The 144,179-nt window shown below is 43.1% G+C and overlaps 1 protein-coding gene across 3 annotated transcripts; it reads left to right on the top strand.

The window, feature by feature from the left end:
• Positions 1-39,128: 39,128 nt before the first annotated feature.
• On the top strand, positions 39,129-138,409 carry Stat4 (signal transducer and activator of transcription 4). 3 transcript variants are annotated; one of them, XM_051153804.1, is made up of 23 exons: positions 39,129-39,294; positions 41,842-41,970; positions 43,888-44,032; positions 95,253-95,351; positions 99,237-99,329; positions 102,938-103,016; positions 105,747-105,832; positions 107,502-107,653; positions 109,359-109,517; positions 110,544-110,636; positions 113,623-113,682; positions 114,092-114,185; positions 115,221-115,265; positions 127,408-127,491; positions 129,675-129,773; positions 131,650-131,785; positions 133,274-133,323; positions 133,550-133,644; positions 133,918-134,054; positions 134,285-134,476; positions 136,499-136,565; positions 136,965-137,073; positions 138,125-138,409. In XM_051153804.1, the coding sequence occupies exons 1-23, from the start codon at positions 39,224-39,226 to the stop codon at positions 138,149-138,151; spliced, it is 2,301 nt and encodes a 766-aa protein (XP_051009761.1). In that variant the 5' UTR covers positions 39,129-39,223; the 3' UTR covers positions 138,152-138,409. The 3 variants fall into 3 exon arrangements, with proteins under 3 accessions (XP_051009761.1, XP_051009762.1, XP_051009760.1); XM_051153805.1 differs by lacking the exon at positions 136,965-137,073; XM_051153803.1 differs by lacking the exon at positions 138,125-138,409 and having other exon boundaries at positions 136,965-137,204.
• Positions 138,410-144,179: the final 5,770 nt, after the last annotated feature.

Raw genomic sequence — 144,179 nt, 5'->3', positions numbered from 1 at the left:
CAGGCAGCAAGACATAGGAAGAATTACAACCAATGCCCATAGGTCAGTGTTGAGTTCTCTGCTTTGCCCTTACCACATGCTCTTTTTCCAGGCACCGACTCTGAATGACCCACTAGGGGAGGGGCGAGGAGGACAAGACAAACCCAGAGTGACTGTTCACTAAAAAGACAGGGACATGAGAAATGGATTTGGGTAAATCACGATATCAGTCTTGAAGGGCAGAAGAATCAGGAAGGAAGCCTTTGCCTGGGATAAAGACCCTGAGTGGACAGGCCCTCAGTATTCTCTTGGAGACTCAGGGCCTTTTCAGAAGCATAGCTGGGAAATAGATCTCACTCCTTAGCCGAGCTCCTTTCGTGCTTCCTTCCTGAGAGGCCTGCCATTGTGTATGATGTCCCCTAGGCCCTCCTTAGAACAAACTTACAGGACATATATCTGGGAACCTTTTCTTTTTAAAAAAAATATTTTATTAATTTATTCATATTACATCTCAATTGTTATCCCATCCTTTGTATCCTCCCATTCCTCCCTCCCTCCCACTTTCCCCCTACTCCCCTCCCCTATGTCTGTGACTGAGGGGGACCTCTTCCCCCTGTATATGTTCATAGGGTATCAAGTCTCTTCTTGGTAGCCTGCTATCCTCCCTCTGAGTGCCACCAGGCCTCCCCATCCAGGGGACGTGGTCAAATATGGGGCACCAGAGTTCTTGTGAAAGTCAGACCCCACTCTCCATTCAACGGTGGAGAATGTCTTGTCCGTTGGATAGATCTGGGTAGGGATTCAAAGTTTACTGCCTATATTGTTCTTGGCTGGTGCCATAGTTTGAGGAGGACCCCTGGACCCAGATCCGCCCGTCATAATGTTCTTCTTGTAGGTTTCTAAGACTTTCTGGATCCTTCTATTTCCTCATGGAAACCTTTTTCTATTTTAATTACCCCACCAATCTGAGTTCAGCTCTGGAAAGGTATCCATTTTGAAACAGTGTGAGGACAGCCAGGACACTTGCACTTCAAGTCTTACCTCTGGAAGTTGCTCTTTCTGGAACCTGCATGAGCATTGTGCAGTAAAAGTACCTTCTGAGACTTGGGGGCTAAGTTAGAATGTGGGGGAATCATGCCACCCTGGTCTTTTCAAACAGGTAAGTCAGCTATTCTTATGGTAGTCCTCTAGGCAAAAAAAAAAAGAAAGAAGTCTGAGGTAGATTGCTCCTTCCAGTTACTTCATCTCAAACCCATTGTCACAGACTTTACCAAATGTCTGTGTCCCCAAAATTCCTACCTTGCAGCTCTACATCGTGGTATGGCTGCACTTGGAGATAAGTAAAGTTATAAGAATGGGGCCCCAGCCGGGCATGGTGGCGCACACCTTCAATCCCAGCACTCGGGAGGCAGAGGCAGGCGGATCGCTGTGAGTTCGAGGCCAGCCTGGTCTACAAAGCGAGTGCAGGACAGCCAAGGCTACACAGAGAAACCCTGTCCAAACACTGTGATTAGTGACCTTTTGTGGAGACTGCAGACAGCTTGTTTTCTTCAGTCACAATTTCAGGCATATGGCTACATAATAACTTCTTATCATAAGTCCATAAGCCAAAAAGGCAGCCTTCACTAGAAACCAAATCAACTAGAACGTTGCTTGATTACAGATCACAGGGTTCAGAAATGTACGAAAATACGTTTATGTTGTTTAGGCCACCCCATCTGTGGTATTTTGTTATGACAGCTGTAGCAGATTAATGAATTCACGTTTTTCTTTTTTCCTATCCACAGCGCAGGCTTCATCAAGTTAGAGCTCCTCATCGCTCTTACTGTGGTAAGCCCCATCCCGTCCCCTCCCCATCATCACTGCATTGTAAAGAGTGATGGGAAGACTTAGTATAGAGGACTTTCGTAAGCTCTCACATTCCCACAGCCTTCCCTGCTTTAGCTCAGACGGAACACACAGTGATGGGTAGTTGTGGAGAGTCCATAAGAAAATGGCTGTGTTGTCCTGTTTGTCTTTTACTTAGCAGTTACTGAGAAAGCATCTATTATCTTCCTAAAACTTGAGACTAGGATCCATAAGCAATAGCAGAGTAAACAAAGGTTATCACGTCAATGTGAACGACTGCTTCATCTGCCTGGGCACCTGTCTGTCTGTCATGCTTGGTCTGGGGTTGCCAGACTTCCATTCTAGTGTGTAAAAATGCTTACTACCTCTGACTGCTAACCTAGGCCTAATCCTGGAAGCTTCTAGCCTCTGTACAATCTAATCTAGGACGACAATGTTTCAGTCTCTCAGACTTGCTGTTGAGTATGCTCACCTTTTTTTTTTTTTAAATAGCTCTTTCTGAACTCTGGCTGGCAGGTTCAACCCAGCTGTTCTGGTTCAAAACCCCTCCCCAAGCTGACTGATTCAAACAGGCTTCTCTCTCTGACCTCTGACTGAATTGCTCTGCTTGGCCTTATACTAACTTTGGCAGTCTGCTCTACTTGTCCGTCTCCTTTTCATCTCTGGCTCATCTGTCTTCACCTGTGTCCAGCTTGTTCCCTGCAGCCTCTCTCTCTCTCTCTCTCTCTCTCTCTCTCTCTCTCTCTCTCTCTCTCTCTGTCTTTCTCTCTCTCTCTTTCTGCTACTCACTGGCCTCAGCTGCCTCTGATGAGCTGCATGGAACTCACGAACAACTCCAGCCTGGCTGCTTCCTCCTACCAACTAACTTTATCTTCACTGGTATTAAAGGTATGTGCTCAGGGCCTTCTGTATTCCAGCCAGAGGGATTAAAGGTGTGTTAAGGGTGTGTCTGTATTCCAGCCAAAGTAACTGTGTTGCTGGATTAAAACCCCCCTACACTAGTGTACAGCTAGTGTCCAGGAGAGAGCTGGGCAGGGACCTTACTCATTAGGAGGTTGGGAGCCACATCACTGTGTCTCTGGCTTGGGACTAGGATAACATCACTAATCCTTAACAGGACTTGTATTTACAATCTCTGACAGGCAGTTATGTGCACAAGGAGTACAGCTGTATCTGCATACAGTGGCTCACAGCTCTGAGGGGGTAAAGCATCACTTTCATCTTCCCTATTTGTTTTACAAATGGCACATATGTAGGCACATCTAGACCTGGACAGTTAAACCCAGCCTGTCACTCATCAGAAGAGTACGTGTGCGATGCAACAACTGGAGTGAAGGATCCAGATCTAAATGAGACACATGTTTAACTAATTCAAATGCCGCTTCTGATTTTAAGCCAAGAATAGGGAGCCAAAGACATAATGCCTATGATGGTCTTTGCCAAATACAAGCATACTAAACCGACACATAAACTGATGTCTAATTTTCAAGTGTCTTATTCCTTCTAAGCCTTCAAACACTGACAAGAATAGATTTAGAGAGATATATTTAAGAACTACTCCAAACAAAATGTTTTGCTTATCCTTCAGAAACCATGTAAAATAATATGAAAACTTATTTTTAGAAGGCCTAGTATGTAAATTATCTAGCCTAAGACTCAGTGATAGAATGAATGTAACTGAAATTAAGGATCCAAACCAAATTGTTCAAGCCACATAAAATTCTTATACATGTTTAATTTTTAAAAATGTGTGTGTGTGTGTGTGTGTGTGTGTGTGTGTGTGTGTGTGTGTGTTTGAATGCAATGTCTGGAGAGGCCAGAGATGGTATTGGAACCCTTAGAGATAGAGTTACAGGTGGTTGTGGGCTGCCCACTGTAGGCTCTAGGAATGGAACTGCAATCCTCTGCAAGAACTCTGCTCTGAACCACTGAGCCACCTCTCCTGCCCTCTGACATATTCCTGAGACACAAGCTTTGAGAAAAAAATCCTAAACTGGGACTACATCTATGGGATGTATGTCAATCTAGGATTTCTTAAGTTCTACTGGGGGAATTTATAATTATGTATTCATGTCAACCACAATAGCACCTCCATTGCTCAAAAGCCATTTATAACAAATTCATTCAGTACCTGCCTTCTATATGTTCTATATGGAGAAAATTCCCAAAGATCTTGTAATAATTGAATATGTAAGTCAGTGTACTCAGTGGCATTCATTTTACTTCCTAAGACAAACCTATACCACCTAATGTCTATACGACTTTCTAACGGATTAGGGTATTTAGTTGAGTATATGTGGTCTGCTTACAGTTGATCCTCACAGCCATTCTTTCACTTCTACTTCATACCTGAAACTTAGTTTATAAACCCCAACAGACTACAGTGTGTGTGTGTGAGATGTGATGTGATGCGTATTTGTGTGTGTGTGTGTGTGTGCGCGCGCGCGTGCCAAAATGTATAGAAGTCAAGGAAGCTCCCCACAAAGGTGGAACCCAGCTCTTCCACCTTCTCGTTCGCTCCCCGGAACCTTGGCTCTGGGAGCCATATTGGTCCGATGCAGTTAGAGCTGCATCTTGAGGATGTTGCAGCAGAGATCTAAGAAGCAGAATCTCTCTGATCTTCAAGATGTGCCACATTCATATCTGGAAGTCTTATCCATGAAAAGAAAGCAGCTTGTCCTTTGTTTTAGCCACTGCAATTTTTTCTTTTCTATTGTTTGGGAATTGTATATATAATAGTCCACTCCTCTTTCCTCTCCTCCAAATTTGCCTGATCCTCACCACCACTTCCTTTCCAACTCCATATATATATATATATATATATATATATATATATTTTTTTTTTTTTTTTTTTTTTTTTTTAATCCACTAAATCCACTTAGTGTTCATGGGTATAGGGCAATATGCTGGAGCACAGGTAGCTTTTCAGGGGATGCCTGAGGAAAAATGATTCTCTCTCAGCCAGCAGGCGTCAGCTGCCAATGGCTCCTCAGCAGAAGTTGGATCTTCAGGAGTTGCTTGCTCATCCATGTTGGCATCTTGGCTGGCTTGATCTCGAGCAGGTTTCACATGTGCAGTCCCAGGTGCTATACATTCATGTGTGTTACAGTGCTACAGTGACTGGTGAACACTATCTTACTGCAGATGTCCTCTACAAGAACAGAAATCACTGTCAATTTTGTTCTGTGCTTTTATTTATATATCTGAGTTGATATGAATGAATGCACTTAATATAAGTCAAAATTAGTAAGTTGTTGATTTTAGACATAGTAGATGCCTGTAGTATCTGGGGAAGAAGATGCCTAGTAGCCTTAACAATGAAGGAGATATAGCAAGAAAAGAAAGTAAGAAAAGAAAGGCAACTAAACGTGTAGGCTTCCTTCCACAGAGGCATCCTGAAAACACAACGTTCTAGCTACTCCAATTTAGGTGATGAGCCCTGCAACTCTTTGGTAGGTGACAAGGACATCAATATGCCAAGGGAAAATTGACATTACCTGAATCATTACTGATGGCATAGTTCCATAATTCCATTTTTTTTAAAAGAGCAGATTGGAAGTGGGGAGCTCACTCTGTAGGTAAGGCTCTTGCCATGCAAACACAGGGGCCTGAGCTCAGGTCTCTGGAACCTGTGTGGAGTTGTGTCTGTAGTCTCAGAGTTTCTGTGGTGGGACGGGAAAGCAGAGGCAGGAGAAGCTCAGGAAGCCTCAGGGCCGGCTAACCTGCCTTACTCACACAGCAGCACTGTGGAAGGCGAGGCTTGACATCTGAGGTTGTCCTGTGACCTCTCCATCCACCAAGCTGCGCTTACGCATGTGCCTGGGGATGTGTGCAGGTCACATCATGTACACACAGAAGATCCAAGATACGGAGAGAACAGACTATCCTTGCCCTAGTAGCTATCATAGAAACATTTGGATAAAAACTACCTTAGTCTTTTAGAAGATTTCTCTCCCAATAAGTAAGCAAAGGAAAAAACATTTCCTGGAAACTTTATAATAGGGAACAACTTTTTTTTTTTTTTAACTAAAAAATAAGTGAATTTTCACTGCATATGATGGTGCTGACTGGAACATTGCTTTGAACATGTGAGAATAGTTTTATAATTAAGTACTGCAATAATTTCATTTTGGTCTGTAAAAATTTGTTTTCCATAAGATAAAAAAATAAAACCACAAAACAATAAAGAATATAAAAATCTCAAATAATATACTTGAACCTTGGAGATAAGAAATTAAAGATGTAGTTGTTGTCTTCATCTCATTTACTGAGAAGTTTTTCTTTCTTTTTGTTGTTGCTCTAATTTAAATCGTGAAATTCTCACCTGAGCAAGATGTTGCACTGATGGGGAGAGAGCCCCAATGTCCTGGCAAGGATCAGAGGCAGGCCTCCAGGCAACTTGATCTTTAAGCCAAACTCAGATTACAATTACAGGTGGGAAATCTACAGTCTATGGAGAACTTGCTGGCCGTGTGTCTCCAAACAGAGCTGCAGAGAGCAGCAAAATAAACAGCAGAGGCTAAAGGTTGAAGAACAAAGCCATTTGAATTGGTCCCCAAGCGCTATCAGCACTTGTGGAAGGTAAGAGGCCCTCCTCCCAGAGGTCCCAACTGCGTTCTTTCAATTTCCGGAATTTCCGGGATTATCTGAATCCTGTCAGTTACCATATGCTTTTCCCCTCATGAAGTCAAGGACTGTGCCCCTTATCTGTGGTTTATGTAACAGTAATAATTGCCTGCCATGAGGCCTAGGGCATAGTAAACTATATTGAGCCAACAGACAAATGAGAGGATGAAAAAAGAACAATTTAGAAAACAAAACTCAGAAGCCGATATGACGAGGCACATAATGGGCAAGAAATACCGAATCACAAATCACCCTTAATTATCTCCTTCAGCCCTCTAAAGTCAGGAAAGAGCAGGGCATGCTTGGAAGAAAGGCAGAGAAAATTCAAAGAGGAAAAGAAAAACAGTAAGAAAATGTGAATTAGGCTGTGAGAAGTTTGGCCACATTGGTGAATACTCAAGCACCCTTTTCCCACCCATGTCCCTCCATCTTCTGATATCCCAGCTGTCCATATGGAGCAGAGGCTGTTTTCCGAAAAGGGTTAGACTACATAGGTTGTGCAAATTATACAATAGTAATACACACTGGTGATACCAATCCTGACAGTGGCCCTCAAAAAAAAAAAAAAAAAAAGCAGCCTTCTTTTGTGGCAGAGTAAGGCCCAGGGACTGCACCAAAGGGGGATAATTTGCATTTCATGCTGTCTTCCCCCCAGGCTGTGGAGCTCTCTGGCTGATGAGTAACAGAAATCTAGAGGCTGAACAAGAACTACAGGAAGAGAAGGAAAAGTGGCCTCCCTTATCTACCTGAGAGAAACCACAGGCTTTTCATTCATTTTCCTACCTCAGAACATAAAGTTCATAAACATACAACCACCAAAAAGGAGAGGGGTAGAAGAACGGTAAGACGCGTGACCCGCATCCCTACAGCTATTGGTGTTTTCTTCCAGGCTCCTGGGGGGCGGGGGCGAGGAACGCTTCGCCAGTGTCAACCACTGATTCGCTAAATCAGTTAAAGTCAAGTGAAGTGACTTAGGTAACTTTGAAACTGCAATGAGTCATCACTGAACACGAGGGGGGAAAACAATAGGACAGCTCAGTGCTGGAGGAAAGTGGAGAAGATGAGTCACTCAGCCATTGCCCCGGGCATGCAAAATGACAGGAGCCCTCTTGGGGCACATCTTGGTGGTTTCTTGTGAAAAGCGCGTCCCTTTGCCTCTAAGCAGCATTCGATGCTCTGTTTGTGTCTCTGTCTAAGCACCTGCCTATCGAAGGACCCTTGATTCCTGCTTTGGGTTCTGTGTACGGGGATTTTGTACAAACACGTTTTTCTCTCTCTGAAACAATCACCCCAGGAGTAAAATGGGTGCCCTGTGGCAAAATGCTTAATCTCACAGGACAGCCATCAGCCCACAGGTGATAACGCTGCCCACACTGAATGCGCTCTTACAAGCAAACGAATAGAAGCAAAACTGGGGAAGTCGGGATAGAATCAGTAGATTGTTCTGTTAAGTCAGAGATTTGGGGACAAAGGCAAGGTGGGCTGGACCAAGAGTGCGCGCCCTTCTCTTCTGACCAGAAGCCCCCGCTTTTCTTCAAAACACTGAGCAAAGCCAGCTCCCACTTCAGGATTCCAAAGTGACCACTGGACCTAAGAGCCACCTACAGGGAGGGCCCTGAGCTCACCAAATAAGGCTATAACGCTGGTGCCTTACCTTCAGGTCACAACTCCCTCTCCACTCCCCTTTAAGAAGCCACTGCCCCAGCCCAGGCTGGCAACTTCACTGAGCCCCTCCTGTGAAGCCGGGGAGCCTGCCTGAGAGATGCCTCCCAAAAAACTTGCTTTTTTTTTTACCATAAATTCGGCTTAATTCATTTTATTATGTCACTGGAGAAGCCGTTCATATACCAGTGTCAATATTCTGGTTGTGCTATCAAATTATGTTTCACAAAATGTTATCATTGGAGGAAACTGAGTTGTGAATAAAAAGAGTCTATCTTCCTGATTTCTTCTAAGCGCATAGAACTACAATAGTACCAGTTTCCGCGAGCGCATGATTTGTGTGTCCTGATAAAGCTGTAGAATGATGGGATTAGAACGAATAAACGGCACACGTCAGCAGAGTAAAGCAATGCCTTTAAAGATGATTCTGCCCAGTCTAGGTATCTGTATCTTCTAAAATTTGATTTACATCCTGATTGTGGCGCCCTTCCTCCTTTCTTCCTGGTGCCACCCTGCCTTTGGATCAAGACGTAGAACTCTCAGCTGCTCCAGCACCATGTCTGCCTGCACACTGCCAATGCTTCCTGCCATGATGATAACAGACTAAACCTCTAAAACTGTAAGCCAGCCTCAGTTAAATGTTTTCCTTTATAAGAGTTGCTGTGGTCATGGTGTCTCTTCACAGCAATGAGACAGACCCCAACTAAGACTACCACAATGTCAGAAATGACATCTTCCCCTTGGCAGAAGACACCCTAAGCCAGCCTCAGGGCATATGGTAGTTGGTGTCTACTATTGGAAATTTGAAGCCAGCTCATCAGTTTTTTTTTTTTTTTTTTCAAGTTGAACTGGAGCAGAAACTCAAACAATTAAGTTGTCAGGATAATTTAAAACATGGTAGAAAACAGATTTTAGAATTCCAGAAGTGGCTGGGAGGTGGTAGCGCACATCTTTAATCCCAGCACTTAGGAAGCAGAGTCAGGTGGATCTCTATCAGTTCAAGGCCAGGCTGGTCTACAGAGTGAGTTCCAGGACAGCCAGAGCTACACAGAGAGACCCTCTCTTGAAAAAAAAAAAAAAAGGAACAGAATTCCAGAAGTTATACATATATATATATATATATATATATATATATATATATATATATATATATATATATATATTATTTCCCGTAAGAAGGAAACTAAAACAAGAAGTTTCATAGGATATTATTTGGCACATAAGAAGATGAAAGATTGGGGCTGGTGAGATGGCTTAGTGAACACAGGTGCTTGCCAACAAGCCTGAAGATCTGGGTTTGATCCCCAGGTCCTCCTACATGGTAGAAGGACAAAGCTAACTCCCCTTCAAGTTATCTCCTGACCTCTACACCTGCACTACAGCATGCACCACTCTCCAGCAAAATAAATCATAAATAAGCATGATTCATTTTTTTAAGAAAGAAGAATGGTGGATCCCACACCAGCTACGGGAACTCCAGACTTTGGGTGATGGTAGCTCAGATGTCGGGGAGAGCAAGGTCTCCAAAGGGAGCCTCAGATCATGTCTCTGCCAAGAGAAAGCAACTCTGGAGATGTTTTTCAAGAGACATGATGTTTCTGTCTCAGGAGCAAAACAGTGGTTATGACAGCCACAAGTGTGTCCTTGAAAGCTATGCTATCGGAGCACTGAGTCAAGGTTCCCGCTCACACACGAATGCAAAGTTACCCTGTGAGCAGTTTCTCCTGCCTGATTTCATCTCTAAAGATGAGCCTCGGCCTCTGCAAATGCAGCTAGTCGTCACACACACAGGTTCATCTGCAAGGAAGGTTGATGCTCAAAGAATGATTTTTTTCCTCCCCAAACAATAACATTTCAAAATTACATAATGGTTTTCTTTTGAGACGGCTTCTAGACATTACCTCACTGAACTAACACCTTTGAGAGACTACTACATGCAAAAGTGGAATGTTGGAAGGCCCTCCTCACCCGCCTTATCAGTGTGGTGCCGTGAACGAAGACGGGAGTGGAGGCAGGCAGCCACCCCACCTCCATCCAGACTGTTTACTTGGCTTGAGGGTGTCTCTTAAGGCTTCTAAAGTTCATGCTCTCAGTTGAAAAATATAGAGACTGAGTCAAATGATTTGTACAAAATCTTCTGGTTTTTTTTTAGGCCTACGAAGTTCCGATTTGAGTGGAAGTTCTCAGCGATACAGGGAGGCACCCATCTTTGCTTTTAGACTTAACTTTCACATCAAGTGCTGTTTCCTTCCAGGAATGAAAAATTCCTAGAATTTGTGTGCTGGTTGCCTTTTTGGTGATTGGACGTTTCCCCCAATCAAAAGTAGTCCCAACGGTTTACCCTAGCACTACAGCCCAAGGCCTGGTTTTGGCTAGGGTCCTTGCCACAGGCTGAGAAGCATCACCAGATACCAGCAACCGAGGAAGCAGACCAGGCTGGGTCTCAGAAGTGCAGGGATGACAAAGACAGGCTAATAGAACTCAGATGCAGGGGGAGGGGCGTGGGCACTAATGGGAACCCCGACTAGTAGGAGATGAGAATTTCTCAACAGGGTTGCGCCCACCATTGCTCACCCCAAAGATTTCCCAAAACCCCACTGCTTTCATGTGGCTTCTTTGCACATGTCTTTGCAAGACTGAATGACTACTGTTTCTGTCTTGGAGTTCTAGCCAGATACTTTCCTTATTTGTAGCTGCTCTTCCTCATTTTCTACCTCATTTCTCTGGAATCCTACCCTATAATAAAAGTTAGCACATTAAAAATTTTCATGTCAGTTTTTGTTTTCTATAGAACCCAGACTAGGACACTGTAATAGGAACACTGACAGGCCTCCGGAGAAAACCCTGGGTCTCCACTGATGGTGGGAAACCAGCAGGTGCGTCATCTCTGGTCTGCAATGATAGTATAACCTATCTGGGCTTGATTGACATATGGTGTAGGTAGAAGCTGGGGTATTGTCATTTGAAGTGGCTGTTGCTGTATGTTATCAGTACAGGGCAAAGGAAGTCAAGAAAGGTTTTGTGTGAAAGTTGTTTTTTATGACAATGGCCTATTTGCTCCATGGGAGTTATGATAACAGATGCAGAATGACATAGCTAGAAAATCTGCAGACAGCCATGTAGACTATTGAGTTCTCTCTTTACACACACACACACACACACACACACACACACACACACACAAGGTCCATCCAGTTTCCAATGCAAGCCAGAGAAAGGCAGGGATCTTCATGGCCAAGCTGTAGAGAGCCACTCTGTCTCTTACACCTGTGGCTCACCTGCGTTGATGCTTTTAGAGCTCTCTGTGGGCCAGGATGCTATGTGGAATCTATAAGACCACAGGATTCTGGAGCAAAGCCATATCTTTTGTGGCAGAAATCAAAGTCCCCACTTGGCACAACAGCATGATACTGGTCACGGATGTTTCATCCCACCATGGGAAAACAAGTGACTAAAACTAGAGCTATTGATTATGAGTGCTATCAGATCTCCCAATCACAGGGCCACTTGAATAAGGCAGCAATTCTCTGCATGATGAGGTACACTCGGGGTCAGACTGACATCAAATTGGTACCTGGGCAAACCTCACAGGCAGGAGCCCTGGGCTCATTTGACCTCTACTGTAGTAGTATCTTTCTTTCAATCCATACCTAGAATCAGAAATTCACCATGACTGACTGACAGAGGGAGAAAGAACTAGGGCCTGCTTGGCATAAACACAGGTGTGGTGTATCTCTACTAACCAGAAATGGACTTGGGCTATGTTAAAAGCCCTCTGCAGACTGCTGGGAAGGCAGCTGGGAGAGTCTATTGGGCAGAATTCAGAACAGCTCATTTCATTTCACATTGAAGAAGTGGCTAGAGGAAAGACAGTGTATCCATCACTCAGAACGAAAGATGACATGTGATATTGCCATTGCACAAACATCAGAGTCTACATACAAAAATGAAGATGGATACAACATGGCTAGGAGAGTTTATTTTTGAATCACCATGATACATTTGATGTATTTTTAACCAGCGTATTATGCATCATGTGACTGTACAGTGGAAAATAATCCGATAAGTTAGCCAATAATCAGATCAATTCAAATTGTTAGTTTTGTGTCGAAATACCTTTATGGAATCATCCAGAGTAATAATTGTGTAGCTACCAACATATTAGCCTAGTGAAGTTGACATATCAGATGGCTTGATGGCATAGCACAGGAGTTTCTAGCAGAAGTGTATGCACACAGAAGTGCAGAAGCACACACAATGCATACAATCCTTTGTCTCATAGTAATACACACAAAAGATAATAATAATAATGCCATGCAAATATGTCAAAATAAGACACAGTGGAATGGCAAGATGGCTTTGTGGGGCAAAGTGCATGGCACACAAACCCAGGGACCTGAGCTTGGTCCTCAGAACCACTGTAAAATGGGAGGAGAGAATTAATTTCACAGAGTTGTCTTGTGACTTTCACACACATGCCATAGTAGTATACACACACAGAGAGGGGGGGGGGGGGAGGGACAGAGAGAGACAGAGACAGACAGAGACAGACAAAGACAGAGACAGAGACAGAGATAGACAGACAGACAGAGACAGAGACAGAGAGAGAAATCGATTTTATAAGAGGCAAGGAAACAGCCCCACCTGTCCTTTGGACAGGAGTCATCTCCTCACTGCAACAACGTAAGGTGCAAGGAGACCAAGACATGGTGGCAAAGATGGAAAGTAAACGGAATCAAACATGGATGGGCTCTGACTCACTAGGCTCCTCTGGCTGCTGTTGCTGTGAATCCTCACCCTGCCAGGGCGAGAGCCTGGTGCAGAGGGAGCCTCTAAGATTGCCAGTTTGGGAAATACTTGCTAGTCAGCAGGTGGCAAGTCATTAAATCCCTTACATCCCTGAGAGCAGACTCCTGCTCACCTGCAGTGAGTTGCCTTCCCTGTCCACAGGGTCTCTGCCAGTGCCCCCAGCTAGAGACCCACAGAATGCCTGATAGACTATTACTGTACACATGACATTTCCTCAGCAGAAAGAACCCATCTTATAGTGAAGGAAATTCAAGAATAAATAGGATATAGAATTCGCTAATTTTAAAATATACTTTTGTCACTCTAAAGTAACTACCTGGAATGAACTAAAAGGTCAAGGAAAAAATTACCAGACAGGTGAGTGGGGCAGTGCCTTTCATGGGTGTGGTGACATAGAAAGGTGAGATATTAGACTGACAGACAGATGATAGATAGATAATAGATAGGTAGACAGACGGACAGATCAACAGATAGATGAGAGACAGATATGTCCTAGCTGCATTTCTGTTGCTGCAGCAAAATAATGCGACAACAACTTTTAGACAAGGAACAGTTTATTTATATCACAACCCTAAGTTGCAGTCCTTCCTGTTAGCAGCGTCAAGGAAACAGGAACTTAAAATAGCTAGTCACCTCATACAAGTAGTCAACAGCAGAGAAAAATAAATATATTGCTCAATTGCTTGTACTTAGCTTGATTTCTCCACTATTACATACCGCAGGACTCCTTGTATAGGGCATGGTGCTGCCCACAGAGGGCTGGGTCTTCTCATATCTAATAACTTAGATGAGACAACTCCCACAGACATGTCCAGAGGCCAACCCAATACCACACCTCAGTGAGACTCACTCCTCAGGTGATTCTAGAGTGTATCAATGACAAAGCTATCACAGACAGATAACAATAGAAAAGAAAATAAATAATAGGTAAATAGGTGACAAATAGATGTTTCTGTTAAGAAAGCTTGAGAATTTGAGCTGCCCAATCTGGTACTAGTTTTCAGAATGGAGAAATATTCTGTTTCATATATGTGTGTAGTATATATATATATATGTATGTATGTATGTATGTATGTATGTATGTATGTATGTATGCATGCAGGACTGTGCTCCATGTGTAATTGATGATCTCTTGAGGGATGAGGGTAGCTGCCACAGAGGTGTGTGTCTAGAACCCAGGGCATTCCCCCGGGGCTTCTCTAGGCTTCTGGGCTCAGCAATATATATCAAAAGATACCCTACATCAAAGTAACTTGATAAGACTAAGGCAACCAAAGGCAAGTAGCCCATCAGCAATGGAGTCCTGGGTCACTGCACCAAGCAAGCAATAAAACTGAACAAAACTGGGCAAGAACGAGAAGAAGCAAGTGGGATGGATGAGATGATGGCAGCTGAACAGCAGACACAGTAACGCACCGGCTGTCTCCAGGCCTTTTGGGGGCTACCAGGGCTGCTGCTGTAGCAAGCTACACTCACTCCTCTTCTGGAAGAAGGAAGACCCATGAGATCTGGATCCCAGTTCCAGGTGGCCCAGAGGAAGGCTTGCAACATGCCTTTCCTCCTTTTCTATTCTAATAATTTCTTTCTTGAGGCCATACTATAATTATGTCATTTCATCTTTCCCTTTCCCCCCTCCAAGGCCTCCCATATGCCCTTTCTTGCTTTCTTTTAGATTCATAACTTTTTAAAAATTGTTACTACATGCATATGTGTATAGGTATACACATATATATTACCAAACAATAATATGCCTAGTCTGTACAATGTTACTTGTGTGTATGTTTTCAAGGCTGACCATTTGCTATTGAATAATCAATTAGTGTAAGGTGATTCAAGAGCCATGTCTGCAGTCAAATGCTCCAGACCTGCTGGAGCCACGTCTGCATTTCAACATCTGGTCTAGGATCAAGAGCCTATGAGTGCTGCCCCAGGGTGTAAATTGGCCAAGAATCTTAAGTGCTCTGAGGAAGCATCAAAGCTTGCTGCATTGAGGCTGCTCGTCAATTCCCGCCAAAAAAAATGTAGCGTCACCAAGTGTGGATCGGACATCCTGCTTGGAAATGGAGTGCTGACTGAAGCACAGAAGAGGAAAACTTTTACCTTTGCACGCTTCGTTCATGCTAAACAAAACTGGTGTGTGTATGTGTGTGTGTGTGTGTGAGTGTGCACGCGCGTGCACCTTGTAATATGGTATGCGTATGTGTGTACACATGTAACAATGGCCCAGGGTATAGGGAAGAAGTTTTGCTTTCCCCTTCAAGAGAACCAAAATGGCCAAGCGGGAAGACTCCAGAAAGAAAATAGATGCACACGAGCTTGCTGGGATGTGAAGCAAAGAGGAGGAGAAAAGGGGACGCAAACTCTGTTCGTTATGAAAAACTCTAAGTTCCTAAGCCACGGGATGGAGAGTGAGAAGAGCTGTCTGTGGAGTGAGAAAGTAAAAATAATGACTCAGGAGCAGAGAAGCAAGCCAGGATTTAATAAGCTAACCTGGGTGCCTATGAGGGGTGTTTCTGCATGGGTTGTTTCACCCCCACAGATTTGTACTCTAAGCTCACATGTATGTGATGGGCTATAAGGAGACTCAGCAAGTAATTGAGTGACAAGTTTTTATTCTGAAAAGCTGTGGAGAAATTGCTCTAAGCATTCGAAGATTTCAACTTCTCAGGCTGATGGTTTCTAGTAAAAATCTTTCTGTTAGTTCCATACATGTTCTATGTATAGAACTAAGGTGGAGATTTGAGGGGAGGGAGAGTAGGGGGGAGAATGGAGGGAGGGACAGAAAGAGGAGATGTGTGTGGGAAAGAAAGACAGAGACAGAGAGAGACAGACAAACAGACACAGGGAGAGAGAGAGAGAAAGAGAGAGAGAGAGAGAGAGAGAGAGAGAGAGAGAGAGACGGAAAGAGAAGGTAGCAGAGAGAGAAGAGGTGGGGGAGAGTCAGTCAGAGTGTTAGTCAGGTGGGCTGGAGGCCCAGGAAAGAAGGGTGCAGCTGAAGTGTGAAAATGGTATGCTGGCAGGGTGCTACCTTTGTGGGAATGGAAATAATTCAGCATTTTTCCCATTTAGACCTTCATCTAGTTGAAGCTCACCTCCACAATGGAAATAATCTACCCTCAAAATCTGACTTAAATGTTACATGTTTAAAAATGTCCCAACAGAAACATCTAGAAAGACATTTGACTAAATATTGTAAACAGTGAGTATATTTCACTGGATTTTCTTTTCCTTTCCTTTCCTTTTTCTTTTTTCCTTCACTAAGACATTTGCTGAGTCTGGGAGAGGAAAAACAGGAAAGCTTTGACTAATTACTAAAGAGCACATTTGGAGTATATAAATGGGCAAATGGGTTAGCTCTCAGTGCAGTCCCCACACAGCGTCTGGTGCTAAGTGCCACAGATCAGTCAACACCCGAAAGTTTGTGCTGTCGAGTTAGAAGGTGACAGGAATGTTGATACGTTAACTTCCGTGCTTGTCTTGGGAAACTCAGGGTAGAGATTACTGGACTATCCATGCTAAACTGCTCAATTCCTTCCAGGAGCCGAGAATAAGATGCTAATATCCGAGGAGACAGAAATCACCTCCCGAGGCTGTTCACCCTCGCCGGTAGGAACGCTGAACTAAGCAGCAGACCGGAAACAGTGTCGCGCCAGCATGGCTTCGTCACTTGTGAGGGTTAGTTCACCAAGAACCATGCTGGCGATCTCCCACCCAACATCAGATTTGCTCCTGCGGCCCCTGGCAACAGCCAGGGCTTCCCTAAGGGGCTGATGCCGTTGCATCAGGCAGTAAGCAAGGTCTATGATTGGCTCTGGCCTCCTGTACGTCACAGAAGCATCCATGACAACAGGGAGGGGTCCTGCAGGTGTTCAGACCCCCCCCCCCCGCCAGGCTATAATATTCCAGCTGAGCCAAACCACAGAGCTGTCACCCACATATGGCATTTGTTTCCTTCCTGAACCCATTCGTTCAAGTGGTATGTAAAAGTTCTTGGAGTATTCTCAAACTTAATTTGAGCGGGCATACGGAAGAGTTATGGTGCGTTAGGAAAATGTCTGATGGGAAACAAGATGGCGCTGATGTCTTAAGAACTCCCTCCCTCTTTGCTGTTGGTCTAAGCAGCTCCCTTTTCACTTAGTTTCCCGTGGGGCACCCACACCAAATGGCTCAAAAAAGTATTTGTTATACTGAAAATGTGTTAAATAAGATATAAATACAGTAAAGAATATGGAGACTGCTGATCTCTGTAGCCATGATTATGGACACTTTAAACTTAGTGTCAAAATAAACGCACTATGCACTGTCTTCAACTACGTAAACGTCTTTGTATTTTCCTATCTTTTCCAAACCTAGAATTCCTCTAGCTTCCTGCCCCCTTTAGATTTAAGGAATGAGAACTCTCATGGGTAAACTCAAACACTGTCATTTTTTCCTAACTGTGATCGTAAAAGGTGGACGGAAGCTGTTGGAGCCTCTGTTCTCTCATGGCTCTGTGAGGAGTGCGTGAGACTTCATGTATGCAGAGGGTAGAGTTCCTACCAGGAGGATGGTTGACAGGAAGCCCCCTTCTGTGCCACTGCCCATTCTGTCACTTCAGGAACTTTTGAAAAGTTCCTGTGGGCTTCAAGATGGATGGCAGAGGATGTAGGAAATGACAGCTTACATTGCCATCCTGCCCCATGTCCCCTCCCCTGCCGTGGATCTGAAGTTCCACTTTCATTTATACCTCTCCCTGACTCCATCTTGGATTGCTTTCTATCGCTGTGACAAAACATCATGACCAAAAACAACTTGGGAAGTAAAGGGTTTATTTCAGCTTACAGTTTATATACTCTGTCATGGAGGGTGGCAGGGCAGGAGTCTGCAGGCAGAAACCATAGAGAGCCAGCCAGTACGGACGGGACATACCATAATGTAGGATTAAAAATGGACTGCAAGCCAACTCCTTCAAGTCCTCATTCTTGTAAGCTAGCACTCGACCCCTGCTAAGGTGAGGTCTCAGAGCTACATAGAGTGTTTGCCATCTGCAGTGGAGTGTGCATGTCATCTACAAACTGTGTGGCTGTACTTGAAATTCATCACTGCAATGAACACAGAGAGCTTTGCTTGGTAAGAAGAGTGGAATGGCATCCCAGCTGGGAGTGTGCTGACAGCCACTTTACCCAAAGCTGCTTCCTCCTGGCAAGGAAAGGCTCCCTGGGCAGCCATAGCACCTGGGGCTCTCTCAGAGTTTTTTTATTTTGGTGGTGTCCAGAATTCCAGTGACCCATAAGCCATGGAGCGGCCCCTCCTTGCTGAAGGCCAGCCTTTGTCCAGCTAGCCTGCTGGGCTCCAGTCTTGGTAGCCACAGAACTTGTGAGTCACCAGGCATCCTCAGAGCCATTTCCTACTAAAGCTATGGCTATGATTTCAGCATTTTCCAAACCATTTTCTTTCACACTGAAGAACATGGCCTAGCTCACTGCTTCCCTCTCTCTGTCTGGAAGATGAAGCACAGAGCTTGTTGACACTTCAGAACAATCCAAAGTCGAATTTTGATTCGTGTGCTACTATTATTTAAAAAAAAAAAAAGTGTGGAGCCAGGCGTGATGGTACACACCTTTAATCTCAGCTCTCAGGAGGCAGAGGCAGGTGGATCACTGTGAGTTCGGGGCCAGCCTGGTCTACAAAGCGTGTCCAGGACAGCTAAGGCTACACAGAGAAGCAAAGAACAAAAAACAAAAACAAACAAAAAAATACGTGTGTGCACACTCTCATGTGCACGCATGCATGCACCTCTGACACTGTTCCTCAGGAACCATCCACCTGTTTTCTTGTTTGTTTTGAGACAAGTCTCCCCTCGGTCTGCAGTAGACAGGACAGTAAGGCATGGCTTTGTCTCTGCCTCTGTTGCTGAGGTTACACACCCATGCCATCACACCCTGCTTCTGGTGTGGGTCCCCATGCCTACGAGGCAAGCATTTTACAGACTGAGGCATCCTCCCAGCCCTATTACTCAGCTTTAGAAGAGGCGTGGAAAGAACAACCACCCCTCAGGTCCTTCAGGGGAGGAGACCTATCACTATGAAACACATTTCCTCCATATGAGAAAGAACTGTTTCAGCGTAGCTCCCAAGTTGTGCAATGTTTCGGATCTGTTGAAAGATCATAAAGGATCATATGGATTTAAAGGCACATGAGAGGATTTGAAAAGTCATAGAATCAAACTAACTCAATTTAGTAAGACCATAGTCTACAGCTCTCACCTGGAGTGATAAAGCCAGAAGTAAGTATTGGAGATGAGCCTAGATCCTTACACTACATTGCTTCTGTGTCATAAAACTGTTACCTACAAATTCATACTTCTGGCGACTTCTGAATATATGTGTGCTAAGGTGATGTATCAAACTGAACTACATTAAAGTCTCAATCTTGTCCTCTTATTGCTGTTTGTCCTTGGATAACTTACTTGAACACCCTGACTCTCCATCTCCTCGTCTACAAATGGGGATAAGAAGAAGTTCTTGTGAGGATTATCTTAGGATGAAATATCACCAGATCTCGCCTCTCTATTCACCACAATGAAGCCTCTGATGCTGCCTGGTCCCCAGCTTCATGCTGAAATCACACTGCCTGCCTGCCTGCCTTTCTCTCCACACCCAGTGTCTTCTCCAAGTCACAGAAACTCAAACACCAGCCAGTCTCCTTCCAATGACTTAACTCGCCTTGCACTGAGGTGTGCATGCTCAAGTCTGGTTTGCCTGTTCTAGAAATTGGAGTAAAAGTTAAAGGAAGGGGCATATCTTACACAAATTACTGTCTTGCTTGATTTTAACCTTCCATGGCCATTGTTCACTGTTGAATAGTGTATAATGAGCTAAGGGAAGAGATGAGTAAAGAAACCACACACTTATTCATCTTGTAGGCACCTGTACAGACCTGTAAGGAAAATGTTTAGTAACTGATTCATTTAGATGTTTTACATCAAGTTTATAAGTGAAAACAAGAATTCTGTTGAGACGTAGAATCTTGCCAGAGAAGTTCAGATGAAGTTTCTTTAATTAATTATTTTTGAAAAATAGCATGCATAATAACAGTAAGCTACAGAAAGTAGGAGCAATATAGAAACATGCATTCAAGAACAAGTCTCCAGACTTATAAGTAAAGTAAAATAAAAGTGAGCATTGGGAAGACTGAAATAATTTTCTCTCTATACGCTTTGTTCTATGTCTACTTCTGACCATGACAAAAGCAACGATGCTTGTAAAAATAACCATTTTTTTTGTTGTTGTTAAGGGCAGGGCACTGGGATAGTAACAACATATGGAGACTTTATAGAGCAGCAAATAAATAGTATTTTAGAAAACCTGATATCCCAGCAGTCAAAACTCTAAGTCCAAGACAGTGTAGGAGAGCCCAAGTTATAATTGAAATAGCTGGTTTTAAACATTATTCAATTTTTAAAAAATTGTAGCTTATTCTAAATCCTCAAAGTAGAAAGAGGCAGTCAGGACTTGGTTATGTTGCAGCTGCTGCTCTTTGATACATTTTCATATGAAAGTACTGATGATGTCGTGATTAGTATATGCTTTCTCATCCACTACTATCACTGGGGAGATTGCTAATTAACTAGTTATCAGTTTTATTTTTCACAATAACTCACTTTACAAGTAAGATGTTTAGTGTAAGGATCAAATGAAGTCCTGAGTGGCTGTGTATTGTGGATATGGACACATCCACTTCAAAAATCAAAATCTCTGATCTACATGAGTGGCAAAAGCCTTCTCAGGTAGGTTAGGGTCAGGGGGATAGCAAAGCCTTCCTCTGGTCCTAGTTCAAATGTTGACAGCATGAGCAAAGAATGTGACTTTCCCCATGGGTGCTTATGGCCTGAAGACCACTCCCTTACAGAGGCAGCTGCTGCTGAGATTAGCCAAGCCTATCACCGTGTTCATCTGTACACCATAAACCCCGCCTCCTTATTTGCAGGCAATAACACAGTATGCAGCAATCCCATCCCCCGTTGAACTGTACATAGTAAAGATGCTGACTGTCTGGGGTGCTGTAGGTTATCCACCAGATTCCAGCTTTTCTGTGTCCCTGTGTCTGTCCTTCTTTCCAGTGCCACCTGTGTTAGATCAATCTCTGAAACCATGAAAAGTGAGGCAACTTAGGCTTGGACCATTGGGATGAAGACTTAGTTAGTAAAGAGCTTGCTGAGCAAGCATGGAAACCCGGGTTCTGATCACAGTAGCCATATAAGAAGTCGGCTGTGGCAGCACACATCTGTACTCCCAGCACCAGGGCAGCAGAAAGAGGACTGCTCCTTACCTCCAGGCACCCTTAATGAACCCAGGAGCTCTGGGTTCCGGGGAGAGGCCCTGTCTCACAAAACAAAGTGGAGAGGAGTGGAGGAAAATGCTATTGACACGGACCTCTGGCCTCTAGACTTACATGAATATGTACACACAGTAAATAAATATAAATAAAAAGACATTTGGTAAGTATTAGTAAATAAATGAATTACTGAGCTATGCTCAGTGCTGTCACACGCCGTTCATCCCAGACCTTAAGAGGCAGTGACAGTTGGATCCCTGAGTTCGAGGCCAGCCTGGTCTACAGAGTGGGTTCCAGGACAGTCAGGGCTACACAGAGAAACCCTGTCTCAAAAAATTAAAATTAAAAAAATAAGTGAATAAATGAATTACCAGAAGGAGAATGAAGAAACAGAACTATCAAAAGCAACCAATGGCAGTTGTTTATATGAAAATTCAACATCTCAAAAGAACTAAATAGTCTCTACAGACCGACGCTTGGGAATTCGTTTGAAGTTTTCTAAACGACAGCTTTCTTTATGCAGGAAGAGGCATGTGTGTCATGTTGTACAGGTGCGGGTTAGGGGACAGCTTGCAGGAGTTGGCTTTCTGTCATGTGGGCCCTAGGCATAAAACTCAGGTGTCAGGCATCTTTACCTGCCGATCTTCTCTTCAGCCAGAAATTCACATTTTTTAACAGCAAAAGATAGCAGCATATCGTGGATGAGCTTAATTTTCTTAGTTTTTGATCCCCCGGTCCTGGTGCGACCCTAGCTCCGTTCCTCACTTCCCTGACTCTCCAGAGTTACCTTGACCCCCTCCAGCCGGTCTGTGCATCCTTTCCTCCTGTGTCCTTCTGGTCCTGGCTCTAACCCATAGGTATAAAATCAGTAACTTTATTTGTTATTTATTCACTGTCCAGATCTCCCCTCCAGTTATAAAAGTTGAACCTACAGGTCTTTATTATTTTTTTCTACTAAACCTTTACCCCAGTTTTTACACAACTATGTAATGTTGACTTTTTTCTCAGTGTCCTGACATTTCTGCAGTTCTTCATGAAATGTTGAACAGTTGTCACCCTGCAGAAAAGCCAACTACTCCAACAAGCACTCAGCAAGGTAAGTGCGACCCTGGCATGGTTGATGTTGACTGCTTTATCTCTCTCCAGGCTTGGTTCCAGTCACAGAAATAGAGTCCACACTGGGTGCCCTGATTGGTTGTCCACACTCACGAGTCCAAAGTGGAGGGCATTAAGAAAAAAAAAAAAAAAAAAAAAAAAAAAAAAAAAAAAAGGAGAGAGAGAGAGACTGAGGCTCAGGTGTTCATAAGAGACACAAGATGGCAAACACTCCAGAAAGTTCTCACATCCCAAATCTCACAAAACCCACCTTGAAATTTTGAATTCACTACAATCACAGTGTAAAAGGGACATGCATCTATGAACAAGGTGTGTTCACTTGCTAGAAAGCCCAAGAATAGAGGTGAAAAAGCCAGAGTTTCAGCTGTGCGATTGAGTAAACCCAGTCTGCTGCGTAAACAAGCCTGAAACAATGGTGGACCCTGAGCCAGAGTTTACATATTGCAGCGCTCAGTGAAGGTGACTGGGTGACTCTTTTTCCCAGGTTGGCTTTGTCTCTGGGTGACCTCAGGAGTAACGTGACCTTGAGTTTAGTGCAGGCCACATTAAGGAGAGGCAGTTGCCTGCCGCTAAACAGCATGGCTGCCCCTGTTATCTCCAAGGCAAAGCGCAGCATCGTTGGAAGTTCCCAGTGAAGGCATAAAGTGGGGCATGCATAGAGCCAACTAAAACCGTTCGGTACTCTGTTAGGATCATGAGGGACAACAACAGAGCCACTGTACAGCCCACCCTTTGCCCAAAGCACGGTGTTAAAATCCAAATCTAGAGACCCTGTCCTCTGCAGAAAGATCAGCTGCCTGGACGATCTGGTCAGGATTTCCCCCTTAACCTCTGTATATGACCCACTGTTATAGCTATTAAGCTGCATCCGGTGGAAATTTCTGGAAACAGTATAGAAATGGTTTGAAATCAAAACACAGGGAACTCAGCCTGCCCTTATGATGTCAGTTTCTGTTTTAGTTTAAATATTTTTAGTGGAAAGCCAAGCTAAGCCAGGCTTCTTGTTTACAATGGGGCAGTGTTGAATGTGGGAAAGAGGACAATGCACTTACAGTAGAGTTACCACTGTGTGGTTGGTTCTGTCCAAGTTTCACATTGCAGCTCATTAACTGGATGTTCCTGACAGGGCCAGACGGGACAAGCTTCTCTACCCTGAGGGCACCAGTAGGCCAGGAGCCATCTCCTACAGGGAGCCTGAACTCAGAGCTCTTCAGTGCTTTACTACAGATCTCACAATCACTGGCTTTGTTACTCTCTCTCTCACACAATTAGCAGGACTTGGAATGTTCTATTCTATACACCAATAAAAAAGTGAATGCAGGAAAAAAGAAGTGAATACAGGGGCCATGCTTTTAAGTGAATTGGAGTGTTATAGTTCAATGCAAAAAAAAAAGTTCTATGTAACAAAGCAACCAACCAACCAACGTTACTGGCTCTAGACATATCCTAAACAAAAATCTTTTTTAAAAACCAGCAACTTGTTTGGAAGGGACAGCAGGACCATTTGTCTAAGAAAGGGGACTTGGCTATGTGAATCTATCATCTTTATTTAGACGATTTTTAAGGGTAGAAATGTGCTATAGTGGATGCTACGACAAAATAGCGAGCCTGAGCCATCTTTTGGCATCACCCCTCTGTGACTTTGACATTCTTGAGCACTTAAGGCATAGAGAGGTTTTTGTTTGTTTTGTTTTGTTGTTTGTTTTGTGTTTCTAAATTAGCTGAATATCCAGCTCAGATGTGTCCCAAGTATGAGTCAGCTCAGAGGCCCTTTTCACAGGTGTCTGCGCTCAGTAATGCCAACAGGTACTCGGCGTGGCGGCTCTTGTTTATTTAGTCATACTGAATAGTTGGCAAGGTCTGGGTTGTAGCCTCTGTGAAATCTGTGATCTCACAAGGACAAAACATTACACGATCACAAATGAGAAACAGCCAAAGAATAATACCCATTGGTTCAAATATGGAAGGAATTTAGGCATATAATAGATGCAAAATAACCCCCCAGTCTCCATTGTCACTGTAGTGACAATGCTTTCCATGTGAAAATAGTGCCCCCTGGTGCACGGACAGGGTTTTCATCTTCAGAACTGGCCAACATCAGTGACCTACTTATGGGTATGATAGAGTCCTCAAAATTGTACTTTTCTGTTAAACATTCTTCTCTCGCTGTGTGTAAGACCACTCCCTGCCAATGGTCCTACATAAAATCAAGACTCTGTAGTCCCCACAAGATCTGTTAAGGACATGATCAAGGGCAGCTGGTCATGGGTGGTCTTCTTTCTAATGGTGGATTTCCCACAATTCTGATGGTAGTTCATTTGGGTAATTTCTGTGTGTAGTAAGGAATTTCAAGGTGGTGGTCCTCATATCAAGTCTTTTGGGGGGAAAGGTGTGGTGCAGTCCTTGCTCTCTGCATGACAAAACGCAAGTCTGGAAGTTTTCTGTACTAAAATAAGTCACCATCAGGTAAGCCTGTGATGAAAGACCAACCTGATTACAGCAAAGAGATGCTTCAGTTCCCGTCTTCCCAAATGCTAAATGTTCAGCCGTCTTTCTAAAAGAGGCAATGTTTGCCTTAGCCCTTTCATCTTTCTTCCTCTCACCCTCTCACCTCTTGGAAGATCCGTAGCAGACACGAGAGATGGTGTGCAAGTGGTTATTGCTGCTTCAGCACAGGCAAGGGAAATTAGCATCCACACTAACAGACGGGAGTTATTTGGCTAAGGTTATATGGGGCTGTGCTGTGTAGACAGTGGGGCAGTGTTTAGGTATTGCAGTTTATGTTAACAAATTATGGTTCAGGGAATTTTTCTTTTTCTTTTTTTAGTTATCTTTATTCCTGTGTACTTCAGGTTTTTTTAAATTATAATTTTTTATTAATTCATTCATATTACATCTCTATTGTTATCCCATCCCGTGTATCCTCCCATTCCTCTCTCCCTCCTCTTTCACCCTATTCCCCTCCCCTATGACTGTGGCTGAGGGAGACCTCCTCTGCCTGAATATGATCCTAGGGTATCAAGTCTCTTCTTGGTAGCCTGCTATCCTTCCTCTGAGTGTCACCAGGCCTCCCCATCAAGGGGACATGGTCAAATATGGGGCACCAGAGTTCATGTGAAAGTCAGTCCCCACTCTCCACTTAACTGTGGAGAATGTCCTGTCCCTTGGCTAGATCTGGGTAGGGGTTTGATGCTCACTGCATGTATTGTCCTTTGTTGGAGCAGAACCCCTGGGCCCAGATCCACCCATCATAGTAGTGTTCTTGTAGGTTTCTCAGCCATGCTCATAGCGACCTTATTCATAATAGCCAGAACATGGAAACAGCCTAAGTGTCCCTTATAGAAGAGTGGATGAAGAAACTGTGGTACATTTACACTATGAAATACTACTCAGCTATTAAAAACAAGGAATTTCTGAAATTTGTGGACAAATGGGTTGAACTAGAGATGATCATAATGAGTGAGTTAACCCAGAAGCGGAAAGACTCAAATGGTATATACTCATTTATAAGTGGACACTAGTGCAAGGGGGCATGTCCCATGAAAGTCTTCACCTACCAGGAAAGTGGGACAGAGGGGAAGACTTCCTATTGGGACTCTAGGTGGGATTTTTTTTCTTAAAAGCCCAAATTGCCGCTGCCAGTGGGAAGATTCTCCACGGTCTCCACAGTTGGCTGTCAGGCCACCGGGCCGTTCGGTTTTCAGTTACTGATTTCATTGATTGGTTAGCGCACAGGGTGCCAGGGCCGGGCCTGAGAGGAATCTTACCAAAATGCTCGTCGGAAGCCCTTTCAACTTCTTCACTCGTCATCCTTTGTTTTCTGCACCTAGAAGACCAAAGTTTCTCTGTGCCTTCCTTACCTTGTTTCCCACAATGACCCTCTTCAGAAGTGTTCATGCTCAGGCGGCGTGCCTCTCCCCATAGTGATGGACAGCCCTGATAGTTCGGCAAAGAGGCAATCACTTGGGATTGCTCAATGGAAGATGCTGAAGTTTCTGCAGGACCTCACATGTCCTGTAAGTTCCTTAGTGCTAGAACAGCCCTACAACAGCAAGGCTCCTATCTTGGGAGTTGGAGCTGTTTATATACCAGTCCCATCTGTCCCTGCAACAAGTCACTCTTGCCCAAGGGACAAACTGATTAGCTTTCCTCAAAAATTCCGGCAGCGGTGGAATTGTTTGCAGTGCTGCTCCCACAACACCTGCTATTCAGGATCTTTTTCTCACGCTGGCTGCCATTTGATTCAGTTTTAGGCCAGCATCAGTGCCTTGTTTAGGAAGGTTGAACCCAGGTTCACCTTTCTCCTTCCCCAAATAGAGCTAAGCACTGTGCACTGACTGTGCAGTGAGCTCCCGAATACAGCTCCCTCCTTCTTTGTTGTCAGTAAACATTCCCTGGCCTTTTTTTCACTGCACTTTTTTAAAAAAAAACAATTTTTCTGAATTGTTGTGCATTTATTCTTTTTTGTTTTTGTTGTTGTTTTTGTTTGTTTGTTTGTTTCCTTGTTTTTGTTGTTTTTTGAGGTAGGGTCTCTCTCTATAGTCCTGTCTGTCCCGGAACTCACTATGTAAATCAGGCTGGTCTTGAACTCAGAGCCCTGCCTGCCTCTGCCTCCCAAGTGCTGGGGGATTAAAGGCCTGTGCCACCTCATGCCGCCATGCTGGGCTGGGCATTTATTCTTAACACCATCATTTCACTGAGCATGTGTTAGCTTATGGTACTGTTTGGTTTTCTCTGCCAATTCAATCTAAATCCACTGTATTGCGCGCATGATGTAGAAACGCAGCAAGAACTTCATGCTGAATTAAACAGATTTTGAGCAATGTTATAGCTTTAGCAACTAAAAGAACCTCTGGGAGCCTCCGTTACTGGATGTGATGAATTAACAGGGAATTGGGCTGTCAGATAAGGTCTAGGGAGCCCTCTTAAATTTAAATTGTAGACTACCTTATAATTGAATGTGGGTTATACATAGAGTAAAAAGTATATTGTTGACGTGGCATTCACATTTGATAGGGGGTCTTGTATAATTTCATTATTCTTTGCTAACTCTGGCAATCATTCTGGTGTTGTTTTTAAATTATCTGTATTATCAATTTGCCCAGCTAGCAATCAATCAAGACACAGACACTTGTTATATTTTAAAATAGACTTAGTTAACCTGGGGCAGGGAAGATAGCAATCCCCTAAACTACATCCCATGGTGGGGCAGGTATGAGATACTTGCCTCAATCTCATGCTGGCTGCTTTTAATATTTTCTATCAAGCTGCCTTCCATCCATAATCCCATGTACTTGTTAATGTTTTCTATTAGGGCCAAATCTTCATCCACACCTGTCACGTGTTTCTCTTTCATTTAACCCATGGCAGCCTTCCTCTTCTGTTCTCCTCTGGTCCCTCCTCTTCTCCTTCTCAGGATCCTCTCTGTCTCTCTAGCCTGGGAACCTTAGCCACACCTATCTCATCCTCCCTGCCCAGCCTGATGGCCTTTTATTGATCAAAAGGTGGGTCACAGAGACAGCAAGTAGTAGCTAGCATCAAAATACATCAGACCATCCCCCAGCATTCTGCTGTGCACTTATCCTCTCATCTTAAACAATAGAAGCAACTAGAATGTGAAGCTGGCCTTCAGACACTAACAGGCAGTATAAGGGTGTGATCTCTAAGAGAAGTGAATGGAAAAGGCATTCACAGCCAGGTAGTGCTTGCTGGAGAAAGGTCCCAAGCTTCAGCACTACAGAGGAAACCCATAGCATGGTAGTGTCTTAGAGTTGAGGTGACACATGAGAGTTTGGGGGTCATCTAGCTGGCTAGAATTTATGGGAAGGAATATCATGAAAGAGATTGACTATTCACTTGGGTACTGATTGGTGTGGAAAGGGGAAAAAACACAACCGTGGAGCAGGTGGGACAGTTTTTGATCCTTGCTCAGGCAAGGCATGGTTATTGTTCCAGAGTGATACAATCCCGTAATGCCCATGGAGGGCAGGGATTATCAACTTGGAGAAAAGCTCAAGACTCAATCAAAAATGCTACCTGTAAGAAACCCACTTAAAATATAACTACATTAAGTGAGTAGATTGGAAAAGTCACTCACGAGGCCCATAGGAAGCTGAGGTGACTGCAAACACAGGTCAAAGTGTGGGCAGTGATAAAGTGGGCTGTGAGGAGATGGCCATCATTTCTCAGTGTGCAAGGGTGGGGTGCAACTTCATGCAGCATGCGCACTATGCTCCCACCTCAATCTCAAGCAACTCCTTGACTGAGCCCTCCCCCTAAAACAGCCCTAATTATTTTCACAACTAATATCAGAGCTTCAAAATACATACAATAAAAAGTGACAGAATGATGTGAGGAAGCGACAAATCCAGATCTATAGCTAAAAATTTCAATAGCCAAATGATATCAGAGAGAGTAAGCAGGAGGAGAAGCAGGAAAAGCATCCACAAGTGTGAAGAGGACCGCAGACCAGCCTGGCCTCACTGCAGCTGGCAGAACCCTCAATCCTTCAAACAGCAGGAAAACATCAGTTCTCATCGTTGACCAAGGTAGGCCATACTCTGTGCCATAGAACAAGACTCAGTAAGTTTCAAATAATTTCAAAAATCACCTAATTACAATGGTAATGTTACAGTATGGAAAATCTCTATAAATGAAACAACACACTTCTAAAACAACAAAACACAACAACAACAACACCTACAAACCCCCTAAGTTAAAGAATCACAAACAGTCATGAAGCATTTTCACGCAATGAATGAAACTTCACGTACAATAAAACTTCTAGAACACAGACTGAGCAGGGGGCTTGTATAAGCAGTCTTTTTTTTTTCTTATGTTATACAGAGTTTATTAAATGAGCATGGGGGAGAAGGACAGGGGGAAGGGGTACCCCAGAGAGATAGAGAAGAGAGAGAAAGCAAAGAAAGGGATAGAGGGAGAAAAAGAGCGGGGGGGGGGGCGGGGGCGGGAGGAGGGGGGGGGCGGGGCGCGAGGAGAGGAGAGAGAGAGGGGGGAGAGAGAGCTGTATAACCAGTCTTAAGGCAGGAAATTAAGGGAGAAGCCACCAACCACTGACCACAGTACCTAAGAAACATGAGATAAAAACAAACCAAAACAAAAGCAAGCAGGAGAAAAGAGCAGAAATCAACAGAAGGACGAGAAATCAATGAAACCAAAAATCTATTCCTCAAGAAGATCAATAAAAATCAATAAATGCCTTGTCAGATTGTTCTGGAACAAAAGCAAAAAAGAGACACTACTTACCATCATCAGGGCTGCTGATGGTGGCGCTACTATAGACCTTACAGGATTTTGTCCTCTTAACCAGTGCGCGACATGGGCCACAGCATGAGACATGTGTGGCTCTGTCTGTCTTGGAACTTACTCTGTAGACCAGGCTGGCATTGAACTCAGAAATCAACCTGCATCTGCCACCTCATTGCTGGTATTAAAGGTGTACATTAGCACCACCATCCAGCTCAGTCTTCTCTTGATATCATGTGGGTTTTGGGGATTGAACTCAGGCCATCAGACTTGGCTGAACCATCTCACCAGTTTCTTACAGGTATTTGAATGAAACTATAATTTCATGCCTATATCATCTTAAGTAAGAAGGATAAATCATTTGAAAGACATATGCTATGAAAGTTCATGAGAGAGAGGGGGAGGGAGAGAGAGGGGTAAAGAGAAGAGAGAGAGAGAAGAGGAGAGGAGAGGGGAGGAGAGGGGAGGAGAGGAGAGGAGAGGGGAGGGGAGGGGAGGGGAGGAGAGGAGAGGAGAGGAGAGGAGAAGAGAGGAGAGGAGAGGAGAGGAGAAGATAGTGACAGCCAAGTGGGGTTTAGTCCAGAAATGCATAAATAGTTCTAACATTTGAAAACCAATTCATCACAGTAACAAACCAAATAAGAGAAAAAAATATGTTTGCTGTAGGTATTTTTCTGCTGCTGTGCCAAAAGACCATGACCAAGGCAACTTATAAAAGAAAGCTATGGCTTCAGAGGGGCAGAGTTCATGAGGTAGAGAGAAGGCCCCGCTGAGAGCTCACATCTTGATCCATGACTACATGGTAGACAGAGAGACTCTAGGAATCATAGTCTAAATCAAGGCCCACACCTCCTAGTCCGTTCCAAACAGATCCACCCATCAGGACCAAGCACTCCAACAGAGGAGGGCCATTCTAATCCGCCACAGCACAGTCATATTAACACACGCCCAAAACTCCCTGCCAACCAGTCTCCCGCATTTGTTCACGGTAAAAAGCCTCAAAACTATTTACAGAAGTAACTGCTGTTCAGGTGAGTGTACATGGAGGCTGTGGTTGCCAGTCGAGTCAGGGTGCATTTGCAAAGAGTAAGAGCAGTGCAAGGTTTATCTTCTTATCAATCAATATTGTTGAGAAAAGAAATATTAGTAAAAGGAATACATATTGGAAAGGAGGAAATAAAATAATCTTTATTGATAGAAAGTGAGACTGTACATGCAGACATTCCTAAGGAATTTAAAAGAAAACTCCTGAAATGTGAGAAGTTAGTAACGCCACAGAATATAATCTCAATGCGCTAGTTAATTGCAATGAACAACTAGAACTGAGAATTTTTGTTTTGTTTTGTTTGTTTTGCTTTTTCAGACAGGGTTTTTCTGTGTAGCCTTGGCTGTCCTGGACTCGCTTTGTAGGCAAGGCTGGCCTCGAACTCACAGAGATCTGCCTGCCTCTAATTCCCCAGTGCTGGGATTACAGGCATGCGTCAACATGCCCTGCTAGAATTGAGAATTTTAATGATGTCATTTTCTCTCACAACAAGAGAAGTAATTTGACACCCATCTATCTAAGGATGTGTAGGATTTTACATTGATGAAAGAAGATCTAACTACATTAAAGGACACATATGTGTACATACATATGTGTACACATGTGTGTTCCTATGTGTGGGTGCTTGGACACATTTGTCTATGAGTTTGGGAGTCAGAGGGCAGTCTTGGGGTCACTCTTCAGGCGTCTCCCACCTTTCCTTGAGTCACGTCTGTCGATGGCCTGATGTTTGCTACATAAGCCAGCAAACTTCCTGGGATCCCCTGACTCTACCCTCTATCTCACATAGCACACTTTAAAAAACTGTCTCTTAGCCTGGCCATGGTGGCACATGCCTTTAATCCCAGCACTCAGGAGGCAGAGGCAGGCAGATCTCTGTGAGTTCAAGGCCAGCCTGGTCTACAAAGTGAGTCCAGGACAGCCAGGGCTGTTACACAGAGAAACCCTGTCTAAAAAAAAAAAAAAAAAAAACACTAAATAAATAAAGTCTCTTTCATTTTCTTTAATACCAGTACAGCAAAAACTGTGGTCACTGAGGAGGGATTTGCAGCAGGGATACAGAGCAATGGAGATCATTAGTCATTAATCATTCAATCCTCCCACTAGAGATTTTCAGTGTTTGCTACCTTATTTGTAAGTCTCAGACCATATGTTATTTTTTCTTTCTTCTACTGTTCCTAAGTAAAAAAAATTTTGTTGTTTCTTTTTATCAGTTTTCCAAGACAGGGTTTCTCCGTGTAGTCTTGGCTGTCCTGGACTCACTTTGTAGACCAGGCTGGCCTCGAACTCACAGCGATTCATCTGCCTCTGCCTCCTGAGTGCTGGGATTAAAGGCGTGCGCCACCACGCTCAGTGTAAAAAAAAGTTTTTAATTTATTCAGATTACATTTCAATTGCTATCCTCTCACTTGTATCTTCCTCCATTGCTCCCTCCCTCCCTCTTACACCCTATTCCCCTCCCCTAGGTCTGTGACAGAAGGGGACCTTCTGTCCCCCCATCCTATGGTCACAGCCTCTCAAGTCTCATCCTGGTAGCCTGCTTATTCTTTCTCTGAGTGCCACCAGGCCTCCCCACCAAGGGGAAGTGGTCAAATATGGGGCACCAGAGTTCATGTCAGAGTCAGCCCCCACTCCCCACACAGCTGTGGAGTATGTCCTGCCCATTGGCTAGATCTAAGTAGGGGTTCAATGTTTACTGCATGTATTGTCCTTGGTTGGTGCAGTAGGTTAAGCAGAACCCCCTGGGTCCAGATTCACCAACCTTAATGGTCTTCTTGTAGGTTTCTAGGACCTTCTGGATCCTTTTATTTCCCCATTCTCCCATACTTCTCTCACCTAGAGTCCCAATAGGAAATCCCCGCATCTATCCTATCCAAAATTTTAAGTGGAGTTCTGTAGCTGCCTTTTCTCCTTTCTCATACTTTCTTAAGCTCGTTAATCAAAGTGTGTGTGTGTGTGTGTGTGTGTGTGTGTGTGTGTGTAACATGCATGTGTATTCTGCATGTGTGAATACAGGCTCACAGATGCCATCTGATGCACATGTGACCCACACATGTGGAGGTCAAAGGACAATCTTACCTTGTTTGAGGCAGGGCCTTTTCTTGCTCGCTGCTGTGTACGTAGCTCACAGCTGGCCCGAAGCTTCCATGGATTATTTTGCCTGCACCTTTCTCTCTCCTTAGGAGCATTGGGATTCCAATGTCTGTTCATGTATGCTGCATTTTATGTGGGTTCTGGGGATTACATGTCGGGTTGTGATGCTTGCCCAGAAGATGATTCACAAAATATATTCTTTTTTTCTTTTCTTTTGGTTTTTTGAGATAGGGTTTCTCTGTGTAGCCTTGGCTGTCCTGGACTCGCTTTGTAGACCAGGCTGGCCTCTAACTCACAGTGATCCACCTGCCTCTGCCTCCCGAGTGCTGGGATTAAAGGCATGCACCACCATACCTGGCCACAAATATATTCTTTTTTTCTCTTTTTTTTTCTTTTTTTTTTTTTTTTGAGATAGGGTTTCTCTGTGTAGCCTTGGCTGTCCTGAGCTAACTTTGTAGACCAGGCTGGCCTTGACTTCACAGAGATCTGGCTATCTCTGCCTCCCAAGTGCTGGGATTAAAGGCATGCATCACCACCAGCCAGCATACAAATATATTCTTAAAGATAGTTTTCTTTAGCCGGGCATGATGGCACATACCTATAATCCAGCACTCGGGAGGCAGAGGCAGGTGGATCGCCGTGAGTTCAAGGCCAGCCTGGTCTACAAAGCGGGTCCAGGACAGCCAAGGCTACAGAGAAACCCTGTCTCAAAAAACCAAAACAACAACAACAACAACAACAACAACAACAACAACAAAAACCAAAAAAACAAAACCAAAAAAACCCCCAACCCCCCCACCCCAAGATAGTTTTCTTGGTAAAGCATTTTAGAGGGAGAAAGAAGAAAATTGCTTCATTTTGGAATATTATGTGATGATCCTAATGACTTTGAATAGCTGTTATAAACTTCTAAAATGTAAGATATTCTTGTAAATTTTTTCTGGCAATAGCAGTCTTGTGGGATTGAAGAACCTAGCCAAGGAAGGCCACTAGAAGGCCTTCCTCATGGCGGGCAAACTATTGTATTGAAGCTCTCTATCAGTTATTCCCTGTTTACTGGGCAGGTAGTGAACACCTGCTGTGATCCAGGCACAGCTGGACACTGAGACATGAAGAAAAACCATATTTGGCTCCTATTCTCCAATTACCCAGTTCAGGGATGGACCACCATATAAACACACACACACGACATATAAGGTGACTGGGGAGTGGTTAACTGGCCAGACAAACAAGTTTTGGGAAAGAACCTACAATTCAAATATTGTGTCCACTCTTCCAAGTCCAGCCTCAGCCATGACAGCTGTCTGTGGACAGTACAGATGATGGGACGAAGCTAGACAGCTTGTCAAATATTTCAACATTTTTTTTTTACAATGTGTGTCACAATGGTATGTTGGAAATTTTTTAATGCATGTATATGCTTCAGGGTACTGATGGGTTGTGTCCTGTTTTGTTTTGTTGTCAACTTGACACAAGCTGGAGTCATTTGGGAACCTGTGGAACCGAATCTTGGTTAACGGTTGATGTGGGAGGCCGTAGCTCACTGTGGGTGGTGCTATCTCTGGGCAGGTGGGCCTGTACTGTATAAGAAAGCAGGCTGAGCAAGTCATGGGAAGCAAGCCAGAAAGCCACACTCCTTCACTGTTTCATCTTAGGTTCCTGTCTCCAGGTTCCTGCCCTGAGCTCCTTTCATGATGGGCTATGACGTGGAACTGTAAGCTGAAATAAACCCTTTCCTCTCCAAATGGCTTTTGGCTGCGGTGTTTTATCACCACAATAGAAACCCTCACTAAGATGGGTAGACTCTATTTGTAACTAGTAGACTACTGTGAATTCTTTGAGGACTCGGCACAACAACGCAGTGCTATGAAGATGAGGTAATCAATGCAGATGGAGTTCTTAGCCCCACGTCTGGCAGAGTTCCAGCCAAGAGCTATTGTCATTTGAAAGAATGTGATTTGTACATTGCAATGCTTGGACACGACAGTAGAGGGCGCACAGCCATTGGGAATGACTCTTGAGAAGCCTTAGCTTTCAGATACTTGGGAAGACCCTGTTATCTGGTACTGGCACATGCTACTATGGTTCTATGTGTTTGTGTTTTGTGTTTGTGCACCATTCAAGCCCAACTCAAGCAATGTAACGGAGGAAACTTGGAGAAATGAGATAATGTTCTACCAAAGATGAACCAGAAACGTGAGGAGATGTTGCCGGCTTCTCGTTCTGGCAACAACAGTGATACCACCCCAACCCCCACCCCTCTCTCTGTTGCCTCCAAAATAACTAGCTGTCTTCATTAGAATCAAAATTACTTTCAAGTGAATGGATATGGAATCCATTCTACTTCTTGTTGGCAAGAGTGACGCTTTCTGCTATCCTGGGCGCCTCCTCGACCTCTACCCACTACCTATAATAAGGAAGAGGAGAAAGGTGGAGGGCCAGTCTTTGACCGCCAAACTTCCTCAGAACTTGACAGATAATTCTATTGCCAACGACTATTGCCGACTGGACATTCCCCCATCTCGCTCCCTATATCACGCCGCTGATCATCCCAGCCATTCTATATGGAATCTCTATTTCCATTTCCCCAGAAGGAAATTTGGCACTCAGAGAGTTTAGGCAAGCTGCACTAACCAGAAAGAGGCACAGCAAAACCCAAACCCGCCATCCTGAAGGCCTACAATCGAGACGTTCCCTCGTGGGAGAGGACAACAGAGCATCCAGCATGAAGTTTCCTAATCCAGCACTGGCTGGTGTCTTCTGGGGAGGAGAGGGGAGTCTGTGGGGGCTTTTGAGTTAGAGATTCTTCACAGGAAATTCATTTTAGAACTTAGTTTGCTTGTTTTCCTTGGATATTTTTTCTCTTTGTTTAGCTCTAAGGTGGCCCAGGACAATGGAGGGGCTTGCTTTGAAAACAGAGACGCACGGTGCATTCATGCCCTTTCGAAGATGTTTCCATAAGGTAGACCAGAGGATGCAGGCAGATACTTCACTCACAAAAGAGCTATTCTTTTAACAGAGACCTCCTTAGAAATATCCCTTGAGTAATGTGGCTGGTTGCAGTGGGCGAGATTGAGTACAGCAGGTGCTCTCCATCATCTGGAGACCTCCACACAAGGGACCCCAATATATCTCCAGAAGTTTGGAGAGATTAAACTCCTTTTATAATAATCTTTTGCTTTTCAGTAGGTTGGTATTTTCACTTGTTACCAAGGAGTTTCTGAGCAATATAAAGGATGCTTTAACACATAGCAGAGGAGGCAGAGCCAGAAGATAGCATCAGATGGGGTCTTCATCTCACATGCTTTATAACGGTTAAGTGCTATTTAACTGAAGAATATTACTGATGAAGTGCTTAAAATCTCAGACCTTCAGGGTACGTCTATTTCATAGTATATATGGTGACGTTACATACATGGGCCTCTCAAGGAAAAAGCTCTTGTTTCATTGTCTGAGCCACCAAAGTGAGCCTGTCATGAGAGGAAAGCTGGAAAAAACCAATATGGGGAAACTTTTACTCCCCACCATGAGCTCCACAGCATGTAAGAGGCCCCTGGAGATGTTACCAGAAGTGGATTTCTGCCATTGTGCATGAATTGTACCAGCATTCAGAATGCCTGCACAATTCAGTAGACAAATGATTTCCAGATGACCCTGCACTACAAACCACGTATGGCTTAGAGTTCTACTCAAAATACAAGCTACAAAGGGCTAGGGTAACCCCATGGCAGAGTTCTTGCCTAGCGTGTCCAAGGCCCTGGGTTTCATCCACAACCCTGAAGGGGAAAGGCACACAAAGAAAAAATACTGACCAATGAGGTTGCTGGAGAGAGATATACACACACATACATATACATATATGTATTCTTATACATATATAAGGTGTATATAAGATATATATGGTCTTAGAAGGTTTCAGATTCAACAATGCAGTTGCTCCTAAGAATCTACCACTCCCCAGTGTGAGTGGGGTTTCAAAGAACGACTTTGTTAGCCAAAAGGCCATAACTTTTCCCCTTCAGCTGCATAGTGGCGTCAGTCTGGATCGTCTTCAAAAACCTCAACCACAAGGATGTTTTACAATATATTTAATGCAGGAGCAGATATGAGGAAACAATTGTCTCTTTCAAGACAGATATTAGAGAAAAATTAGAAAGGTGGGGAAGGCCTGTAATCCAAGCACTTGGGAGATGGAGGCAGGAAGCTCAGGAGTTCAAGGTTATATTACGTAGTGAGTTTGAGGCCAGCCTGAGCTGCTCGAGACCCTAAAGCCGCTCTTCTTACTGCACTTTTACGCTGGAAGACATTCTTGTCGTTCATAAACCAGGCTCATTTTAACGTATAATGGGCAGATTATTGGAAGCTTGAAAAACTTACCTCAGATTAGAGTTTTAATAGAATGAATGCTTATTGCAAAATTGTGACACACAAACATGGGTTCTAAATGACTTTTTAAAGTACTAGGGTATCTAAAGAGCCATCTGGGAACAACTAGAATAGTTACAAAGAGAAAGAGAACACGTCCCTGTTTTGTGCAGCAGGCACTCAACAGTTAAATGCAATGATAAGAACACAAAAGCCACTCTAAGGCAGGAAGTAAAAGTGTCAAACAAGTGGTCTCTGCCTTTGCCGCGCAGGATGATAGCCACTAGCCACCTTTAGACACTAGAAAGAAATCGAGTGTCAGCTGAGATCTGTCAGTGCCCTTACACAGGAGACTTTAGGTATCCAATATGAACAAACACAAAGTATCCTCAGTAGTAATATAAGTTTTTACATTGTTTATATCCAGAAATGTTACTATGTTGTACAAATTGGGGTATTTAGGCTATTAAAGCTAATTTCACCTATTTCCCCTATTTAAATGTGGCTCAGAGGGTGAAGTGCTTATCTACAAGTAGGAGGGTTTCAGTTTGGATTTCAGAAGCCCATGTGACACTGGATGTGACACTGGTATGGTAAGATGGGAGTTCGGGGAAACCCCCAGATGCTCTCAGGCCACCCTGGTTGACTCGGTATCAGCAGAAGACCCTGTCTCAAACAGGGTCAAAGGCCAAGTGGCATGCCAGCCTCACACATGCCCTGCACACATGCCCTGCACACATGCCCACATCCACACACATACCCTGAGAGGGAGGGAGGGAGGGAGAGAGGGGAGAGAGAGACAGAATAAGAACATGAAGGGACTCAGAAAATGCAAGGAGAGTGTTCCATTTCTCTCAGACAAGAATATTAACATAACTTCAAAGTAGGAAGAACTCCTCTGTGGGCTTGGGGCGTTGTTGGGGCTAGGGTCTCACTGTGTGGGGTAGCTGGAGAGGAGATGCAGGGAAGGAACATCAGTTGTGAGTGATGACAACGCTAAGCAGACTTGTTTGAGTTGCACCACTGTTTTCTAGGTGGGAGAAACGTTTCCTGGGTAACTAAACCGAAGGTTGGGTGCTAAGAATACGGCCCTGTAGGTGTGTAAACAGAGACTGGTTCATAGGAGACAACTGGAATTTTCTAGCAGTTTATGGGCTGCCTGAACTAGGACTTTCTTTGTGTGGGAACCGAGCAACATTAGCTTCTAGAAAGTTCCCTGTGGCTAGACATCCAGGACCAGACGTCCTGGGCATGTGAATGCGTAGGGATAAAGTTGAACACAATGATATACTTATCTCCTGCGGGAGAAGAATGCAGGTGGTGCACCTGCGTGATGGCTGGTCATTGTATGATACAGGCATTTGTGTCCGTCTACTACCTTAGACACGTGTGTGTCCAGATGGGGCATTGCTTTCTGCCTTGTTGTCTGCTGACTTATTTTGCCGAACCTTTTAGAATTTTTTCTGTTCGAGGTATTAATGTCTAAGGTGATGAGCTGAAAAGCCCATGATACCCGAGTGATGACATAAAAGCTGCCTGCCTCTGCCCAGTGGCTACATCGTGGTAACTTTGCTCCCCAGCCTGGTCCCGAGCGTCTCCACCCAGCTCGGTGGTTCTAAAACAGACCTGTGACACAAAGAGGGACGCACACAGCACAGCTACCAGGGCAAGGCAGAGAGGCCACAGAGGGCAGTCAGTAAGAACCTCCTCAGGAGTTGGCTCAAAGCTCTGAGTGAGGCTGTCCTCTCACAGGAGAGCAGTCCCTGCTTGCAGGTTAATGTGTTGGTCCAGTTTGCTCAGCCCTCCCTTTCCAGGGCTGGTTCACCAGAAAGATTGGACTTTTGGTAAGGAAAAGCCCTGGGGGGGGGGGGGAAGTGTGTAGCCCTTACTCAACATATTCTGGCACTCTTGGGCCACCTGCATTTGTGAGAGTGGCTACTCGGGATGGGGGCGGTGCTCCGCAAAGGGGGCTTCAGCCTGGCGTTGTTAAGAATTTCTAGAATAAAGTAGGTGGGAACTCAATAAAGTCCCAGAGACTCAAACACTGACGCACAGGAAAGCCTCAAGTGGGTGGAGAAATGCAAATCCTCTAGTGGCATGGCGTCAGCGGCTGCGGACCCTGACTTTGGACTTGTGCAGCGCCAGCAGTTGGAAGGAGGGAGAGCCAGGTAAGGCCAGGCAGCCGGCAACTGGGTGTGGCCCCTCCTCGGGAGGAAATACTCCCGGCAGGATGCCTGGGGCTTTTTTCTGCAATTGGCATTGTGTCGCTTCATTTTAACATGCCCGGGGAGGGAAGGGATGCCTATAAAAAGAAGGGTCGTAATTACTCTTCCATCTTACACTCAAATTACTCAGTGAGGAAAAGGCCTTCCAACACTTGTAAGTGGAGTTCTGGCTCGGATCTTTACGAAGGAAGGGGCAGCAAGGCATCGTCCTGAGGCTGAGGGTCAGGGGCTGTGTCTGCTGCGGAGGTATGTCAGCTGAGGGCTGTAAGAGCGCCCTCCTCATTTTCTTTAGCCAGAGGAGAGCTGTGATGTCTGATCCCGAGGCTGGCATAATTGGGGTTCAGAGAAAAAGCACCCAGCTAGGGTGGCTGGGACTTGTGGCTTTGAGAAGGTGTGAGTGATGCTGCAGGGTACGTCGTCGTGCCTTTTTCAAAGGGGTCAAACGTCGTCGTGCCTTTTTCAAAGGGGTCAAAGAGTCAACACAGCGCTGCTGCTGCTGCTGCTGCTGCTGACTCCCGGGAGATGGGCAGAAATGCTGGGAGGGAGAGGTCAGACCACCAAGTTTTAGATGGAGTTTTTGAGGCAAGACAATGACTACCCCCCCTCCAGAAAGTGAAAACGGAGACACCCCGCTGGAGTTCTAAAGACAAAACAACAACAACAACAACACGAGGGCGGGGAGCACCTTAAAGGCACTTTACTTAACTTTCTTAAGGTTTTATTTTATGTTTTAGAAAAGTCAGTTTAAAAGTAAGTTATCAAGCACGCTCATCGGATACGCTCCGAATCTCCTATTCTTCCTCTCAACTTTTTATGTGCTGTTTGGATTGTTGCTTGTTTTAAACCCATTGAGTTCACTTAATGCTATCTGCATGTGCTTGGGTGGTGTTGTAGGGCGGTGTAGTGGAGGCACAGTACACCTGGCAGCTTCAGGAACTTCATCCCGGAGGAAAACTCACTCCCCACCCCCACCACTACCCCCCAACACCAGCAACTATCAGTTGCCAATAACTCCTCAGCCAGGGCTGGGACTTCCTGAGCCCCCAGCAAGGTCTGAAGGTTCCAGCTCCAGGGGCCGCCTTCTCTGGCCCTCAGAGATGCCTGCTGTCCCCTTGCCTATTCGGCCCCTCAGGAAGGCCAGTACCTTCATTGAAGAAGCACTGTGGAGCAGTCACCACATACCTGTGATGGCTAGCTGTGAGTGCTCATGAAGATAAAGTCATATGCAAGTTCAAGGTGGTTTCTCTCCCTATTTTCTTCTGAGTGAGATGCAACTTAAAAAAAAAAAAAAAAAAAAAAAAAAAAAAAAAAAAAAAAAAACCCACACACACTATATAGCATTTAGAGGAAACTCAAGGAAAAAATATTTTAAAAATGTTCCCACTGAAATCCAAAGACTGTTCTATAAGCAAAAGGAAACTTGCCAAATCTCCAAGATGTGTTGAAATTGTGTGGTGATTTGCTGTGTGAAAGTTTTTCCTTTGGCTTGGCTTGATTGGTGTTACTAATCAAGAATTCTGCATCTCAAGGGAGCAAAACCAGTAGCTTCAGGGGAATTAATTCCTAAAGATTTTTTCTAAGGGAGGAAGTACATATGCAGCCTCTGTGCTGGCCAGACGGACCATCTATAGGCTATAGGAGAGGAACACACTCGTCTCTGTGTGTTGGTTATATAACTGGGATAGTTTGTTCTGCTTAAATGAACTTGACACTCAATCACTGTCAGATACAAGGTAGCCTTTGTATCTAAAAATGCTTTGCCTAACCATACATGACTAGAGAAAAGTAAAAACGCTGATAGGTTTACAAACATTTACACTGGTATGACTAGAACCCAGGAGAGACACATGTGTGTAATTCCGCAGGAAGCTGCCCCAGAACTGGGCTCTAGGCAGGTTTGTAAAGCTGAGTGTGGAGTCGGGACAAGTACGGAAAACAAAAACAAGAACACTCACCAGGCTTGAATATTTTCATGTAAAAGAAGCTTTGGGAAAGAAGGGAATGTGTAAGCCTTGGGGGGTACAGTCAGTGTGGAATACTGGTTTACCCTGAGCTTGCTGGGAGGGTGTAGGGGGTGGAGGGGTGTGGGAGTAGCGGGAGCAGCTTGTTTATAGTACAGGTTCTTGTGCTAAGATGAGTCTGTATGGGCAGCTGGGTAGGGTAGGGTTTGGGGTGTTTGGAAGGAGGGTGGGACTTCCTGGAGCAGGGGCATAGGAGGTCACGGTAGGGCAAGGAAGGATGTGGTTGAGGCGGAGGAAGAAAGCTGTCCTGCACAAGGGATAACTTAAAAAAAAAACAAAACACCAGGAGGAATCGCTGGACATTGAGCTCTAGATGTATTTCCTCGTCCCTCCCTTCTTCGAGAAACTATAGAAGTTGGTTTCAAGTGCTAGCTAAGAGCTGATGGAGGTCTGAGGCAAGAAAACCTGTCTTATGGCTCCTAGTGGCCACTGTTCTAAACGTCTAATTGTACTCTTTCTTCCCTTATAGCATGACCCAGTGGAATCAAGTCCAACAATTAGAAATCAAGTTTTTGGAGCAAATAGATCAGTTTTACGATGACAACTTTCCTATGGAGATCCGGCATCTGCTGGCCCAGTGGATTGAGAATCAAGACTGGTAGGCTCAGATGTGCTTCCTAGAAAATGGAGGGCAAATGCTCTGTGTTCTAGTCATGTACATGTGCTCTATGGTCTGTTTTTGACTCAGTAGATGCATTCATATATATACATATATATTATATATACATATATTATACACACACACACACACACACACACACACACACACACACACACACACATACATATTTATGACTTCAAGGTTCCAGAAATTCATCTCAAAGGCAAGGAACCATCATCCGTTCTGGTTTTGCCCATTATAGATGAAACCTTAGTGGAATTTAATGCAATCTTATTGTAACTGTCTTAGTTTCTGTTCTATGGCTACGAAGAGACACCATGACCAGAAGAACCTTTATAAGACTTTTGTTGAGGGCTGGCTTACAGTTTCAGAGGCTTCGCCCATTTTCATCATGACAGGGAGCACAGAGGCACACATGGCACTGGAGCAGTAGCTGGGAGCTACATCCTGGTCTGCTGACAGACAGACAGACAGACGTACACATGCACGCACACACGCATGCTTGCATCACCAGTGTCACCCCAGTGGCACATTCCTCCAACAAGGTCATACCTTCTAATCCTTTCAAACACTGCTACGCCATGGTGACTAAACATTCAAATATACGAGCCTCTGGGGGCCATTTTTATTCAAATCAACACACCAATGTTTTAGGCATAAGAAGACCCACAGAAACAAACCTATTAACCATGTCAATTCCATTATCATAAACTTGATGGCAGTAAACATATTTTTAGGAATCCTTTTCCACCTTCAGTGGGAAACAGTCACCTCTCAAACACACCATGTCCTGCCCCCCACTTATTTTCAGTGAGCTCCGCCCCTGGCTGCCTGTGTTACAGTTAGAGCGGGGTGCAGGCAAACAGCAAGCTCAGAGTTTACTGTACCAAGAGCCTTTGCACATGAAAAATAACTGTTTCTTCTATATGAACATGAAACTCTTCGGTTAATAGACATTGTGCAAAGCTGTATTTACCCTATATAATTAAAATTTTCTTTTTGCTTTAGTCATCTTTCCTATTTCATAAGACTATAAACAACAGAAAGAAAGGATTTTAATCACTTTTGACTGTGGTTTAGAAGTGTTGGCTCTATTTGCGTTGTTCTGCAATTCACTTTACCCATCTGCACACCATGATCATCTCAGTCTGATATTCTGGCTCATCAAACAGTAACCCTGCTCCTCAAAACTCTGTTCCATTCTCTTCTTTTTTCTATGAATCTGAGTAGAGGAGGCACTTTATATGAGGGAATCGTATATATTTTCTTTTGTGGCTGAATTATCTCGCCGAATTCCATGTTTTCCAGATTCATTGCTTTCACTGCACACACCAAAATTTTATTCAGGTTTGATGCAGGGTGTATATCATTGTATGTCAGATCCATTTGCTTACTGATGAACCTCAGGCTTGTTCTTCCTTTATGCCATTGCCAACAATGCTGTCTGAGCGGCCAGATGACAACGCCTGGTCTCACCCTTGCTGTTTGCACATAGACCCAAATACAGGGCTATTGGCTCATGCCATAATCGTATGAACTATAAGAAACATTTACACTGTTCGCAGTTGCTGTACCATTTTACACTCTCATCGATAATATATAAAGGCTCCCATTCCTTGCTATTCTCTCCATAACTTATTTTCTAATTTTCATTTACATTGTTTTTCATAATAGCCATCCCAATGAGGATGAAGTGGTGTCTTATTGTAGTTTTTATTTATGAAACCCCAATGATGTTGAACAGTTTTTTATGTATTCAACTTTTAAAACATCTAGATGCTTATCACCGTAGGATAAATCTGGCATTTACAATGTATGTGATAAAGAAGTAAATGTTTTATTAACTGTTTATTATGAGTAGTACCACCTTTGATTTTATTTATTCATTTTTAGGGAAATGGCTTCTAACAATGAAACCATGGCAACAATCCTCCTTCAGAACTTGCTAATCCAGCTGGATGAGCAGTTGGGTCGAGTTTCCAAAGAGAAAAACCTGCTACTGATCCACAATCTAAAGAGAATTAGAAAAGTTCTTCAGGTAAGAGTGCATCCTACTTTAAAAAATGCATGTGCAAGTCTTACATTTGGAAGAAATTTTGAACATATGTCCTTAAATTACTTTAAAAACAGATTTGTTTCTTCAGCAATTAAATTTCTTCTGCTCAGTTTTTTTTTACTATATTTTCAAAAACCTTTGAGTCTAAGAGTGTATGGAAGTGAGAAGGAAGTGTGTGTGTGTGTGTGTGTGTGTGTGTGTGTGTGTGTGTGTGTGTGTGTGTCTTATTTCCTAAGTTCAGTCTCATAGAAACAGATGCTCCTGGCTGGTCGCTGACCTTTCTGTGCCTTCATCTCTTACATAACAGTCAACTTAAAGTTCATTTGTTAAGTGTGAACATCATGGTGTATGCTGTAATTAAGTAGTGTTAACACATACTCTTATTAGCTTTAAGTCAAAGACTTGAGGACGAATTAAGTATAATTCTGTGGATTTTAACCAATGCACAATGCCAGGCATCTATGGTTATGCATTCTACAAGTTTCTTAGTGGATGAATCTCCTGAGTGTCAGGCATTCCCACTTCCCCCTCTTCACACTGAGCACCTGCAATTAGTAGCCATTTCCTTTCTGAAGTTTGCCTAGTCTTTAAAGTCTTACAGCTTTTTAAATGGTTGGCTTCTTTCACTTAGCAGCAAGCACTGTGACAGCCCCTGTTTTCATGGTGTGATAACTTTATTGTTAATCACTAAATAATATTCTAGTATATTTATTTTATTCATTCTAAATAAAGCTACTGTTAGGAATTACACGTGGGTTTTTGCAGGGTCTAAGCTTTCATTTCGTTTGAGTCATTACTCAAAACCATAATTTCTATGTTGCTATTCTCGGACTTTCTGTTTTTTCTTATTCAACTTCCTCTCTTTCTCCTTCAGATAGAATGATGTTTATTCATAATAGAATTTGAAAAAAAAAATTTAAAAAAATACAAAGAAAGCTAGAAACAACTCCAAGCCTAACTCTTAGATAAAACCTTGCTAATATTTGATAAGCATCAGTCCAGACACTTATCTATACACATATATTTGCAGATAGCTCAGTAAATTGCAACCACCGCCTATAACAGTTCTCACTGTCATACATCCTGTACGTGTGCAGAAGGAGGGTGAGACTGTTAGCCCCCCCTCCACACACTTCCCATGTCCTTCCCTTCCCTTCCTCCTTTTATCAACGTGTAATTTTTTTTTTTTTTTTTGAGACAGTGTCCTGGATCTCACTCTGTAGACTAGACTGGCCTTGAACTCAGCCATCCGCCTGCCTCTGTCTCCCGAGATCTGAGGCTAAAGGCGTGTCCCGCCATGCCTAGCCTGTAATTTCTACTTTTTTTTTTTTGGTCTGAAGAATATAATCTCCATCAAGGGAAGGGCTTTGCTCCCTTTATTCTTATATTCTCATGTCTACACAGTGCCTAAGCATACAAGAGGTGCTCAGTAAACAGGTTTTAATAAATAAATACTAATATTGGATTATTTGGAGTAAAAGTAGAATGGTATTATATGTGCTTCCTAAAATAAATTTTTATTTGTAATGATGGAATATTAAAAGTTGTTTATCAAATAAATGTTTCCTCACCTCCAGAAAGAATTTTTCAATCCCTCTCAAGTTAATGAAACTATGAAAAGCATAAAATGGTGGAGTATACGTACTAGCTCTTAAACTATGTTTTGGCTGCTAGACAAAGTTCTCTGTTGGCTTAAAGATATTAAATGTCCGGAAACCTGTCAAACTGCAATCTTTATTTTTTAAGTTTTTATATTTAATTGGATTCAGCGCACACAAGAACATTTTACTATTGGCTCTTCATTCATAAAATTCTAATTTTTTTTTTTGATTTTTCTTTTCCTTTTTGGTTTTTTGAGACAAGGTTTCTCTCTGTAGCCTTGGATGTCCTGGCACTCACTCTGTAGACCAGGCTGGCCTCGAACTCACTAAGATCCACCTGCCTCTGCCTTCTGAGTGCTTGGACTAAAGGCGTGCGCCACCAATTCCTGGCTTTAATCTATTCTTAATTGCTTAGATTTCGTCGTGTGCCCACCCATCCCGAGGAGGTTTAAATGGTTATGTAATATTTGAAAACTTTTATGGCTAAGAATGCCTGATACTTGGACCTTTAAAAAATAATTGTATACGATACATGTGTGTGTGTTTGTAGACTCGTGTGTGGCATGTCATGTGTGTGGCGGTCAGAGGACAACTTCTGCCACAGCGGTTTCAGGAACTGAAGTGAAGTTGGCAAGCTTGGCTAGAAACACCTGACTCTCTGAACCATCTCTTCAGCCCATGTCTGGCACTTTCAGTGGCTGAGCATAAACATCTTAGGTTGCTTTCTGGAAACATTGCTGTGCAGATCCTGTATGGTTAGAAATCTATATCCACCTGAGATGTTTGGTTATAGTTGGGAGGGAGTATGATGCTACTTTACAAGTAACCACTGTCCTGTCAAACAAGATGCAGGATGTAACATTAGACTAGCCTCACAGATAGCCTCACAACAGGGTCCCTACCGAGCATCAGCACGGCTTACAGTGAACATGCAAGAAGAACAGGATGCTCCCTCCCAGATCTATATAATAAGTTGGCCTTTAATGTGTACTGGCTCCCCAAGCCGGTTATCCCACAATTGTTCCTGGACCTTCTGGAAAAGGCATGAATCTGAACGTACGAAGCTTGTTGGTTCAGTCTGAATAGTCAAAGGATACCATGCGATTCGGCGTCCATCTGCTCCTTCTAATACAAAACATCATGGATAGATTTCCAGGGCTCTGTAGATGTTGATCTGCTGTCTTCGCACCCAGAGGATGATATGACACAAGTATTTACCAATCTCTCCCATTTCATTGCAGTTTACCTCATACGCTTCCATCTGTAAAGAGTATGGAGGATGGGTTGTGAACTGCCGAATCTCACATAAATGAGATCACACTATTTACACATCAACAGCGCTTCACAGTTCACCAGCCTTGCTTGCAACAATCCCGTCATCTTTACTGCAACACTGTATGGACACATCAAAATCTACCCATTTTATAGTTGGTAGACACCTGAGCTATTTACCATGTTCCTTTCCTGCTTCAGATATCGTTGCCCTGAACATCTTGCATGTGTCCTTTGGTACTTTGCAAGAAATTCTCTGTAATACATGTCTAATGGTAGATTGCTGAGCTGTGGAGTTTGAAAGTCTCTAGTTACACTGAAGATACCACCTTACCTTTGTGCACTATTCTAGCTTCGTTCATGTTTCCTTTTTTTTTCTTTTACAAGCGCATTTAAATTCACCTTTTAAGATATTTTGTATACTTCATTTTTAATGTGTATGGATATTTTGCCTGTGTGTTATGTATGTGTGTGTATGTATGTGTGCATGTATGTATGTATGTGTGTGTATGTAGGTATGTATGTATGTGTATGTATGTATGTATGTGTGTGTATGTAGGTATGTATGTGTATGTATGTATGTGTGTGTGTGTATGTATGTATGTGTGTGTGTGTATGTATGTATGTATGTACGTATGTGTTTGTCTGTGCGTGCCAAGCCATGTAAATGCCTGTTGCCATGACATCAGTTGCCATCTAGATCTGAAGTTACAGCTGGAACATCCATGCAGGTTTTGGGGATCAGACCCTCACCCTCTAGGGGAGCAGCCATGCAGGTTTTGGGGATCAGACCCTAGCCCTCTAGGGGAGCAGCCACTGCTCATAGCCGTTGAGCCATCGCTCCAGCTCAGACTTCAGGTTGTGATGTTTTCATTGCATGTAAATAATCCATAATTTTATCCTTGACTATTTCTGCCTAGATACACTTTAAAATGACCCCATTACATACAAATACTATAGAATAAAGTATAAACACACCCAAAATTTAGAGGGGAATTACAGTATAATATTTAAGAAAAAGATACAATGCTACTTTATATGGGCAATGGGCAAAAAGATTTCCATACATTCTGAATAAGAGCTCCCAGGTACAGTAAAACAAAAAATCTACAACAAACACATATGAAAAACATACATATTTCATATATGTATACATATATATATGTGTGTATATATATATATATATATATATATGAAAAACACAACCAAAAGAAATGAGACTGAATGCTAAGTTGAAAGCTGTAAGAAGTGAAGTTAAAACAGTTTCTTTACAAAACTTAAAATTCTACCTAGGTTTTTACAGGATTGAAATGTCCCATGGAAGTTTATTTGGCCATCAACTAATTGAGTACTTGGCATGTACCTGCCACATTTTAAGTTCTAAGAGTTCAATTAGGAAAAATCATGATTTTGTAGTTTAAAAAGTTCACACTTCCTGTGTTTTGGTTTTTAAATTTAGATGAATTTTTATGGGTACTCCTCAGGTCTGAGTAGGATGGGAGGAGCAGGCACAGGCATCTGGTCTAACGATAGAATCTTTCCCCCTGTCAGTCAGAAAGCTCTGTTCAGAGTTTTGGTGTTAGTTCTGTGGTTAGTAATCCTATCTCCTGCAGAGAGCTTTCGCAGCCCATAGATAGCGGTCTATAGTGGGAGGGTGAAACTCGTGGGTAAGGTGACACTGGAAAGTGTAACCCTTAGCATACCTGGCCTACACTGTGCCTCATCATGGCTTCTGTGTTGGAGGGCACTTGACTGTGCTCAAATCAAAATGTGTTCTGTTCTGTTCCCAGACCAAGTGAGTAGAGCGACCCTTGGCAATACGAGGAAGAAAACAAAACAAACGGAGAAATGTCACGTAGCACACTGAGCTCGCTGAACCCATCAGATCTCATCCTCTAACCCACTGCTTTCTCATTTCACTCCTCTTCCTTCCCCTCTGTACAGCATGCGCGTGCACACACGCATGCTCACACACACACACACACACACACACACACACACACACACACACACACGAATAAAGAGATAGTCCCAGCCTAAGCCCTGAAAGGAGTGTGCAGCACTTCATGTAACTCCAAGAGCCATGAGTGGACGGTCCCGCCTTCTCTTTCCTCTCCGCCACAGAACGCTGGTAGCCAGTTTGTCAGTCACTTCACAGAGTTGTTACTTCCTTAGCCTGGCAAACCCTTCAGTGAAATCTATCCCCTAGACAACTGTCTGGTACCCACCTCACTGCACTTATCTTTTCAAAGGCTCAGAGACCTAGGTGTTGGTTAATCAGTCATTAGAATTTCATGGTCTGCTTTGAAATGGGCAGTTGGATGGTGTCCACTACAATTCTTTGTTTTAGGGACTTTACATCAAGCTGGAATCCAGCACAAGTAAGTGATGTTTCTGAACAGCTAAACTTCCATTCATGAACCGCTTTGTGTGTATTCCTTCAGCCCCTTATCCTCTTTAAGACCACATAGACAGCACCTTAAGAGATGGAATCTTGGGCTGTAGTGGTGGCTCAGTGGTTAAAGAACACTTGCTGCTCTTGCAGAGGACCCAGGGTCAGTTCTCAGCACTTACATGATGGCTGACAATCACCCAAAGCTCCAGTTTTGGGGATCTAATGCTAGCTTCTGACCCATGAGGGCAGCGGGCCTGAACATAGTGTACACATATGCAGGCAAAACACGCAAATGCACACACACACTAAAAAAAAAAGTATAAAAAAATCAAATCTTGATGATTTAATTCTAGAGTCCATAACAAATGGCTCTTCCTCTGGATTCTGAATGCTAACAATTTATGGCAGAGTTTAAGGCTTACCTTTGGAATATATATAATGTATTATATGTAATATAATACATAAATATTATAATGTAGTTTGTAAATATATAATATATTTTACATATTATATTACACTATTGATATATTATATATTATAAATGATATATATGCCTGTGTATGTATATTTTTATATACTATAAAACATGGATATTTCTCTTTTTTGGCTTGTATGTGGTATATGTGTATGTGGTGCATGTTTGTGTGGCCCGTTCTGCTCCTCTCTGACTTATTCCTCTGATGTGGAGTCCCCCTGACCCTGAAGTTCACCTTTTCACCTATGCTGGCTGGCCGGCTGGCTAGCTCCTGGGATCCGCCTGTCTCTGCCCTGGCCCCAGTGTTAGGGTTACAGGTACATGCGGCCATGCCCATAGTGACATTGGTGCTGAGGATTTGAACTCAGGTTGGTCCTGATGCTTGCATAACAAGCATGCCTAACCACTGAGCCATCTCCTGAGTGCCCTGTGAGGCTTCAGTGATCTTCAGTCATCTATTACCATAGTCATCTGATCGACTGCTCTGACAAGAATATCCTGTTCTTGCCCACTGCTCTGTGGTCTCCCACAGTGCCCAATGAGGTGTAAATTGGTATAGGTGGGGCTGGAGAAATGGCTTAGCAGTGGAGTTCAATTCCCAGCAGCCACGTGGTGGCTCACAAGCATCTATAATGGGATTTAGATGTTCTCATTTGGCGTACAGGCTCTATATGCAGATAGAGCTCTCATATGCATAAATAAAGAAATCTTTTAAAATGTGTTTATGGGCAGCTGTAATAGTTAATATTTATTGTTAACTTGGCAGGGTCTATAATCATCTAAGAGACAAACTTCTGGGAATGTCTGTCACAGAGTTTAGTATTTAATATTTAACTGGGAGAAGTCTCCTCAAATGTGGGGAGGCCCATTGCTTTGTCCAGACTCTTAGACAGAACAGAGAGAGTTAACCGAGCAGGGCACTAACATTGGTTTCTCTCTGCTTCTTTATGGGACACCCAACATGGCCAGCTCCTTCGTGCTCTCATTGCCATGCTTTCCCACCATGATGGACTGTAACCCCTCAAACTGTGAGCTAAAATAAACCCTTCCTCCCGTAACTTGCTTTCCTCATACTTTACTGCATCAACAAGAAAAGTAGCCAACAGGAGTCAAGAGTTATGTTGATACTTAAAGAATAAGACCCCTGTATATGCTCTCAATGCCAAGACGCTGCCTGTTGTTTGTCACCTAGCCTAGATAACCTGCCTTCATACAAAGATGTGGAGGGAAACTGTGAATTCTTTGTGAAACTGAAAGAACCCAATGGCTGTTTGTAACTTGTTCCCTACCTCTCAGGACTTACATGGGAAAATTCTATGTCTCACTGGCTTTCTGTAGCTGAGAATGTCATCACTAGCCTTGCCTGAGGTTCTTGCATTCCTTGTCTGAGCTATTAAAGCCTTCCTAGAGATATAGGCGAGAGAGGGATTTCTATAGCAACAGTGTGACCTTTGTGTAGCAGACGTAGATGGAGGAGACCTCGTTGGTCATTCTTACAAGTCATCAACAAAGAAATCGGGGGGGGGGTGACAATAGGGATGAAGACTGTGCTAGAATTGTGAGACAATTTGACAAAGAGGATTGAAATATAATGAGTGAATAGATTTTTTTCAAATGTGAGAGAATTAAAAATGAGACAATTTAGTTGCTTAATCTGGGTTATTGCACAGATAGTAATGCGTTTTAATTAGTTCGGGGAAGGGAAGTGAGATAACGAGATAAGATTGATACATTCTGGGACTACGTTGTCTAGATATTTAATGCCTGTCTCTTCCACAAGACCAAGCTCCAGACATACACTGGCCCTTGCATTTCCAGCTCATCACAGTCCAGTGTGTAATAAGGGCTCTGAGTCTCACTTATTTAGTGATGAGGAATGGAGCTGACATGAGAAATATGGCCATTGCCCTACTGTAATGAATATCTTTGACTTAGCCGATCAAATGTCAGGTCATTGCAAATGCAATTCAGATTGTGTCCTCTGGTTTCCTGAAGTCATCAGTTTCTGAGCATGGCGGAACTGGTGTTGCTAAGTAGTGTTTAGAACAAATGTTGTGATGGAGAAGGTTAGGCTCAATGGGCCCAGAAAAGTTGGGGAAACCGTTCAGAGGAAGAAAGCTAAGAGGAAAACCCGAGACAAGAAATCATTGAAGTAGAAGGCAGCCACACACAAACACCCTAGCATTGACTGTCACAGGAGAGGCACTAGTGGTCTTTTGGAACTAATTTTCACTGCCCAGGACCAAAGTCAAGTGCACCAACTCTGTGCAATAAAGGACCATAGGGGTTTTGTTTGTTTTTATTTTGATTTTCCATTTTTCAAGATCAGGAGTTCTCTGTGTAACAGCCCTGCCTGTCCTGGGACTGTAGACCAGGCTGGTCTCGAACTCGCAGAGATCCGCCTGCCTCTGCCTCTGCCTCTGCCTCTGCCTCTGCCTCTGCCTCTGCCTCTGCCTCCCAAGTACTGGAATTAGAAGCATGGGCCACCATGCTCAGCGGGTCATAGGTTTTGAAGGTCCTCACTCGCCAGAACAATAAAGCAACCACGAGATGGAGACTCACTTAGAAACGGCATTGAGGCATCTGCGTTTTTCCCTTCTCCAGCCCACTCTCATGAAGCAGGTGTGTAGTCAGTTGAAAGGAGTGTTCGTACAATGCTCCTAAGGCCAGGAGCATCACCTTACAGAACCGTTTTTATTAGTGTATGATACGCATAGAGTACAGTACTAATCCTGATGCACAGCTCAGCATGACCACCAGGGATCCCTTCGTCACCTCTGCTACTAAGTGAAAGTTCTTCAGTGCATGGAGGAACTTATTAGTAAAGGGAAGATTGTCTTATCTTTTATAAATTTCCTTCATATATTCTATGTTCTGTATTTTGTGGCATATCTATAATTCCTTTACAATAACCTTTTAATTAAGAAGTTTAAAGAACCACACCCACCCCTCCAACCCTCCCTTATCTGCACCACTATTCCCTCCGCGTGCGCGGGCATGTGTGTGTGTGTGTGTGTGTGTGCGCGCGCGCACGAGTACAGCTGTAGGGCCACCTAGTGGCACAGGAGAAGCCTCCCAGGGGCCACATCCCTGAATAAAACAGACCCTCCCTCCCTCCCTCCCTCCAGCCATAAAATTGCCCATAGATCTTGTGCTTGGGTTGGGGCCTCATGAGCCACAACCCCGCGCATGCGGGGAGTTTTGCTGGTTTGTTTTTGTGCAGGTCTTGTGTATGTAGTCCCAGTCCCCCGTGAGTTCATGTGTGGACAGGTTCAGTCCCCGTTGGCTGCAGATGTCATATACTCTTTCTATCTCTACTAGAAAGCTAAGTGAACATACACCCTAATCCCAGCATTGCTCACGAATTAGTAACACATACTTGGTAACAGGCATGTGACTGTTGTTGGTTGCAGGTCTTCTCTGTCAGAAGTAGCCAATTCTCAGATGTTAGTTAAAATCCTGCCATGAGAATCTTGAGTGTGAGTGTGTGTGTCATTTTTGAACTCCTTTATATCTTTTTTCCTAATGCAGCTTAATATATACCCACTGAGCTGTAAAATAAGCATTTTTTTTATTTTAAAAGATGAATCTAATTTCATTTTACTCATATGGGTATCTACCTGCATGTATATCTGTGCACCGTATGCCTGGTGCCCACAGAGGCTAGAAGAGGGTATCAGGTCCCCTGGAACTGGAGCACTGCATGGTTGTAAGCAGCCATGTAGGTGATGGGAACCAAAACTGGGTCTTCTGTAAAAGCAGGAAGTGCTCTAACCAATGAGCAATCACTCTAGCCTCTAAATAACCTTTAACCTTTTTTTTAATTAAAGATTTATTTATTATTTATACAATATTCTGTCTGCATGTGCACCTTCCCGCCACAAGAAGGCACTAAATCACATTACAGATGGCTGTGAGCCACCATGTGGTTGCTGGGAATTGAACTCAGGACCTCTGGAAGAGCAGACGGTGCTCTTAACCTCTGAGCCATCTCTCCAGCCCCCACCTTTAACCTTTTTAAAAAAACCAACATGATATATGTCTAAGAAAGTTCAAAAACCATATATATGTAAACAACCTGAAGTCCTCTCTCTAACTAGGAGCCAGCATGATCATTACATTATATTTCTTGATGATATTAACTTTGTCAAGAATTAATATTGTCACTTTCTTAAGCAGCCGACATCTTTTCATATTACTTCTCCATGACCTGTTTCCTGTTTTCTTTTGAGATAGAGTCTCACTGTCCAGCCCAGGCTGTTATCAATGTGTGTCAGGGCTCTTCCTCCCCTTCTCTCTTATGTGCCACTGTGCTTGATTTGACATTTTTATTTACTTCTTAGCTGGAACTTTATTTCTTCACTACTGTCATAGGTGGTGTACTGTAAAGGGACCATTACAACCTTTTTTTCTCCTGATGTTTTTATTGATTCTTTGTGAATTTCACATTATGCACCCCAATACCACTCCTCTCCCTGTCCCTTCATACCCACCCTCTGTCCTTGCAACCTACCCCCCAAAAGAAAAAAAATCTCATTGTGGAAGATGTAGTGTGTCACAGTGTGTCTCACAGTGTACCTACCCTTTTGTCCACACTTCTTTGCTTGCAAGTGTTCATTGCAATGAGTCATTGATGTGTTTTGAGGCATCTGGCTTCTGTTGTAGGATCAATACTGGATCCTCACCAGGACTTCTCTTGCATATCCTATTGTTTCCCTGTGTCATGGATCTGTAAGACCAGCCCTATCACAAGCTTCAGCAATGGGGTAGATGTTGGGGTGGATCAACCCAGAGCCATGGATCTGGGCTTGGGTGGTAGCTGAGCTAGCTGGTCAGCCCACTAGCTCACTTGCACCACCAAGCAAGCTCAGTTCACCCAGTGCCACAAGGGGCAGAGCCAGCTTTCCCACTCTCCTGCCCTGAGGGCCAGTTAACCCTCACCCACGCAGAGCCACCTCTACAGGGCCAGTTCACCCTCACTAATGCAGAGCTACTTCTAGTGTGCTGTCCAGGTAAGCTGCAGAGCCTGTTCTTTTTGGTGCTACAGCTGGTGAGGGGCAAGGCCAGCTCTCCCATTCTCCTGTCCTCAGGGCCAGTTCACCCTCACTCATGTAGAGCTACCTCTAGTGTGCTGTTCAGGTAAGCTGCAGAGCCTGTTCTTTTTGGTGCTACAGTTGGTGAGGGGCAGGGCCAGCTCTCCCATTCTCCTGTCCTCGGGGCCAGTTCGCCCTCACTCATGCAGAGCTGCCTCTAGTGTGCTGTCCAGGTAAGCTGCAGAGCCTGCTCTCCTGAGTGCTACAGCTGGTGAGGGGCAGGGCCAGCTCTACTGTTGTCATAACCCCTCTTGCCTGCTGCAGGTGGCAAGAGGTAAGGGAAAAGGAGGGCATCTCTCCCTTGCCCATGCCTCCACATGGCATATGACTGGCAGGGCCAGCTCTCCTACAAATACACCCTCAGGGCTGCCTCACCCACAATTCCCATAATGAGGCAAGCTCTACTGAGCTTTCTGAGGATGCCCTGGGCCATTTTCCCAAGTACTACACCTAGCTAAGGGCAGGGCCATCTCTCCTGCTCTCACACCTTTTGGGTCAGCTCTCCCATGATGCCCAGGCAAGGGCTGGGCCAGCTTTGCACAGCCCTCAGGCATCTACATGGCCCCAGGTGACAGCCCAGACCAGGGACATCTATAGGCCTGCAGGGCCATGGACCCAGACATGACAGCACAGGCCAGGACCTTACCACGACTTTAGGTGACATTGCCTGCTACTCACATCAGGCTGTTCCCCTACAGTTCTGTCCCTCTTCATTGTGCCCACACTGCTTCTCTTTCTCTTCCATTTTTCCATCACTTACCGTCATCTTAGTGGTACGCATGGCCTCTGGGTGTCTGGGGTCATTTCAGGAGTGTTTATGAGAGCCTGTGTCCTGGGCGTGGGTGACCTCAGGGGGGTGCTCTGCCCACCCTGGCCTCATAGAGTCATGGAAACTCTTATAAGAGAAAATGTTTTATTGGGGTTGTTTTAAGTTCAGAGGTTTAATCTGTTATCACCACGGAGTGAAGCAGAGCTGCAGGCAGGCAGACATGGTGCTGGAGAAGGAGCTGAAAGTTCTACGTCTGGGTTGGCAGACAGAAAGAAGAGAGCGAATGAGCAACTGAACCTGGCTTGACCTTCTGGAGCCTCAAAGCCCACGCCCAGTGATACACTTCCTCCAAGGCCACATGCCCTCATCCTTTCAAATAATGCTGTTTCCCATGAGCCTTTGCCGGCCGTTTTCGTTCAAACCACCTCATGTTTGTGATTGTTTTGTTAGGACCTTGTGTTTTAACTCCAGGCGTCATGTCACTTGTGATAGTGTAACTATTTCAAACATTATTTTTTATTTTCTGTATGTTGTGCATCTGCGTGTGGGTGCATGCACGTGAGTATGTGATTGTGGAGGCCAGAGGTGTCAAATCCCCTGGAGTTTCAGGCTGCTGTTTGCTGTCCAGCTGAGCTTCGGTCTACAGCAAGAGCAGTGTGCGCTCTTAACATCTGTGCCGTCAATCCGGGCCCCAGTGTTGTAGTCTTTAATACTGTTATCATCTAAGCTGGCATCACTAAGGATAGCATTAACTACTATCAAATAGCGAAACTTTGTTTACTGCACAACTCACCATCTAATTCTCATTATTCTGGTAGATAGATGGATGACTTATCCTCATGGTGATTAGGAAATCAAAGCCTCCCTCCAAGCCCCGCCTGTAGCTCAGCTATTTCTCAGAGAGCTGAGTACTTCTGAGACAGGAAGACAGAGGAAGACGTAAGTCCACAGCCACATCGTTAAAATGCCGGACGCATTATATCTGCATCCAGTGAGCAGGAGCGCCACATCTTATTCTCAGCCAAACAGAGGGGGTTAAAAGTGTAGCTGGCAAGGCTGCCAACACTACCATGCCAGGTTTTACTTCACCTTTTTCAGGAGGAGCTGGAATTTATGTGGGCAGTAATCTGTGCCACATTTGTCAAAAGCAAAAATTTTTAAAAATCAGAAACTAATTTTTACTCTCCAAATGTAACGACCAAGCAGTTCCATTGCTGAGGAGGCGTCCTATATAAAGGGTCCTGTAGGTCAAGGCAGGGATGGATGTCCAAGAACGGTCATCGTCTTACTAGTCACAATGACATGTGAAAATGATGCCTTTACTTTGAATGTCTGCAGAGATCGGAGTACCCTCCCATATATTGCTATTCTGTCAAAATATTAAAAACCCTAACAACTTAATGTAGTGAAAAGTGAAGAAATTTATTTCAATTGATAGGGTTCATTTATGCCAATCTTAGCTGTTAATCTTTGTGAATCTACTGCCGTTCACACAGTGTTGTTTTCTCTGTAAAGAATACAATCACACCAGGTGAAAATAGTTATGGATCATGTATATTGAAAGGAATATCATTAGCATCATCAGGCACCAAATAAAACAAAAGTGAGATAGGCACGAGTAGAGTGATTCCTTGCTTAGTGAGGGACACATCCTGAGATATGTGCCACTCAGTGATGTCATCATTACCAGAACATCACAGAGTGTTCTATGAGGCCTGGAGGGTGTCCATCAGTCACCTACTATGGTGTAGACAAGACTCAGGCCTGAGAATAGGAGGATGCAGCCTCTGTTTCATGCATGCTGTCATACAAAAAGCATAGGGTTGCTTTTTGTAATAGAAAAAAGGATGCTAAATGGATGCCGTATACTATTATCAGTACTATAAATTTATACAACTGGCAGGACAGCATTTTTTTTTTTTTTTACACCGGTGTCATCACAAACACAGGATGAAGGCATTGCATCTTGATGTTATGGCATCCATGGTGTGGCTGTGTCACGGCATTTTTCACCTCCACAGTAAACTTACAGAATCATCACAGTGGGTTGAAACATTGTCACGTCATACATGACCATGTACTGAAATGGAAGGACTGTTCCAGTGAGTGTCACTGACAGTAAAAACATCAGGCACTGTTTGGTGTGACTACACAGGGGCACTAGGGGTCCACGTACCTTATTCTCAGACACCCCAGGAAGAGGAGCCCAGAAATTGGATTCATAAAAGCTTCCCCAATGAACTTCCAAGGATAAAACCACAGCCTCCAAATACAGTCCTAGAAGTGGAATTGCTGAGTCAAAGGAGTAAAAATGCTAAGTCTTGTGATGAGAATTGCCAGATTGTCCTCTGGTGACGTGCCAGCTCACATTCCCCTACAGTCTGAACAAACATATTCCAGTATCCATGTGGAGCGGGACAGAGTGTGCTCATCTTTGTCAGCTTGATAAATGAAAAAGAGTATATCTGATTTATTTTTGACAGAGACAATAGTTTGTTGCGGTTGGTTCTTTGGTGGTGGTGGGGTATTCTGTCTTGCTTGTCTTCCTCTTGAACTGTGTGGGTCAATTAGTCTCCTCCAGTCTGTGTTTCGTGATAAAAATCACTTGAGGCATTTGTTAAAATGTGGGTCTGTGGCGTCAGTTGTAATTCTGACTGTGCAGGTGGAGGTGGGTTTAGAAATGAGGGTGTACTAGGGACAGAGGGACAGGAGTGTGTGTTCCGGGCAGGAAGGTCACAATTAAGCAGGCAACATAACATACGCAAGATGCACAATTTGTGTCCCTAAAATAGATTCCTGCTCATCTGTGCCATGCTGCTGCCTGGGACAGTTGCCCTCCCACCACCATCCACCATGTCCCAGCACGCAGCCTGCTCTGTGTGCCTGTAAAATCCACATTGTTTCTCCCTCCTCTGCTTTCTCGTAGCCTTTAGTAGTCCACAAATCTCATCCCAACACTGGGTCGCTGGAACTACCGCTTCAGACGGTAAGAAGTGACTACAGGTGTCCAGGGAAGGCAGCGGAAGGCACTAGAGAAGGGTGCTAGTTGAGAACCATGCAATGAATGACGCATGTGATAGCACTTAACTGGAGGCAGTGCCACTCTTCAGAAGGTGAAATCAGAAGTCAGAACAGCCTGAAAGAATTAGAAGCTGGAGAGAGAGGGGGGGGGGAGAGGAGAGAGAGAGAGCGCCCTTAGCAGTTAGGAGCACATGCTACTCACACAGAGGACTTGGATGTATTCCCAGCAAGCACATATCTCACAACCATCTGTAACTACAGCTTCAGGGATTCAGCGCCCTCATCTGGACTCTGTGGGCACCTACATTCATAGTTTTACGTACCCTGAAACACATAAATTTCATTAAAAAATAAATCTTAAAAAAAAAATTAGTAATCACGAAGTTCTGTGCTGATGTGAAACATTTTACTTTCCAAAAGGCAACAATTAAAAGCCACAGGTAGCTGGTTGTGAACTGGCTCTGAGGCTCCCAATGAGAAAAACTGGAGAAGAAGAATTTTTTCAATCATTTTCGCTGACTTGTCTGGATTCAAATATTCCCACAGGCGCATTAAAAATCAGCCATGTTCAGCCCCTGTCTAGAGATTGTTTCAACTGAGATTTTTTTTTTAAAGTTCCATAGGCATTTATGACAGGTGTAGCCAAGGCTGAGCCTCACTGTCCATAAATAATGAAAAACAGCCATGTGAATTTCACATACACGCCATCACTCTTTGTCCCTCAGAATGGGGGGACACTTGAATTGCCTTGTGGAAGTGATAGATTCCCCAAAACACAACTCATGCCTCCTGCCATTTCTGACAAGTCTGAGTAAATTTGCTTTACTGAAGTCTGAGTCAGTCAGTCACTCCTTCAACACGTGTGCAGTGTGGAGACTGCTGATGTGGGGGACACAACAGCCTCAAGCAGAGTACGCCTGCCCAGCCTCTGTGACACACAGGATCCAGAGCAGAGAGCAGAGAGCAGAGAGCAAACAGCCACTTCAGGTAACGGCAAGCAGGCTTCCACCTGCTTTCACCAAGGGAACCACCAGTGTGGGCCACTTCCAAACAGGCCACCATTGTCTAAATTGAATCAAGATGGTTAAAAAAAACTTTTCTAAGTCTATAACTCTATCCCTTCAAGTTTATCAGAACTCCTTGCTGATATTCCTGAGAGATTGTCTAGGTCAGTTGGGTATTTCCTTGTATCCTGAAGTAGCACTCATTGGCCCTACCTTCCCTGTAGCTTGCTAAGCAGCTGTGGCACCCAGCTGTGCCAACCCACCCGGCCCTGTCAGCCCCATGGACGCAGTGAACAAAGGGACGTGTAGTTATTGTTCACCGTTCCATTTAGAAAATTATTCTTTAACAGTTTAATTGCACACAACATAGATAATATAATTTGTTTCTGGCTATCCCTTTATTTTTTAGCCTCTTCCAACCCCCGCCGACTCCCTTCTCTTTTCCAACCAAATCTCTCTTGTACTTTTTTGATGACCCATTGCTTTCAATTAAGGCAGCCTGGGTGACCGTGGGCAACATACAGACAGCTACCACTGAGGAATAGGGTTCCCTTCCCCCAGCAACCATCAACAGCCTGTAACCCTGAGGGAGATGGAAGGCCATGGGAGTCCCTCTCTCCTCTCAATGGAATGTTGATGCACCCAGGCTTCTTTTGTTTGTTTGTTTGTTTGGTTGGTTGGTTTTGATTTTTCTTTTATTTGTTTTTGAGAAATGGTCTTGCCCTGTAGCCTAGGCTGGTCTAGGAGCACTGTGTAAACCGGCCTGACCTCAAATTCTCGACAATCTTCCAGACTCAGCCTCCTGAATGCTGGGGTTACAGGCACGACCCACTATTCCTGGCTAACATATTTTATTACTATTTTTTCCTTCAGTTCTAGGGCTAGAACTCAGGTCCTCTCACATGCCAGAGTATATGGTACATGTGATCTTCCTAGCAACCATGCAAACAGTGAAAATAAGCCATAGCAAGCAAAGCCATGGCTTCTCATAATAGTCTATGTCACTAGAATTGTTTTCTTACAAGAGGTGTGGTTTTTCTTTTTTCTTTTGGGTTTTCAAGACAGGGTTTCTCTGTGTAGCCTTGGCTATCCTGGCCTCTTTTTTAGACCAGGCTGGCCTCAAACTCACAGAGATGCCTCTGCCTCCCGAGTGCTGGGATTAAAGGCATGCAGCACTGCACCCAACACAAGGTGTGTTTTTTTCTGACAACTCCTCAACCTTCTGAAATGTTCCCCCATGATTTCAACCAAAAGCCCCAACGTACTGTCTGACTGGCATGGCCTTGTCTGAACTTAAGGTAGCCATGTAGGATCGTTCAACAGAGAGCATAACATTCTAACTCAGAACACAGGGTCTTTTAATATAGTTTACTGGTACAGTGCTTCTCCACCACTCCTAAAGCCCCAGGTTCAAGCCCCGGTGCAACAAAAACAAGACAGTCAGAATGCAGTTGACACCTCCTCCCATCGATATGTGATGAATCTCCATGCAAGAAACCACATAATTTATCAAGGACTTCCTCAGTCCCTGTACACAGGTTAGAAGTCAATTTCTGAGGACTGGGGTCATAAAGGAGGCTGGCTGAAACATCAGCGTCACCTGGAGAGTCTCACTGCAAGCAGGAAGCTGGAAGTGGGAGCAGCATCCGGTCCAGTGACTGGAGACCAACAGTCGCCTTGGCTGTCTGTACTCCCCGCGAATACCAGCCTTTCACTGAATGCATGGGTCAGAGTTGTCAATGAAGCTGTCTGGCATAAGGACAAGACAAAGTTGCTAGCTGAAGGGACATCATTTAGAAGGGACAGCCTAGTGTAGAATGTCAGAGACTCTAGAGTCTGTAGAAGGGGTTTGGTGGAATCAGAGCTTGAGAGCCCATTCAGCGAGAGGCCCTCCCCTGCACAGCTGAGGAGTGGCTCTGCCCACAGACCAGACACTGCTCTTTTCGCTGTTGGGCACTTATGTTATCTGTGGCTGGGCTCAGAGTTGGGTGTTTCCAGTCTCTTCCAGCTTCTTACCCCAAGACCTAAAAATGGGGGCTCACATGGATCTAGAAAAGAAGCGAGCTAACTATTCAGAGCAAAACAGTAGTACAGATTAAAGAGGGACACTCTGCAAGAAAGGGTGGTGACCTCGGGGAGGGAGTCCTCATGGAATCCAACTACACAGAGCTTCCTCTTAGGAGTTCTAGGGAAGCTTGGTTCCTAAGGGGTGGAGCATGAGTATCTTGACTGACATATTGCATCATATACTCATTTTTCTACTGTGTGTGCCCTTTCCTGCAATTTAGTCACATGTGTGCTCAGGTATGTATTGGTGGTACTGGGTAGTAAACGTGGGATTACCCTAAAAAGTGACTAGAGGACATGGCTTACTGTACATGCACCCCAAACTAGTCCAGGCTGGACCAAAGTCTTTCTATTCTTTATACCCTGTGTGTTGGGAATATGGAAGTAGAAACTCCATTGCCCAGGGAAGGGAGTGCATGCAGCTTGGTGTAGGTGGGCAGTGAAGGGTGCTCGGCGGGGGCAAGGCACAGCCTTTGGAGATGGACGAGCCTGCACAGTAGGTACAAGTGAGGGAACCTGGCTGCCAAGTGTGTTATTATAGGGGTTTATGTGTGCACAACACAAGACCAAAGGGTGTCCCAGGGCACTCAACTGTCATAGGCTCACCTGCCTCAATTAAAGAGATTAGCGAGGTTGCTGTGTGGACACTTTTAAAAAATTTCTTTCCTCCTTTTTTTTTTTTTCTATTATTCAAACCACAGTGACAAAGAAGAATGTAAATCTCGGTCATGATAATGGCAACAACTTTCTTACTGCCCCAAGCCAATAGTATTAGAAGCACGCCCTATCTTCCGTCACTCTCATATTTGCTATTTCTCCACCATAAAGGAAACCCCTCATCTCAGTGGCCAAGGTCTGTCGGGATCTATACATTAGTGCTGTGGCAAGTGAAATATTTTTGGTAGGCAAACCCCAGTGATTTGCAGGCAAAACATGATGTCACGCGCAATGAGGTGCTAGGACGGTGTTCTCACTAGCGCTGCATGCACAGTTCTAATATGTGACCAGCTGAAAATGTGAAGGGAGTGGCAAACGCAGGCTGTGTAGCTCAGAGTTGTGACTTCCTGTTAAACTTTATGGAGGAGGTGAGAACAGCGAGAGAAACTACACTGAAATGCTTCTGTCTTGGTTTTCATTTCTTTTGCTTTCACCATTAATTTCATACTGTACATAACATACCACATTGGTTAGTATAGTGTGTTCAGGAAACTTACAAAAATACCGTTCTAGGTGTGGAGGGAACCTTGAGTCTAACGGATGTGTGTGCAACAAGTTACCAGCAAAACTCACATTTACAGAAAGAATTCTGGTAATGTATAGTATCATTACCATGACTTTCCTAAGACATCAGGCTATGTTGTTTTTTTACTTAGTTACCTTTAAAATCATATTAAGTTTTAGCATTAAACACAACACATAAGGCTTGCGTTTTCCATTGCTTTCAGTAATAATCACTGCCTTGATAGCAATTTGGTCATAAAACAGTGGCCTAGACTGATTATAACAGCAACTTCCTGTATCTCACACCTGGCCTCAGACCACAGCTTCCTTCAGAAATAATGTGTATTAACACCTCTTCACTCTGGAGCAGGGAGGGGGGGGGGGGGCGGGCAGGGACTCCTTTTGAGAGGGGTTTGGGGGAAGGGGCAAGACTATGAAGCATGATGCATTTGAAGACTTTATTGATACAAAAAAAAAAAAAATCACTTTCTCTGTGATAAACACTTGTAACGCCAGCCTTCTCTTCCACTCTCAAGGAAGGTCTTCTATGAGAAAGTAGGATGGTAAAAAGAAGGAAGCAAGCACGTGCAGAGCCTGGCATACCGCCTGCGGCCAGTGCTCATTTATATATGTTTATGTTCCCCCAGTCCTTCCGCTGAAACGCCAATGTGACACACTCTTACGTTTATCTTTAAATACTATGGCAACCACATAGCAACACGGCCCCCGTGGTACCCAGCTGCTTTCTTAGACCTTTCCAGAAGCCTAAAGATTTACTTGAATATTGTAAACCAGTTCAACTTTGTTCTGGTTTGCCAAGCTGTGAAACGGAGGCTCACAACCAGAAGCTCACACACAGGCTTGCTACCCTTATGTGAAAATTTCTGAGTGTTTAATGAAATGAAATGGTTTTTCGCTCAAATAAAGCGCTTTCTCCTCTCCTCATCAAGTCTCAGTTAAGCCCTTGTCTCAAATCAGCCCTAAACTATGTGACCCTGTTGTTCCTCTCAAAAGCACCCATAATAATCTGCATATTAAGCTAGAGGTCAAACTCTAGAATGGCAGGGCAAAAGAAGGGATGCTTATTTGGCCTGAGTTTCCAACACCTCAAACAATGTTGAGAATTATTGATTACAAATATGATTACAAATAGGGTGTCTGGCACTGATAGTGTCTGCTGGCAGGGGCTCTGAGTACATGGAGAGGGTCGTCATAAACAGAAGCATGAGCAGCGCTTTCAGGTGAGCCAGATCGTGTGGGGTGATACCATGTGTAAGGCAGTAGGGACCATGCAAGTGGTGGGCACCCTCGGTGTACACGTGGGCACAGCTGAAGGCAGGCAGAAGCAACTGTGAGGGACGAGGTCGCCCTTTGTGCAAGAGGGCTACAAGGATGAGCAACTGTCCTAAAGCTTTACAGTATTCGTCCAACTAGAAAAGCTAGAGGCGGCGATTCTTCCCCTGCGACAGTTTGTCTGAAGAGTCCCTGACCTGAAGACAGAATCTGTGCTGCACATCACAATCTACCGCTCCATGCTGGGTGACATAAAAACAAGATAATGTTTCTGAAACTCATAACAATAATGATAACGGCGACATTTTTATAGATCGATTCCCTACTGTTTCTGAGTTTACCACAACTTCATAATATATATAGAGACTGTACCATATTATCTAAGTGAAAACTTACGAACATAGCCATACAAATTCCTACATGTGCAAGTATATATCTTAAAATAATAGAGGATTCTCACTATACGCTTATTAGCTCAGCAGTGGTAACTACTTTTATCATCTCAATTGTCAAAAAACCTGGCCAAGTACTCACTGCTCTTTCCTCCATTTTAAAAATGAGGGAATCTAGGCTTGGAAAGGTCACAAAATTGCCAAAGGTCGCATAACTACAGGTGAAAGCATTGTGATTAATCTGTTTTCCCAAACCTAGAGCCTATGCCTAAAGTGTTACACAAGTAGAATATTGTTCAAATTGTATCTTTCTTCCTCTCTAACACATAGTTTATGGTATTTTAAGATCACCACTAAAAGCTTATGGGTATGGGCCACCATCACAATAGAATGTGCAGCATTTAATCCCCCAGAATTCTTCATGCGGGTCGTGGACCACTTCGCTCAAGTTCCAGATACAAAGAGCTGTTGACTCGATTTCCTCTTCCTAACCATTGGCCTTTTCCGTGCCGTATGCCTGTAGACATGGAACGCAGCCTTGTGCATTCAGCTTCCTTCTCAGAAGGAAAACGTCTGGAGCGTCTGGAAGTGCACTGCTGTCTGGACCTCATTTGACCAGGGTTCACACAACTTCCAAATTATAGGCTTATGTTTCCTGCACTTGTAATTATACATTTAATATGGCCTGCTTTGAATTTTGTATCTTGTGAAGGGTTATTCACTAAGCAACAATCATAAAACTTTGAGGTAGGAACATAAAATGACTATCTACTGAAACTATCTAGTTCGACAGATTTTAATGTAAGGATGTGCATGAGAAGTCAACCCCTGGGGAAGCTAGCCAACACAGGCAGCACCTTAAAAACTCCCCCTCTACCCTTTCAGAGTCCCTTCCCACCTCCCCCACATCACCACTATCCCCCCGCAAACATTTGTCTGCTTTTGCTCACAGAAGGGCTTCCTAGAGTTTACAGTAGAGCCACAGTATGAACTCATATTTTATTTTTCTCTTTTTAAAAGATGCATTTTTATGCTTATGTATTTGTGTGTCTGTGTGAGTGTATCCCCTGTGCGTACGAATGCCTAGGAGGCCGGAAGAGGGCCTTGGGCTCCCTGGAGCTGGTGCTATGAGTTGTTCTCAGCTTCTAGATACGGGAATTAACTAAAATTGCATCGTATGGAAGAGCAGCAAATGCTCTTAAGCATGGAGCCACCTTCCCGGTCACTGTCTCCTTTTTAATTACCTCCTTCTCTCTCTGGGTTTTCAGGTTCATGGCTCTTTCTGCATGCATCAACAGTTTCTTTTTCCTTCTTATTGCTGAGGAGTGCTCCGTAGTGTAGGCACATTACAGCTTGTTTTTTTTTTTTTTCAAGATTGTATTTGTTATCTACATTTTGGGATATGCAAAAAGTAAAAACAAATCAGATTTTTAATTTAAATTCTGTTCTTTAAACTTATTAATAAGTATAATGCAATGTAAGTGGATATTTAAATTGAAAAGGAGTTAGGTAGGGGATCTGATAGGCGAGAGGAGAGGCATGGAGGAGTGGGTGAGGGATTTGCCATAGAAGGAGCATCACTCCTGTCTTCCAGAACCATAGATAGCCAGCTATGCACTCAGTTGTAAGGCATGAACCCAGTGTGCACAGGCTTTAGGCTCAATCCTCAGAATCACGGACACCCAAAACTCATGACTTAATTTCACATCTGACTCTTTAATGCGTGCAAATAAAATAGTACAGCTTTGCATCACATATTCAAGATTCAGTTTGATAGTGTGTACTTATATAAAATAATTCCATGTGGTGTTATACATTATGAAAACACGGGATGCAGGACTTCTCATTTGTCAGTTAAGTTAATGCTTTGGTAATAGAGCCATAACTAGGCAATACATTCTTCCATCTTGGGTACATTCATACTACAGAGTAAGATGGAAATTAAGATGGATGGCTGTTTCGGATCTGTCTTCACATTGGAATTCCATAACAGCTATCCCCACATAGTGTGTAGGGGAATTCATGAAGCCACGTAGGCTGCCGCTAAGCTTCCTTGACCCTCAGTTTCCCTCCCTGTAAACTGATTATAGAAGTCTTGAGAGGCTGCACTGGGCTTTAAGTTGATGGCATAAACACACTGCTATAAATAGACATTTTTTATATGCTGTTCCTTGGTCCTGCCCCCTTTTTATCTGAAGAGATCCTTAGATACATAACTAGATTATTTCCCTAAATTGTGCTGTAGCCCACTGTTGTTTTAGTACTTTCCTCATGCTTTGGAACACATATACAGCGGATCTCGAGCACAGTGGCATGGGAGCATCCTGGGATAATCATCTGAAGGAAGCGGAGACGTGATCTTCCTAGCATTGGCATTAGGCCAAATCTGTGGCTGCACGGGGTGGGGAAAGGGAAGGCTTGCTTTGTGATCACATTTCAAAGGTGACTCACTCAAGGATCAAGGCTCTTGTGTAACTAACACCTGCTATGGGGCCTTTGGGAGAAGATACAGTGGTTGGTGTCAGGTGGGAGGTAACAGCTCATACTGAAAATCAGAGATTTGGGTGTGGTGGCCTTTGTGTATGAATGCCCCCCTTGGTGAAAAGCAATAGGTTACTAAGGGCTATTTGGACTAGCTAGAGGGGTCTCCAATCTTCAAAGACACTAATTCATAAGCCACATCTGTGAGAAACCAGAGTTGCCAGGGCATCCTAGCAGGAGGACTCTGGATGTCTCTCAATGCTCAGATACCTAGTTGTGTTAAATTAGAACATGTCTGTGTGACACCAACAGTGGGGCTGCTGCTGCAGGATACTATGGGATGTACCGTGGTGAGAACATGTTCACCAGTGCTGGAATAAGAGCCTCCAACATGACTTAAACATGTAAAGAAGCATGCTTAGCATGCCAAATGCTCTCCCTACACTGTCGTAGAAAGGCTTTGGGGGGCACTGAAACCTAGTTTGAGTTTCAGGTCAGCCTCTTAGAAGGCATATGACCTCAGGAGTAATTCATTTCATGAGTCCTCAATTCTCCTATCTAGGAACAGGTGACTCAGAGTACATGCTACCGGATGGTATGACAACGGTAGAACAGACGGTAACAGCTTGGAGATATCTACCTGAAGAAAGTCTCCTCTTTGAGTTACATAAATGGAAAACATTGCTCTAACACCCCTTCTCCTAAAAAAAAATTACATTCTGCCAGTTTCCAAGAAAAACTGGATTTCTTAAATCAACATATGTGCCATGCCATAAGTGTAGGTCAGATGACACCCTCAGGCGTCAGCCTTTGCCTTTCCACCTTGTCTGAGATGTTTTTTTGCTGTTCCCATTGCACACATGGGCTAGCCCACCCCCAGCTTCCAGAGATTCTCCTTCGCCTGTGTCTCACCATGAGAGCACCAGGGTTACAGACACACATGCCACACCTGGCTTTTTAAAGACAATGGAGGTGCTAGGGGTTGGAACTCAGGCCTTCCTGTTTGTATAAGTGTGTTACCCACTGATCCATCTTTTTAGCTACCCTGAAAGACCATTTATCAAAGGTCATCAAATTCCTTTGGCCTCCTTTTCTCTATAAAGTGGGAACGGTTCTGTTTGCCTTCAAGAGGTACCAAACCCAAATGGTTCAACAGACATTTCCAACACTTTTTCCTCATGAGGAAACAGCATGTTCTTACCGCATGTCAGTGTGTGAACATTTCTGGTCGTTGGCAAGTGCCTTTGTAAATAGGAAAGTAAATAAAGCAAATATTTGGTAATTTTCCAGTAGAAACCCAGTGGTTTCTGTTTTGCCAGATGGAAAGAGTTGCCACACAAACGCTTATCTCTCAGATATTTTGGTAGGCATGGAAAATTTAATTGAGTAAAGGCATTTTTTAAAAAGTGAATCTTCATCAAAACTGAATGATATGTCCTGAGTGTTTTAGAAATGTAGGGGGGGTTTCCATTGAACAGTGCTTGCTTTGGCTGTGACCTTTCAGCTGGGTTGACTCTGTCAGGCCTGACCACAGAGTCAAGGTCCCAGGCAACGTACTTGTTTCCCCTTTTTAGCTTATTCACTGCCCAATTTGCTGACACTAACCAAAAAGATTTCCTTTTTTAAATAGAAAAACTCCTCAGCCTCTAACTGTTGCATAACTCGCACGCACGAGTAGATGAGCTAAACCAGCAGTGGTTCATATGTCTCTTGCCTTCTTGCTCCCTGGCACCGCGTCGTCAGTTTGTATTTGGTGACCTTACCCTAATGCCAGTTTCCGAATCTGCTTCTCAAAGTGTGTGTGTGTGTGTGTGTGTGTGTGTGTGTGTGTGTGTGTGTGTGTGTCTGTGTGTCTGTGTGTTCATCCATATGTGTTTGCCTTGTGTGTGTGCACATGTATGTGTGTGCTCATCCATGTGTTTGCCTGTGTGTGCGTGCACATGTGTGTGTTCTCATCCATGTCTGTTTGCCTTGTATGAGTGCATGTGTGTGTGTGTGTGTGTATGTGTGTGTGTCTGTGTGTGTTCACCCATATGTGTTTGCCTTGTGTGTGTGCATATGTGTGTTTGTGTTCATCCATGTGTGTTTGCCTGTGTATGCGTGCACATGTGTGTGTTCTCATGCATGTGTGTTTGTCCTGTGTGTGTGTGCACGCGCATACAGGTGTGTGTGTGTGTTATATTCATTGTGTTTTGCCTATTTGTATCTGGGAACCTTGGGTAAAACATCTTTCCTATCTTGTTGCATCTAAAATTCTGAATGTAAATCAATATCTATCATATCTCATCTCTATCAACTTAAACCATCTATCTAGACCTAAAAATATCTTAACCCCTAAACAACAAAGCTTAATTGTAAAAATAAACTATCTGGTTTTCCACCCCATCAGAGACGAGAAGGAATAAAATTAATTGTCTGAGTAAACAGAAAGTGCAAGTTAGCAGCTTCCCAAATGAGAAATTGACAGAGACAGTTTGCTGCCTAGACAGTCATCCAAAACACTCTATAACATTGAAGCATCATCTTCAGCCTTCTGCCCCAATATATCTGACAGACATATTTGTGAAGCAGGAACTATTGAGGACTGGCCTACCCTGTCTTGGCAGAGTTTGACCGTCGACTCTGCCTGCATCCAAGCTTGCCCATTTTTAGGCAGAATTCTGTCTGTGGTAGAAATGAGGACATTTTGCCCAGTGGCTTGTTTGCCACATTTGAAGCCATCTCCATAAGGAGGTTCTTTGATCCTCATCATCTTCTCTGAGGTAGGCTGGGTGTTGCCAGAAGTTAACCTGTTTTATTGTCAAAGGATCCTTAAAATCATGAAAACATCTTTAAATGCCATATTGTTTATGTCTCTGAGGTTTTTTGAAAATCTTATCTGTTACCTTATCTATTTGTAGAATCATATCTATCTGTTAAACCCAGGATGTATATTCTTGTGACAAAAATAGACTAGACATGACCATGAGCTCATCAACTAACAACTAACTTGCATAACTTAATTATCCTAAACAGCCTGCAACAGTACCTTCAATATATTGGAAGTATACTTTGTATTATAAATGAGTAATATGGGTACACTACCTCATATTAGGCTAGAAATGTATTTAATGTGTGTGAGAATAACCTTGAATTTAATTATATAACAATGTATCAAAATTGAGCTTATTTTGCATCAATGTACAAAATTCTATACCAATGAACCAAGAATAACCTTGTTTGTGAGTAACAGTTAAGGCTTTAAGTTGAGTAGATTCAATGATCTACTTTTTGTTCTGTCATTCCTATATATTCCTATATTCTCCCTCCTTTCTTTTCAACCTCTATGTCCATATCTAAGAAACAAAGATAAAGGAAAAGAGAGAAATCCCTGAGTCCAACCTCATTTTCTCTCTGAATAAGACCAATAAGAATTTATAACCAACTCCCAATGAAAATAAGCATCTATATCCCAAGAAAACAACCAAAACCCTATTCATCTTCCAGATGAATAATACCTGTGTAGAGGCCCAAAGAAAATTGGGGAAAATGGTTAAGCAAGCTAGGAATAGCATTTGTGGTCCAGTTTCTAAATGATGAGAAATTCCAGACTTACTAGAAATTCAATGTGAGACAGTTTGAAATGCTGGACCAATTGGAATTGGAAGCTTTCTTCAAAACTGTCCAGGGAGCTGTCCTGTTCTGATAAGGAACAGCAACTGAAGCACTTGAGGCTGGAACATGAAGGATGCAGAATGTCAGCATCCAGCATGCTCAGAGGAATGGATCCTTCAGGTCTGATCCAGCATCAGTGTCCAGTTCTTTTGTTCTGAAAACATATAATTTTTTGCAAGCATTATGTAGTCCTAACATCATGAAAGTATGAGGTGTGCAGGATGCACAGAACAATTAAGGCTGGTTCTCTGCTCTTTGTATGAGCAGAAGAAAGACATCTGAAAATCTTCATTCATACTGTGTGAAAAATGGCATCTAATAATAAGTCACAGGGATTGTGTAACCAACAAGAAGCATTGCCTCTGCATAGACATTCAGGTCTCAGCCAGTCTCAGAGCTATTCCCATGTAGTGGGATTAGCAATATACTCTGATTCATCTTTGAGGAACGACATAGGTGACAATAAATTTTTGAAGATCACAGAAATGTCTTTTATAAAATATGAACAGTAACCATGAGGATTGTTCTGGGCTGTGGATGTAGCCTAGTTGGTAGGGTGCTACTCTGGCATGTGCGAAGCCTTGGGTTTCATACTCAGCACCAAATAAACTGGGTGTGATGGTGCACACCTGCATTCCCAGCATTCCAGGCGTGGAGGCTAGAGAATCAGGAGTCCAAGGTCATCCTCAGATACATGTGGAAGTGACGGTCAGTATGGTCTACATGAGATCCCATCTTTGAAAAAAATTGCTCTATAGATACGTGGGGTGCTTTTACCCTACAGAAATGTGAGGATATTTTAACATAATAAACAGTTGATTAAAACTATGTAAATCCTTCATTGAGATTCTCTTTTTATCAGAGATTAAAAAAACCGGGATGACAATAATTATGTTGCAAACAAAGGGATTAGATTCTTAATATCTTCCCTCTGCTAGGGAAAACTGAAACTGCACTGGCTTCCTCTAAAAACACAGCTTCACACTACAAAAAGCCCAACCATGGAGGGTGAGCAGCACGGCATATGCTAGGATACATGTGTTCACGGGCCAGACACCCTGTCGTGACTCCTGGCTTTTACATACATGGTGTTTGGCAGCTGCAGCACCTCTCTGTTCCTTGTTGTCTGGTCTTCTCTGACTGGGACAGCAGTGGAACTGGGCCCATTTACTTCAGGAGGCTACTGAGACTATACAACATAAGTCAGATGAAGGGGTTGGCACAGTGCCTGCAGCTCACAGAGTCATCCAGATGTGTTACTTTATAAATATTGTCACATGGAGAACTGAGTGTGGATGGCACTATTATTATTATTATTTATTAATTAGGCAGAAGATGTACAAGAAGATAGGCTAACTCGCTGTCTTGGTAACTAACCATGCTCTACCAATCGCCATCAACACACTTAGATTTGACCCTGGCTTAAAATGACTATCACACCAAAAACTATGAGAAAAACACAAATACTAATTTCCGAGGCTTCTAACCATCTTTCTTTTCACTGGACTCATTAGACTTAGTGTAACAAACCCATTTTATTGCATGTAACCATTAGTTCTTCCTGATGACACCCAGTGTGTAGACACTTGAATTTACTATATACATCTACCGAGACAGAACTGCTTGGCTGACGATCTGAATACACTGCCAATTGCTCAGCATCTCTCTCCCCGGGATGCAGAGTCCAGCTTGCATTGCTTTGTAGTGTCTTTCTTGCCTGGAGGACTCCAGGGATATTCTCTCTGGAATGGAGTTCCCTATGATACTCCAGACAAGATGCCCTGGATGCTGTCCGGCTGTGTTCCTCCTGAAGGATGTGTGTTTGCTTTCCTGAAATGATCTGCTGGTTCATACACATTTCCCCAGAAGCCTTTTTTTTTTTTTTTTTTGGTTTTTCAAGACAGGGTTTCTCTGTGTAGCCTTGACTGTCCCTGGACTCACTTTGTAGTCCAGGCTGGCCTCGAACTCACAGCGATCCACCTGCCTCTGCCTCCCAGAAGCCTTCTTAGATTGCCCATATTTAATTTCATTTTTCAAAGCATCCACTCCATCATAGAACTTAAATGGCACTGGGCCCATGTTTTGCTTTGTCTCCTACTCTGCCAAGTTGGAAAAGCTCCCAGGCCAAGTAATTTGTTTGCCAGAGAAAGCCTCAGAAGTATAGAGAGACCTCAAGAACACGGGTTCTTTTACAGCATGTGCATCCTAGTGGGTGGATAATTATTTTTGGCTTGAGATAGACAGACACAAAAGCAGGAAAAGTAAGAGCTGGAAAGCTACTGGCACGCCATCAAGGCCAGGGCGACCTGAGCAGAATTCTCCGTTAAGAGCAAAGCCACCCGGATGCTACTCCTCAGCGCCTGCTCTCTGCACTGTGGTCTTCACAGAAAATGCCAATGACAGAGTCATCATTTCAGACCGTCAATGAGGCCCCAGGTTGTTGCCAGCATTTCCTCTTTCTAGATTAATTATTTACTTATTTTCCATTTATAACAACAGTGCTAAAACACTATGGACAGAAGGCAGGATAACTTCAGAGTTTAAAGTGGAAATGACCTGATAGACTGTGGCCCAGCCAGGTCATCCAACAGCATATATTTATTTACTACCCTGCTTTTGAAGACTAATGTCATGTTAAGTAAAAACTGTGAATACAAACATGCGTATTCAGTGCATATTATGTGTCTAGATTTTAGGGGAAAATTCGATTGGGAGGAAAGATGTGAAGACATCAGCCATGCTTCCCTTTAGGGTACCACAGGAACAGCCATGCTTCCCTTTAGGGTACCACAGGAACAGCCATGCTTCCCTTTAGGGTACTACAGGAACAGCCGTGCTTCCCTTTAGGGTGTCAGAGGAACAGCCGTGCTTCCCTTTAGGGTGTCACAGGAACAACCGTGCTTCCCTTTAGGGTGTCACAGGAACAGCCGTGCTTCCCTTTAGGGTGTCAGAGGAACAGCCGTGCTTCCCTTTAGGGTGTCAGAGGAACAGCCGTGCTTCCCTTTAGGGTGTCACAGGAACAGCCATGCTTCCCTTTAGGGTACCACAGGGACGACTTCAAGCTCCCTAAATCTTCCATATTTTCAATAATGGGTATGAGTTTTATTTATCGTCTGAAAAAGAATTTTGTTTAAAATAATACACTGTACTAGAAATCAACATAGAGGCAAGTTGACAGCTGTACAGATGGTCCTTAATTTTAAAAAAGGCTCATGTTAATTATGATCAACATTTTGTTTTGTTTTTGTTATTTTGAGACAGGGTTTCTCCGTGTACCCTTGGCTTGGCTGTTCTGGACTCACTTTGTAGACCAGGCTGGCCTCGAACTCACAGTGATTCACCTGCCTCTGCCTCCAGAGAGCTGGGATTAAAGCCATGTGCCAGCACGCCCAGCCCTCTGATCAAAATCTTATTTATGTTCACACATATGTGTTTGTGTGAGTGAGTGCCCTGTCTGTGTAGGTGCCTGCAGAGACCAGAAAAGAATGTCATCCCATCAGATCCCTTGGAGCTGGAGTTACAGGTGGTTGAGAGTTGTTCAACATGGTGCTGGGAACCAAACTGGGGTCCTCTGTAAGAGCAGAAAGTGCCCTTAACCATGGAACTATTTGTCTAGCCCTTTTTACAGTCCCAATTCTCTTTTCAAAAAGGGAAAGTAAGCCTGTTCTGGGTACCAGACTGTGTTCTATCACACTTTGGTTTGTGCAGGATAATGTACGCTCTGGTTTTTATTCTGAATTAAAAAAATATTAGGTCAGGGGTTAGGATAGGTAAATGGAGTGATCCAAAATATGTTTTAATATGATTACTCCAGCTGCCATATTGAAGTAACCATGTGGGGAAGCAAGGGCAAAGGTGGGGGACCCAGCTCCAAGGTAGTGGTAGTGGCAAGCCACGCTGAGAAAAATGGCTGTGATTAAGGTGGGAAGGAGAACAGGATTCTAGCCAATTATCCATCACAACATTACACTTTGAGAACTATTTTCCTATAACCTATATTTATTATGTGGACATTTTGATGAGTAGAAGCTGTGTTGAATCTAAAAAGCATTGGATATAGGAGGGCTTCTCTCTAAAAATTCATGCCAAATCTGATGCTACCTGACCCTCTCAAGCACCTGTTCCTGTCTCTACACCTAGTCTTCTTTGTGGGAACCAGATAAGATGGGATTTGTATCTGGAACCAGAAGCACCAGGAGAGCTGAGTGTCACTTTAAGAAAGTCTCAGGCATCAGGCTGAGTATATTTAATATGCTTTTCACCAGCAGGCAGGATAATAAGAGAAAAAATAGAGTTTTGAATTGTCATAACTAGTTCTCCCAAAGGATAGTGCCACAGTGTGTGTGTGTGTGTGTGTGTGTGTGTGTGTGTGTGTAATATTCATGTGTGGGTGCACGCGTATGTCATGGTGTAAATGTGCCCCAGTACACATGGAGGTAAAAGGAAAACTTTCAGCAGTGGGGCCTCCTCTCCTTTGGCTGTGGATTATGGGAACTGAACTTAGGTCACCAGCTTTGCATGGCCAGTGCACTTTACCAGCTCAGCCATCCTGCTGGTCTAACCCTCCATGTTTTATGAAAAGATAATGATATATTTGGTAGTATCTGAGACATTTCCTTTAATATTCTTACTTAGTTCCAGAATCTTGTGCTGAACTTTCTAGTTCATTAAATCCCAGGTCTGGAAACAAAGGTCATTTTCATCGTTGGGTGTAGGGAGCTCCAGAGGCAGAGGCAGGCTGATACCTGTAAGCTTCTACACAGCCAGTGAGTTCCGGGCCAGCCAGGGTTATGACAAATAAGGCAAACCAAAACAGGGCATTGTGAGCTCATTTTTTTTTCTTTTTCTTTTTCTCTTCGGTATATGAATGAAAGTGGCAAGTAGGAACAGAATTTTGTATCTATAATACGGTCTTATTTTCTCCCAGGAAACATTTGTTAGAGCCGAGCATGCGAAAAACGCTGTTCCTTAATGATTCTCTTATCTGTGGGGCCCTCACACTAAGAGGAATGGGTTTTTCATCTCATGTATGGGTAATATATGTTAACCACAGGAAATTTGGAAAATCAAGAAAAATGAAAAGCAGGAACTATCAGCTGCCTGTAGTCTCACAATGGTAATCCTTGACTCTGTGAGACTCTCGTGCGTTTCTTCTGTTTGTGAAATTTAACTGTAGATATAAAGGTGTATTTTTTTACACAAAATTGTGTTATGTGGTTGACTGTATTTTACATAGAATGGCTATTTAAAAGGCTCTGATACCTAGAATGATCCACTACTTACTGTTCAGACTCTTAAACTGCAGCTGCTCACCAGAGATGGGTAAATGGCTGCACACACACCATGAGACAGGCACCCAGGGTAAGACCGCCATGTGTATATCTTTGTCTGAACAGTCTCCTTCAAGTTAAACGGAATAATAGATATTAAAGACATATTAGTACTCAGTGTGAGTTTTCTCAAAGCTAAGAGCTAAGATGAAAAGATGAGATAAGTAAAAGGAAACAGACTGTTGGGCTATTTTTATTTTATTTCTTTAGTTTTAGTTTTAAAATTATTTTAAAAAAATTAAATGCCTTTAATTGAAATTCCATTGCATCGCTTTCCACCTGCCAGCCTCTCCCAGCTCCACTCCCTCCCACCCTTCCCATGCCCCCCTCACGTTGATAGCTTCTTTGAATATTATTGTTGCACTTATACAAACATATATAAATACAAGCTGCTAGGTCCGTTTTCGTTGTGTGTATGGATATGGTTTTGGGGCTAACCACTGTGTACTGGGAAACTAAAAAGGGGCACATGCACAGAAGGAGCTAGTTCTACTTCTTCTGGCAGTTATTAGTGGTTCTTTGTCTGGGGCTGGGACCCAGTGAGATTTTCTCCCATTATTTCTCGCCAGTGTTGTTGTCTATGCAGCCATTTCTGGGAAAGACTGTTGCGCACAGCCTTCCTGGAACTCTGGCTCTGACCGTCTTTCTGCTTTCCTCCCACAACAATCCTGAACCATAGATGCAGGCGCTGTGATGTACGTGTCCGCAGGGCCTGTGTGCCTTGTGATCTGTTGGCCTCTCCTGTATTGTGTTCAGCTGTGCTTTTTCTGGGACGGTCTCCATGTCCTATAAAGAGAAGTTACTTTGCTGATGAGAACTTCATGTTTATAATTAGCATGAGAATCTTTCAGAGATTTCTGATAAAATACATGAAAGGAAAAAAAATACAATATTAAGATGTGAGGTGGCTGGGTTTTAACTCTTAAAATGTAAATGAAATATGTGCCAGGATCAGGCAGATAAAACTAAATCACAAAAACCAACCCTGCCTCCCCTATAATAAAAAACGGCTTAGTGGTAACTGCCCGGTGCACAACAGGAGACTTCAGGCCTGCCTTGAAGTACCAGAGGACCGGCTGCTGAAAAATGCTCTCCTCACACTGCTGTATGAAGAACTTTCTAGGAAACCAGAAAGTAAGGCAGAAATCTAAGAAGAGCCAATAGTTTGGAATGAAAAAGTTAAAAGAGCAATATACAAGGAGAACAGTGGTGACTAACAAAGGCTCCCGTGGTGAGCCTAGAATGAAGTTGTCATGGATACAACTGATGCCGTGGAGAGTTACAAAGTCGGCCACGGAGTCACAGCGTGGGAACACGAGGAGTGTGGTGCAGGGAGATCAGATGAAAAAAAGCCAACAAAATGGACCGGAAAGAGAATGGCAATGGAGAGTAAGTTCTAGAATACTTCCCTGCCTTTACTAAGAAATCACGTAGGCGTCAGTTTGAAAGATTTGACCCAGCGAGATGGCTCAATGTAACCAGGAGATCTGTGGTGGTTTGAACAAGAACAGCCCCCACAGACGTGTGTATTTGAGCGCTTGGTCCCCAGCTGGACGGTTCAGAAGGATGAAGGGCTATTGGCGGCGGCGGGGGGGGGGGGGGGGGGTGGTGTCACCGAGGTGATCCTTGGAGTTTCAAGAGCCCACGCCATTCCAGTTATCGGCCCCTCTCCCTCTCCCCTCTCCTCTGTCCTGGTGGTGGCTGTCTCCAGATAGGAGCTCTCAGCCACTGCTCCAGAGTGGAGCATGCCCTTACCACGATGGCCATGGACTCACCCTGTACAACTGTGGGCCAAAACAGACTCTTCTGTAACTTGTCTTGGTCATGGGGTCTTATCAGAGTGATTGAAAAGTAGCCAAGATGAAGCCTGACAATTCTGGAAGCCATCCGGTAGCAACGACCACAAGTTGTCCCTCTGACGTTCACTCAAGTACTGTGGCCTGTGCCCCATTCCCCATTTCTAACAAGTGGATAGATGTGATATCGACCATAGAAAATTTAAAGCTTGAGCTTTTATTCCATATAATAAAAGTTAGACTTCGATGGCACTGTCCTCATCCATGGAGCACTGTGATTGGAGCTAGTGAAGAGCTGACGGTGCTGATGGTGGAAGTGGGGATTGTGCATAACCATAGCCCCTTCGTCAGCACAGCAGCCCACAGAGTCGGTATTAAGTTATCTACAAGCAAGGCCGTGTGCAAACCACATCTCTTAACTTGATAATAGTCATTGCTCTTAGCACAACAGACTACACATACCTTCCAAACACTTGGAGAAGAGCAAAAACAACAGAGATTGTATAGCAACAGACAAGCACAAGAAAACGGGAAACTGATAGGTAGAAAGAGACATTAAAAACGACAATTAATATAAGTTGATGAAGTTCTGTTAAGAGTATGGTGTTTGCTGGGTGCAGGGGCGCATGCCTGTAATTCCAGCACTTGGGGAAGCAGAGGCAGGTGGATCTCTGTGAGTTCGAGGCCAGCCTGGTCTACAAAGTGAGTCCAGGATAACCAAGGATACACAGAGAAACCCTGTCTTAAAAAACAAAAACAAAAACAAAAACAAAAAACCCCAAAGAAAAGCATTGTTTTTTATTTGGAATCACCATGAAATATTACTGTGATCTTTATGAGGAACCACCTAATGTCTGAGAGATTGTCAGAGTTCACCTAAAAGGCTGGGTGAAGAAGATTTATTAGGCTAATGCAGATAGAACAAAGTATTGTCACCATGCCTATGTAACATGGCAAGAAAATGAGGTAACGGATCGAACATTAGTGTGGTACTAAGGACATGTAATAAGCAGTTAATTTACTGCTTATGAGATGTAGGGAGCTATTTTAAAAGGTCAAAGTTAAGCCCAGAAGCAATAATCAGGACAAATGTGGCAATACTAGAAGAGACTATCAAATGAACATTTATAAAATTTATGGCATATTTAAATTTAAATATTAAGTCACATACGGAGTGGAAATTATACATAAAAATATAGATGGGTGTTGGATGTTTTAGTGCATCATGGTCAGTTTCCTGACAATGTAAATGAGCAAGATCTCAATGTTAGAATTTATTAAGTTTGGGTTAATAATGTGATATGTTGATGGTGAAAAACAATATCTAAATAGAAAAAGTATTAAACCAGACTAAGACTAAAATAAGCATTCAATCACTATTACAATTATGTTATTGAAGGGTGTTTATTTTGTTGTTTTGTTTTGTGGTTTCTCAAGACAGGATTTCCTTGTGTAGCCCTGGCTATCCTGGAACTCCCTCTGTAGACCAGACTGGCCTTGAACTCAGAGACCCTCCGTCTCTGCCTTCAGAGTGGGATTAAAGGCGTGTGCCACCACTGCCTGGCTTACTGAAGAATTTGAATGTATTGAAGTATCAATTAAGTGAAACAGCAGATTCATAATGATATGCAGTGTGCTTTGAAATGTATTTTTAATGTATGTCTATATACTACCCCCATGGAGAAAATACACTGGATGATTTTTATTTTCTCGTATAATTTCCTGAATCTCAGCGATTTTGCATTTTTAAAATTTCCTACGAAGGATATCTTTACTCTTGTAATCACAAATACATATATAGTTGACCTTCATTTAGTAATAGATTGTGATCCCTTTAGTTGTCACTGCTTAGGAGAGAGGAGTCAGGGCTGGATTTCACAGGTGAGGAGATGAAGGCAGAGGAGGGAGAGTGCCTTTCTTCAAATGTCATTGTGAATAACACCATGAAAGGGTCTGAAGCCATGATTTTTGACCTCAAATCCTGAGGCTTCACAGTTCATTCTTTCAGGTAAACCTCACCTCAAGGCGGCGTCAAACGCTGCAGGGTCAGCCTGTCAGGTGCATCATTAGTGCCCAGATGACACAGAATATGCAAATGCACGCTGGATGTGAGGTTTCACTCAGGATGATGCTAGAAAGGTGAATACAGTTCATTAATGAGCTTTAAACCTGCAAGGGACTGAGGGGAGGAGGCAAACACCTTTGGATTGAAATGAAAAACAGAAGGCCAGTCATGGCGACAGAGCCAACCTTAGAGGCTGACATTTGAGAAACATGGAGCATCTGTTGGCATCTTCTCTACCCCGTCCTGATGGAAAAAGGGTGCTCCTCACGCAAATTGGTAGAGCGGCACAAGGACCCCTGCGAAGCGTCACTCTGGGTACTGGCGCACCCACCACCTTCAGAACTCTGAAGAGATTCATGTCCATAGATGACTGGCAGGTCACTGAGCACTAACTCTCCGTTATTTACAGCAACACTTTCAGTTTAATCTCCCACAGCGTTTCACACAGTCTTCACTTGAGATGGATTTCAGACATCTGTTCAATGGAAAATGTACGGGCACTATGAAAGTTTCCTCTCAAATGTCAACCCACAAAAGGGTGTTTTTTTCTTCTGATTAGAAGATTCTCCACTTCTTGTTTTAGGTGCTAATGCCCTATACTTGATCATTATATGAACCAATTAAAAATGCCAGCAGAATTCACTAGAATAAAAACCAGCTTTGTATTTTTCTAACTGCTTAAATTATGCAGGCCTTCAAGAAAATTCAAATGAAAGTCTAAACAGAAAAAAAAAAACCCTAAAATTCTGCCAAAATAACACAATCATCATTTACATCTCAGTTGCCATCGTTTTCTACTTTTGCTGCCTAAACACCAAAATATCACTTCCCCTAAAGTAGATCAAATCACACATAGAACTTTTAAAATTATTGTTAAATGCCTTTTTCTCATTTGTTCCTTGCCTTCACGGACAGCATGGCCATCCTTTCAGATATCAGTGTTAGCAGTTAAATGTGCAGGCTTTCAGATCCATGACTCCATGATTGAACCAAAGTGGAAAATATGTGAACTCTGCCCATGTGAATGTGTGCATGTGGTTACAGAACTGTGTAAGTGGTGATGTCAGAAGTTTACCACTTACAAAAGCGAAACTTTATTATTCATTTCTCTGCATTCCAAAGTTCACTTCACAGAAATCCTCTCTTACCAATAGTAACAAGTGCTCCACAGTGTGGGTGCGCCATGATTTACTGCGTGCTTCGGGCCCAGGGTGCAATCTCCACATTTCCAGTTGTTCACCACAAACAGCACTGTGGGACACCTTGTACGTAGGTTATTATGGGCTCCTGCTCTATATGTTTATGGGATGGGGGCCTAGAAATGTACTTACTAGTTAAAAACATTTAAAAGCATTTTAAAACTTGTGAGATATGGCATTGTTTTACTAAGATGTGACAAATTCATGTATTATTTGTGTATGTAACATGATGTAATAAAATTATTGCATATACATGTGTGTGCATATGAGGAGAGAGGAGAAGGAGAGGAGGGAGAGGAGAGAGAGAGAGAGGGAGAGCGAGAAGGAGAGGAGAGAGAGGAAGAGAGAGAGAGAGAGAGGAGAGAGGAGAGAGCGAGAGGAGAGAGAGGAGAGAGAGGAGAGAGGAGAGAGGAGGAAGAGAGAGGAGAGAGAAAGGAGAGAGGGAGAGAGAGAGAGAGAGAGAGAGAGAGAGAGAGAGAGAGAGAGAGAGAGAGAGAGAGAGAGGTATATGGGTTTGCATCTCAGAGCACATCTGTGGCGACCAGAGAACAAGTAGTGGAAGTTGGTCCTCTCTTACCATGGGGATTCTAAGGACTGAACTCAGGCTTGGCAACAAGCGCTTTTACTCACTGAGCCATCTTGCTGGTTTCAACTACAGTTGTTATTATTATCTTTCATTTTTTTTGCCAATGTGATCTTGGAGAATTATGTTTTCCTAATAACTGTAAGGTGTGGCATGCATTCCCACATTTGGTTTTACTCTTTTTATGGTTTTCCATCAGCTTCAAAGGGTTTTTATATATATTCAAGGTTTTTCTTTAAGTTTAAAAACATCTTTTCATGCATTAACAGTTCATATGAGTTAATATATCCTTAGTCTGTCATGTCTTTTGATTCCATTGTTTTCCACGTCGATCCCCATTTTAATCTAATGAAAAGTCTTTTTTACACTATTTTTGAGTGTCTTGCATTTAAAAAGCCTCTCTAATCTTTAGATTACACACACAACTTTGTGAATTCTAATACTTAAAAACTTCTCATTGATATAGATCTGTGCACGTAGGGCTGGAGAGACAGCTCAGCTGTTAAAGGCTAGACTCACAACCAAAAATATAAGAACTCTGCACATAGAAGCCTAGCATTTTTTCCCCTGAATTGATACACATATAAACAAGCAAGCTGCAAATTTTGTCTGTCTGATGGTTTTGAGAGAAGGTCTCACTGTATCAGTCTGGTTGGCCATGGACCTGCTGTCCTGCTGCCTCAGCCTCCTGGTTCTGGGATTACAGGGGTGTGTGTTATCACACCTGACTCACTTTTTTCACTTGACTAGAAATGCTGCTGCCTTTTCTTTATCCAGTTTTTGTGTAGTTCCCACAATTCTGTTCTGCTACCCAATACAGCTGATTATTGTTGATACAGTATAGTGTATTTATGGTGTGTTTTAGGACCTCAGGCAAACACTCCTCTTCAGCATGCGAACAGTGAACTTGGGAGCATGTTGTCAAGAGCAGCGCTGCACCCAGAATGGACCTGAATCCTGTTCTGATGCTGCATCATGTCTCTACCGTGGCGCAGTTGTCTGTGAAACTGGACGGCTGCAGACAGTTGTGAGAATTAAACAAAACAAAGCAAAGCAAAGCAAAGCACTTAGAAAATTCTCCAATACCTTTTGACCTCTGGAAAATCCATTAGTTTTAATAATTGTCTTAGCTATTATTAGGAATTTTTTCTTCTGGGAAAATCTTAGGATCACTTCATTAATAATTCCTTCAACCCCAAATACTCCAAAGCAACCTTTGAGACCCTATCCTTAATTATCTCTCTCTCTTTCTCTGCCCCCCCTCCTCTCTCCTTTCTCTCTCCCTCTCTCCCCCTTCTCTCATTTCAATGACAGTCTAACAATTGAAAATTTGCTTTTAGTTTATTCCTTCTCAAACATTAATATTTTCAGTAAGACCCTAGCTTAGTTCATAAAAGACCTATATTTTTTCTTGTATTTGTTCTTAATTTCTTAAAATTGTTTTAAAATGATTTATAGATATATAAAAATTATGCATATTTGTGGAGTACCATGTGATGGTTCAGTAATTGGATATATTGTGGAATATTTACATCAGCTTTGCTTCCTAACATTGTCCTTTCATTATGATGTGTTAAATTTTTAAATCATTTTTCTTACTAAATGCCACTTTCCCCAATTTCCACTTGTAGATGATTATTGCCAATGAAGAGAGTGCCAAGTCATTTTGTTTATTAATTACATAACTGTGAGTCCTTCCATCCCCTAGATATACCATTATATCATCAATTACATAAATGTGAGTCCTTCCATCCCCTAGATATACTGTTATATCATCAAGGAAGACAGTGCATACTTTCTTTTTCAGTATTTACACTTAATTGTCTCATCCCGTGTATAATCTTATCTAAACACTTTGTCGGCGGTGCGTGGGTGGAGTCTTGAGACAGGCTGTCTCTGTGTAGCCTTGGCTGTCCTGGGCTTTGTACACCAGCAGGCTGGCCTCAAACTCACAGAGATCTGCCTGCTTCTGCCTCCTGGAGTGCTGTAATTAAAGGCCTGTGCCAAGGCTTTAAAAAAAATGTGTAGCCCAGGCTGGCCTCATTCTTTTGATCCTCCTGCCTCCACCACCTTCAGCAAATCCTTCTGACTTCACCACCATAACCGGCTGAACACTTTTTAATAATGACAATAGTATAGTCCTGGCAATCAAGGAGAGAGGGTGACTGGATGGTTCTATAAGAGATGGATACCTTTACCATTGGCCAAGGAATCTGTGTTTGTGAATAAGAGCAAGACTCAGGGTTGAATTCTCCCCACAGCAGCTCAGAACATCATTGGAGGAAGCCATCTGACCTTCCCGAATCTGAAACACCGTCTCCAGAGGAACGTTGTCTCTGCTGCCCTTTCCCAGTGATCTCATGGCCAACTTGATGCATTTACGTTAGGCTAGGAGGATTTAAAGACAGAGGCATGTGACAACACAGAGATAATATACTATGGCTTTAAATTTTGCTTTTAACCAGGAGTCTCATAGAGGTCACATGTGGCCTCACCCGGGGTGCCTGCAAATTCAGTGGGTTGCATTATACCAGGGGACTCTGTACTTAAGGAACTCATTGCTTTTTATGGCTGGAAACGCAAGATAAGTCTTTAGCTAGAAGACCTGCATTGCTTCATTAAGGCGGCCTCGTATGAATTCCCTGACAGGGAGCAGGGCCAGTAGGGCTTTGGCTTCTTGGCATTCTTCATTAGATCATGCTGGGGCACACAGGGGCACACAGCAGCCAAGGTGGGCTGCCTTTACCAACAAGCACAACTTCCAGAAGTTGTAAGACCGCTACGTGACCTCAGCCCAAACCACTTCAAAATCAACACATGGCATCCTTCTGCGGTTTGTTTGAGCACCTTACCTATCTTCAGATTCCATGAATAATGATTACTTTGAGTGTATTTCTTATAGAAAATAATAGACTGTCTGACAAAGTAAAATTAAAGGCAGTTTACGGTTCACAGAGCCTATTAGCTAAAAGGGACTCAGGGTGTTGTTTTAAGGTAGTGTAGTGGTGTGGAAAGTCCAAAGTAGTCCTTCATTCTCTGGATCTATGACTCCTCACAAATGACGTAACACCCACACACGACATAATGCCTGCACTTCCCAAGCATTTCTTACCTGATTTATCTGGGGATTAAAGCTGCCTGTAAAGTACAGTAGGTGCTCAGGAAACGCAGGGGTTGACTTTGTTGTGTTCAAGAGTGAATGATAAGGTAGCGTTTATCTTTGCTTTCTTCTTACCATTTAAAGTTAAGCATTTCTTTAAGTGTTTCTCGGCCATTTTATATTCCTCTGTTGAGAATTCTCTGTTAAGTTCCAAGCCCCATTTCGCAATTGGGTTGTTTGGTTTTGTGGTGTTTAATTTCTTGAGTTCTTTATATATTTTGGATATTAAACCTTTGTCAGATGAAGGGTTGGTGAAGATCTTTTCCCATTCTGTAGGCTGTCGCTTTGTTCTCTTGGCAGTGTCTCCTACCTTACAGAAGCTTCTCAGCCTCATGAGGTCCCATTTATTAATTGTTGACATTAAGGCCTGGGCTGTTGGTGTACTGTTCAGGAAGTTGTTTCCTGTGCCTATGTGTCCCAGGCTCTTCCCCACTTTTTCCTCTAACTGAATTAATGTCTCTGGTTTTAAGTTGAGGTCTTTAATCCACTTGGACTTGAGTTTTGTGCGTGACAAAGAAATGCTCGTCCTCGTTAGTCATCAGAGAAATGCAAATCAAAACAACACTGAGATTCCATCTTACACCCATCAGAATGGCTAAGATCAAAAACTCAAATGACACCACATGTGGTGCTGGTGGGAATGCAAACTAGTATAACCACTTTGGAAAGCTATCTGGCGCTTTCTCAGAAAAATGGGAATAGGGCTTCCTCAAGACCCAGCTATCCCACTCCTTGGAATATACCCAGAAAATGCCCTACCACACAACAAGGACATATTCTCAACCATGTTCATAGCTGCTTTATACATAATAGCCAGAACATGGAAACAGCCTAAGTGTCCCTCAGTAGAAGAATGGACTAAGAAACTGTGGTATATTTACATGATGGAATACTACTCAGCTATTAAAAACAAGGAATTCCTGAAATTTGTGGACAAATGGATTGATCTAGAAATTATCATAATGAGTGAGTTCACCCAGAAGCAAAAAGAGACAAATGGTATATACTCACTTATATCAAAACACTAGTCCAAGGGATACGTACCATGAAAATCTTTACTTACCAAGAAAGTGGGTCAGAGGAGAGGACATCCGATTGAGACTTTAAGCAAGAGTAGCATGGAAGAAAGGGGAAATAGTAGGACCCACAGGGTCCTGGAAACCTACAAGAAGAACTTTATGACAGGCAGATCTGGATCCTGGGGTCCTCCTCAAACTAAGGCACCAGCCAAGGAGAATATAGGCAGTAAGCTTTGAACCCCTGCCAAGACCTAGCCGACGAACAAGATATTCTCCACTGTTGAGTGGAGAGTGAGATCTGACTCTCACACAAACTCTGGTGCCCCTTTTCTGACCATGTCCCCTGGATGGGGAGACCTGGTGGCATTCAGAGGAAGGATAGCAAGTTACCAAGAAGAGACTTGATATTCTAAGAGCATATATAGGGGGAGGAGGTCTCCCTCAGTCACAGACATAGGGGAGGGGAGAAGGAGAGAAATGGGAGGGAGGGAAGAATGGGAGGAAACAGGGGAAGGGCTAAAAATCGAGATGTAATATGAATAAATTAATAAAATTAAAGAATGAAAAAAAATAAAGTTAAGCAGTTTATCTGCTGTAAGCTGTGAGTTCTCTGTAGGTGTGGAATGTTAGTCATTAGAGTGGTCCCCAGCTTCTCTTTTGATGCGACTGACAATTTTCAAAATCAAAATTCATTTCTTTTTTACAAAAAAATTTAGTTTTAATCATAAAAACAACACATGCTTAAGTATTTAAAAGAAATTCTAGCATGCATGCCTTTAATCCTAGCACTTAGGAGGAGGCACAGGCAGGTGTGTTTCTGTTAGTCCAAGGCCAGCCTCATCTACAAAGAGTTCCAAGATAGGGCTACACTGAGAAACCTTGTTGTCAAAAAAGGGGGGCGGGGGAAGAAAAGAAAGAAAGAGAAAGGAAGGAAGGAAGGAAGGAAGGAATTTAATAGCAAAGAACCAAAGTAAAAGTGAAAATATACATCTTGATTCTGTTGTCAAAGTTCATCACTGCTGAGAGTTTTGGCACTTTGGGTCTTTTCTGTGCCAGGAAAACATAGCCTTTAATGACAGCTTTGCTAACAGCTATGAAGCTGAGAGCTAATTATTTTATTCGCTTTTAGTGCCTTTCTTGTGAGTCCCCCAGATGCCAGGAAAGTCCCCACTGTCATTTATTTTAAAAACACAGTCTCGATGTTTTCTGAAAGTCTGTGTTTGTAATTTTATAGTTGAGTTCCTTATATACTTGCTGGGACACAAATCATTCATATTCCATTGGCTGCATAATCAGTTCGGCCATTTCTTTTAAACTAGGAAGAATTTTTCTTTTTTCTTTTGATTTTCTTTTGTTGTTGATTTACGTGCATGAGATTTAAAACTCCTAACATAACCTAAAAACGACACAGAAACCCTCTACTACTTAGAGTGCTTTACAAGTTACACAGGTCACTCACTCTCATGAGTCTGGCATGCTCCTCCCAGTGACTAGAAACATATTATTCTCTCAACTAATAGGGCAATTGAAGCAATGAGAACTAACATGCAATTTACCTAAAGCCATGGAGTTAACATCTGAGGCACAAAGTCAGGTAGGTCCTATGGCTGTGAAGAACTGGACAAGAGTAATTGCCGCAAGTGAATTAAGTCGTCACAGGCACATTAGTTCCTTGTCTCCTTGCTGTGACAAAGTTCCTGTAAAAAGCCACTTGAGGAAGAAGAGTTGTTTTAGCTCCTAGCTTGAGGTGGCTGGAGTGGGAGGCAGCCAGTCCCGCCTTTTCTGCAGTCAGTAAGCAGCAGAGATAAATGATGGTATGTGGCTCCCCTCCCGTTCATCACGCAGCCCAGGACACCAGCTCGTGGAGCAGTGGCCCTCACACACACTGTGCTTCTTCCTCCCCAGTTACCCCAACCTAGAAACCGCCTCACAGATGCTCCCAGAGTTATGTCTCCCTGGTGACTGTAAGTCTGCGCCAAGAATGTACTCAGAATTTACCCAAGACATAGTGCCTTTAAGAAGCGTTTTCTTAAGCAGCATATAGTAAACACACACACACACACACACACACACACACACACACACACACACACACACACTCGCAGCTTATTTTTAGCTACTTAAAGTATGCTGGTATTGGCATGAATAAAAAGCAGTCAAAATGTATTCATTTTGAAGCTAGGCGTAGTAGCAAATGCCTTTAGTTCTAAGACATGGAAGGCAGAGGTAGGTGGATATCTATGGGTTGAGGCTAGCCTGGTCTAATAATGAGCCTCAGGCCAGCCAAGGCTACATAGAAAGCCAAAACAAAAGCCCCTGTGCTGGGCATGGTAGGGCACACCTGAAACCCTAGAGACAGAGCAACCAGAGGATCTAGAGTTTAAGGTCACCCACAACTGTATCCTGAGTTCAAGGCCATCCTGCGCTCTGTAAGACTCTGTCTTGAAAATCCCCAAACAGAAAAAAACAAGCTAGAGAGCCTAAAGCTACCCGGGGAAAGCTCTTCATTTTTCTTCATTGGTTTCTAGTGAGAGGACAGCTGAAGGGGGGGGGGGGCAGGTAAGAGATGTCACTTCAGTCAAACAAGTTTCAAGGAAGTCTTGCATTTCCTATAAATCTGAGTGGAAAGTACAGAGTTCCCACACACATCCCTAGCCCCCCACCAGACAATCTCTTAAGTATTGTGTTAGTATGATACATTTGTCACAGATAGTGACATTGTTAACTAAGATCTTTAACTTGCATTATAGTTCTACAGGACTATGGAACAATGCCATGTATGTACCACATTAATATTATACAAGACAGTTTTACTGTTCCCCCATATCCTGTGTTTCTCTCCTCCAAATCCCTGACAACCACTGACTATTTTACTATCTTCCTACTATGTGTGTGTATGTGTGTGTGTTACGTGTGTATGTGTGTGTATATGTGTTCATGGTGGTGTACATGAGGTCAATACTGGTTGTCTTCCTCGATCCGTTGCTACCCACGTTGTTTGTTGAGACACAGTTTCTCTCTGAAGCTGGAGCTCATCGGTCATCGAGGCTGGCAGCCAGGGAGCTTCAGGCAGTCACCTGCTTCTGCTGTCCAGCACTACCCTACCATGCACAGCCTTTTCATCAGCACAGGGCTCGAGTTCTCACGCTCATGTGACGATCACGTCACTGAGCAACCTGCCTAGGCTCCCTCCCTAGTTTTAAGTTTTCTTGAAATTACAAAACTGAAACATATTATATCCCTTTCAGAGTGGCATATTTTTTTATTAGTGTATACGTTTATTTTGTCTTTATAGTTTGTTAAGTCATTTCTTTTTAGTATTAAATAATATTATCTTGTCTGTATCTACAACAGCTTACTTGACCAATTCCCTCATTGAAGGACACCTGTGGCTGCCAAATATTAGCAATTATTAATATAGCTACTCTAAACTTCCCTGTATAGATGTATACATATATAGCTGTATAGATGGTGCTTATGCATCAGCAAGATTCTTTAGGTAAATACTGAGGAGTGTGATTGCAGGGCCTCATGACAGAAGTGAAAAATTACCAAACTGTCTTCCACAATCCCTGTGCTGTTTACACCCTATCAGCAGTGACTGAGAACCCTCCCTCTGAATAAAAATGCATTTATATTTGTCATCTCTTAATTGCTTGGCCATGTGGCTGTCCCTATGTCACTGTTACTGTGTATGGTGTGAAATTAGGTCATAGCTATTCATGTGGTTGTCATTTCACTTGAATTATACACTCTGTCGTGATAACACACGTTGTTTAATTACTGGTTAAAATGCCATCAAAATACAACAGTACAATTTATAGTTCAAATAGTTAAGTATACAGAATGATTCAAGAACAAGTCAACATTTGACATTTGCCTAATACATATTTGTTATTGGTTAAATGATCCAGTTTTGTATTTTCTTGGAAAGCAACAATAAATCCTCTACAGGCTGTAAGGGAGGAATTCACCTACAAGGAGATAGGTGGTAGTCTATGGCTGAATTCATGATGTAAAGGTTGCCTATCACACAGCGGCACAGCAGCAAGAGAAGTGGCCAAGTTCCTTAGGAGAGATGAAAGAACTCGCAGCACAGTCACAAGCTGTACTAAACGAATCCTGCCCCTTGCACAGTATCACCATTAAAACACGCATCTCTGTATGGGAAACGTCCTGCTGCCTGAGCAGAGCGCACTTCACTTCTAGCGCAATGCTACTGCAGAAATGTGTTTAACCAAGGAGGCAATGCTAGGGAGGGGGAGGCTGATTTGCCTTGGTGAGACATAACAGTGTTTGCAGTTCGGGGGATCTAAAAAAGAGAGAAAAAGGAAGAAAGGAGGAAAAGAAACAAAGCGAAGAAAAGAAAGAAGAAAGGAGAGGGGGCAGAGAGGAAAGAAAGAAGACAAGAGGTGGCTCAGAGGTTAAGAGCATTGGCTGTTCTTCCGAAGGTCCTGAGTTCAATTCCCAGCAACCACCTGGTGGCTCACAACCATCTATAATGAGATCTGGCGCTCTCTTCTGGCCTGCAGGCACACATGCAGGCAGACACTGTATACATAATAAATAAATAAACCTTTTTCAAAAAAGACAAAAGCTTTTAAAGGACATAAGATTCAGATAATAAAAAGCAAATATATCACTATCACCTTTTTACCAGTTGATTACTGCTGTTGCCCTAAATTTAATTAAAACTGTACAACAATATCTAAGAGCAAGAACGGAGGATGGAGAGATGGCTAAGAGGTTAAGACCATTTGCTGCTCTTTGCAGAGGACCCAGGTTCAATTCCCAGCATCACCCACATGGTGGTTCACAACCATCTACAATGCCAGTTTCAGGGGATCTGATGTCTGCTGGCACCAGGCACACACAAGGAACACATATATACATGCAGGAGAAACACTCATACACATACACAAGAACATGCTGTGGTGTCACTGAGGTGAGCCGTAGTAGTGGGTGGATACAGACAGCTAGCTCTCTGTGCAGCCGAGTGGTAATCTGCCTAGCTGTGTCGTGATGTGGTTGCTCACATGGCTGTGTGAACTAATCGTCAGTCAACAAACCAGCTGGCCGTCCCGGAAGGGGTGTGAAAAACCTGCTACTGAGAACTTCTGGTAAAAGTTCCAGCTTGAAGCTTACAGAAGGGAGAGTGTAGCCTGTCTGTGCTCTAGAGAGATGCACCTCCAGCATCCGCACAGCCCACAGGACAGTGGTTTATGGGAAAACACAGCAGGCAGTGAATCTGAGCTTAACAAGATTCAGAAAGCTAACTCTAAAAAAGCAAAGGAGTTTTAGGAATGTGTTAACCATGTTTATTCCATGTGTATTTACCCTTCAACATATGTATAATATGGTGCCCAATTAACTGTACCCTCTTTGAAATAGAGTTCTTGAAATAAGTTAAAATTTATAGGTGACTAAAAAGCATTGTGCCATAATGGTTAATCATCTTGATTTATAGTAAAAATGTTACTGTAGACAAAGGTCAGTTCATAGTCATGAAGAGCTTTAATCTTGAGCAATATATAATATGACTAAATATTTCTATCAGAAGCCAAAGAATTTACAAGGTAGCTTTTTACATAATTCTTTCAATGACTTTGAAAATTAATAGTTAAAACAAGCCAGCATGAATACAGAAATTTATAAAAAATAACACCTGGCTTAATAAAGCAGAATAAGTTATTTGTACTCAGCAATTACAGAATACTCATTCTTTGCAAGCTAGCATGAAATTTTTACAAGTTGTCCATATGCTTGGCCACAAAGCAGGTATCAGCAAACTTAGTGACTGGCATCATTGGCAGTTTCTATCTTATCAAAATTGAACTATGTTGGAAGTCACTTTTTAGGAAAATTAGAAAAAAATCCTGTGTTTGGAAGTTAACCATTACACTTCCAAACAAGTCTTGAAGGTAAAGCCTACATGGAAACGGAATGGCTGAGAGGAAGGCAAGAGTTGTGCAAAATCTAGAAGAATCCACGGGTGAAAATTTATAATTAATAACAAATATTACAAATATTAAAATCTATTGGAGTCAGCAACCTTGGTAGACTCAATATCAAAGCACAAATTTAACTGTATTTCCATATGTTAGTCATAAAGGAAGATATCAGTTATTTTCATGTCAAAATAATGTAAACTAGGTGGAAGTAACCATAACAAAAGATGTTTTATGGAAAATTAAGAATGTTTAATAGGCATTTTATAGCCTGAAAAGACTGGATCAGAACAAAACTCTGCACAAACCAAATCTTCCTTAATTTCTCTAAAGATCCAGTGACACTGAGAGTGCCAATGAAGTGTGTGTGTGTGTGTGTGTGTGTGTGTGTGTGTCTGTGTGTGTGTGTGTTACAAGCTGATTCTGACATTTTTGTGAAAATGCAAAACCCTAATCTGCTTGCTGTCAGAACGTAGGATAGAGCTCTAATGATGTCCTACTGAGAACACAGAGACAGGTCTCTAAGATGAAGTGGGGTATAGAAAGATGCCCTCTCATATGGGCAAAAACTGGGCCAGCAGAGCAAAACCAAAGGGTTTTCAATGAATGTTGTTGCAACTGTGCATCCAAAGGAGGGAGGGAAGGAAGGAATGAACAAAGGAAGGAAGGAAGGAAGAGGAAGGGAGGGTAGAAAGGAAGGAAGAAGGAAGGAGGGAAGACTGAAGGAAGGAAAAGAGAAAGAGAAAGGAAAGAAAAAGAAAAGAAGGAAGGAAAGAGAATTATGTTTCTCACTAACAAATTCTAAATGAACTGAAATTAACTGCTGTTTCTCTGTCTCCCTCCCTCCCTCCCTCTCTCCCTCCCTCCCTCCCTCCCTCCCTCCCTCCCTCTCTCTCTCTCTCTCTCTCTCTCTCTCTCTCTCTCCCCTTTAGTTTTTATTACACTTTAAAATTTATTGATTTGTTATTTATTTATTTATTCGCTTTACATCCCGGCCATAGCTCCTTCCCTCTCTCCTCTCCTCCTGGTGCCATCCTCCCTCCCATTGCCCACCCCTGTTCCTCAAGACTGTCTGCATCCTCTTCCCCAGCAAAGTCCATGTCAGAGACATGTTGTTACTCTTTATGTTACAAAGTTACCCTCGTGTTACAAATAGAAGTGCTGGCTATTGTGCACCATGATAAAATTGTAGCAGCAGTCACAGCCATAAGAATGTTTGCAACCCAAAACCTAGGTCTAGACTCAAAAAGACAGAAAAAAATCCTCATGACAGAAACTTAGTGAAAGGTTTATTAAGTACATCATTAAAATCCTAAGCACTGGGGGAAAGACCAATAAATCTGACTTTGCTGCAATTAAGAGCTTCAGTTGATTGACATTAGGAGACCAGGAAAGGACACCACAGAGGATGCGACCTTTGTAATACTTTGGCATAAAAAAAAAAAAAAAAAAAAAAAAAGAAGAAGAAGAAGAAGAAGAAGCCCACCATGGAGTGTCTCCCTCAGGGTTGCTTTTTTTCGTGCCACCAACACATATGTTAGGGTTCATTTTACAGCTGTTCTGAGATCTATAGCCATAGTCGCTACTCAAACGTGAGCCTGAACACATTTTCAATACTTAGAAATGTGAAACAGTTAAAGACTCAATATATAGTGATTTTTCATAAGGCATTTTGTCTCACATTTAAGTAAGGCATCAAATTAGGGGGTGTTGTAGGAGAAAGTGAAAATGAGTTCTTTGATGAAAAGAGTGTTGATGCTTGGCCCTTAACAAAGGAAAGAAATGAGTGACAGGAACCTCACAAGGTATGGAGGAAACCAGAGGGACAGGCGGGTGAAGGAAGTTGAATTTTGACAGGAGAGTGAAAAGCACCACAGGGCAGAGTGTTGCAGACAGCGGCTCAGTGCGAGACCCTTCCCAGGCTCGGGAAGGACAAAGACATTGGTATTAGAGGAATCCTCTGCCCAGAAGGACACATTCTCAGTTTCTGTTAATAATAGAGCTTTCAAATTAGCCGGAAAGGAAGCCCTTCTTAGCGATGGAACATTTTTAATGCCCTTAAGGAAAACATGAGAAAATAGATTTGTTGGGATAGGAATGGGGGGCTTAAAGCCAAAATTAACCAGAATAAATTCAAATAGACTGAAATTGTAGATGTGTTAGACATTCCAACATACTGAGTGCGGTCACTTTTATATCTTTGCCTTCTGTGTTTCAGTCAATTCACTTGTTTTCCTTTGGAGATTTCTGATTTATAGAAGGAAAAGATTTTAAAAGAGTGAATATGGAAGGATAAGAATCCAAAAAGTTAGTTTTTACCTGGTTTTACAAATGGGAATGTTAACAGACGGACTTTGATATGCTACCGCAGAAGTCACAGCCATCATGATGTTCATAACCAACAGCCTTCTTGTTTCGCTCCAGAAAGATCTTTTGGTTTAGCTGTCTGTATCATCTATGTTTGATTGCTGTTAATTTTCTACTTTTGTGAACTGTTAGTTTTGTCTGTTATTGGCCTTTTGACCATTTCATGGGTACCGGTACCACCTACCGCCTCAAGAGAGGAGGCCAGAGATCCAGTTAGTGTGCTGTCTCCAGGGCCGCCTCCTGATCTTGCTTTGGAAGATCTAGTAAAGAAGTTTTAGTATTACTGACTAAATTGATGGTGTTCCAGATAGTACTGTGAACCATGGCTAGGAAACACAGCTCTTTGTAGGTAAGATAAATGAGTGTACACTCATCGCTGGGCGCTATGGCAACCATGGGCGATTCCCTGAAGAGATGCAGGACTTTCATCTACTATTTATCAGACGACTCAAATGGTGCACCAGGCTGCTAATTAACATATATGCATCATTAACCTTGGCAATAAAGCATGTGTTTGCTTCCAGGTCAGAAATAACATTGCTGAAATGTGGGTACAGTTTTGCTTGAGTACAATGTAGTTATAAGGTAGTTGATGTGAATATTGTCAAATGGGGAGTGTGACAGGGACTATAAGCCTGAAGCAGAGCCCTGCCGTGTGGCCAGCTGGGATTCTTGAGACCTCACAGGGAAATAACAACCATGTCTACCACCTGGCCAGAACCTATAGTAAACTGACCCTCCAGTGTGCTCAGGGTCTCTCATAAAGAAGTTTTCAAAGAACAACTATGAAGAGTTTTGAAGGCAAAGAGAGCAACATTCTCTCACTGAGAGTCTATGTTTCCATGGCATTGCAAAGGAATAGACAGTGAGAACAGATCCCGGCTGATTTTATAGGTTTACAGGGGGAATACTGTTGGTTCTCAAGGATGACATGTCCTTATGAATTCTGTGTGTTTTTCAAAGCCCTTCAGGCTGCTTTTGCTTACTATTCTTCCAGGCAAAGTTTCACGGAAATCCGATGCATGTAGCCGTGGTGATCTCCAACTGCTTAAGGGAAGAGAGGAGAATACTGGCTGCGGCCAACATGCCTATCCAGGTAACGCTTTCTGATTCCTTGTCAAACGCTCCCATCGCATCGCTAGCCTTGCCGAGTACTGTCTTCTGAGTCTGTGGTCTTGCTTTCTGCTTGAGCCCAGTTTTCTGAAAAACCTTCTTCTGTGTTAGTGGTTCCACCAGCCTCAGTCACTGTAGTCAAGTCTTGGGCTCATCTTGAGAAGGTTCCTGTCTTTATTCCATATTGAGGTAGTTACCAAGTCTTTCCAAATGCCTTTTCTTTTTGAAGATGGGGTCCCATGGAGAGCAGACTGGCCTTGCGCTCACTGTATAGCTGAGGTTGGCCATGTACTTGGGGTCTTTCAATCCTTCCAAGTTCTGGGATTCCAGACCTGTGACAGTGGACTGCCTACTCTAGATTCCTTTCTGTTTCCATGGCTAAATTCTGGTCTAAGATCTTACACTATTAGTCTAGGAGTGCAGTGACCACCTTTTAGTTGGAGTCCCAACTGTGGTCTGGACTCTGTTTCCCTGTGTGTTTGTCTCCACAAACTGATCTTGACCAACCCCTTTAGGATCCCTTGACCCTCGCGTCTAAGCTACTATTCCACCAACAGGAAACTTGACTTACAGGAGCTCCCTAAGTACTTTTTGGCTGTTCTTTGTACTGATGTAGTTTGCATTATATTTTATCTCATCCTTCTGAATGCAATAAGAATCTTGCAAACTGGAGCAATAAGCAGGTTCTAAGGCATACATTTTCAGTTAATTCTACATCAAGAGAAAAGCTTATAAACCAGTACATTTTCTGAATAACTTCTCCACACTTTAGTGAATCATAGAACTTATGAAGATCTAATAAAAGTAAATATATATATAAACTTCTGAGGCTATCAGATTTTGAATATTTTTGGAAGACTGAAGTTTTAACAACTTAATTGTTCTTGGATGATAAAGAATGGTATTGTTTTCATTTAAATGCTGTAGTTTTTAAACTTCAGGGCAGTTCATTTTTGTGCCTGTCACATATATAGTCATTACTCACCCCCCACCCCTCTGTTTTTCTCACTGTCCCTCATGTGTGTGCTTACCCTCCGCTCTCTCCAAATGTCAATTATTAGTCAAATCAAAACATGTAAGTACATACTAGTCAGAGTAACTCTGAAAATAGTACTGCATCTACCATAAACAAAGCCTGGCTTTTTTTTTCAAGTAGGTAGAGAAACAGTGAAATGCTGGAGATGGAGGTGATGAAAGGAAGTGTTATAAAGGCTTTAGTGATCTGAAGTAATGGCGTAGTTAAACACACTCCACTGAGAGTTGAGAGCACGGGTTTCCCCAAGGTCCGGCAGTGCTCTGGTGTGTCCTATCCAGTTATCAACCATCCTGACCCTTGGTCTCTGCTCAGATATAGGTCCCTGCTTATCCATCTTGCTCTCATCTCCAGAGAGCTGTAGAGCATTGTGTCTAAGTCAACACTCAGTGTCAGATTCTTAGAGTGGCCAGGATATGGAACTTGCAGGAACTACTTGGCCTTTTTGCTTAACCAAATTATTTTCCCATTTCCTTCAGTAAGTTCCCTTTGCTTTAAACCAAAAATAAATCCCATCTCAGCAGGTTCAGCACTCTCAATTGCAAATTTAAGCCTAACTTAATGTGATCCTAAATATTATTTTTAAATTATTTGTGGTTCAAGAATAAACAAATAGACTGTAGGAAATTGTGAACATTGTTTTAAGTCATGAAGTCAGGAGCTGGAGAAATGGCCCCATGGTAAAGACTGCTTACTGTTCTTCTAGGGGACCCCTGCTCAGCTCCTAGCACCCACATTGCGTAGAGCACAGCTTATTTTAATTCCAGCTTCTGGGCATCCAACTTCTAGCCTCCCGAGTGCTGGGATTAAAAGCATGTGCCCCGCTGCCTGGAGATACAATGACGTACTTCCTAATGAAGTACATTTCTCAGTCATCAGTTTGTACAAGATCTCTTGGTGCCAGATAGTCTTTTTTCTTCTTTATTTCTTATTTTCTTCTGGTTGGGGACAAATGGCACCCAATGTGAGACACGATTATAGGACAAGTGGCAGCCAACATGGGCTACCACTAGTTCTGAGGTGTTAAGTGGGAGAACTGGCGATGAAAAATAAAAAAGATGAGAAATAAAAAAGACAAAAGCAATAGCTGAGACCAGGAGGTCTTACATAAACTGATGACTTATGCCAAGCAAGTTTATTAAGAAGTACAGTACCATATATATTATTTAAAGGAAATATTATTGCCCGAGGCAGCAGAGAGCTAAGCCAGACACTGTTGGCAGGAGGATGAAGGACACCTCTGACTCAGATGCCACAGTCCAGGAGAAGGAATCAAGCCCCTAGAAACTGCAGCCTCACCTCCTCTAAGACACTTGCCAAGTTGATTCCTGGACAAGGACACAGAACTGAGATTCCTTTTGTCTTTTTTTTCCCCTTTCTTAAAAAAAGTATTATTTACACTCACGTGAAGCAAAAATCCATTTCCCTGAATGGAATTTAGAAAACTCTACATACATTTGAGTTGCCATTTCCCACTTTGATGGCACCGTTGTCATTTCTGTGTCGCGAAGCGAACATTTGCAGGTGTTTACAGATGCACACACCAGCTTATGACACAAGCAGTAAGTTTCCCCTAAATAAGACTAGAGGACGTTTGTCAGGCATCTCTGACCTTCAGATTTGTGTAATATGGGGTATGAGATACTAGCAGCAGCCTGACAGAGAAGTGGGGAAGTCAGTTTTCTCTGGCTCTGTAAGTCTTCTCTTCTGCAGGGCTTCATCGCTTTCAGGTAACGACTGAGAAATGGAAGCTCCCATCAAGAGCCAGTTGGAGTGGGAGTGAAAACCTCACTCCATGCTCCTCCCAAACTTAGCTTCTGCATCTTTGCCTGACATAGCTAAAAGAGTAGCTGTATCAACACTTGAGAGTTATCCCGGCCAGAATCCTACCCTAACAGACTTCTGCTCTTCTTGAGTCATGAACATAAAGAAAAAGAGAGAGAGAGAGAGCAAGAGAGAGAGAGAGAGGGGGGGGGGGAGGGAGGGAGGGAAGGAGAGAGAGAGAGAGAGAGAGAGAGAGAGAGAGAGAGAGAGAGAGAGAGAGAGAGATAGAAGCTTAGTTCCTCATCTTCCTGGAAACAGAACATCATGCAGACTCTCCTGCTGGTGCACCTGGTCCCTTCACTAACACAAGTGAGAAGAGCAGCACAGGCGCCAAGCCTGGGCTGGAGATCTGTTTTATCTGCCTTTCCGGTGCTTTGAGCAAGACTGTGGAGGTCCGACTCCCCTCGGATCCTTCATCTGTGCAATGAGGATGTGACACCATCTCTCAGGAGAGTTGCACCCATTATATAAGATGATGCATAGAAACTCCTCAGTCATATTTCCAGCACCTCATATGTGGCTATATTTAGCATAGTTTTAATTTTTTATCACTGCCATTACTGTTATATACTGTACTCCTTCTAAACAGCACCAAAACGTTGAGTGAACTTGAAGGGCACCTTCAAGTTTGCCTCTGGACAGAAGAACTCTCCAGTGACATCAGCTACATTCAAGAAAACCTGTTGTGGATTAACAAATTCTTTTTCAGGGTTTGGAAAGGTAGTACCTCCCTTTGTCTTTTCATTAGGGCCTCTGAGAAAGTCTTGAGTCAGTTTGGCTATGGACACTACAAGGACTTTTTTTTTTCAGTTCTGGAGGTGGGAACCTGGAGCCTTGTGCGTACTCTGCCAGTGAGTTATATGCTCACATCTCACAGCAGGGGTGTTAATGGTCAGAGAGCGTTATGTGTCACTAACCTAGAGCTCAGGGCAGTGTAGGTAGTGTGTCCTTCACAATAACCATAAACGTGTTTATCAACAACAGTGAGATTTCAAGACATTCTTTTTCCAGGGACCTCTGGAGAAATCCTTACAAAGTTCTTCAGTTTCAGAGAGACAGAGAAACGTGGAGCACAAAGTAGCTGCCATTAAAAACAGCGTGCAGGTGAGTGGTCACACTTAGATGCCTCGGGTGAGGGGCCTCACGTAGATGCTTCGAAAGGCTAGTGCAGCCTGTGCGCTGCAGGCCTGTGCAGACAGATCTCTGAGGACATGTGTGTCACACAGTGTGTTTGTGCGGGAAAGACTTCCTCAAACAGCCCTTTAAACTCACCTTGCTTCTGGGTGTTGAGTTGTCACATTTGTTTTTGTGAGTTCCTAAGAAGTGTGTATGTTTCATCTCCTTGGCTCTGTACTCTTATTATCCTCCATCCGTAGAATCCATCCTGGGATTCGTATCCTTTGATATTAATACCTTTTAGCTTCTCCTCCCCCTGGCCTTTTATAGATGTGTTAGCTTCGTTGGTTTAGGAAAGGTTGCTTTAAGTGGGACAGACTTTCCACTGTGTTGTATATAAAGAGAGTATAGATTTCCCTTTCCAGAACATATGTAGCATCCACTTACTTGGTTTTCATGGGAATAATAATTCTGAAACTGTATCAACTACACACAAAGGTGAACCTCTCCATGCACAGTCTGAGCTGCAGGCAGAGAGTGAGTAGACGTCCAGGCTTTGGTTTCCAGATCTGAGGTTTAATGTCTTCCGTAAGAAGTAAACCAAGCTGACTTGTCTCTGCTTCCACTTTCGCCAGAAAGAATCAGACTCTCAAGGTGGCACTGCAGCACATGCCAGAGCATGCGTTCATGTTCAACTAGGGAATCTACTAACACCACAGCAAGTGAGAGCAGACGGTGGCTGTCGCTGTATTATAATAAGGGCACGTATGCGCTTTAATCACATACACAGGTCTGCCCAGTATTTTTTGTTGACAGTCGTAGAGTGCTAGGCCTGATTCAGGACTTGGTGAATGCTAAGGCAGTTCTCTACCACTGACTGCCACGGTCCCTGCGTTCCTTGTCAACTCCTGAGAAGTCTGGTACAACCGAAGCTCACCATTTATATAGCTCTGCCCTGGCCCTTCCTTCAGGCCCATAGACCATCCCAGCTCCCAAGACTTCTGGTTACTAAGAGCTTCTTTGAAATCGCCTGTCCAGGGAACACAGGCTGCTTCAGACACGGAGCGAATGGCACAGCCTGAGAGGAAACACCAGGCCCTGCGCTCAAGTTGGTGCTGACTGTGTGGTGCCAGCCACATGCCTGGGTGCCCTATAGGGTCAGAGCTGAACCCAGTAGAGACTGCTTGCTTCCCCAGCTCCTGTCCACCCTATCCCTACTCAGAAAGTCCTTTCTGAGGACGCACCCTTACTAGATTTCTGTACCCAATCTGAGGCACAGGCTCTGATTCCAGGATACCAGAAGGGACCCATAGGGAGAACAGTGGTGGTTCATTCATCAACGTGCTTTTCCAAGTAGGCTGCAATATCCATTTCTCCAGAGTGTTTTGGAATGCAGCATTCACAAAAGGTTTCCAATCACCATGAGATCTTTTGCAGAGTATTGCTGCAAATATTTGGCAAAATTTTACTATAACTAATGACAGTATCTGAAGCCTTTTAATTCATGGATTTTTGTTTTAAAGTCATGTTTAATATACTTATTTATTTAGCTTATTGGTTAGAAGACTTGAAAGCATCTTTCAATTCTGAGATCAAAAGAATATATTTGTTTTAAAACTACAATTGATTTTGTCACATTTCTCCCAGGGATATGAGTTTCCTGTCTTTTAGTAGCCCATAGCATTTTGTTAAATTTTTCCCCTTGAGAAATTTAACATTCAAGTGAAATCCTGCAAGTGTGTTGAGGTGGAACAAAAAGAGGCAGGACTTTGAGGCTAGGACGGCTTACGGCTCCCACCTGAGTGCTTCTTGTCACGGGACACCTAAGTACTTACTGCCACATGCCTGTGGACCTCAATTTTGTTAAATGAAAAAATGGAACTAATTTTTGTGCCAGGTTGCCAAGAAGGAAATGCACTTGAGGTTCAGGTCTGACGAAGTTGCTGAAGTATGGTAGGTGCTATTATCATGTACACTGCACGTGGCATGGTCAATAGCCAATGCCTTTTCTAAGATTTGAAAATGTCAAGAGCATAAGATGACAGACCGTGAGGAGAACTCAGAGCCAGCTAGTGTTGTTGAGGCGCGGACTTGCTAATAGACAGTGCTTTAAGCACTGTAACTCATGTGACCTCACCAGAACGTCCATTCCTCCCTCCCTACTTCTCTTTCCTTTCTTTTCTTCCTCCTTCTTCTCCCTTTCCTCCCCCCTCCCCCTCTCTATTTTATAAACAGAGGCATGCATAGCTTATGAATGGTTGTGCAAACCTTTAATCCATCACTCAGGAGGCAGAGGCAGGAGGGTCTTTGTGAGTTTGGGGCCAGCTTGGTCTACATAGCAAGTTGCAGGCCAGCCAGGGCTATACATAGAGAGACCCTGCCTCAAACCAAACAAAACAGAAGACAAAAACCAGAGGCTGAAGCAGAGACACACGCTCAAGTCCGTACAAGTTAATAAGTTGCAGAGTTGAAGCATAAATTCACGCTGAACCCAAATTTGATATTTGTCGTAAGCAGTAGTTTTGATGGCAAAATGAGAGTTTGTGGGGGAACGGGCAGGATGTGTGTTTTCTTATCAAAGACCTGTTGGCATGAAGGAGGCGTCTGCAGTGCAGGATGCAGCCTCTGGTTTGGGGGTGTTGCTAGGTCCTCCCCACAAACACATTGCTCACTTCACGTTGTTAAGCCTCCGCTGTTTTATCTTCAAAAAGCAACGATAAATATTCTTCATGAGCAGTGAGAGAATATGTGAAATCAAAATCCCAACCGTAACTATTGACTGAACAGGAGATATGAATGGGTTTGGAGAAAAAAAGTCGAAAACAAATAAAATTACAGGTACATTTTAAGAAGTAGGAAGAAAATCTATGTAGGCAAAATTGTCATAAGCTGTACATCTCTGATTATTGTACACTAGTCCAGAGGCGGGCAGAACATCGTGAGAGGGTAAAGGGGCCAGTCTTCTCCAGGAAATAAAGATGTCTGATTAGCAGCTCTTGCAATTAATTGAGAAATGAGAAAGAACATGCTGAAAGGTTTCTTTTGTTTGGTTGGTTGGTTGGGTTTTGTTTTGTTTTGTGTTTTTGTGTTTTCTTTTCTGGTTTTTCAAGACAGGATTTCTTTGTGTATCCTTGGCTATCCTAGATTTGCTTTGTAGACCAGGCTGGCCTCGAACTCACAGCGATCCGCCTGCCTCTGCCTCCCGAGTGCTGGGATTAAAGGCGTGCGCCACCACGCCCAGTGAAAGATTTCTTAAGAACAAAGAAGAAAGGTTTGGAGAGGGGGAGAGAGAGCTCTATGGCTAAGAGACTTGCTGCTTTTCTGGCCTCCTCAGAGACTGCACACACACGCGGCACTCATAAGAGTATATTTTTTTTTAAGATGAAAGAGGGAGTTTAACGTGGTCTTCCAGCAGAATATAGCTTTCCTATGGACAGGCTCTTTGGAGGTGTAGGCTCCTGAGAATCACTGGAAACTGTTGCAGACCGGAATCCACGGTGTATTGTTTACGGGCACACATGATGTTTCTGTGGCATGCTTAAACACTGCACCATATTTTGATATTTTCTTTTGAGCATGTTTTCTTTTGTATAAAGATGACAGAACAAGACACCAAATACTTAGAAGATCTTCAAGATGAATTTGACTACAGGTACAAAACAATTCAGACAATGGGTAAGTTATTGCTTTATCTGTAACTCTACATTGTTTATAAAAGCAGCATAATTATTAGGCTGGTCAGAGTTGAGGTGCAAACCAATTTGATCATCTTCATGTGCGTACCCCCATCAATTTTGTTTTTGAGGAACGTAGGCAAAGAATATTTCCGGTTTTGTCTTTTCCTTCACTCCATGTAAGTTATACACATGTATTTACTTACCAGTCAATACAAGGCAGGTGACAAGTTACATGAGAAGTGACAGCCACCACATTTTGTGTCTTCCCTCAGTAAAAATACTCTAAGAAGCTGAGATCTCGGGCCTGGGTGCAGTGGAACATTCCTGTAATCCCAACGCTTGTGAAGCTGACACTGCAGAATGGAGAGTTGGAAGCCAGCCTGAGAGACATAGCAGGAAACTTCCCCAAGAGAAACACAAAACACAGCTAATGAAAAGAAACCAATCACCTAATATAGCCAGGAGGTCACTGAGATTACATGAGTTCTTATAATTCTCAAAAGATTATAAAGTAGAAATATGTTTCATGGAAGAAAATTTAGAAAATAGGCAAGAGTACTAAAATTAAAAATAACATGAAGTCCCACAGCCTACATGTAACATTGGTTGAAATGTCCTCTGTTTTCTCTACATAGTCACAAGCGTGTGTAACTACAGATTCATCTTCCAAAACATTAAACATTATGTGTATGTTCTTACATATAGAATTTTAAATTAAAGTTTTATTTTTAATATTTATAAAATATAAATTTAATAGTTGAATACATGTCAAAATTCAAAGATACTGAATTTATTTGACTCTGTGTACTAAAACATTATTTACAGTTAGATGATTTTTAATAAATGAATGTAGAAAATGAAAATATTTATAAGACCTGAGATATAGAAGCAATAATGGATTGATACTCTAACTATGCTGCAATTATTTAATAACTAATGAGATTCTAATTAGCCCTACTTAGATTGTTGATAGGACTAGACCAGTACAGACTTACTGGTTTTGACCATAGTGATATGCTTGTGTCAGACAATAGAGAACATTAGATAAGTGTTTTATTTACTTTTTGATTGCTGTAAAGAACATGATCAAGGCAACTTTTAGAAGAAAACATTTAATTAAGGGCTTGCTTACAGTTTCTGCACTTTAGTCCATGCCACAGGAAACATGGTACCGTGCAGACAGGTACTTGAGCAGTAGCTGAGGGCTACTTCCTGATCCATAGGCAAAAAGAGAAAGACACTGCAACCGGCATAAGCTTTTGAAACCTCAAAGTCCATCCCCAGTGACACACCTCTTCTAACAAGGCCACCCCCACTCTAATCCTTGCCAAACAGTTCCACTAACTGGGGGTCAAGCATTCAAACATAGGAGCTATGGGACCATTGTCGTTATATCATCACAAGAAAAGATGGGATCCCTGTAATATTTTTACAATTTTACTTATTTTGAAATTTTTATTTCAAAATATATTTTTTTTAAAAAAGTAAATACAGCCAGGCATAATAGTGCATGCCTGTGATCCCAGCACTCAGGGAGGCAGAGGCAGGTGGATCTCTGTGAGTTTGAGACCAGTCTGATCTACAAAATAAGTCCAGGACAGTAAAGGCTACACAAAGAAACCCTGCCTCAAACAAACAAACAGAACCAACCAAACAAGCAAAACAACCAAACCAAACCAACCAACAAACAAATGAAAAAGCCCAAAGCAAATATAAGTATCTATTTTACAGCATTCCCTTCATTAAAATATCAACACACACCTTAAAGGCAGTATGGGTGATTATTATCAAATGGTTAGCTTTTCTGAAGAAGATGTTACATTCTCCTGTCCTGTTCAGGATATCATGGCTGCTATGAAATATTCAAAATGTTCATGATTATTTAAATCTACAATTTCTTTCTTTAGAAGAAACAAGACACTTAGGTTTAATCATTTATCAAAGGGACCAGTAATCTTAGGAAAGTTTAAAAACTGTATATTCATCAAGTGTCATTGAAGACAGATTTATTCCAATTTCCGTGTAAATTATGAAGTTTAAGAATAACAATATAACAAGCCATACTAAACAATAAAACTGCTTTGAATGTAGTACTTTGTTATCTGAGTTGCCTCAGTATTTTTCAGCTTTCATGTGCATTATAAAGAATTTAAAACCAGGCGTGGTGGCTGACACCTGTCACCCAGGGCTTAGGAAGCAGAGGCAGGAAGGAGACCTCAAGTTCCAGACCACCCTCAGCTACACAGCCAGTAGAAGGCCAGCCTGGCTTGTGTGACAGCCTGTCACAACTGTCAGACACCAGAAGGAGTCAGAAGACTTAATCATGAGCACAAAGGAGGCCCTGTTTCTTTATATTAAACAAGCAAGGATATCCTTAGAGCAGGCGGGACCCATAAGAAAAATCTATTACAAAACCTTCCTTTATCCACCACCACTACCAAAAAAAAAAAAAAAAAAAAAAAAAAAAAGCACCATGTGAAGAGCATCCTCCTGCATCTGCCTGTACATAGACAGGTGGTCTCTTATGGCTGTTTGGCTGGAACTCTTCCTGGCAGAACGAGAACATTCTTGGGTTGGATTTCCACCATCAACACCAAAAGCCCATTTGTCTCCCATAGCCTAGCCCCCTGGTCCTGTCTGGAGGTTGACTGAGTAGAACTTGACTTTTGGGAATAATAAAATCTTTGTCCCAGAGATGATTTGGAATCTCATTTTCTTCGCTTTGCAGACCATGGTGACAAGAATAGCACCCTGATGAACCAGGAAGTGTTGACACTGCAAGAAATGCTTAATAGCCTAGACTTCAAGAGAAAGGTTGGTGAAGGATTTTAAGTTGCCATTTGCCCGACTTTCTTTTCCTAGACCTCATCCTGCTGAGAATAAACAAGGCTCAGATTTTATCAGTTCACTTATGCTCAATAAAAGATGGCGGTGTCTCCAGGAACTGAGTAAACTTGTGCAGCCACCCCAGCCTCAGGCCCTCCTGACATCATATGTGTGACATGTTGGCTGTAGGGATGATTAACTTCTGGTGGACCCTGTGCCTCAGCTTCATTCTTCACCATTTCAGACATAGGTGTTTAACATTCTGAAGTGAGTTACATGATAAATTTATAACTAAAAATTACTTGATGACTTAAAACTTTATTGAAAAAAATTAGTGTTCTATATTCTGTCTTGAGAATGACATAGTTAAATATTGTCCTATTCATGAGACCTTCAGACTTAAGAACAGTTCAGTGGAGCCAGGGCGTGGTAGCACAGGCCTTTAATCCCAGTACTCAGGAGGCAAAGGCAGGCAGATCTCTGTGAGTTCAAAGCCAGACTGGTCTACAAAGTGAGTTCCAGGACAGCAAAGGCTGTACAGAGAAACCCCTTCTCAAAAAAAACAAATAGTTTGTTGGCAACTGAAGATACATTTTTTTTGTTTCAACGAAATATTTTCAGGACAGTAAATATTACTATTTCAAATTTCTACCCATCTTTAAAAGTAAATGCAAGTGGTATTTAACTAATAGCTGTTGAATCAGTAGTTCGTTTTTAAAAGATCACTTTTTGGTGAATAAACTTATATGAATCCAAATAAGTTAATTTTCATCTTAAATTAATTATAAATATAATTAGGTATATATAAGATTGCAAGCATGTAAACAGTTAGTCCAAGCTAAAATGTAAGGCTTTTGTGGGAAATCTGTTTTACTCTTTACACATACCAAAAGAGAGAAGTTTCTCTGAAAACAGTTTAGCCAGTCCACTCAATTGTGTGTGTGTGTGTGTGTGTGTGTGTGTGTGTGTGTGTGTGTGTAAACTAAGTTATAACAAGGTTAGATGCCTTGCTAACCTCACAAACCCTGCAGAGAAACCTCTGTGTCCTAATCCCTATGCTTATGAAGTTATACTTCACTATGCCTCCCTAAGCACAAATAAAGTCTGAAGACAAGGCACAGAAGGACCTGGGTAATCACAGTCACTAAAAAGGTAGAAACAGGCACTGGAGCAAGTGGCCCAGGGTTAAGAGCATCAGCTGATCTTCCAGAGGACCTAGTTTCTATTCCCAGGACCCACATGGTGCCTCAAGCCATTGAAACTCCACTCCTAGGGGATCTAACACCTCCTATGGCTTCTGTAGGCACTGAAGGCACGTCATCCAGACATACGTGCAGGCGTAACACCTGTACACATATAAACAAGTAAAATAAATAACTGCTTTATAGATGGCCTTCAAATACATGTTTAGGACAGCAAGATTCAGTATAGACACAGAAGTTTCCATTGGACACCTTCAGGCGGAAACGTGAAAATGTCAGGCTGTGGCAACTGTTCTCATGATATTATCCAGTTGTAACAACTGTATTGTTTGAAAAGGCACTATCAACTTTTTGGTTAACTTTAATCAAACCTCCATCTCTCAGATCAGTGTGTTTTGTAAGCAGAATTGTAACCTGGCGTTCTGTGGATCTCTTCGCCTGCTGTCTGCTTTTAGGAAGTGCTCAGGAAGATGTCCCAAATAGTGATTGAGACGGACATGCTAATGAACAGCATATTGATTGAAGAGCTGCAGGATTGGAAGAGGCGGCAGCAGATCGCCTGCATCGGTGGCCCGCTCCACAGTGGGCTGGACCAGCTTCAGAACTGGTAAAGCGATTGACTTTAGTTTCCAGTGAAAACCACAGGAAGTACAGCCGTGTGCTGCTGGTGGCGAGAGCGCAGTTCACACCGAGTGCAAAGGCGCCACTGCTCAGGGGTCTTGGCTTCCCTCCTTTGGGAAGAAAAAGGAAGCGTTTCTCACATGTAAGAACTGCTCAATAAGCAAATATGATGTCTTAAAAGACTCAAATGGTTTTTAAAACCCTACAATGCATTGTCTCTAAGGATATAATAAATATTAGCTTCCAAAATCTTAAAAATAACTCTTTAAACTGTGTCTATGGTAGGAGTTAACTATTTAGCTTTATGTTTTCAATCATATTCATTTTGTTAACGAAGTTGGTTAATGATGCCAAATTTCAGTTGGAAAGCCTGAGCTTAGGAAATCTATCACACATTGTGATGAGTGGAGTTCGCAATGCCTTGTATACTGGAAAATTGCTGTGTAAATGTTGTGTTCTTACAAAAAGAAGGTTGTATAAGACAGTGCATGCTTTTAGTTTTGATTTGGCCATACTTCAATATATGAATATAGCAAAATACCATGTATAAAACAACGAATATACACAACATTTGTTGGCCAGTTAAAAAGTAAGTTATGCTAGGCCTGCTGACATACACCCTCAATCTCAGGGGAGTCAGTCACACAAGTTTCAAGCCACCCTGGTCTACACAGCAAGATTGTACAAAGCTATAACACAACAAGAGACATAAAATTTCCAACAGTCAATACAAAGCCTCCCTACTTAATATGCCCTTATATGTAAATATTATCTTTTTACACGAAAGGATAAACGTGTTGATAGGTCTCTAACTCATAACTACAAAATAAAATTCAAAGTTGTTTTCTAAGAGTTCATTCAAGAAAATGGAGGTTTTCGTATGTCTGTTTGGTCAGGCTTCTCCAGCCAAGTGAAGATGTGGGCTCATTATGTAAGCATACCAATTTCCTCAGTCCTCTAAACCCGGTGTGTTCTGCTATGAGAACAAGGCAAGCAACAAAAGCGGTAACGTGGAGCACACGGTCCTTTACGGGTGCCTGAGAGAGGAGTGTCTGGAGGGACAGCTCTGAGGTGCCCTACTCCTCTAGCTGGGGACACTTCCTCATCCTCATCAGTTTCAGTTTTCTTACTCTTTGCTTTTCTGACATAACCCTCACCTCCATGTCTCTGGGAAGATCAGCACATAGTGAGCAGAATTCCACAAGCATTTGTAGCACTGTAACTTCCGCCAGAATGACTCAGTTGTCCTTTTCCGCTAACACTCAGGAACTGGAAATGTGCACAGTGGGGGGGGAGGGGTGAATTTTATGCATAACATTCTTCATGTCTTGTGCTCTGTATTTTACACTGGCCTGTCTCTGACCTTTAGTGAGAGCTATATTCTTAATATGCATACTTAACAGGATGTAAAGGCCAATTAAAAGGGATTTGTTTCCAGATGTTGACAATATTTCATAAAGGATGTCTGGAAATTGAAAGGACAAATTAGGAAATATTTAACATGGTGCATATTCAGGAAGAAAAGGGTTAGGAAAAAGATAAAGAATCATCAGAAATCATAATTGAAGTGACTTGTTTAGTTAATTTAACAATCATTTAATCATTTTTATTTATGACACATAATCAGCTATTAAACTAGTTTGATCCCTAAATGGGGAGGGAAAAAAACCCAATCGTTTGCTGTTCAACAGCTTCACCCTGCTGGCCGACAGCCTCTTCCAGCTCAGGCGGCAGCTGGAGAAGTTAGAGGAACAATCTACCAAGATGACCTACGAAGGGGACCCCATCCCCACTCAAAGAGCACACCTGCTGGAGAGAGTCACCTTCCTCATCTACAACCTTTTCAAGAAGTAAGTGACCCACTTCCCCCTCAGCGTGGAGCTGTGGGGACAACTCCTGAGGTGCTGCCCCCCTCAGCAGTGATAAGAACCCCAGAGGGTTCCAGATCCACTGTGGGGACGACTCCTGAGGTGCTGCCCCCCTCAGCAGTGATAAGAGCCCCAGAGGGTTCCAGATCCACTGTGGGGATGTCTCCTGAGGTGCTGCCCCCTCAGCAGTGATAAGAACCCCAGAGGGTTCCAGATCCACTGTGGGGATGTCTCCTGAGGTGCTGCCCCCCCTCAGCAGTGATAAGAGCCCCAGAGGGTTCCAGATCCACGTTTCTACTCTTTGCTTCTTAGTCACCATCCTTTCTCCCAGCCGCTGACTCAATTTTCCATGAGGTATTGACCCATGTCACCCACCTCCCACTCACTTTTCGCATTTTAAAGAAGACCACGGACTTCTTGAGTGCACATCCAAAATGTATGAGGGTAGGGAGCACTTTGTGTGAGTTCACTGAAGAAAAAAAAATCCTAATATGCACCGGAAGTCAACCGTCAATCCAAAGTGGCATAAAATTAAGCCTCTTATTATATAGGATGTGCATGGGCCTTTACTGAGTCCACTATGACAATTAAGAATTACTGTTGTTTGCCAGGCTCAGTGGCGCATGGCATGCCTTTAATCTCAGTGCTTGGGAGGCAGAAGCAAGTGGCTCTCTGTAAGTTCAAGGTCAGCCTGGTCTACAGAGTTTCAAAACAGCCAGGACTACACAGAGAAACCCTGAATAGAAAAATAATAATAAAAAATTAAAAAAATTTTAAAAAGAAAGAAAGAAGAAGAAAGAGAAAGAAAGAAAAAGAATAAAAGAATTAGGGTTAATCGTCAGGCATGTTTTTCTATTCTTTTGTGCTAATGTTTTGAGAAGCTGCTGGGAACATTGGAATGGGAAGGAGGTTTCAGCATCTTCTAGGTGTTAAAAGTTTGGACTTCAGGCATCCTGTTTCCCTGTCAATATTTTTTATGTTTTCCTATGATATTTCCTTTTCATCTAGCTCTTTTGTGGTTGAGCGACAGCCATGCATGCCGACACACCCTCAGAGGCCGATGGTACTCAAAACCCTCATTCAGTTCACTGTAAAACTGAGGTAGGCAGACCGCGCTCTGTTGCTTTGTGTCTGTGGCACTGCCGCCACTGCTAATTAAGGTGCCACCTGCAGCTGTTTCCCTAGAGCACCTGCGGGGAGCCCAGTGCTTAACTGTGGCAAATCCCTGCAGAAACAGCTTGATGAGAGCTTGCGTGTCAAGTGCATGACAATGTGGGATATTAATGAAGACATGAGGGACGTTAGCATGAAAGCATGCACTCATGATAGTGGGCACTCTGGGATTAATTGCTGAAAAAGTTAATGTGAGAGAGAAGACTGCAAAGGCAGAAGGGGAGAATGGTAGGAGAGTGAGCATGCAGAAATAATGGCTTTGAGTCTGTTCTGGAACAGAGTGGAGCAGTGAGAAATAGACTGGAAGAGACAGATGGGCAGGGCCAGGCCGACTGCGGAAGGCTTTGAATAGCCAGGACATGTGCGCTACATTCTTCCCCTGCCATTATCCAGTAAATGGCTTATTGGGGTTTCCACAGAAACTCCAAACACTGCAGTTTTCAGTATATTCTTGCCGAGTACCTGATTTAGAGGCAAGTGGGTTTTGTATGGTTTTCACTGCTCTTTCCTTGTATATCTGATACTCTTGTACCAGCATAAACAATCAAAATTTAGGTTTTCCCCAGTAAACTTAAGACAAAGTGTTTCCATCTTCCAACGATTTGTATTGTGCCTTAAAATCCAGGCCCAAGCCACACATTCCTAATCTCAGGGTCACCTCTGGAAAGCTGGACAAGTGAAGAAGTCTTTGCTGGTTCCCTTGGGAGAAAGCAGCTGAGGGTTCTATGGCAGAGTTCTTGAAGGTTCTATGACAGGGGTCTTGAAGGTTCAATGGCAGGGGTCTTGAAGATTCTATGGCAGGGTTCTTGAAGGTTCTATGGCAGGAGTCTTAAAGGTTCAATGGCAGAGTTCTTGAATGTTCTATGGCAGGATTCTTGAAGGTTCTATGGCAGGGGTCTTGACCGCGTAGCAGCACTGGATCTCAGTTGTCAAGAGCAAGGCACGCTTCCATCTGCATTTCAAAACCCTTAATTAAACCTCTCAATTTCTTTGCATGAATTTTGCACCAACATGCAAGAACAGAAACAGAGAAGAATTTTCATTCTTCTCAAAAGTTGTTCATCCCTCGTGTCGGTACCTGCACAGAGGAGCCCAGGAGGCATTAGCAAAGAAAACAGTGTGGAGAGGGGGTGGGTGCCCCACTTTTACTTGAGGCATCCATGTAGATGACAGGAAAGTTGAAAACAAAAGAGGTGATAGTAAGGTCTGTCTAGCAGCACTTCTGAGTGGAAGAGGTCCTGAGCAGGTAGCATGTTGCCCATGTTTGAAATGACGCAGGAGCATAGATTGCTAGCCTGGGGTGGGCATCCTGGCTTCCTCTTCAACTTGACTGCGGAGTCCTTGTCTTTCTTCCATGAACGATGCACCCACTCTCTTGCCAGATCATGCAAGGTTTTTCCCTCTGAAGCTTCTCTCTGACGTAGCATTGTGCTCTCCTGTCTCAAAGGGAGGGTGTCATAGGAGACTCCACGTTCTCAACCTTTCAAAGCTGCAACCCTTTAATATGCTTCCTCATGCTGCAGTGACCCCCAAAGAACAAAATTATTCTTTATTTGCTACTTTGTAACTGTAACTTTGCTACTGTTATGAATCATAATGTCATATCTACTCTGTCATACACACACACACACACACACACACACACACACACACACACACACACACAGGGTCGAGACCCACAGGTTGAAAAATGCTGCTCTAGGGTCACTTATCAGTGCCCTACAATGGGCTGAATCCTTTCTGGAGCAGAATAAGGAGGAAAATGGAAAAGAAAACTGTATGTCCATATTCCTGAGACCGCACCCCCTCCCCACCATCTACTACTGACCTTATACTTCATGTGCTCTGCTAATGCCAACTTTGTGCTTCATGCAAGATGTTTGTGGACCCTTTGCTTCAATGTGTGTGTGGCTGTGCTTGGGCCATTGATGAGCTATGGTTTTGTTTCTTTATTTCTAGTGCGTTGCCTCCATAGTGTATAAATCTCATCTATTTAGCTGGATTCTTTTTTTTTTTTTCTTTTTTTCTTTTCTTTTCTTCCTTTAATTTTTACACATAGCCATCTCTACCTTTTTCTCTTAGCCAATCTTTGCTACATAAGTTTCAGATTCCAGAGTCAGTACACACGGGGAGCTCAGTATGTATGTGTTGAATGAATGTATAAGGCTTGGCATGACTGCATGCATGAATGAATGAGTGACTGAGTGAATGAATGAATGTGTCTGCAACTTCGAGGAACCCACAGACATAAGCACATCATGAGATGCCTTGGAGAATTTGGGGGCATGGGGGAGGGGAAAAGCAAAAGAACAGAAGGGCTAACATCAAAAGAAGGCATTCAAAGAATTGTTCCTTTGTAGTGAGGCCTTTTTTTTTTAGTTGTGAGCATGTTTGCTGCTATGAAATATATTACTATTACAAATTACAAATATAATTTAATTGGGATTTTCTATATTCATTTTAGAAGTTTGGTTTTTCTTGACATTTTCACCATAAAAAATTCTCAAAAATACTTAGTTTTGCTAAATTTACAAAGTATTTGTTTCCATAGTGTAAGGAGAAGTCATGGTAATAGAGGTACAAAGACACTTTCTTAAATATGTCACCCAGATTTCAGCCAGGCGTACAGCTGTTTTTCTGAATAGGCCAGGATATTATCATCTACCATTTACCCTCTGAAAATATGTGCAAACAGCAAGTGTGTCTGTCAGTAGTGACACTGACTGGTGACAGTAAAGTCATAGCAAACTAAAGAGATTTTTACATTTTAAAGCACAGTAACATATAAGTATAACATAAGATAATGTAGTTTTGTTTATATGTATATGCTAGAAATATATTTCTTTAAATGTAGAAAAAGCTTTTAGCACTTTTAAATCTTTACCTTTGACTCTTTGTTCCTGTCTCTTTGCAGACTACTAATAAAGTTGCCAGAATTGAACTATCAGGTGAAGGTAAAGGTGTCAATTGACAAGTAAGTCTTCTAATTTCACTCCAAATATGGAAATGAGAGATTTAAAAAACTTTTATACAATAATTTTGAACCTTCATACTTTATTTCTCTAACTTTACACATCACTTATTTTAAATACTTGGTTTCAAGTTCAAACATTTAACTGAACTCTGTATGGTTTTAATTTTTAAAAAGTTGCTATGAAGATTTAGACTGTTCCATGTGGTACCATTTAATTACTCTAGAAATATCTCCCAGGACCTAATAAACAGCTCATTTTAAAAACTCTTCTTGGCTTTACAGGAACGTTTCAACTCTAAGGTAAGATACCTACTTTGTAGTTGTGTTTGTTTGTTTTACTTTGTTTTGCTATTATCTTAAGTATATGCTGACCCAAAACCTTTTTAAAAGCAAAGATTTTTCTCTCTAGCAATAGAAGATTTGTTCTTTGTGGAACTCACGTCAAAGCCATGTCCATGGAGGAAACTTCCAATGGAAGCCTCTCCGTGGAATTTAGACATTTGGTAAGTCACAGATAAGACAGCACAGGTGTTCTTCCCCTGAAAGTTTTGCTAGCAGCTGTATAACTCAGAGTATTTTATTGTGTTTCTTACTTGAGATTAAGCACCATAGTGAGACACAAAGATGCCAGTACTGAGACCTGAAAAAGCAGAAAGGGCAGTGATCAAGAGCCCTGACAGTGAGTCCTGACAGCAGCAAGGCAGAGCTGCCAGTGTTGCTCTCAACAGCTGCAGGGATCTGCATTAAAAGCAAGAGCAGTTCTGTTTTCATTTTTAGACGCCCTACAGAAGTGGCATCCAATAACCTGTGAGCAGAAAGCACTTTCATTTCAGAACAGTTCAGACTGTTCTTGGGATGTCCCAGCACTCTGCTGTGCATTGTACAGTCTGCCTTGGCGTTGTCTAGAAAGCCCTGACCCTGCTCCATCCTGTTGCTTCTTCTGTTTACCACTTCCTCTTGACCTAGAGTTGTCTTTCTGTTCTCTCCCCCAACATCTCTCTCCCCCTCCCTCCCTCCCTCCCTCCCTCCCTCCTTCTCTCTCTCTCTCTCTCTCTCTCTCTCTCTCTCTCTCTCTCTCTCTCTCTCTCTCCCCCCTCCCCCTCCCCCTCCCTCTTTCCCCTCCCCCTCCCTCCCTCCCCTCCTTCCCTCCTCATAGTTCATAGATTTCCAGGGGCCCTATTGCCTTTCTGCCAGAAACATGATATTTCTCTGGTTTATTAATTAACATTTACCCAGTGCCCACTGCATGGTCGACACCACTGAATCAGCCCGAGGGGTACACTTTCTGAAACATAATACTGGTTTACAGAAAGGCATCTATAGGCAGAAACAAATATACGGCAATTTGTGTGTGTGTTGGCGGGGGGGGGGGTTAGTTTGGTTTTCAGTTTTAACATCTGTTGGACCTAGGCAGTGAAGTGTCAGTGAGTGAGGTGACATGAGCTATGATTGTGAAGGTGACGGCAGTAGGTGTGACCAACTTGGTGTGTTCCTGATAATGATCCTCCTTCTAAACACTGTTATTTTCTTTCACAAAGCAACCAAAGGAGATGAAAGCGAGTGCTGGAAATAAAGGAAATGAGGTAGGAAATATTAACTCTTGGGAAATTTTTCAAGGAAACAGTAATATAACATTATTTCCCCCAAAGCTCTTAAACTGCTTAATTTTACATAAAATCACATTGGTATTTCCCTGGTTATAAACATAAAACCTGATTATTTCAGATAATATGGACATTTTTAAAGGTGAAAATAAAAATAATGCACCACACTATTCTGCACAGAAAACACTAACCTTCTGGATATATCAGTGTACTATTCTGCTTAAATATGAAGCCTCAAGAATATGTCATACATTGTTTCATAACCTTTGGAGTGACATAGCTACAAATGGATAAAGCTTTCCATCGTGGCCAGTCCTTTTGGAGAATGCCATTTAAAGTGTTTCATTATAGCAGGGTAGTGGTGGTGCACGCCTTTAATTCCAGCAGTCGGGAGGCAATGGCAGACAGATCTCTGTGACTATGAGGCCAGTTGATCTACAGAGCAAGTTCCAGGACAGCGAGGCTACACAGAGAAACCCTGTCTCAGGAAAAAAAAAGTTTCGTTATATTTATGTTTTAGCAAAGTGTCAGGGTTTTTTAAATTAGCTCTCTGTTATGGTACACTATCTTAAAATCGCTTACTTTACTGCAAATATGAGGTAACTTTCAAAAATCATACCTGGAAAATAATACTTTTATTGTGTAGTATAGATTACTTTGGTATCTAAGGCTCATATTTCATCAAGTAAACTGAACAAATTGGTGTCAGCCTGAGCACTCACACCCCAGCTGCCAGCCTGAGCACTCACATCCCAGGTGTCAGCCTGAGCACTCACATCCCAGCTGCCAGCCTGAGCACTTACATCCCAGGTGTCAGCCTGAGCTCTCACATCCCAGGTGTCAGCCTGAGCACTCACATCCCAGCTGCCAGCCTGAGCACTCACATCCCAGCTGCCAGCCTGAGCACTTACATCCCAGGTGTCAGCCTGAGCACTCACATCCCAGGTGTCAGCCTGAGCACTCACATCCCAGGTGTCAGCCTGAGCACTCACATCCCAGGTGTCAGCCTGAGCACTCACATCCCAGGTGTCAGCCTGAGCATTCACACCCCAGTTGCCAGCCTGAGCACTCACATCCCCACTGCCAGCCTGAGCACTCACATCCCAGGTGTCAGCCTGAGCACTCACATCCCAGCTGCCAGCCTGAGCACTCACATCCCAGGTGTCAGCCTGAGCACTCACATCCCAGGTGTCAGCCTGAGCACTCACATCCCAGCTGCCAGCCTGAGCACTTACATCCCAGCTGCCAGCCTGAGCACTCACATCCCAGCTGCCAGCCTGAGCACTCACAATTCTGGGCTGGATACGGCCATGAGGGCCATCTTCTGAGCTGGCCTAGATTAGACATTACATTCTTGGTCTTCAAGTTTGAATACAGGACACCTAAGCTTGAGTCCACATTGGAAAATTATATTGCACTTTTATGTTCTGAGAGATGAGGAGTGACACCTCACACACCCTGCTCAAGAGACTGTTGAGGCGAGCTTGAGTGCTTGAAGCAGTTGCCCAGCAGTAAGGCATGCTATGGTCCAGTTTGGACAGATCCAATCACCTGGCTTTATGAAGACAGCTCTTAGGACAAAGATGTGTGAGTCACTTGGAAGAACTTTGTAAATGCAGCATCGAGTGGCAGCCTATCCCACCCACCCTAGACCACACCCTGCAAAGGTTTCATGTCCAGTCATGTTCCCTCTGTAAAGTCTTCATCCGCCCAGTTATGCCTTAGAACCTCTATGCCCCATGACCCCGCCGAAGACCAGCTGTGCCTGCCGAGAGGCATCAGTGCCCAAGGCAGAGCCTCAAGCGAGTGTTTCCTCCCAGCCACTCCACATGAATGGAGGGAGCTTTTGAGTTTGAGAGTTCTAGTGAAATAAGTAAGTAAGAGGGATTCTTTCCCACGAGGGTTTTTCTAAGTTTGCTGAACTACTCTTATAAGCAGGATATAAACAGAAGCGCATTGCATGCATCTCGGTGGAATTTTGAACACAGTTGTGATATTTCATGCAGCTCGGCATCCCTGAATGTTGTTATTTACGAGTCTGAACAAACCGAGCACAATTATTCTGAACTTTTCTTAAGCAAAACAGATCCAATGGGAATACATCTAAATAGCTCAACTCTTGCAGTACATTGTCATCTTTATCGACGTGAAATCAGAGTCTGTACAGGGGCTTCCTTAGAGACAGAGCGCTAAGTAAATCATCTTCCTCTATAGAACACGCAAGCACTGTCTCATTAGTGATGTCTACTTATATTGCTTTGAATTTATATCCTCCTATTTTTCAGTTGATGACAAAATCATACAGCCATACAATGACTATGTCTCCTTTTTATTTTTTCCAAGTTTGTTAAAGCAGGGCTGGTGTGTTTAAGATATTCTTTGAGCTCCCCCTATTGGTAGAATTTTAGTATGGCACCAGGGCACATTTAGAACAAGCCACAGGCTCAAATGCTGTTTTGTGTGCTCAAGAAACAGTTGAGAGGTAGCAAACATGTGAAAATGATCCAGCCACCCGGGCTGTGGTCAATTAGTAGAAATGACCAAAAGAAAGCGAGAGAAAAGAATAGTTGCATGAGGTGGCGGCGTTCACAAAGCCACAGGGCCAACGGCTGTAGCAAACACATTTTAGGATAGCATGACCTTATTTTCTAAGCTTCAAAGGTTGCTTGCTGTTGCTTAAATGGGAGCACCTGCAGCAAGTGAGCCTACCCTGCTGCGAATTCATTTAACAGTTGCTCCTGATGGATACCATGTACTGTGTGTCCTGGCGATAACACTGTGAAGCAGGTAGCATACATATTCAAGTTAGGGGAGCCGAGCTCGCTCAAGTTTGCACAGAAGACAAGGACCAAACTAAACCTTGGGAGCCCGCACTGCTCATTCTTCTGGGGTACATCCCTTTGGGATCTTACAATCTCTGGGAGGATGGAGCACCCCCCCCCCTTCTACCCCACCTCACACATGGCCTGCCAGCTAAGAAAAGGGCTATCTCAGCATAGACTCTTGCTAAGCCTAGAAGGAAATTAACTTACTATTTCCTTAGGAAATGTTAATGCACTTAATCTGCTGGATCCCTCCCCCCTCCCCACCACCACCTCCACCACCTCACCTTGCTTCCCTGCTATGCCTCTGGGGAGTATGAAAATTGCACTTGAATAGGTTTTTCAAGCCCCTCTCCTCCTCTCAATGTCCTTATCTGCAGAACTATGCTTCTGAGGGTCACTGACAGGACCAAGTGAGGATGATGTGTGGTACGGGCAGATACGTGTGACATGTGTGAGGTGGTGTGTGGGCACATCCAATATGAGTGTAGATCAGGACTCCATGAGGTCCACTCTGTGGAGATCAGATATTATATTGATGGGAAACTCACACTCAGTGACTTGAAACAACTGTAGGTCTTCATCTTTCTCTGTCAATGTGCCACATACTTAGCTGGAGAGATGGCCTCTTCCAATGTACCCGGGGCGCATCCCTGATCTGGCTACAGGTCTGTCTCTGAAACCTCAGACTACACTCCAAGTATGTCTCCCTTTGGAAACTTCGTCTTTTAAGTTTTCTGATACCACCCTAAAGTCACCTATACCAACCCTACTTACACACACACACACACACACACACACACACCAAAAAACAAAAACAAAAACAAAAAAACACCCAAATCCTTGGATGTGTTTTTGTTTTTTTTGGTTTGGTTATTTGTTTTTCTTTTTCTTTTTTCTTTTTTCTTTTTTCTTTTTTCCTTTTGGTTGTTTGTTTTTCAAGACAGGGTTTCTCTGTGTAGCCTTGGCTGTCTTGGACTCACTTTGTAGACCATGACGGCTTCGAACTCATAGCAACACGCATCCCAAATGCTGGGAATACAGGCATGCGCCACTGCACCTCAACCTTGGGTTCTCAAGTTGTGCTTTTGTGACTGTGAAACTCATATTGCACTGCTGTTAACCACCTAGGGGACGGCACAGGGTTGAGGAGGTCCTCTTTCACCCCTAGATTGAAAGCACCCTGTGCCTGGGCTTCAGGCTTAGTCAAAGGGAGGAAGACCGGACAGGGGCTTCAGGACTTTCCCGTCCCCTACCTCTACCCGGGTCACTCTGGGTCCTTCACCCCTGCCTATGCTCAGGGGATGGGGGTGGGGGGGCCAGCTTTACCTAATCATCTTTACAGGTGGGGGCACGGATGGGGAACTTTAAAAGCACGTTTGACACTTCACAAAACAAGAAAGCTCTGGTCAGCGAGGTGGTTCCATGAGCAGCGAAGCCCCCCCCGAATCCTGAGGAGCCGCATTCAGTTCCTGTGACTCGTGTGGTGAGAGAAGAGGACCAACTCTGACTTCCCTACTCTAGTTGTGGCACGCACCCCCACCGTCCTTGCACTATTTTATTTTCTTTTTAAAACTCATTAGAACAGATAGTCTCCGAAATTTCTTTGACTAAATTTTTACAATCTCTCAGAAGTAGGATAAGGTAGGAGCTTTGGATTGTTGTAAATGAAATTATTTATTTATTTATTTATTTATTTATTTATTTATTTATTTATTGGTTTTTCAAGACAGGGTTTCTCTGTGTATCCTTGACCGTCCTGGATTCACTTTGTAGACTAGGCTGGCCTTGAACTCACAGCAATCTGCCTGCCTCTGCCTCTGAAGTGCTGGGATTAAAGGTGTGTGTCACCACCACCCGGCTTGTAAATGAATTCTTAAAGATGGACTATTTCAGCTTACCTTGAGACTAGCAATCATTGCCTCCTCGTCCCACCTTTGTCCCTGCCCAGGAAGAGTCCCAGTAAAAACGCATAAGTACAATGACCCTGGCATCTCCCAAGTGAGCAGATTCTGAAGGTACCACTCAACTGTGTGAAGCAAGCATTCCCAGAACACGGCCTTTCTCCTGAATCCTTACAGAACGGAGAGCGGACCAGAGAGAGGGGAGGGCAGGGGAGACTACTGAACTGTGTACACTGCCGCAGAAGGATGCTGGGACTGCTGTCTCTGCAGCTCCCTCTTGGTCAGTAGGCTTACCTGATAAGTGAGTTCAGCCACAGACCGAGGTGTTGGTGATTCTAGGTGGTCAAAAGTCATGAAGTACACAGAAGCTATTAGCAAAGCCTGGGAGACAGCTGCAGTTCACAAAACAGCCAAACAGATGCTCTTTCGGGGGTCAGTGTTCTCGAACACAGGCACTGCTCACAACCCACATAGCGCCAGCATTTCACAGCGAGTTGTTTTCTTTAAACTGAGTGGAGGCGCTGCGATACTTAACGAGAGAAAGCCAGCGGCAAAGCCTCTTCCCATGGACCCGAGGAGCTGCGATACTTAACGAGAGAAAGCCAGCGGCAAAGCCTCTTCCCATGGACCCGTGCCCCTCGGAGTGCAGCATCCGTGCCGTGCCCTCCTCACACAGGCTAAGGCCACGTTCACTTCTTACGAGTCCTGTACGACTGTAGCACTGTCCCTCCCCTCTCATTATTTCCCAGCATCCAAGCCAGTTCTTAACTTTGTTTTTAATTTTGCTTGTAAGGTGCTAAATACTTGCTGAAAGGGTTGCCTAAGTGCTACATTTTCCCCTATGCTATGTTATATAGGTTATGGCTTGTTTAAAAAAAGGAAAAAAGAGCAGAAGGCTGGTGCTGTGGTGCAGGCCTGTGCTCTCAGTTCTCAGAAGGGGAAGACAGGAGCACTCAAGGCATTCTTCAGCTCAGAGCAAGTTTGAAGCCAGCCTAGGCCTACGGGACACCCATCTCAAGTAATCAAACAAGTAAACACAAAAGAACAAACAAGAACCTCTCCTTACTGGAGAATTTACGTATTTATTCATATTGTCTGTTTCTGGGATATGCTACTTGACAGTCAGCAGAAAAAAAAAAATAACACGGGGACATCTAGATATACCTTTTATTAGTTTGTGTATTTCTGTTATGCACAGCGCTAGTCATGTTGTTTAGCCAGTTTTCCAATTTCTTATTAATTATCCAATGAAATTTTTATAAAAGTACTAATCAGCGCAGCTGTCATATTCAGCACCATATAATATACATATTACAAATGTGTATTTTAGATCTGTAATTGTCTCTGGTGGTGTCTTAGGACTACTATTGCTATGAAATGACACAATAAGCAGAAGCGACTAGGGGGAAAGGGGCTGTTTCACTCACAGTTCCTTCCGTACAACAGTCCCCCATCAAAAGCTTTAAGGGCAGGAACTCCAGCAGGACAGGAAGCTGGAGGCAGGAGCTGCAGAGGGCATGGAGGAGTCCTGCTTACTTACTGGCTTGCTCCTCATGACTCAGTCAGCTTGCTTTCTTATAGGACGCAGGATCACCTGCCCAGAAATGGCACCACCCACAATGAGCTGGACCCCCCTCCACTGATCACTAATTAAGAAAATGTCTATTTCAGTCATTTTTTCATTTTGGAAGCTGTTAACCTGCACTCCAGGTTCACTCAGGTATTTAAGTTTTGTTCCTTCTCAAGTCTCTGATGGGGGTTGAAGACCAGATAATTTAGTCTTACAATTAAGAGTAGTAGGTTAGGGGTTAAGATGTTTTCAGATCAAGATAGATGTTTTAAGTTAATAGAGATGAGATATGATAGATATTGATCTTCATTCAGAAATTTAGAGCCAAAAAGATAGGAAAGATGTTTACTTCAAGTTTGCCAGATACAAATAGCCAAATCACTATGAATGTAACAGTTATATAACTCCTGATTTTCTCGTGGCTCTTCCTGCTATATGTAGTTTATTTTACTCATGTGTAATAAACTAAATGTATATGTTAAAAAACAGTAAAATTTTTTTTTAAAAATATTTAACCTCAAAAAAGAAAAGTGAAAAAGAATATGTATAACAGCACTTTCTCAATTGAGGTTCCCTCCTGTCAGATGACTATAACCTGGGTCAGGATACCATAAGCAGCCAGCATAGGTGGTGAGGACAGCTTCTAGAACAGACATTTAATGTTGTAGATCTGTGAGGGAAAGATTCCACAACTATAAGACTGAATGGTGTCTGGCTTGGACTGCACTGACAAAATTATGAAGGCTTTAATGGATGGCCTTGGAAGCATTGGAAATTAATGATACAACCCTTTGTCAAACTTATTTTAGCCAGTCCTGTGTATTGGATATGGATATCCTTACCATATTTTGTTCTAAATGTGTATTCTAATGGATAAGGGTATTTCATGTAAACAAGAGAAATTGGTTTGAATTACCAAGAAGACTTATCATTTAAAAAAAACCCTTAAAGCATGAAATTTTTCTTCAAAGTTAATGGACAACCCTGACTGTCATTATGGTTCTGTTTGTGGAAGCTTCATTTTTCATATCTTTTTAAAATTAAAATATAACAGCAAAATTTCCCCTCTCCCTCCTACCTCTCCATGTCCCTAACTCTGTTCCTTCCAAAATGTGTGTGTGTGTGTGTGTGTGTGTGTGTGTGTGTGTGTCTACATTCTAAGACCCTACATTTGGGTGCTAAACACACATATCACAACATTAAAAAAAAAAACCTGAGGAAAACATCTGTAGTGAATTCTTCTTCTTCTTCTTCTTCTTCTTCTTCTTCTTCTTCTTCTTCTTCTTCTTCTTCTTCATTTTTATTTTTGTCTTTTGAGACAGGGTTTCTCTAGCCTTAACTATCCTGCACTCACTTTGTAGACCAGGCTGGCCTTGAACTCACAGTGATCCACCTGCCTCTGCTTCCCAAGTGCTGAGATTAAAGGTGTGTGCCACCACGCCCGGCTGTAGTGAATTCTTACATGCACACCTAGTCATATAAATTAAGCTACAGACTAGAATGAGGGGAAGATGGTGCTTGAAACTTGGCTTTTCTACTCCCTCAAGTATACATCACATCTTTGTGCTCTGTGTACCCAGCCAACAAGCAATAGGTCCGGTTTCCCACAATCCCCTTCTTGGTTCAGTTATTTTACCAGCGAAGCCCATAGAATCCGTGGACCTGTGTATTTCTATTTCCCAGTGATATTTAAGACATGTGGAAGGACTGTGGCATGCCACCTTTCAGGAACCTCTGTACCACTCAGATAAAACCTTCTCGAACCTTGTCCTTTGACGTCTATACAGAAGGGATAAGTAGGCACGGTTGATTACGTCATTGCCACTGGGGATAAATCAACCTCCAGCTCCTGACCCCTCCTCAGAGTTTGGGGGCAGTCTGACATGTCCAACTTCTAATCATAGGGTTAGTGGCCTTGGCATCTAGCCCCCATCCTGGAAGTCTATTCAGAAGCCACCAGAGTCACTTTATGGGGGCAAAAGATGCTCTTGAGAAGAAATCACAGAGGAAAAAAAAATCACAGAGGATTTAAGAATTCTGAATCAGACCTCCTGATCACTCAAGAAATTACAGCCTGTGTCAGGAAGCAAAGTCAAAGACCAGATATTTGAACAAAGGAACCGTGAGGCCGATGGGGTGGCCACACCTTTTAACCCTAGCATTTAGGGAGAAGAGATGTGCAGATCTCTCTGAGTGAGAAGCCAACTTGGTCTTTATAGAACGTTCTAGATCAGCCTGGTCTGTATAGTGATGAGACCCTATCTCAAAACCAAAACAGCAATGGATTCTTCTAGCACCCTATCTATAAAAGCCATAGAAATCCTGTGCAAAGAGCTAAAGGGAGAGTCTAGTGTGTTTTTCTTATTACGTCACAGTATTATAGGACCGAATATTCAGGAAGCTCTCCTCCAGCTATAGCCTTCTCTACAAAGGTCTGAGAGCTAAGGCCATTTCTAAATGCAAGGAGGCCGTAAGAGCTGTGATTGTCATTCGAGGCCCTTCCCAGAAGTGGAAGCGAAGGCCATGGGCAACGGCCCAGAAGGGCCGTGCATCAGCCACACCACCATGTAGAACGCAGAGGTGCTGACTTGGTCAGCTAAGTTAGGTCAAGGGTGTATGTCAAAGCAGGGGCCTAGAACACATGTAACAGTTTGTTAACTTGGTTTATGGTTATTAAATATCTAAATATAACGGTATTGGGTTTTCACTTGCATGCTTGCTGGAGGCCCCTCAAGTGTTTTGCACGTGCTTATCCGCCGACCAACTGAATAAAAAGATGACGAACTCCCCTTTGTAAACATAAAATGAAATTTTAAGCTCCCCATCCCCGTCGTGTGGGTGATGTGCACAGGGTAAGCACTTTTCCTCAGAGCTAGTGAGGTTTTCTCTTAGTTAAAAGTCGTTTTGATTCAGTCTGCTGTCCTACTGGAAGCTAGTCACTCCATCTGACGCTCAACCTAAAGGACAATAGGCTTCAAGGCTGTGTGGGGAAGCGACATTGGCCTGGTGTGGTTATGTAGCAGGAGTGTTTTGAGTGGTGGCTTAAGGGATCCACAAGCAGCATTTTATTATACATAGCGTTCTGCTGGTGTAGTGCAAAGTGACTCTCGTCTGCTCCTTTCACTACATCTGGGCAATGAAGCACAGGGCGGTCCTCCAGCCCAAAAGAAGTCTGTTTCACTCTGCTCCTGCATCCCTACCTTAACCCCGCACTGTTCATGTTCTCTCTCGCAGTTCCTACTCGTGTCCGCATACTGACTAGTGTCTACTATTTCAAAATTAACACAATGGGCTCAGAATTGTCACTGCCTCTCAGTGCTAGTCCCCCCCCCCCGACCCCCCGTTTCTCCCAAAGTGACTCTCTTCTCTCAGAAGTCACCTGACTTTTCTAATTTGAACAAGTCCACTTCTGCACACTTGTTCCTCGGCTTGTTTTTATAGGCAGTTTAAGCTTTCTATCACAGAACGTCCCATGTCTCTTTTGAAACTAAATGGAATGTTAATGGACCACATCAAGAGTAATTGCTTCCCAAACCTACCTGGAGTTCTTGTTAAAACACAAAATCTGATTCTGTAAGCCTAGGCTAGACAGGCCCATTCTTCTAATAAGCTTCTAGATGGTGACAAGTCTGCTGGTTGTAGGCATAGCAAAGTACTGTAGGGTATCATCAGAGAAAAATGGCAGTTCCTTGTCCAGTCACCCCTACCCAGACCCCTCCCTTGAATTCATTTTTTGAGATGTAAATGTAAATTTTGCATATTGAATTCCTGAACTCTTTCCTGAATACAAGAGTAAGTTGTGAATTTTTTATGGGAAGTATTGATACATATAAATTCCCCTCCACTTTCATAGTATTATACAAAGTAATTACAATTATATAAAATTTAACATCCGAGTCCAGTAGCATATTATGATTACGTTCCTGTTCTTGCGTTGCTTTCAGATCTCTTTGGATATAGCGGTTCCTTGCCCTTTTATTTAATTAAGAGCCTGCCATCCATGTAGCCCTAAACTTTCCATATATGAGAAGATCCCTCATGCATGGTCAAGCATACCAACTTGGGCATTTCTCTTTTCCTCTTCTTTCATGGTATATCTCCCATGCCCATAGCTAGTGAGGTTTTCCATTATTTAAAAATACAGTTTTGGTCTGATTTGGGCTATACTGTCTCCAATCCATCTGCCTTCTAATTCTGTTGTGTAATTGCTACTGGGTTCGCTTTTCTTTTCTATGCTAACTGGTCTTCTCATTTTTCTGCTGAGAAACTTCTCTGATTCGTCTGCTTTGATCCACGTCTTCCTCTTTCTTTGCTATTTCTTTTGATTTAATTAGAGAAACTCTGACAACAGCCTTCAGGGAGAAGGACTGCGGAAACTAGCTTCCTGAGGCTTCGCATATCAAAAACACTTTTTATGGTCACACTTGACTAGTAGTTTGGGTGGGTATAGAATCCTGAGTTAGAATTTAAAAAAAAAAACAAAACACTTATTGTCCTGTAGTTATTTCATATGCTGATACTCAATTATTTATTTGCAAATGGTCCTTTATTTCTCTAACCCTGAAACCTCAGACTTCCCTGTTAACCTCTGGTTTTGTGGAAACCGACAGCAATCAGAGGATCAGAGTTGTGGCTTTTTATTTGCTCATTGTGACTGGCATTTCTTGGACTCATATATGGTTGCTTGGCTCAAATTAGTGCAATATCCACTCATTGCAATTGTTTGATTTGTCATTTGTGTGTTGAACAAACTGAGCTTGGTATACATTTTTTATTTTTAAAGAAATGTTTGTTTCTGTATTTTCTTCAGAGTTTTTTTTTTTTAATTTCACACCTGTATTTCATGTGAGAGATTTTGTCAAATGTCTAATGGTTAGCAGCTTGCTGTTTCACAATTGAGGCCATGGAACCCATTTAGAAGTCGGCTGTGCATGTTAAGACTGTGGAATCAAGGATGAATTATTAGGAGCTGCCTGATGCTTAGCGAGCAAGTTTCTGAGTTTGCCTTTGGTTTGGTCCGCATCCAAGACATATTTCCTGGAGGTTTTAAGCCTGGCTACGAGTAGGCCAGATGTCAAACGCAGACAAGGCCTGGACCTCTCCATAGACGTTCACAGAATCCTCTCCTTCCAGCTTGACTCTGAACCCCTGGCCAGGAGTTGTCCTCTACCCACAATGCAAAGTTTTCTTAATTCCACTGAGTCGCCTGCTCTAAAGAGAACATCTCTGTCTCCTGACAAGGCCACGAGTGGTCTGAAGTCATTACATGGGCTGAGGCTCTAAGCTGGCCGGTTTGGGCCTTCTTTTTAGTCTCAGGGCAATGAAGAGCTCCTAACCACTTGCAGCTTTTCTGCACTCTTCTGCATCTCACTGAAAATCTAGATGGCAAGTTAGTTTTACTGAAATCTTATTAAAGTTTTTGCAGAAGGAAATGTATGTACCGCACCTGCCATATTTAACCAGAGGGGTCTTGAGTTCTTTTTCAATCAATTCATTATGAGATTATAAGTTCTTTCTATAGACTCATAAATATACATAGCTTATTTTACTAGTTATTTGGCAAATCCAAAGAACTAATTTTCAAACATTAGAATAAAGAATAACTTTGCATTTCAACTACTGAAAATGTGCCAGAATTTTAAAAGCACAAACTCATGTTTCAGAAACTGAAAGTCATTGTTTGTAGAGAAGAAGATTCCCTCTAACTCCATTTTATTTTTTTAACAATAGTATGGAATAATATGGAGAGACATTCACTTTGCTAACTCCAGGTCTTGAATAGAAAAGCTGTATTTTTATGAAAACACTTCCTTTGTTCCCCATAGGGCTGTCACATGGTGACAGAGGAGCTACATTCCATAACCTTTGAGGCCCAGATCTGCCTCTACGGCCTCACCATTGACTTGGAGGTGGGTGTTTCAAGACACATCTACTTGCTGGGTACAGTAGTGCATGCCTGTAATCCTAGCACTTGGGGAAGCAGAAGCAGGGGGAGCTCTAGGAGTTCAAGGCCAGCCTGGTCTACAAAGTGAGTCCAGAATAGCCAAGGATACACAGAGAAACCCTGTCTCAAAAAAAAAAAAAAAAAAGAAAGAAAGAAAGAAAGAAAGGAAAATTTAAAAGAAAAAAGAAAGAGAAGAGAAGAAGAAAGAAAGAAAGAAAGAAAGAAAGAGGGGGCTGGAGAGATGACTCAGAGATTAAGAGCACTGGCTGCTCTTCCAAAGGTCCTGAGTTCAATTCACAGCAGCCACATGGTGTTCACAATCATCTATAATGTGATCTGGTGCCCTCTTCTGGCATGCCGCCATACATGCAGGTAAAACACTATATACATAAAAAAAAAAAAAAAAAAAACCAAAAAAGAAAAACAAGCCACACATGATGGGACATGCCTTTAGTCCCATACTTAGAAGCAGAGGCAGACAGATCACTATGAGTTTGAGGCCAGCCTGGTCTACAGAGCCCAGGACAGCCAAGGCTACACAGAGAAACCCTGTCTCGAAAAAACCAAACCAAACCAAAAAGAAAAACAACAAGAAAAGCAAAACAACAACAACAAAAATCTACTCTCTGGTAATATTTACAACAACAAGTCATCATTTATAGTGAGAACCCAGTCTTTCAATGTTTTTGTATATGCTTCACATATTATCTAGAAAAACAGTGCATCACATGTGCACTCAGTGATTAAGATGTCATTCTGGTTAAATATTAGCCTGATAAAAAGAAAAACTTCATGATTATTGTGAATTCAGTATATGTTGAATATTTTGTGATCTACATTTTTATTATTTTCTGAATCATGAATACTCAATAGAAAGTATAGAGAGGAAATAGCTACCCATGGACTATGTCATGTAGTAATATAAAATTTTAAGTTACATGTAAAAGTCTTAAAAGATTTCTCTGATGTAATGAACAGGGGAAAGTGGTAGGAACGTTGCCAGTTCATTGTTTTGATCATCTTTTTTGTTTGTTTGTTTTTTGTTTTTCGAGACAGGGTTTCTCTGTGTAACAGCCCTGGTTGTCCTAGACTCACTTTATAGAGCAGGCTGGCCTCGAACTCACAGCGATCCGCCTGCCTCTGCCTCCTGAGTGCTGAGATTAAAGGTGTGTCACCACACCTGGCCATTTTGATCATCTTCTAACCATCACCACTGAACTCCAAGAATAAAGAAACCTGGGGGATTAAAAATCATTAATTATGAGCCTTTTGAAGTCAGAGCAGCATGCTTTGCTTGTGTGACATCGCTGTACACAATTCCCAGCACATGCTAAAGGCCCAACATATGTAGAATAAACAAGTTAGTACATCTGCTAGCAAGCTCTATTTCAGGCAACTTGAGTATACTTCTACTTAACAGTACGTTGTTTTAGGCTCTGCCTTTCCCTTTTATCCAGTGCATTCTAGAGTGTATAAAATCTACCACTCTGTTCCCTAAGCCTCTGTTTCTATAAGCTGCTCAGTCCCTCAGTTCCTGGATATTTTGCTATCAGCAGGAATCTAATGCCTGTTACAAAGAGACTGCTCTGCAGTGCTTAGCCTCCCAGGCTAGCCTGTGAAAGTCTGTTTACACTGATAGTCCTAAGCTGGTGTGCAGAAACAGACCAGGCAGCTCCTACTCCCTTAGCTTACCTCCTCAGCTTTTACAATAAAACTCTACTTCCAGTGTGGATTTTAATCAGGCACTAGGTCATAATTTGATTATGGTGGTTCATTCCCAAAGTAAATTTAGATCAAATTCTGTAACACACTTATAAGGACGATAACTACCAAACCACCACCAAAGCCACCGTGGTTGTACTTGAGGCAATATGTGACCCAGGAGGTATAGACATTTCTCAGTGTCAAGGAAGATACTGGAGAAACTGCCTGATTGCTAGCCTCAGATGCGCTGAAAGGATTCCTGTTTCCCTTCCTACTGTAACCTGGCTTGTATGTGCTCAGAAAATTCTTCACACTGCACCTGGGTACCAGAATTGGGAAAGGGGGTTGGCTTGAGACAGCCTTCTAGAAGGGAAGACCAAGGGTAGCAGCAGTGCATGTCTGGACGACCTGTAGTAACTTTTTATTATTATTATATTTAACCAGACCAGCTCGTTACCTGTGGTGATGATTTCTAATGTCAGCCAGCTGCCCAATGCATGGGCATCCGTCATCTGGTACAACGTGTCAACCAACGACTCCCAGGTAAAGCTCCATTTCTTATTCTACTTAACTTTGTCTTTCAACAAGCAGTGTCAGAGTGGTGGCAGTAGGGGTTTCTACTTGTGTTGAGTCTTGGTAGGTCATGTTTAACGTGTTCTGTGTGAGCTGAGCATGGTGGCATGTATCTAGTACTCAAAGCAGTTGGGAGTCTAAGGTAGGAAGGTTGCAATTTGAAGCAAGTCTGAGTCAAGCCTGGGCTACATAGCAAGGGGCTGCCTCAAAATTCACTGTAATGATGACAATGACAAGGTAATGTGAGAGTTCTGGCCAGTGACAGTGACAGGCGCTGGCTATTTCTGAGTTCCAACCAGCCCCAAGATTACATCACTGCGAGTCTAAGCCTGTCCTCTGACTATGCTGACTAGACTCTGGGAAACACCTTGTTCCAGAATTTTCTAAGTGCTCTCAGAACTTGCTGACTACCTTTGCTTCTTCTGGGCACGCTTTTCCTCCGTCTCTTCTAGAGCGGCATAGAATTAGTTTTCAAATAAGTAACCAGGACATCCATCAATCTTACCTAACTGAGTTCTGACAGCACAAATTTTGCTGTTGATTAGGTACAGATTGGAGCCTCTCTAGGTTTAGGCTGGGTGTTAGTGCCATCTGGTGGCTATTTGAGGCACTTGACCGAAGAATGGGCTGCAAGCCACTGTACTAACATTAATAGTTTTTATACAAAAACCAGAGAACTCGGGGGCAGGGGTGGGGGTAGAAACTCCATGCTCCCCTTTGCTCTGTTCTTAAGACAGAGAAAATGAAACTCAAAAACTGTGAGTTGTGTTGCAAAGTATTTAGTTCCAGAAGAAACAGCTCAAATGGAAATAACCTTTCTTCCTGATCCAGATCAGTCTCCGCCAGAGGATTCTTTCTAGTAGGTGATTACATAAGAATCGTCCAGTAAATAGGCCAGCTTTCGGTGCCTTTTCCCTTCATGCCACATTCCTGAACCGGAACCACACTGAAAATGATGCAACTCTATTCACCCTTACCCCAGATACCCTGACAGCTGAGACTGCAAAGAGAAAGGCTGCTGAGGGCTGAGATTCCTCTCAGGCCAGAGAATCCATGGGATAATTCTGTTCCTTAATGCCAAAAGCAGTCCCTGGCACTAAAGACCACTTCCCTTTAAGAGTGACATGTCTGTGCATCCATCTTTAAGGCATGGGAGAAGAGTGAGGGGCTTCTGTCCCAGCTCAGCACCACACTTGGATTTCCTTAGTAACATTCTGCTGGGAAGCTGCTGAGGCCACCACGTGCCACCATGTGCCACCATGCACTCCCTCCCACAGCAACTCATGGCGATCTGGAGACTGGGGTCACTGCCTTCTCACAAAACCAAACTAGACAACTTTGACCTATTAATTCCATCTCCCTTCAACCTCCGAGCTCTTACGCCTTAATAGACTCTGCACCCACTGATCCTGTTTCAGACACACTTCTGAAAGAGAGAATTGGGTGCCTAGAAATACCTCTGTTTCTCCTCCTCCTGTCTTGTGACCCTTGTTGGCTGCAGGGCCCTCTTTCATGGTGAGCCAGTTACACATCTTTAAGATTAATGCCATTTTCAGGGAGGTTAACTGTGCAGTCATTGTTAAGCAGTGTTAACTACTTGCATGAGATGGTCGCCGCTTGGTAGGCCAGAGAAAGCTGGGAGGTGTCAAGTGATTCGATCAGGAAAGATGGATCCCTGAGTTGTATCATATCCAAGGAACAAAAGCGCTCTAGGGGGAAAGATCCGTCTTAAAAACGATCTGTATCGTCGACTTGCTGGACCCAGGATTTAAATCAGGACTGTGATATATAAAATGTAGCAGTCCCTGTGCGATTAACGGGTATCATCACCATAACTCTATTTCAGAACTTGGTTTTCTTTAATAACCCTCCATCTGTCACTTTGAGTCAACTCCTGGAAGTGTTGAGCTGGCAGTTTTCATCCTATGTTGGACGTGGCCTTAATCCAGACCAGCTCAACATGCTGGCAGAGAAGGTCACAGGTGAGAGCTGGTCAGTGGGGAGGGCTCCCTCTGGGTTTGGCACTTGGGTGTTTTAAGGTAGAGTTACATTAGTAATACTAATAATTACGATGAATGTCACACTTCACTGAAAGCTTACTGTATGTTGCCAGGCACAGGGCTAAGTCTTATTTTACTTTTAACTCTCACGGCGTTTCTTGGGGCCACCAGTGTTCTGTTGATTTGAGGGCAAGAGAGGGCAACGGCCCTGCTGCACAGCTAGGAGGCAGCAGCGCCACCAGAGCTCCTCTGCAGCCCTTCTGTTCACACTCCAGCCTCTAGGTGTTCTTAAGCCACTCCCTCTGAATACGCTTTGAAACCTTCATGCCAACGTTAGCCAAGTAGAACATGCTGGGCTATGCACGGAAAATGTAACAGAAACCTAAAAATACCAGCAATGACTTAGTTCCGCCCGTTAAGGAGGTTCTGGCTTCTGGCTTCTGGCTTCTGCAGGCATCGCCCGCACTTCATGTGCTAACTACGGTCTAAGCTTTGCCTAAATTGCTTAGAGATATCTGAATTTTGACAGGCGAGTGCACTTAGCTCCAGGGAGAGCCCATGGTGAGTCTGTATGCAGTTGCAGTTCTAGTACCGAAGTTTGTTCTGCACAGACTCTGTGGCTGCAGTACAGCTCATGTGATGCTGGCTTGCTTGCCTCGTGCACCTATTGGCTCATCAGTGGGCATTCAAACACTCCTGATCTTTTGGACAGTTTAAAACTTGCTTACTATAATTTTTTGTTTTGAATTCATAAACAGCAGTAGTAGATATTAGTTTGTAAACATTTGTAAATGAGCAGATAATACTTTTAAGTATATGAGCAATGTTTTACTAGCAATAGTATAGATTAGTACAGGTTGCATCTGTATCCTTAGGATCTTTTTAACAAACTCCCCACGGGAAGATAGTTTCCTTACAATTTAGACAATATTAATCTTTTTAGTGTTCTAGATCAAAATAGTTGATGGCTGCTGGGTGCCTGCAGAATCCCAGCACTCTGGGAGGTGGATCTCTGTGAGTTCGAGGCCAGCCTAGTCTACAAAGCAAGGGTCCTAAAAATCTAGCTACACTAACGACATGATTTTGCTGCACAGTGTTTTAGTTACCACCCTTAGGCTGCTCTTACTCTCTCCAGTGGGTACCATGTTCTCCCACAATGCCTTGCCCTCCATGGGTCTTCCTTCCCGGATGCCTTCTGTGCCCCTTCTGCCAGCTTACCCCCCCCCATTCATGGAGCTTCCTAAAGCCATTGTTGGCTCCTCCCTCATAAACACTTCTTATTCTGAACCTCTTAAGTACAAGGGGGACACAGTAGGCCTTCCATAGCCTCACACACAGTACCGCCATTGCAAGCCCGTAAGCAATGCTTGCAAGGGGAGAGGAGAGAAGTTAAGTCAAGCACAGAGTGACAAGCCCCACTGTTGAGAGTTAAAATTCCTTTTTCTCCCCCCTCTCTCTCTTTCATTTTAGTTCAGTCTAACTACGGTGATGGTCACCTCACCTGGGCCAAGTTCTGCAAGGTACAAACGGGGGTGAGGGTGTCATTTAGGAAATTCTTGCCGCATACTGCTGCTTTCTAAGGCTCCGAGTCACTTCCTGGGTGTTGGAAGATCTCCTGGCTGAGGATAACTTTACAGGAAAGTCCTGCCCTACTCAAAGGGACATTTGTAAATGTTGGAATGAGTTCTGCCAGCGACATCGCTTACGTCGCTGTCCTTGTCCATGTGTGCTCCTTCCTCCTGACAGGAACATTTGCCTGGCAAACCATTTACCTTCTGGACCTGGCTTGAAGCAATATTGGACCTAATTAAAAAGCATATTCTTCCTCTGTGGATCGATGGGTGAGTTCGTGGACTCTGTTCTTCATACAAGCACTTTTTCTGCTTTAATTACCTTTTTTACTTTTATGGGAAAAACACAATTGCCATTTCTTCAATAATGTTCTATAATAACATGTTGTGTATATATATACACACCTTATGTGCATTGTATGATACATGCATTATGTAATAGTATGAGATTTCAAGCACAGGCATTGGTTCACGTCTACTCTTTGTGAATTAAGTGAATGCCGATGCAGCAATGACTATGTTTTTCCCTTGCTCTAATTTTAGGCACATCATGGGCTTTGTTAGCAAAGAGAAGGAACGGTTTCTGCTCAAGGATAAAACGCCTGGGACATTTTTGCTACGATTCAGTGAGAGCAATCTTGGAGGGATAACCTTCACCTGGGTGGACCATTCAGAAAATGGTATGTGGTCAGCTCTCTCAGCGGCTTGAGCATGAATTGGTACAGTTGGTCCATAACCAACTGCACATGAATTCTGAAAGCCCACGTTGCCACCCTCCATCTCACTCAGTCTGCACTGACCAGACTCCAGAGGGTAACACTTTTTAGCCATGGAGATAAGCCATGGAAGAATGACCTGACCCCAAAAAAGATTTGAGGGAGTCTAAATATTCTAATTTCTGTGTTTTCAGGAGAAGTGAAATTCCACTCTGTAGAACCCTACAACAAAGGGCGGCTATCAGCTCTGCCATTTGCCGACATCCTGAGAGACTACAAGGTTATCATGGCTGAAAACATCCCTGAAAACCCTCTGAAGTACCTCTACCCTGACATTCCCAAAGACAAAGCCTTCAGTAAACACTATAGCTCCCAGCCTTGCGAAGGTGATGCCCTTTGCATTTATCTTTCTCTTGAGATTTGGGGGAGGGGGAATGGTGTCATGTCAGAACAAAATGAAATTTCTCTTTCTGATTACTTTGACCTTGTAATATCTCAGGGTCATATGAGCTTTAGGCAGCAAATGCTATGTCATTGGTTAAGTAGGGTAACATTCATAGTGCAACCAGACTTCACCATGGCCAGATCAAGCCTTTGTAGAGCCTAAAGTTCATCCTCCTTAAAACAGGATTGCTGATCATTGCATGCCTGTGACTAAGGGAAAGGAAGGAAGACCTGATGACTATATGCTTTTACAACATGTCTGTAGACATATATTTTGTAAAGAAACTTGAGAGTTGCTCTCTGTCTCTCTCTCTGTCTCTCTCTCTCCATTTCTCTCTCTCTGTCTCTCTCTCTCCATTTCTCTCTCTCTCTCTCTCTCTCTCTCTCTCTCTCTCTTCTCTCTCTCACACACACACGCAAGCACTCTAACACTGACTCATACACCCCATCCGGCCTTACTGTAATCTTAACTTGAGTATTTGTTCTCTGCCAGAGAAAATACATGGGAACCCGAACTTCGTTCTCCTTGGCATGTTTTTCCTACATTTACCCTAGGGGCCCAGAAGAGTAACTGTACACAACGGCATTCAGTGAATATGGAATATATAAAAGAAAATTCATACAATTAGCTGTCTGTGGTACAGGGCCTTACTATTATTCTCTCACGAGATCAGAGTCGGCCTCTACATCCACAGTTTACACTTCTTGGTTAGCCAACCAGAGAGCAAAAATAGTTCTTAAAAAGTGCAGCTGCATTGAACATGTAAACCTTTTCTTTTCTTCCTTCCATAAACAATACAGCATATGAGCTAGTTAAACGACATTACATTGGAGCAAGGATTGTGGGTAACCTGGGAATGACTCAAGTGTACAGAAAGGTGGGCTTAGTCAAAACAAACGCTACACTATGGTGCACAAAGGACTTGAGCACTGTGGATTCAGTATCTGCCAGGGCTCCTAGAACCCAGTCTCCCATAGGTACCAGGGGAGAACAGAGTGAGAGCACACCTCTCCAGGCCTTCATCTGTAGTGAATAATCGCTCGATACTGTCTGCTGGGATAGTCTTCAGCTACCACAGACACTATAACCTGTTGCCACCCAACCCATCAGAAACAAAATACAAAAGAAAATAAATACAAAGGACTGGCTCTTCAGGGGGACACACTGCTTAATACAACAAAACACAAATGTCAATAGAACAAATTAAAGTTGGGAAACAGTGCTCGCCCTAGGTTAGCATGGTGTACCTCGTGAGGCCAAGGCTTGCCCGTTACTATTACTATGGTGCCCATGGTTATTACGGAGGGAAGGCTTCAAAACCTCCATGGACTAACAAGGTTATAACTGGTGTTTTAATGAAAAGAGTTGTGTTCCTATGTGCTTTAGTCAAAAAGCAAGTGCTTGTTGGACTCACAGCTTGGAAGATTTCAGCCTATGAAGGTTCACCCCATCACTCTCAGTCCTGCCATGAGACGTCACAACGGGAGTGTGTGACCTGGTATCTCAGTATTGCTTACAAAGCACACACCTGATGACTCTGCTTCCTCCAGGCCCCACATTTTAAAGGTTCTACAACTCCCCAGCAGCCCACAGATAGGCAACCAAACCTTTAAGACAAAGACCTTTGAGAGACACTACAGCACTGTAAATTCCCACAATACACAGATGAACCGGACACTACTGCCAACCTTAACACAACATAAAAGGCAGATGGTGAAGCTGAGTCTCGGTTACCAGACATTTTAGAGTCACTAATACATGATGTCAGACCAGCCTGCCAGGAGATTTGTTGCTTGCTTTTGGCTATTTCTTCCACTCAACGGAAAGGTTTTGTGAATCACAAGACAACCACATTATTTATTTTCTTCCTAGCATTGTGGATATTTTCCTAGATGTTTCATTTCCAATAGTATCAACAATGCTGACATCCCTGCCCCTCCAACACTGTGCCTTTCTTTTTCAGTTTCAAGACCAACAGAACAGGGAGACAAAGGTTACGTTCCTTCTGTTTTTATCCCCATTTCAACAATGTGAGTATCTGTAGTCACATGTAAAATATTTATAGGAGAATTGATTTTTTTTTCTCAAAAAGCTATTCTAAAAGAGAGATAAGGGCAGATCAGAGTACATATAACTGAGGATAAAGCATTTTTTTTTTTAATGCCCTGGAAAGCATTTTATGTCTCATTTCTTTGAACATATAAAGCTAGTCTTCAGGGCACACTCTGCAGTCTATTAAGGCTGGAATTACAAAGCTTCCTCTTTATATGCCATATATTCCAGAGCAGATTGAATGCTGTGATATGAAGTGGTGAATTAGGCAGCTCAGTGTCACAAAGAGACAAAGCACGAGACGAGTCTGGACACAGCAAGTTACCATGAGCTATTATGTTATCATCCCTGTAACGTTGTCCTGTTATCTCTTTAAGCCGAAGTGATTCCATGGAGCCACAGTTTCCTTCAGACCTTCTCCCCATGTCTCCAAGTGTATATGCTGTGCTGAGAGAAAACCTGAGCCCCACGACCATTGAAACTGCAGTATGTCCTCCCCCATCAGTGTTGGTCTAGGGGGTTTGCAATGAGACAAAGGTGACTTGTGAGTTCACAGGGGTTGCAGCATTGCCCAGGCAGGCAGAAGCATGGTTATGAGCACACATTCAAGAGCATATAACTGATGGCGCTATCTGTGTGGCAAGCGGCAAACACCTCAGAGGGCCAAATATCCCTTTCCTTCTCTCCAGGTGTCACCACATCACTGCCCAGCTCTCTCCATCTTAGCAAAGGACACACATAGCCAAGGTTCACAAGTCCACTTTGGTAGTTATCTTAAGAGGTTCAGGTTCCATAAGTTGCAACTTTTCTTCATTGTCACACAGCCAATTGCTGTGGCCTTTTCATCTAGAACAGAAGAACAATAGCAGCATAATCATGTCACAATTATATATATATATATATATATATATATATATATATATATATATATATTTTTTTTTTTTTTTTTTTTTTTTTTTTTTTTTTACTTGTAATGCATTCTATTTGTTTCCATGCCCCAGTTCTGTCAAGGATTCAGCATCTCCACTTTACATAAGGTGAACATACCTTTGAACAAGACCTTGCAGGCATCTGGATGCCCAGGGACTGGCACTTGACTAGATGGACATCCAGGGGTATCCATGCTTGCCTTGGATGGCTTACCCCGATGCTGGCCGTCCTTAACTCACCAAGCTATTTATATCGGACTGAACTTTTGCTACATTCTGCACCCATTTTCATATTACTATTTTTAGTTCGGTGAATGGATTTTCTAATTAGCGTGTGTGTTTATGTGCTGAACGCAAGCTGTCAGACAGTGCTTTGCCTGCTGAGCCACTTTACCTGGCCCATGAGCTGACTTCTTAACATAGTTTTTAATCTATTTGAATTATGCCTTTTATTTCAGGCCGATCAGCCCTAATTACTTTAATGAATTCTTTGTTAATAGGTAGAAAGATTACGGATTGTTTAGTAGACAGAGAGTGCTTACTCCCTGGGAACAGTGAACAATGTGCAACACAGTTTCCTTAACAATCTGTTTCATTTTCACTTTCAGATGAAGTCCCCCTGTTCTCCTGAATGACAATATAAACTGACTCTTCAAAGAAGGAAACATGAAAATCGAGACCGTTCTTTGTCAAAGACCACAAGTTAATTCTTCAGCTTTGTAAATGCTGGTTTTAAAAAATGGTAGGAAGTCCAAAGGTCTCTTCCACTAGGCAACACCCCCAACTAGGAGTGCTGTGGCCAAAATGCTAAAACCCAAAGCTTCAGATAAGCTTACAAGAAAAGACAGCTTTAAGAAACCAATGTTGGTAACAATATAACAGGACTCCTTTGACTCCTTTGCGTTTTGTTTCTGATTTCATTTCTCAGCTATTATGATTTTGGGTCTGGAAAGTATATTAACATTTCAGAGTGGGCCGAGAACACAAAATCATGTCTGCATTACTCAAAGCCACAGGATGGTTTAGCAGAAAACTCAGATAAGAATCTTCCAAGTAGATCCAAGTTGGGGAAATGATGGGGCATGATCCGCTGTGATTCACAGGGCCACAGGGATGAATCACAAAGCCTCCAGGTTGCCAGGTCAACCTCATCACATCTGTGGTGCTCACGGCTACTGGTGCCCCTACCAGGGATGGTCTTTCAGGAGGAAGGCAGGTCCAGAGTTGTCCCTGGATGTTAGGCCAATCACTAACATTAGAAGCACTGCAAGTGGACAGATGGGTCATAGTCCCAGGAAATAAAGCTTGGGAAGCAAGTGGCACTCTGGACCCTTGGGCTCCTGACATCACCTGTAGGTTGCATGGTTTACATCTCTAGAACATACTGGACAGGATGGGTTTAGCAATCCCTTCGGATCCCAATAGTCTCTGGTCCTGCAATCTTAATCTGAGACTACAGAAGGGGCAAGACATTTCATTTTCTCTACTGTAGAGAAGGGAAGGTCGCACACACACACACACACACACACACACACACACACACACACACACACACACACACACGTGCTTATAGCCAGTTATCTGTATTCTGGCTACAAGCAGAGTCCTCACTCTTCTGCCCTTGGTGGTGGTCTTTGATTGATGATGCCAACTTCAGGACAGTCTCAGTTCCTATTTCCTTCTGGAAATCAGCTTCCTGAAATTGCCTGAAACTGACAGTAGAATTGAAGGAAATGTTGTAAATGTGGGCATGATGACTACTGGTTGGTTATTTCCCACCAGGCAACGCTCCACTGGGCTAAACCTTCAGAAAGGGCTTTAGAAGCTTCTCATCTCCTGGAATTTATCCAGAGCACCACAGACTCTTAGCAGACATTTTAAACGGTTTCAAAATAGGGCGTGGTGGCAAGATGCCAACATTCCCGAGTGTTCACAGCTATTATGGACTGTTTGTGGTAGACTAGAGGGTACGTGGGAGCTGGTAGCCTGCTTTCTTTAATAGCAGCAGGAGGGTACCGTATGGATCCAACAAGTGCTTATTTTTATCTACATCTAGAAAAATCAAAATGAGTTTTTTATAAGCTTAATTTTGATTATTTTTAATCATGTGGAGGATGGGTATGTGCACATTAGGGCAAGTACCCTCAGACACTGGGGGCATTACATCGCCCTGGAGTTACATACAGTTGTAAGACACCTAATGTGGACTCTGGGAATCAAATTCGGGTCCTCTGTGAGTGCAGTGATACGCTTTACCGCTGGCCCCCAAACCACGATGCTAGGGCTGCGAGGCATTTGTCAACTGGGTCTTGTACTCCAGAGCTTGTGTTTTTTTAGTGACAGAATTTGACCAGCGGCATCCTGTAAATACCTTTTAAGTCCAATTTAAAATTGGCCACATGAGCTGCAAGTGCAATGAAAATGGAATTAGAACATATTTCCACCCAATTCTACCACCCTTTAACTGTGGTCTGGCTTAGACATCTATGAGAGTACTGTGCACTGAACGGCTCCCACAACAGGAACTGATTTCCTGCAATTCCAAACATTGGAAGAGCAATGGCAAGTTCTCCGTCTTCCAGGTTACAGGAAGGCAACATTTCATCTTCTGTCATCAGACAACAGAGAGGCTACTGGGAGCTCATACGAGGGTGACAATCCCATTTCCAACAGTCCATCTTCATGACAGCCATAGTTAGAGCCTGTGACCAAATCTCCAACAGCAGCGAGGCAGGAACATTCCATCATGGTGGGGGTGCACGGAGGGGTAAAGGGATGCAAGGGCAAGGCTGTTCGCATTGTGGCAGCGCAGACAGAAAAAAAAAAAAAAAACAAGGCCGAACTACAGGGAGATTTACCTTTCAAAGGCCAGTGGCCTACTTCCTCCAGCTAGGTCACACCCCTTAAAAGATCCATAGCTTTCAAAACAGTGTGAGGACCAAGCATTGAAAACAAACCAGGGCGGATAGTTCAGATTTCAACCTTAATATGGCCTCGTCACCTCCTACAGCCACCATCTAGCTAATGATTTCGGCATACGAACCTCGGAGACACAAACCTTCACTCCATAACAAGCTCATGGCAAATAAGATGCATTTAATGAAATAAGGCACAGATTTGATTTCAAAATATTTCCCTTTTCCCCTCACTGATCCCAGACTGATCACAGGCACACGTTTCTCAAATCATGTTTAATATAACCACTTGGACTGGGGAAATTATTCTGTCGGTAAACTGCTTTTCTTGAAAGTACTGGGACCTACCTGAGTTCAAAGCTGAAAACATACATTAAAAAACAAAAGCAACGTCCTCCGACCCAAAACCTCACACTGGCACCTAATTGTAATCCCAGAGTCGGGGAGGCAGAAGCAGGTGTGTCCCTGACATCCTAGCCAGCCTCATCTTGCAGGCTAAGTGCAGGCCAATGACTTTCCAGGGATAGGTGGGTAGCACCTGAGAAATGACACTCAAGGCCGTCCCCTGCCTTCCACATGTGTGGGCAATCAATGGATCTTTCTTCACCTCACATGGTTCAGAGGCCCGTGCACTCCTTGAGGTAGAGGTGACAGAATGTCGGGTCAAGCATAGCGCTTTTCTGACCCAGTGAGTAAATAATGACACAATCTAGAGTTCACAAATTGGGTGCTGCTCATAACCTGCTCCAGTTTCTGACATAGGGCAAATATTTTTAAAAAGGTGATCCTGAACATTCTGTGATTCAACTGATGGCATTAAAAAAAGAAAAAACTGGCTTCTCAGTATAATTAGTATACAGTAAAATTAACTTTTTATTGTGTCAGTATGAACACTAACAAATCCAAGGAGTTATTGATTCACCCCAGGAAAGTGTAGGCCCCGCCTGCCTGGATCCTTGTGAAGAGGACGCTACCACAGTGTGGTGTGGGGCGCTCTCTCTGAACAACTTCTTCCGTAGACAAAGAGCTCCATTTAAGAATCAACAGAGGGCTAGTGCAGCGGTTCAGTGTATAAGCCACTTACCTGGAGCTGAACATATTTCAGTCCTGAGAACCCACCTAAAAAATGTCACACGGCAGCTTGCATGTGTAACCTATGGCAGGCGAGAGGGAAGGCAGAGGCAGAATTGTGTAGGTCGACCAACCTGGAGGATGCAGCCCTGCAGAGACAAGAGAACCCTCCTCAGAAACAAGGTGGGAAGAGAAAACTTGCTCCTGAAAGTTCATCACTGACCACCAGTTGTGCTCTGTGCACACATGTGATTGCACTCACACGTGCATGTGTCATACAATAATAAAAGATAAAAATGGAATCTTTTCACTCCTGCTTGAAATCTCTGAATGACTCTACACAACACATCTCACTGGAGTAGATGGACAGAATTCAGAGGCTCATAAACCTGAACAGCAAAATCCATAGCTTTATTTCCTCTAACTTGTAGGTGAGTTTAGATTGTTACCAAGTTTGAATTAAGGGCAGCAAATCATAACCCATATCGCCTTGATGATGTTGTAGTCAGTTACCTCAAAATTTTGTATATGCTAAGCACTGCTTAGAAATTGCACTAAATCCACTGCCAGACCTTATTTAAGGCCACTAGTAAAGAAACGCTTACACCATATCACAAAGGTGATTCCAATCTGGTTTTATGTATCACCAAATTCATTAGATTTATATTTCAATGCAGCTGGTTTCCTTTTTTAATTTTAGGAATTTCACTTAACTAAAGGCATTATTCTTTGAAGATGTTCATAGGTTTTGCCAGACTGCCAAAAAGGTCCATGATATAAAAGTGTATTTAACATTGTGGCTTTGAACAAGGCCAATGCTTCTCAACCGAGCTCTCAAGTCTGTGAGGTGTCCCCTCACCTCCTTCAGCTACAGCCTCTCAGTTCTCTAATCTTGTTCTGTCTACTCTCTCCCCCAGATAACGCGCACACATGCTTCAGGCTCTGACTAGCTTTCCTGCCAAAGACGCACAAGTGTCAGCATAGGAGAGAAAACCATAGACATGTCAACAGGCAGCAAGCGTGGGGGTGGTATAAAGGACTGGCCTTTTCATTCACACTCTGTAGAGAAGTCTTTCAGAATATATATGCACAGATCAATATGCCTGATGGCCCATGATTAGGTCTGAATAGTTGAATTACCATGCTATCCCTACACCCAGTGTTAACAATAGTAATTCATTAAAAATAGTTCTGAGAACTGCTCTGTATCAAGTATTGCCCTTCTTATGCAGGATTTCCTGTCTGAGTCACAAAGACACAGAAAGTGATTTCTGTGTCTATTTGCTCAGTTCTCCCATGGTGGGCATACAGTGTCATTCTGCATATTTACAGGAGAGATGGTGGTCATTACACAGAGATGCACTGGGATTCTTTCACGAAATGTGAGTCTAGCAAAGCTGTGGCCCCGCAAAAGTGCTCTGGTGTTATGAGGGTTCTAAAACACCCATTGAAAGAAGTGAGCAGTGAGGGCCTCTCCTGGGAAGTGACTCAGCTAAGAGTCACTAAAACGTGGCTGGGGGCCGGTCCATAAACTCAACCAGTTAGCCAGCACCCCAAACACCAGTAGGCAAAAACTTGGTACTTCAGGGATCCAAGGGAAGCTAACAGTGAAACCTGAAGCATGGACAGAGTGAGACAAAATTGGGGGGCAGGGAAGGCAGATAAGACCAAACCATGGAGAGCCTCTGTGGGGAAAGCTAAAGGCTCTGGATTCTATTGGAAATGTAGAAAGCCAAAAGAATTTTAAGATATAGGACTGGTGGTATAAAATTTGCTTCCAAGTTGTATCTTAAGTTTTTGTTCAAATGAACATTTACCGAGGATTCTTTTGAAGTGAACATGTAGCCTGCACGTAATCCTCTGTGTGGAGTGGGTTCTACAGGATGGGGCATTTAGGACTCTTCTTGAGTTCCTGCATTGCTGTTGCCTCCAAGGCCTTAGTAGGTTTTGCATTTAGTGCCCCATATTTTCATTTTGCCCTGGGCTCTGCACACTATACAACTGGTCCAGTGTTTCAACGTGGGAAAGAAACGTGCTTTTGCCTTGTTGGGTTTATGTACAAACTGCATTTGGTGTGTGAAAGTCGGATGTGCGGGTCCTCAGCAAAGAGGCACTAGGAAGCAGCTAGGCAGGTCCTTTTAAGTACTACCTACACTGCTATGTAAATTCACATTAAGCAGGTCCAGGAAAGCTACCGAGTCTCAATCCCTCTGCCTCCCAGATTCAGTTAAGTCATAAGGTCCCAAACTGCCAAACAGTATGATTTGTCAGCCAAAGTCAGAATGATTTTCCAGTGATTAAGCTATTCTCCCATATTCCTTTTATGATCATCCTGAGAGACAGGGGGCATAAAAACACCAGGAAAGGGTGTGCCCCTTGCACCTCTAGCAAAATGAGGAGCTCACGTCACCACCAGGGTCCTGGCTGAGGCTCTGGGGTAGGGAGGGTGGGTCACGAGAAGGAAAGAAATGGAGAACGAGGACCCTCTGTTCTCTTTCGGTCTCATGACACCTCCCCAACCTCAGCTTTCCCCCTGCGAGGACGAGCTTTTACGCGCCTGCGCAGTCCGCGGGCGGACAGGCTGCGGGAAACCCCCGGCCCGCGCCTGCGCACTGCCTGCCAGCAGGTGCTTTCGCTTTTCGATTTCCTCTCAGAGAAGCTGCTTCTCGGTCCCGGC

Source organism: Acomys russatus, chromosome 12 (assembly GCF_903995435.1).
Source record: "Acomys russatus chromosome 12, mAcoRus1.1, whole genome shotgun sequence".
Lineage (NCBI taxonomy): Eukaryota > Metazoa > Chordata > Mammalia > Rodentia > Muridae > Acomys > Acomys russatus.
The sequence above is the reverse complement of the archived record's forward strand: the minus strand, read 5'-3'. Positions and strand labels throughout refer to the sequence as shown.

Excerpts from the sequence above, each read along its gene's own strand:
- Stat4 (XM_051153803.1), top strand. The coding sequence starts at position 39,224 with ATGGCGTCAGCGGCTGCGGACCCTGACTTTGGACTTGTGCAGCGCCAG. Across the intron at positions 103,017-105,746 it reads CAAAACAATTCAGACAATGG|ACCATGGTGACAAGAATAGC; the intron begins GTAAGTTATTGC and ends TTCGCTTTGCAG. Across the intron at positions 136,566-136,964 it reads TTTATCCCCATTTCAACAAT|CCGAAGTGATTCCATGGAGC; the intron begins GTGAGTATCTGT and ends TATCTCTTTAAG.